At 37.2% G+C, this 140840-nt stretch overlaps 2 protein-coding genes, 7 long non-coding RNA genes and 1 pseudogene across 15 annotated transcripts; 4 read left to right on the top strand and 6 right to left on the bottom strand.

Moving 5' to 3' along the window:
* Positions 1-1614: 1614 nt before the first annotated feature.
* LOC146751619 (uncharacterized) lies at positions 1615-6260 on the bottom strand. Its single transcript, XR_014941284.1, has 3 exons — positions 3299-6260; positions 2207-2251; positions 1615-1659 (listed from the first exon to the last, which is right to left on the bottom strand). It is a non-coding gene; the product is annotated as an uncharacterized LOC146751619 (long non-coding RNA).
* Positions 6261-23838: 17578 nt separating this feature from the next.
* On the bottom strand, positions 23839-28523 carry LOC146751618 (uncharacterized). Its single transcript, XM_085533905.1, has 4 exons — positions 28336-28523; positions 27332-27374; positions 25420-26071; positions 23839-24603 (listed from the first exon to the last, which is right to left on the bottom strand). The coding sequence occupies exons 1-4, from the start codon at positions 28521-28523 to the stop codon at positions 24530-24532; spliced, it is 957 nt and encodes a 318-aa protein (XP_085390031.1). The 3' UTR covers positions 23839-24529.
* A 7992-nt stretch (positions 28524-36515) lies between these two features.
* Positions 36516-40947, bottom strand: LOC146751617 (uncharacterized). The gene is made up of 3 exons (XR_014941297.1): positions 39420-40947; positions 36978-37129; positions 36516-36868 (listed from the first exon to the last, which is right to left on the bottom strand). It is a non-coding gene; the product is annotated as an uncharacterized LOC146751617 (long non-coding RNA).
* LOC146751616 (uncharacterized) lies at positions 40947-43286 on the top strand. Its single transcript, XR_014941293.1, has 3 exons — positions 40947-41341; positions 42068-42182; positions 42690-43286. It is a non-coding gene; the product is annotated as an uncharacterized LOC146751616 (long non-coding RNA).
* Positions 42736-106233, bottom strand: LOC146751615 (phosphoglucomutase-like protein 5). Of its 5 annotated transcripts, XM_085533900.1 has the most exons (7): positions 105837-106233; positions 104977-105023; positions 104296-104382; positions 102596-103247; positions 101254-101305; positions 43668-43732; positions 42736-42799 (listed from the first exon to the last, which is right to left on the bottom strand). In XM_085533900.1, exons 1-4 carry the CDS (start codon positions 106095-106097, stop codon positions 103196-103198), a joined length of 447 nt encoding a protein of 148 aa, XP_085390026.1. In that variant the 5' UTR covers positions 106098-106233; the 3' UTR covers positions 42736-42799; positions 43668-43732; positions 101254-101305; positions 102596-103195. The 5 variants fall into 5 exon arrangements, 2 of the variants coding, with proteins under 2 accessions (XP_085390026.1, XP_085390027.1); XM_085533901.1 differs by lacking the exons at positions 42736-42799; positions 43668-43732 and adding an exon at positions 97708-97908; XR_014941290.1 differs by lacking the exons at positions 42736-42799; positions 43668-43732; positions 101254-101305; ... (2 more) ...; positions 104977-105023; positions 105837-106233 and adding exons at positions 97708-97908; positions 98513-98623; positions 100143-100208; positions 100311-100420.
* On the top strand, positions 43621-94258 carry LOC116653013 (uncharacterized). Its single transcript, XR_014941294.1, has 3 exons — positions 43621-43740; positions 44060-44177; positions 93204-94258. It is a non-coding gene; the product is annotated as an uncharacterized LOC116653013 (long non-coding RNA).
* A 130-nt stretch (positions 106234-106363) lies between the features above and the next one.
* Positions 106364-113344, top strand: LOC146751614 (uncharacterized). 2 transcript variants are annotated; one of them, XR_014941296.1, is made up of 2 exons: positions 106364-106767; positions 112081-113344. It is a non-coding gene; the product is annotated as an uncharacterized LOC146751614 (long non-coding RNA). The 2 variants fall into 2 exon arrangements; XR_014941295.1 differs by lacking the exon at positions 106364-106767 and adding an exon at positions 108470-108615.
* Positions 113345-117725: 4381 nt separating this feature from the next.
* Positions 117726-122826, bottom strand: LOC146751613 (doublesex and mab-3 related transcription factor 3-like; annotated as a pseudogene). Its single transcript, XR_014941287.1, has 2 exons — positions 121627-122826; positions 117726-119344 (listed from the first exon to the last, which is right to left on the bottom strand). The product of XR_014941287.1 is annotated as a doublesex and mab-3 related transcription factor 3-like (transcript).
* A 1269-nt stretch (positions 122827-124095) lies between these two features.
* On the bottom strand, positions 124096-126255 carry LOC146751611 (uncharacterized). The gene is made up of 4 exons (XR_014941291.1): positions 126042-126255; positions 125599-125668; positions 124747-124810; positions 124096-124332 (listed from the first exon to the last, which is right to left on the bottom strand). It is a non-coding gene; the product is annotated as an uncharacterized LOC146751611 (long non-coding RNA).
* Positions 124233-125527, top strand: LOC146751612 (uncharacterized). The gene is made up of 3 exons (XR_014941292.1): positions 124233-124340; positions 124701-124818; positions 125233-125527. It is a non-coding gene; the product is annotated as an uncharacterized LOC146751612 (long non-coding RNA).
* Positions 126256-140840: the final 14585 nt, after the last annotated feature.

The raw sequence follows: 140840 nt of genomic DNA, 5'->3' as shown, positions 1-140840 counted from the left end.
TTGTCTGTTGTAGTAATGTACAAGAACACTGCTTCCAAAAACAGAACTCTTAAACCATATTTGAAAGCAGAACTCAGTATATACATTTACTATCTATCTGTATCAAAGTACATGGCATTCAGTGTAATATTCCAGAGATCTTAAACATACTATTCTCTACCTGAAACCTTCTGAAAAAATAAGATGATTAGTATGCCATGGTTGCAGTTATCCTGAACTATCTTCTAACAGCGAGACTGAAGCAGTGCTTGTTGTAATTACCTTGTCGAGATGTGCATCTGTTGTCTTCATACTCTCCAATTTTTTCTGCAAGCTGTAAACAAGCAGATGTTGCATTTGCACTGGATGGATGCAATGTCATTATCTCAAACAAGATCTACACAAACTCTTCAGTACTGCAGACCAAAACTAAAGTGCTGTTATCAAAGTAATTTTCAACTGTTAATTCAGCTTTAATCTCAGAACAGTTATGTTTAATTATGTTTGTTTGATCTTTCAAATGATCTGTGATAGGAAGTCTGCCACAGCTTAACTGCTGGAATTCCACTGTCAATTCTCTAATTTGACTATAGTAATGTACAGAACAATTACGGATTTCCTTTCTAGATTAGGAAAAAAATTCTGACATATGAGTGATAAAGCAAGGAGTGACCTATTGGATGGTCATTTCTGGTTGGATTCAAGCTGTCCTTGGGCCAAGAGAGTCTGTTATGGTTAGAAACGCTTTGTTCTAACTCAGCTGTCAGTGTCTTACAAGAAAGACTTAGGAGACCCATTTTCACAACAAGGCTAGTAGTACAACCTACTAACTTTTAACCATCATAGAGTAAGTCGCCATGGACTTCTATCTACATTTTACACTCTTACATCTTTATAAAACAAAAAGTAACTTCTGACATCTGTGGGATGATTTGTTGGGCATCACTTTTTGAAACTATGTTAGGAAGTAAAAAAGGAACAAAGCCATTGCTTCTAAGAGTAAAATGTGCAGTATAAAATGAAGTGAAATACTATACACCACTTTCTACTTAACTCATTCCCAAAGCTAATTCCCACTGCACACTGTGCAGTGTTTGCTAATTTAAAGCTGAGCCTCTTAGTCATAAAAGAACCAGAGGACATAACGGATCCAGGAACACGCTGAACAACATTTCCAAGGCTTAGGTTGTTGTGGAACTCAGAGTTTCCTGTGAAAACTAAGGTCTCCAGTTCATCACAATGTAAAGCAAGAAAAAAATTAAATCCTCTGAGTTTTAAGAGAACCAGAAAAAAGCACTGAGATCTTATTTAGTAGCAGTAGTACTAATGGACAACTGAAAGCCTCAACAAGGGAAACGGGGGGAAAACGCCAAACAATCATGGGTGCTTTGGCTCTCATTTCATTTTACGAACCCTACAATCTTTTGCTGCATGTATCTCAAGTGGAAAAACATCCTCTTTCTAGTACTTCTTACTCTTACTGAGAATTGTAAACAAGTGTCTGAACTAGAACATGGAACAGAAATTCAGATGCAGACTCTGCCTAAATGTAAATGTACCTACTTCATGCGTGTATCTATGCAATGAGCATTCCTTTTAATAAAAGTGAAATTATTGCCATACCTGATTCCAGATAGACTGTCTAAAGCATGCAGGTCCAGCACATTGGAAAGATCAACTCTGCACAGATAGGGAGAGAAAGAAAGCTTTGTATTTTCACTGCATGTAAGAATTATGTGTACTGAAGCTTTGATTACTCATTTTTAAACATATAAATAATTGTTCATGTCTGTTGTTTTTTTTTCCTGATCTCTTATTCCAATGCAAAGCACCAGAAGCTAGCCCTATTTTCAGATGTCAGCAGTCAGTGCTATCTACCGTGGAGTAAAGCAGCTTTCAGCTGTACAGTAATATGGGAGCATAAAAAGAGAATTTTAGTGAATACAGTTAAAGAATAAATTAATACTAAACAAACAAACAAACAAACAAACAAAAACCACACAAGAATCTGTTTTCTGAAAGATGTGATTTGTATTGGATGCCTAAGTGTTATCTAATTCTCTGATGGGAACAATCGTTCTGTACCTCTTCGAACACAAGCACACATTAAAACACAGTACAGGTAGGTATGCATGTGCACAGCCAACAGATCATAATGAAAGCTTTGTAAAAATAATGTCAGTGGGACAGGATTTGGTACTTGTTGGAATACAGGTTAATCTAATACCTCGACCTTTGTGTCTCCAAAATTTCGACAAGTCCACTTATTGACCTAAAACAAATAGAAAAAAGCAAAATGAGGTGCAAACGCAACTGTAATATATCCATTGAACAATTTAACAATGTAGAGCAATACAAGAAACATAACGACATCTCTCACACTGTTACTCAATGTTTTACAGTCCAAGAGGCATCAAGAAAAAGTTTGCTTTTGTGACATTTTATAGCCGAACCAAGGTCAAAATTCACAACTTCTGACAATAAAATACTACTACTGAACATAGCATTTTTCTTCTCCCAGTACAAACTGCAAGGTTAAGAATTCTCAAGAGTCTGAACCACAAATAACGTTGCAAAGTATTTCTCAATATTCCATTTTGTCTGCCAGGGTACTGAGAAAGATGGAACACATCTTTGAACACTGCTTTGATTCAGCCCGTTTGTTCTTTTACATCCATGACAATTATTCAGATATCTTCCATACCCCTTTATATTTGCTAATAAACATGTATGGACTACCAGACACTGCCCCCTGTAGTTAACTCAGACAAATGGCAACAGCTGCCCAATAGTATAAGAATGTGAGCACTTAAGACAAAGTCTATTATAAGGCATTTTTTAGGCCTAATTTAGCCAAGGAAACGGTGTGGAGTTGCACCAGAAGAGGGTCAGGTTGGGTATTAGGAAAAGGTTCTTCACCAGAGGGCCGTAGACATGGAACAGCCCCAAGCAGCCAGAGTTCAAGGAACATTTGGAGAAAGCTCTCAGACATAGAATTGGAATTTTGGGTGGTCCTGAGTAGAGCCAGAGGTTGGAGTCAATGGTCCTTGAAGGTTCCTTCCAACTTAAGAGCATTCTTTGATTCTATTCTATAATTCTACACTTCTGAGCAGGTAACAACAAATCTTACTTAGGCAAGCTGATAAGACTGTGGAAGCACAGAAATGCACTGGAAACATCTCCAGAAAGGGGCAGACTCTTTTTCACTGCTTTCTCACTGCTCTTTTTCACTACACGATCTGTTGGAACAATCATGAGATCTAATTTCTAATAACATTTGAGCATGTACAATGTCACGGTTATACCAGAAATTTCATACCTGACAGTTGTTCTGACTTTATTCAATTCTTCCCTTGACACCAAATCCGTTTTATTGACGATTACAAGATCAGCTAATGCAACCTGCCTATGCATTTGGAAAAAGAAAAAAGGAACACCTTGAACAAGCAGTTTTTTGTAAGGCAGAAGCAGTATGTCTCTCATAGCACTGTAAAATTACTAGATTGTTAGTACAGGAAGGCAAACATTAACCAAACCATCAGCCAACTAAAACATCATGGAACGACTACAGTATTAGCTTCTTGAGGTTACTTGTGGCTTGTGCATTTCAGTAGACAAAAGTAGCAGCAGACAGTGACATGAAAGACAAGCCATGGCCACTGAAATGTTTACAAGCACAGCATGCTGAGGCTTTTTCACTGCTAGCAAAAATGTATAGCTAATGGTGAGGAGACTATACTGGAAACTGTTTTTGTAGCTGAAAGTTGAGCTTCTTTCAACCTGTTATTTGTACTCTATCTGTTGTAGTTTCCATGGAAAAAAAGAGGAGGCATTATTTTCAGATCAACCTACTTATTAGAAAATTCATATCTAAGCAGAATGATCAAATGAAGTACAGAGTAATTTTTGTTTTCTACCTTTGTTTAAAAGCAAGGGAGGGGAAAACCTTAGAAAAGAAAAAGAATCAATTTTGAATGATCTTCCGCACAGTGCAGTCACTGACTATGATTAAAAAAGTGGTTTTGATATCCATACCGAGATGCTTCGTTGACAAGGCCTTCTGGCTTCTCCTCTGTCAAGTGCTAGACAATAATTAAAACAACTGGATTGAGCATGTTTAATAAACGCTCAAATTAATTTGCATTTAAACTATGCCAAAATCATTTTACACAATGTATGATTTTCATTCATACTGCTTAAGTTACTACGTTGTAAGGAACTGTTTTTATGGCCAACTATCAATGAAAAAGCTAGAAATGAAAAACTATTTCTGCACTTACCAATCCTCACTGTTCTGTAGGTCTGTTCTTTCAGTACACTTTACTTAGATGCCTCTGTTACCTGACATTTTATTCTACTTCCAGGCAACTACATCATCTGTTAATCCGATACAGTATGTAGTAGTCTGCCTCACTCTCTCACCCTGGGAATGAACCTATTGGTTCTTTTTTCATCTTCTTTCCATTCTATTGCAGTCTCTTCCAGATCATACAGCTCATGGACACCTTGGACTATCTCTTGATGAGATTTGCCTTGAATAGATACGAGTCCCTTACCAGAAAAATAACTCTTAGAGTATATAAACAAACCTTTAAAAACAAAATACTTATGGAGAAAAAAAAACAAAACAACTTTACAAGTACACAGAGCAGGGAAAAACCTCTGACAAATATGCAGAGGTTGATCAAAATAACAATGCAACAGAGTCATCTCTTGTAACAACCATTCTTACAATTAATAATTATACTTTGCTATACTCTGCCTTCAGCTTCTCATTTGGACGGTAACCTGGAATATTTGTGCAAATTTCAATGTCATCTCCTACCATGCCACTTTGATTGTATGTATGATATATGTCTCTATGAAAGCCTCATCACCTGTCCAAGGTGATGTAAAATAGGCAAAAATGCTGAGTCTGTTCCCACTGAGTTCTCATGCTTAACACTTACACTGTCTTGAAACAGAATCTCTGAATAGCAGAGAAAGAACAAATATCTGTGTGGTGAAATGACTAGCAATGGAATTAACAACGGAATACTTTCAAAACTAAGTCCATTAACTCACATGCCAAACGTTGCACTAAAAGAGTTTTCATCACTAGAAAACTGTCTAAAATAGAATGTAAATATTACTTTGATCCCAAAGCTCAGTACAACAGAAGCATACTTCTAATCAGCAGTACAGCTAATGAGTACAACAGACAGCTTGAAGTGCATCAGCACTGCCGGCTTTATGCTGCTGTTGTTCTACTTGTCAAGAAACAAACCTTTCTTCCAGTGAAGTAGAAATAATTACCTTGCTGCCTGTGACACACATATGTTCTCAGGAAACAAATCACAGCACATTTGATTGTTTTCCTTAGACCTTGTCTAATCATACAATCGACTTTTTTATCATTTACTTAGCTTTGTGGTTTAAGGAAAATGAAAGTATATCCTCAAGCATCACCAACGTTCACCTCAGAACTATGCAATGAATCGTACACGGGGATGAATACACTTATGTGTAAATCACATCTTTAAAACTGCAGCCTGATGTAATCAAAAAATTTTAGGTGGACCATAACTAGCATTGTGCTGCATTGTTACACTCAATTAAAATTCTGTTTATTATGCCAATAACTGTAATCGTGGACAGAAACCTGTAACTACATCCCTAGCTAAGGAGCCATCTAGGTGAAATATCCGGATGAGACCTTTCAGAGCAAAGGAGGGGAAAACAACATCACCTCCTTTCACTTATGTCCTGATCATTCATCCTGTCCCACTCATGTTTGGGACTGCAAGTCTCCCCTTTCACTACACAGCAAGTAGTACTGTGGTTTGCTTCTCTGTCAGCTACCTTGAGTGGTCTCATTGGCCAGCAGCTATTTAAGTGTCTCTACATGGATCAATGACAAACTGATGTTCTCTCTTTTGTCTGCTCTTTGACCTGTATGTGGCTGACAATACACTGCAGTTTCTTTCCATTTAAAAAGAGGGAAAGCACAAAACAAAGAGGTTGGAAGTTTCAGGCAAACCTTCAGTCTTATGACATCCATGGTACATCCAGTCCTATCTTTCACATTCTTTTCCCACACAAGATTCTACAAAGAGGAAAAATGTTTTCACAAACAGAACAGCGTAAGATGATTTTCTACAAAAGGACACAGTGATTTCGCACTTGACTGCGATGTATTCATATTTACCTGTATAAAGAGATTAACGTTTTCTTCCTTAATATTTCCTAGGACTTCAAGTGTTACTGTCACTATGTCCTGTAAATGGAAAGACACACAAGACAGACAAGATAGATGCTTAAAAGCAGCATTTAGCACACAACTGCTTATACTCTAAAGGAGTGACAGACCAGACCCTTTCCCCTTCAATTATTTATTAAAAATCAAAACCACAAAACAGACAAAATACTGTATTTTCTCTCTAAATAAAACACAATCACCAAGATAAAAATGCAATTTAAACTGTAATATGCAAGGATTGTTTTATTGCACAGAGCAAGAGAGAAGATTCTACCCTGACATAAATAAAAGCTGGGTTACATATCTGGAAAAACAAAGCATTTCACATTCCTAACCTTCTAGCACACGTGTGATTGTAGGTATTATATCAAATTTATAGGAAAACCTAATTCACTGTTACAGGTTGATCTGTTGATTTTCTGTGTAAAAACGAAGGGAAGCACTCACAGAATGTGTCTCTCTAACACCTTAATTAATGCAAAGTTGTGAACAGCAACTCCCCAATATCTACAAACACTGACATCATTTCGACCTACGGGATAAATATCAGGTGTAAGTATAGGGCTCAATTCTCAAATCTCAATTGCTCAATAAGGACAAATATTGAAAAGAATAGTATTACTTGTCTGTTGTAGTAATGTACAAGAACACTGCTTCCAAAAACAGAACTCTTAAACCATATTTGAAAGCAGAACTCAGTATATACATTTACTATCTATCTGTATCAAAGTACATGGCATTCAGTGTAATATTCCAGAGATCTTAAACATACTATTCTCTACCTGAAACCTTCTGAAAAAATAAGATGATTAGTATGCCATGGTTGCAGTTATCCTGAACTATCTTCTAACAGCGAGACTGAAGCAGTGCTTGTTGTAATTACCTTGTCGAGATGTGCATCTGTTGTCTTCATACTCTCCAATTTTTTCTGCAAGCTGTAAACAAGCAGATGTTGCATTTGCACTGGATGGATGCAATGTCATTATCTCAAACAAGATCTACACAAACTCTTCAGTACTGCAGACCAAAACTAAAGTGCTGTTATCAAAGTAATTTTCAACTGTTAATTCAGCTTTAATCTCAGAACAGTTATGTTTAATTATGTTTGTTTGATCTTTCAAATGATCTGTGATAGGAAGTCTGCCACAGCTTAACTGCTGGAATTCCACTGTCAATTCTCTAATTTGACTATAGTAATGTACAGAACAATTACGGATTTCCTTTCTAGATTAGGAAAAAAATTCTGACATATGAGTGATAAAGCAAGGAGTGACCTATTGGATGGTCATTTCTGGTTGGATTCAAGCTGTCCTTGGGCCAAGAGAGTCTGTTATGGTTAGAAACGCTTTGTTCTAACTCAGCTGTCAGTGTCTTACAAGAAAGACTTAGGAGACCCATTTTCACAACAAGGCTAATAGTACGACCCTCCTACTAACTTTTAACCATCATAGAGTAAGTCGCCATGGACTTCTATCTACATTTTACACTCTTACATCTTTATAAAACAAAAAGTAACTTCTGACATCTGTGGGATGATTTGTTGGGCATCACTTTTTGAAACTATGTTAGGAAGTAAAAAAGGAACAAAGCCATTGCTTCTAAGAGTAAAATGTGCAGTATAAAATGAAGTGAAATACTATACACCACTTTCTACTTAACTCATTCCCAAAGCTAATTCCCACTGCACACTGTGCAGTGTTTGCTAATTTAAAGCTGAGCCTCTTAGTCATAAAAGAACCAGAGGACATAACGGATCCAGGAACACGCTGAACAACATTTCCAAGGCTTAGGTTGTTGTGGAACTCAGAGTTTCCTGTGAAAACTAAGGTCTCCAGTTCATCACAATGTAAAGCAAGAAAAAAATTAAATCCTCTGAGTTTTAAGAGAACCAGAAAAAAGCACTGAGATCTTATTTAGTAGCAGTAGTACTAATGGACAACTGAAAGCCTCAACAAGGGAAACGGGGGGAAAACGCCAAACAATCATGGGTGCTTTGGCTCTCATTTCATTTTACGAACCCTACAATCTTTTGCTGCATGTATCTCAAGTGGAAAAACATCCTCTTTCTAGTACTTCTTACTCTTACTGAGAATTGTAAACAAGTGTCTGAACTAGAACATGGAACAGAAATTCAGATGCAGACTCTGCCTAAATGTAAATGTACCTACTTCATGCGTGTATCTATGCAATGAGCATTCCTTTTAATAAAAGTGAAATTATTGCCATACCTGATTCCAGATAGACTGTCTAAAGCATGCAGGTCCAGCACATTGGAAAGATCAACTCTGCACAGATAGGGAGAGAAAGAAAGCTTTGTATTTTCACTGCATGTAAGAATTATGTGTACTGAAGCTTTGATTACTCATTTTTAAACATATAAATAATTGTTCATGTCTGTTGTTTTTTTTTCCTGATCTCTTATTCCAATGCAAAGCACCAGAAGCTAGCCCTATTTTCAGATGTCAGCAGTCAGTGCTATCTACCGTGGAGTAAAGCAGCTTTCAGCTGTACAGTAATATGGGAGCATAAAAAGAGAATTTTAGTGAATACAGTTAAAGAATAAATTAATACTAAACAAACAAACAAACAAACAAACAAAAACCACACAAGAATCTGTTTTCTGAAAGATGTGATTTGTATTGGATGCCTAAGTGTTATCTAATTCTCTGATGGGAACAATCGTTCTGTACCTCTTTGAACACAAGCACACATTAAAACACAGTACAGGTAGGTATGCATGTGCACAGCCAACAGATCATAATGAAAGCTTTGTAAAAATAATGTCAGTGGGACAGGATTTGGTACTTGTTGGAATACAGGTTAATCTAATACCTCGACCTTTGTGTCTCCAAAATTTCGACAAGTCCATTTATTGACCTAAAACAAATAGAAAAAAGCAAAATGAGGTGCAAACGCAACTGTAATATATCCATTGAACAATTTAACAATGTAGAGCAATACAAGAAACATAACGACATCTCTCACACTGTTACTCAATGTTTTACAGTCCAAGAGGCATCAAGAAAAAGTTTGCTTTTGTGACATTTTATAGCCGAACCAAGGTCAAAATTCACAACTTCTGACAATAAAATACTACTACTGAACAGAGCATTTTTCTTCTCCCAGTACAAACTGCAAGGTTAAGAATTCTCAAGAGTCTGAACCACAAATAACGTTGCAAAGTATTTCTCAATATTCCATTTTGTCTGCCAGGGTACTGAGAAAGATGGAACACACCTTTGAACACTGCTTTGATTCAGCCCGTTTGTTCTTTTACATCCATGACAATTATTCAGATATCTTCCATACCCCTTTATATTTGCTAATAAACATGTATGGACTACCAGACACTGCCCCCTGTAGTTAACTCAGACAAATGGCAACAGCTGCCCAATAGTATAAGAATGTGAGCACTTAAGACAAAGGTCTATTATAAGGCATTTTTTAGGCCTAATTTAGCCAAGGAAACGGTGTGGAGTTGCACCAGAAGAGGGTCAGGTTGGGTATTAGGAAAAGGTTCTTCACCAGAGGGCCGTAGACATGGAACAGCCCCAAGCAGCCAGAGTTCAAGGAACATTTGGAGAAAGCTCTCAGACATAGAATTGGAATTTTGGGTGGTCCTGAGTAGAGCCAGAGGTTGGAGTCAATGGTCCTTGAAGGTTCCTTCCAACTTAAGAGCATTCTTTGATTCTATTCTATAATTCTACACTTCTGAGCAGGTAACATCAAATCTTACTTAGGCAAGCTGATAAGACTGTGGAAGCACAGAAATGCACTGCAAACATCTCCAGAAAGGGGCAGACTCTTTTTCACTGCTTTCTCACTGCTCTTTTTCACTACACGATCTGTTGGAACAATCATGAGATCTAATTTCTAATAACATTTGAGCATGTACAATGTCACGGTTTATCACCAGAAATTTCATACCTGACAGTTGTTCTGACTTTATTCAATTCTTCCCTTGACACCAAATCCGTTTTATTGACGATTACAAGATCAGCTAATGCAACCTGCCTATGCATTTGGAAAAAGAAAAAAGGAACACCTTGAACAAGCAGTTTTTTGTAAGGCAGAAGCAGTATGTCTCTCATAGCACTGTAAAATTACTAGATTGTTAGTACAGGAAGGCAAACATTAACCAAACCATCAGCCAACTAAAACATCATGGAATGACTACAGTATTAGCTTCTTGAGGTTACTTGTGGCTTGTGCATTTCAGTAGACAAAAGTAGCAGCAGACAGTGACATGAAAGACAAGCCATGGCCACTGAAATGTTTACAAGCACAGCATGCTGAGGCTTTTTCACTGCTAGCAAAAATGTATAGCTAATGGTGAGGAGACTATACTGGAAACTGTTTTTGTAGCTGAAAGTTGAGCTTCTTTCAACCTGTTATTTGTACTCTATCTGTTGTAGTTTCCATGGAAAAAAAGAGGAGGCATTATTTTCAGATCAACCTACTTATTAGAAAATTCATATCTAAGCAGAATGATCAAATGAAGTACAGAGTAATTTTTGTTTTCTACCTTTGTTTAAAAGCAAGGGAGGGGAAAACCTTAGAAAAGAAAAAGAATCAATTTTGAATGATCTTCCGCACAGTGCAGTCACTGACTATGATTAAAAAAGTGGTTTTGATATCCATACCGAGATGCTTCGTTGACAAGGCCTTCTGGCTTCTCCTCTGTCAAGTGCTAGACAATAATTAAAACAACTGGATTGAGCATGTTTAATAAACGCTCAAATTAATTTGCATTTAAACTATGCCAAAATCATTTTACACAATGTATGATTTTCATTCATACTGCTTAAGTTACTACGTTGTAAGGAACTGTTTTTATGGCCAACTATCAATGAAAAAGCTAGAAATGAAAAACTATTTCTGCACTTACCAATCCTCACTGTTCTGTAGGTCTGTTCTTTCAGTACACTTTACTTAGATGCCCCTGTTACCTGACATTTTATTCTACTTCCAGGCAACTACATCATCTGTTAATCCGATACAGTATGTAGTAGTCTGCCTCACTCTCTCACCCTGGGAATGAACCTATTGGTTCTTTTTTCATCTTCTTTCCATTCTATTGCAGTCTCTTCCAGATCATACAGCTCATGGACACCTTGGACTATCTCTTGATGAGATTTGCCTTGAATAGATACGAGTCCCTTACCAGAAAAATAACTCTTAGAGTATATAAACAAACCTTTAAAAACAAAATACTTATGGAGAAAAAAAAACAAAACAACTTTACAAGTACACAGAGCAGGGAAAAACCTCTGACAAATATGCAGAGGTTGATCAAAATAACAATGCAACAGAGTCATCTCTTGTAACAACCATTCTTACAATTAATAATTATACTTCGCTATACTCTGCCTTCAGCTTCTCATTTGGACGGTAACCTGGAATATTTGTGCAAATTTCAATGTCATCTCCTACCATGCCACTTTGATTGTATGTATGATATATGTCTCTATGAAAGCCTCATCACCTGTCCAAGGTGATGTAAAATAGGCAAAAATGCTGAGTCTGTTCCCACTGAGTTCTCATGCTTAACACTTACACTGTCTTGAAACAGAATCTCTGAATAGCAGAGAAAGAACAAATATCTGTTTGGTGAAATGACTAGCAATGGAATTAACAACGGAATACTTTCAAAACTAAGTCCATTAACTCACATGCCAAACGTTGCACTAAAAGAGTTTTCATCACTAGAAAACTGTCTAAAATAGAATGTAAATATTACTTTGATCCCAAAGCTCAGTACAACAGAAGCATACTTCTAATCAGCAGTACAGCTAATGAGTACAACAGACAGCTTGAAGTGCATCAGCACTGCCGGCTTTATGCTGCTGTTGTTCTACTTGTCAAGAAACAAACCTTTCTTCCAGTGAAGTAGAAATAATTACCTTGCTGCCTGTGACACACATATGTTCTCAGGAAACAAATCACAGCACATTTGATTGTTTTCCTTAGACCTTGTCTAATCATACAATCGACTTTTTTATCATTTACTTAGCTTTGTGGTTTAAGGAAAATGAAAGTATATCCTCAAGCATCACCAACGTTCACCTCAGAACTATGCAATGAATCGTACACGGGGATGAATACACTTATGTGTAAATCACATCTTTAAAACTGCAGCCTGATGTAATCAAAAAATTTTAGGTGGACCATAACTAGCATTGTGCTGCATTGTTACACTCAATTAAACTTCTGTTTATTATGCCAATAACTGTAATCATGGACAGAAACCTGTAACTACATCCCTAGCTAAGGAGCCATCTAGGTGAAATATCCGGATGAGACCTTTCAGAGCAAAGGAGGGGAAAACAACATCACCTCCTTTCACTTATGTCCTGATCATTCATCCTGTCCCACTCATGTTTGGGACTGCAAGTCTCCCCTTTCACTACACAGCAAGTAGTACTGTGGTTTGCTTCTCTGTCAGCTACCTTGAGTGGTCTCATTGGCCAGCAGGTATTTAAGTGTCTCTACATGGATCAATGACAAACTGATGTTCTCTCTTTTGTCTGCTCTTTGACCTGTATGTGGCTGACAATACACTGCAGTTTCTTTCCATTTAAAAAGAGGGAAAGCACAAAACAAAGAGGTTGGAAGTTTCAGGCAAACCTTCAGTCTTATGACATCCATGGTACATCCAGTCCTATCTTTCACATTCTTTTCCCACACAAGATTCTACAAAGAGGAAAAATGTTTTCACAAACAGAACAGCGTAAGATGATTTTCTACAAAAGGACACAGTGATTTCGCACTTGACTGCGATGTATTCATATTTACCTGTATAAAGAGATTAACGTTTTCTTCCTTAATATTTCCTAGGACTTCAAGTGTTACTGTCACTATGTCCTGTAAATGGAAAGACACACAAGACAGACAAGATAGATGCTTAAAAGCAGCATTTAGCACACAACTGCTTATACTCTAAAGGAGTGACAGACCAGACCCTTTCCCCTTCAATTATTTATTAAAAATCAAAACCACAAAACAGACAAAATACTGTATTTTCTCTCTAAATAAAACACAATCACCAAGATAAAAATGCAATTTAAACTGTAATATGCAAGGATTGTTTTATTGCACAGAGCAAGAGAGAAGATTCTACCCTGACATAAATAAAAGCTGGGTTACATATCTGGAAAAACAAAGCATTTCACATTCCTAACCTTCTAGCACACATGCGATTGTAGGTATTATATCAAATTTATAGGAAAACCTAATTCACTGTTACAGGTTGATCTGTTGATTTTCTGTGTAAAAACAAAGGGAAGCACTCACAGAATGTGTCTCTCTAACACCTTAATTAATGCAAAGTTGTGAACAGCAACTCCCCAGTATCTACAAACACTGACATCATTTCGACCTACGGGATAAATATCAGGTGTAAGTATAGGGCTCAATTCTCAAATCTCAATTGCTCAATAAGGACAAATATTGAAAGAATAGTATTACTTGTCTGTTGTAGTAATGCTCTCTATGTACAAGAACACTGTTTCCAACAATAGAACTCTTAAACCATATTTGAAAGCAGAACTCAGTATATACATTTACTATCTATCTGTATCAAAGTACATGGCATTCAGTGTAATATTCCAGAGATCTTAAACATACTATTCTCTACCTGAAACCTTCTGAAAAAATAAGATGATTAGTATGCATGGTTGCAGTTATCCTGAACTATCTTCTAACAGCGAGACTGAAGCAGTGCTTGTTGTAATTACCTTGTCGAGATGTGCATCTGTTGTCTTCATACTCTCCAATTTTTTCTGCAAGCTGTAAACAAGCAGATGTTGCATTTGCACTGGATGGATGCAGTGTCATTATCTCAAACAAGATCTACACAAACTCTTCAGTACTGCAGACCAAAACTAAAGTGCTGTTATCAAAGTAATTTTCAACTGTTAATTCAGCTTTAATCTCAGAATAGTTATGTTTAATTATGTTTGTTTGATCTTTCAAATGATCTGTGATAGGAAGTCTGCCACAGCTTAACTGCTGGAATTCCACTGTCAATTATCTAATTTGACTATAGTAATGTACAGAACAATTACGGATTTCCTTTCTAGATTAGGAAAAAAATTCTGACATATGAGTGATAAAGCAAGGAGTGACCTATTGGATGGTCATTTCTGGTTGGATTCAAGCTGTCCTTGGGCCAAGAGAGTCTGTTATGGTTAGAAACGCTTTGTTCTAACTCAGCTGTCAGTGTCTTACAAGAAAGACTTAGGAGACCCATTTTCACAACAAGGCTAATAGTACGACCCTCCTACTAACTTTTAACCATCATAGAGTAAGTCGCCATGGACTTCTATCTACATTTTACACTCTTACATCTTTATAAAACAAAAAGTAACTTCTGACATCTGTGGGATGATTTGTTGGGCATCACTTTTTGAAACTATGTTAGGAAGTAAAAAAGGAACAAAGCCATTGCTTCTAAGAGTAAAATGTGCAGTATAAAATGAAGTGAAATACTATACACCACTTTCTACTTAACTCATTCCCAAAGCTAATTCCCACTGCACACTGTGCAGTGTTTGCTAATTTAAAGCTGAGCCTCTTAGTCATAAAAGAACCAGAGGACATAACGGATCCAGGAACACGCTGAACAACATTTCCAAGGCTTAGGTTGTTGTGGAACTCAGAGTTTCCTGTGAAAACTAAGGTCTCCAGTTCATCACAATGTAAAGCAAGAAAAAAATTAAATCCTCTGAGTTTTAAGAGAACCAGAAAAAAGCACTGAGATCTTATTTAGTAGCAGTAGTACTAATGGACAACTGAAAGCCTCAACAAGGGAAACGGGGGGAAAACGCCAAACAATCATGGGTGCTTTGGCTCTCATTTCATTTTACGAACCCTACAATCTTTTGCTGCATGTATCTCAAGTGGAAAAACATCCTCTTTCTAGTACTTCTTACTCTTACTGAGAATTGTAAACAAGTGTCTGAACTAGAACATGGAACAGAAATTCAGATGCAGACTCTGCCTAAATGTAAATGTACCTACTTCATGCGTGTATCTATGCAATGAGCATTCCTTTTAATAAAAGTGAAATTATTGCCATACCTGATTCCAGATAGACTGTCTAAAGCATGCAGGTCCAGCACATTGGAAAGATCAACTCTGCACAGATAGGGAGAGAAAGAAAGCTTTGTATTTTCACTGCATGTAAGAATTATGTGTACTGAAGCTTTGATTACTCATTTTTAAACATATAAATAATTGTTCATGTCTGTTGTTTTTTTTTCCTGATCTCTTATTCCAATGCAAAGCACCAGAAGCTAGCCCTATTTTCAGATGTCAGCAGTCAGTGCTATCTACCGTGGAGTAAAGCAGCTTTCAGCTGTACAGTAATATGGGAGCATAAAAAGAGAATTTTAGTGAATACAGTTAAAGAATAAATTAATACTAAACAAACAAACAAACAAACAAACAAAAACCACACAAGAATCTGTTTTCTGAAAGATGTGATTTGTATTGGATGCCTAAGTGTTATCTAATTCTCTGATGGGAACAATCGTTCTGTACCTCTTTGAACACAAGCACACATTAAAACACAGTACAGGTAGGTATGCATGTGCACAGCCAACAGATCATAATGAAAGCTTTGTAAAAATAATGTCAGTGGGACAGGATTTGGTACTTGTTGGAATACAGGTTAATCTAATACCTCGACCTTTGTGTCTCCAAAATTTCGACAAGTCCATTTATTGACCTAAAACAAATAGAAAAAAGCAAAATGAGGTGCAAACGCAACTGTAATATATCCATTGAACAATTTAACAATGTAGAGCAATACAAGAAACATAACGACATCTCTCACACTGTTACTCAATGTTTTACAGTCCAAGAGGCATCAAGAAAAAGTTTGCTTTTGTGACATTTTATAGCCGAACCAAGGTCAAAATTCACAACTTCTGACAATAAAATACTACTACTGAACAGAGCATTTTTCTTCTCCCAGTACAAACTGCAAGGTTAAGAATTCTCAAGAGTCTGAACCACAAATAACGTTGCAAAGTATTTCTCAATATTCCATTTTGTCTGCCAGGGTACTGAGAAAGATGGAACACACCTTTGAACACTGCTTTGATTCAGCCCGTTTGTTCTTTTACATCCATGACAATTATTCAGATATCTTCCATACCCCTTTATATTTGCTAATAAACATGTATGGACTACCAGACACTGCCCCCTGTAGTTAACTCAGACAAATGGCAACAGCTGCCCAATAGTATAAGAATGTGAGCACTTAAGACAAAGGTCTATTATAAGGCATTTTTTAGGCCTAATTTAGCCAAGGAAACGGTGTGGAGTTGCACCAGAAGAGGGTCAGGTTGGGTATTAGGAAAAGGTTCTTCACCAGAGGGCCGTAGACATGGAACAGCCCCAAGCAGCCAGAGTTCAAGGAACATTTGGAGAAAGCTCTCAGACATAGAATTGGAATTTTGGGTGGTCCTGAGTAGAGCCAGAGGTTGGAGTCAATGGTCCTTGAAGGTTCCTTCCAACTTAAGAGCATTCTTTGATTCTATTCTATAATTCTACACTTCTGAGCAGGTAACATCAAATCTTACTTAGGCAAGCTGATAAGACTGTGGAAGCACAGAAATGCACTGCAAACATCTCCAGAAAGGGGCAGACTCTTTTTCACTGCTTTCTCACTGCTCTTTTTCACTACACGATCTGTTGGAACAATCATGAGATCTAATTTCTAATAACATTTGAGCATGTACAATGTCACGGTTATACCAGAAATTTCATACCTGACAGTTGTTCTGACTTTATTCAATTCTTCCCTTGACACCAAATCCGTTTTATTGACGATTACAAGATCAGCTAATGCAACCTGCCTATGCATTTGGAAAAAGAAAAAAGGAACACCTTGAACAAGCAGTTTTTTGTAAGGCAGAAGCAGTATGTCTCTCATAGCACTGTAAAATTACTAGATTGTTAGTACAGGAAGGCAAACATTAACCAAACCATCAGCCAACTAAAACATCATGGAATGACTACAGTATTAGCTTCTTGAGGTTACTTGTGGCTTGTGCATTCCAGTAGACAAAAGTAGCAGCAGACAGTGACATGAAAGACAAGCCATGGCCACTGAAATGTTTACAAGCACAGCATGCTGAGGCTTTTTCACTGCTAGCAAAAATGTATAGCTAATGGTGAGGAGACTATACTGAAAACTGTTTTTGTAGCTGAAAGTTGAGCTTCTTTCAACCTGTTATTTGTACTCTATCTGTTGTAGTTTCCATGGAAAAAAAGAGGAGGCATTATTTTCAGATCAACCTACTTATTAGAAAATTCATATCTAAGCAGAATGATCAAATGAAGTACAGAGTAATTTTTGTTTTCTACCTTTGTTTAAAAGCAAGGGAGGGGAAAACCTTAGGAAAGAAAAAGAATCAATTTTGAATGATCTTCCGCACAGTGCAGTCACTGACTATGATTAAAAAAGTGGTTTTGATATCCATACCGAGATGCTTCGTTGACAAGGCCTTCTGGCTTCTCCTCTGTCAAGTGCTAGACAATAATTAAAACAACTGGATTGAGCATGTTTAAAAAACGCTCAAATTAATTTGCATTTAAACTATGCCAAAATCATTTTACACAATGTATGATTTTCATTCATACTGCTTAAGTTACTACGTTGTAAGGAACTGTTTTTATGGCCAACTATCAATGAAAAAGCTAGAAATGAAAAACTATTTCTGCACTTACCAATCCTCACTGTTCTGTAGGTCTGTTCTTTCAGTACACTTTACTTAGATGCCTCTGTTACCTGACATTTTATTCTACTTCCAGGCAACTACATCATCTGTTAATCCGATACAGTATGTAGTAGTCTGCCTCACTCTCTCACCCTGGGAATGAACCTATTGGTTCTTTTTTCATCTTCTTTCCATTCTATTGCAGTCTCTTCCAGATCATACAGCTCATGGACACCTTGGACTATCTCTTGATGAGATTTGCCTTGAATAGATACGAGTCCCTTACCAGAAAAATAACTGTTAGAGTATATAAACAAACCTTTAAAAACAAAATACTTATGGAGAAAAAAAAACAAAAACAACTTTACAAGTACACAGAGCAGGGAAAAACCTCTGACAAATATGCTGAGGTTGATCAAAATAACAATGCAACAGAGTCATCTCTTGTAACAACCATTCTTACAATTAATAATTATACTTTGCTATACTCTGCCTTCAGCTTCTCATTTGGACGGTAACCTGGAATATTTGTGCAAATTTCAATGTCATCTCCTACCATGCCACTTTGATTGTATGTATGATATATGTCTCTATGAAAGCCTCATCACCTGTCCAAGGTGATGTAAAATAGGCAAAAATGCTGAGTCTGTTCCCACTGAGTTCTCATGCTTAACACTTACACTGTCTTGAAACAGAATCTCTGAATAGCAGAGAAAGAACAAATATCTGTGTGGTGAAATGACTAGCAATGGAATTAACAACGGAACACCTTCAAAACTAAGTCCATTAACTCACATGCCAAACGTTGCACTAAAAGAGTTTTCATCACTAGAAAACTGTCTAAAATAGAATGTAAATATTACTTTGATCCCAAAGCTCAGTACAACAGAAGCATACTTCTAATCAGCAGTACAGCTAATGAGTACAACAGACAGCTTGAAGTGCATCAGCACTGCCGGCTTTATGCTGCTGTTGTTCTACTTGTCAAGAAATAAACCTTTCTTCCAGTGAAGTAGAAATAATTACCTTGCTGCCTGTGACACACATATGTTCTCAGGAAACAAATCACAGCACATTTGATTGTTTTCCTTAGACCTTGTCTAATCATACAATCGACTTTTTTATCATTTACTTAGCTTTGTGGTTTAAGGAAAATGAAAGTATATCCTCAAGCATCACCAACGTTCACCTCAGAACTATGCAATGAATCGTACACGGGGATGAATACACTTATGTGTAAATCACATCTTTAAAACTGCAGTCTGATGTAATCAAAAAATTTTAGGTGGACCATAACTAGCATTGTGCTGCATTGTTACACTCAATTAAACTTCTGTTTATTATGCCAATAACTGTAATCGTGGACAGAAACCTGTAACTACATCCCTAGCTAAGGAGCCATCTAGGTGAAATATCCGGATGAGACCTTTCAGAGCAAAGGAGGGGAAAACAACATCACCTCCTTTCACTTATGTCCTGATCATTCATCCTGTCCCACTCATGTTTGGGACTGCAAGTCTCCCCTTTCACTACACAGCAAGTAGTACTGTGGTTTGCTTCTCTGTCAGCTACCTTGAGTGGTCTCATTGGCCAGCAGGTATTTAAGTGTCTCTACATGGATCAATGACAAACTGATGTTCTCTCTTTTGTCTGCTCTTTGACCTGTATGTGGCTGACAATACACTGCAGTTTCTTTCCATTTAAAAAGAGGGAAAGCACAAAACAAAGAGGTTGGAAGTTTCAGGCAAACCTTCAGTCTTATGACATCCATGGTACATCCAGTCCTATCTTTCACATTCTTTTCCCACACAAGATTCTACAAAGAGGAAAAATGTTTTCACAAACAGAACAGCGTAAGATGATTTTCTACAAAAGGACACAGTGATTTCGCACTTGACTGCGATGTATTCATATTTACCTGTATAAAGAGATTAACGTTTTCTTCCTTAATATTTCCTAGGACTTCAAGTGTTACTGTCACTATGTCCTGTAAATGGAAAGACACACAAGACAGACAAGATAGATGCTTAAAAGCAGCATTTAGCACACAACTGCTTATACTCTAAAGGAGTGACAGGCCAGACCCTTTCCCCTTCAATTATTTATTAAAAATCAAAACCACAAAACAGACAAAATACTGTATTTTCTCTCTAAATAAAACACAATCACCAAGATAAAAATGCAATTTAAACTGTAATATGCAAGGATTGTTTTATTGCACAGAGCAAGAGAGAAGATTCTACCCTGACATAAATAAAAGCTGGGTTACATATCTGGAAAAACAAAGCATTTCACATTCCTAACCTTCTAGCACACGTGTGATTATAGGATTTATATCAAATTTATAGGAAAACCTAATTCACTGTTACAGGTTGATCTGTTGATTTTCTGTGTAAAAACGAAGGGAAGCACTCACAGAATGTGTCTCTCTAACACCTTAATTAATGCAAAGTTGTGAACAGCAACTCCCCAATATCTACAAACACTGACATCATTTCGACCTACGGGATAAATATCAGGTGTAAGTATAGGGCTCAATTCTCAAATCTCAATTGCTCAATAAGGACAAATATTGAAAAGAATAGTATTACTTGTCTGTTGTAATAATGTACAAGAACACTGTTTCCAAAAACAGAACTCTTAAACCATATTTGAAAGCAGAACTCAGTATATACATTTACTATCTATCTGTATCAAAGTACATGGCATTCAGTGTAATATTCCAGAGATCTTAAACATACTATTCTCTACCTGAAACCTTCTGAAAAAATAAGATGATTAGTATGCCATGGTTGCAGTTATCCTGAACTATCTTCTAACAGCGAGACTGAAGCAGTGCTTGTTGTAATTACCTTGTCGAGATGTGCATCTGTTGTCTTCATACTCTCCAATTTTTTCTGCAAGCTGTAAACAAGCAGATGTTGCATTTGCACTGGATGGATGCAGTGTCATTATCTCAAACAAGATCTACACAAACTCTTCAGTACTGCAGACCAAAACTAAAGTGCTGTTATCAAAGTAATTTTCAACTGTTAATTCAGCTTTAATCTCAGAATAGTTATGTTTAATTATGTTTGTTTGATCTTTCAAATGATCTGTGATAGGAAGTCTGCCACAGCTTAACTGCTGGAATTCCACTGTCAATTCTCTAATTTGACTATAGTAATGTACAGAACCATTACGGATTTCCTTTCTAGATTAGGAAAAAAATTCTGACGTATGAGTTATAAAGCAAGGAGTGACCTATTGGATGGTCATTTCTGGTTGGATTCAAGCTGTCCTTGGGCCAAGAGAGTCTGTTATGGTTAGAAACGCTTTGTTCTAACTCAGCTGTCAGTGTCTTACAAGAAAGACTTAGGAGACCCATCTTCACAACAAGGCTAGTACTACGACCTACTAACTTTTAACCATCATAGAGTAAGTCGCCATGGACTTCTATCTACATTTTACACTCTTACATCTTTATAAAACAAAAAAGTAACTTCTGACATCTGTGGGATGATTTGTTGGGCATCACTTTTTGAAACTATGTTAGGAAGTAAAAAAGGAACAAAGCCATTGCTTCTAAGAGTAAAATGTGCAGTACAAAATGAAGTGAAATACTATACACCACTTTCTACTTAACTCATTCCCAAAGCTAATTCCCACTGCACACTGTGCAGTGTTTGCTAATTTAAAGCTCAGCCTCTTAGTCATAAAAGAACCAGAGGACATAACGGATCCAGGAACACGCTGAACAACATTTCCAAGGCTTAGGTTGTTGTGGAACTCAGAGTTTCCTGAGACAACTAAGGTCTCCAGTTCATCACAATGTAAAGCAAGAAAAAAATTAAATCCTCTGAGTTTTAAGAGAACCAGAAAAAAGCACTGAGATCTTATTTAGTAGCAGTAGTACTAATGGACAACTGAAAGCCTCAACAAGGGAAACGGGGGGAAAACGCCAAACAATCATGGGTGCTTTGGCTCTCATTTCATTTTACAAACCCTACAATCTTTTGCTGCATGTATCTCAAGTGGAAAAACATCCTCTTTCTAGTACTTCTTACTCTTACTGAGAATTGTAAACAAGTGTCTGAACTAGAACATGGAACAGAAATTCAGATGCAGACTCTGCCTAAATGTAAATGTACCTACTTCATGCGTGTATCTATGCAATGAGCATTCCTTTTAATAAAAGTGAAATTACTGCCATACCTGATTCCAGATAGACTGTCTAAAGCATGCAGGTCCAGCACATTGGAAAGATCAACTCTGCACAGATAGGGAGAGAAAGAAAGCTTTGTATTTTCACTGCATGTAAGAATTATGTGTACTGAAGCTTTGATTACTCATTTTTAAACATATAAATAATTGTTCATGTCTGTTGTTTTTTTTTCCTGATCTCTTATTCCAATGCAAAGCACCAGAAGCTAGCCCTATTTTCAGATGTCAGCAGTCAGTGCTATCTACCGTGGAGTAAAGCAGCTTTCAGCTGTACAGTAATATGGGAGCATAAAAAGAGAATTTTAGTGAATACAGATAAAAAACAAATTAATACTAAACAAACAAACAAACAAACAAACAAAAAAAACCACACAAGAATCTGTTTTCTGAAAGATGTGATTTGTTTTGGATGCCTAAGTGTTATATAATTCTCTGATGGGAACAATCGTTCTGTACCTCTTTGAACACAAGCACACATTAAAACACAGTACAGGTAGGTATGCATGTGCACAGCCAACAGATCATAATGAAAGCTTTGTAAAAATAATGTCAGTGGGACAGGATTTGGTACTTGTTGGAATACAGGTTAATCTAATACCTCGACCTTTGTGTCTCCAAAATTTCGACAAGTCCATTTATTGACCTAAAACAAATAGAAAAAAGCAAAATGAGGTTCAAATGCAACTGTAATATATCCATTGAACTATTTAACAATGTAGAGCAATACAAGAAACATAACGACATCTCTCACACTGTTACTCAATGTTTTACAGTCCAAGAGGCATCAAGAAAAAGTTTGCTTTTGTGACATTTTATAGACGAACCAAGGTCAAAATTCACAACTTCTAACAATAAAATACTACTACTGAACATAGCATTTTTCTTCTCCCAGTACAAACTGCAAGGTTAAGAATTCTCAAGAGTCTGAACCACAAATAACGTTGCAAAGTATTTCTCAATATTCCATTTTGTCTGTCAGGGTACTGAGAAAGATGGAACACACCTTTGAACACTGCTTTGATTCAGCCCGTTTGTTCTTTTACATCCATGACAATTATTCAGATATCTTCCATACCCCTTTATATTTGCTAATAAACATGTATGGACTACCAGACACTGCCCCCTGTAGTTAACTCAGACAAATGGCAACAGCTGCCCAATAGTATAAGAATGTGAGCACTTAAGACAAAGGTCTATTATAAGGCATTTGTTAGGCCTAATTTAGCCAAGGAAACGGTGTGGAGTTGCACCAGAAGAGGGTCAGGTTGGGTATTAGGAAAAGGTTCTTCACCAGAGGGCCGTAGACATGGAACAGCCCCAAGCAGCCAGAGTTCAAGGAACATTTGGAGAAAGCTCTCAGACATAGAATTGGAATTTTGGGTGGTCCTGAGTAGAGCCAGAGGTTGGAGTCAATGGTCCTTGAAGGTTCCTTCCAACTTAAGAGCATTCTTGGATTCTATTCTATAATTCTACACTTCTGAGCAGGTAACATCAAATCTTACTTAGGCAAGCTGATAAGACTGTGGAAGCACAGAAATGCACTGGAAACATCTCCAGAAAGGGGCAGACTCTTTTTCACTGCTTTCTCACTGCTCTTTTTCACTACACGATCTGTTGGAACAATCATGAGATCTAATTTCTAATAACATTTGAGCATGTACAATGTCACGGTTATACCAGAAATTTCATACCTGACAGTTGTTCTGACTTTATTCAATTCTTCCCTTGACACCAAATCCGTTTTATTGACGATTACAAGATCAGCTAATGCAACCTGCCTATGCATTTGGAAAAAGAAAAAAGGAACACCTTGAACAAGCAGTTTTTTGTAAGGCAGAAGCAGTATGTCTCTCATAGCACTGTAAAATTACTATATTGTTAGTACAGGAAGGCAAACATTAACCAAACCATCAGCCAACTAAAACATCATGGAACGACTACAGTATTAGCTTCTTGAGGTTACTTGTGGCTTGTGCATTTCAGTAGACAAAAGTAGCAGCAGACAGTGACATGAAAGACAAGCCATGGCCACTGAAATGTTTACAAGCACAGCATGCTGAGGCTTTTTCACTGCTAGCAAAAATGTATAGCTAATGGTGAGGAGACTATACTGGAAACTGTTTTTGTAGCTGAAAGTTGAGCTTCTTTCAACCTGTTATTTGTACTCTATCTGTTGTAGTTTCCATGGAAAAAAAGAGGAGGCATTATTTTCAGATCAACCTACTTATTAGAAAATTCATATCTAAGCAGAATGATCAAATGAAGTACAGAGTAAGTTTTGTTTTCTACCTCTGTTTAAAAGCAAGGGAGGGGAAAACCTTAGAAAAGAAAAAGAATCAATTTTGAATGATCTTCCGCACAGTGCAGTCACTGACTATGATTAAAAAAGTGGTTTTGATATCCATACCGAGATGCTTCGTTGACAAGGCCTTCTGGCTTCTCCTCTGTCAAGTGCTAGACAATAATTAAAACAACTGGATTGAGCATGTTTAAAAAACGCTCAAATTAATTTGCATTTAAACTATGCCAAAATCATTTTACACAATGTATGATTTTCATTCATACTGCTTAAGTGACTACATTGTAAGGAACTATTTTTATGGCCAACTATCAATGAAAAAGCTAGAAATGAAAAACTATTTCTGCACTTACCAATCCTCACTGTTCTGTAGGTCTGTTCTTTCAGTACACTTTACTTAGATGCCTCTGTTACCTGACATTTTATTCTACTTCCAGGCAACTAAATCATCCGTTAATCTGATACAGTATGTAGTAGTCCAACCCTCTAACATCTCCTCCCCGTAGCTGCCATTACAGTCATTAAATTACCTGACTTACAATCTTAAGTCACTTGTTACCACACTGGTGTCAGAGATATGTTCTTACTCCTCCTGCTGCTAGTAATACAGATCAATGACAGTCTCTAAGACAAAATTCTCCCTCTACTTTAATAGCAATGCAAAAATCTATTTGAAATACAACCAAGATTCTTGAGTGAAATGATAGAACCTAGAACAAAACTATTGTCATGAACCTGCTTTAGCAGGATTGGACTTGATGATCCCCAGTTGTCCATTCCAACCCCCACAGTTCTGAGATTCCAAGAATCTCAGAATATCAAGTCACATACGACTCTGAGACAGGCACCTCCTTTCTAAATAAAACTATTAAAGGTTAAAAGGAACATTGGTGCTGATATATGTGAACCATGAACAGGGCTCAGCTGCTTTATCTCCAGGCATTTTCTGGCCATGTGCATGGAGAGCTTACCCCGTTGGCCGCGGCCATCTGGACGACGATCTCGATGGCCGTCTTGCTCAAGTAGCGGCCGTCGCTGCCCACCACCATGGTGCAGCCCTGGCGGTCGCGGAGATCGACGGAGGAGAGCAGGCTCTGCACGAAGCTGGGCAGGTAGTTGCGCTGGCTCTCCAAGAGCCCCGTGGGGCGCCGCAGCCCCCCGCCGCCCGTCGGCCGCTGGTCCTCGTAGGGCGTCGTCTGCACCGTCAGCACCGGGATGGGGTTCCTCTCCATAGCGATGCCCGGTGCCGCCCGCCCGGCCGCGGCTCCACTGCGGAGCGGCGGCCTCACACAGGCTCCCGGTCGGAGCCAACGGCGGGGCGAAGAGAGGCGGTTCCGTCCGCCTCAGCGGCGCGGGCTCGGGCTCCCTGACGGCCGGCCCCCGCGGGACGGAGGCGGGTCGGCTCGCCCCTCGGAGGCCCGGGGGGCGGTGGGAGAGCGGCGCAGCGGGGGTGCCTGGGAGGGCGCGGGGTCGCGCCGCCCCTTCCCCGTTCGGCGGAGCCCCGCCGGCGCCGCGCTGCGCGCAGGGACGCGCGGGACTTCCCAGAGCCGTGCCGTCTGCAGGATGCCCACTGCTCCCAAGGCTGATCCCAGGGAGCCCTCCTGCTGGAGGGGACACCTCCCTCTAGACCAGCTTGCTCAAAGCCTGCTCACGCTTCTTTTCATGCAGTCTAGGCTACTGGTGGCCTTCTGGGCTGCAAGCACGCATTGCCAGCTCATATTGAATCTTACCTCAACCCACAGCCCCACAGCCCTCTCCTCAGGGCTGCTCTCAAGCCATTTCTCTGCCCAACATGTATCTGTACTCAACGCAGGGGCAGGAAAAAAAGTGATGACTTCAGGGATGCCACATCTGTTTTTCCCAGTGGTTTCTCTTCATCAAAGGTATGTTATGACACAGCCTTCTTTATCTTCCATCACCCTTTCCCAGGAGTGCTGCAGGCCATGTTTCCTGCACACTGGTACTTGGGCACAATGCAGCCTTCCACGTTTAACATTCATAGCTTTCCTTTTTCTTTTTTCTTTTCCTTTTTTTTTTTTTTTTTTCTGCTGCCTTTTTGCACTGTCTTATCAGAGCTTGTGTACTCCAACAGCCATCAACAAAACTATCTTTTAATGTGGCAAAGATGAGTTATCAGGTTGGACAGTTCTTCAAAACACATAAATTGCTCCCGGTACCTACAGAGCTAAACAGAGGAGCAGCACAGCACGCGTGGTCTATAACAGAAGTGAGGATTTCATACACCAGCATCCATCTGCAGCATCCCTGGGAATCATATTTTTGAATAGTTTCATTTTTGTTGTATAAGTAAAATTGACGTATCCGCCAACTAACCTGACTTGTCCCAGGACCTCAACTGTCTGGGGGAGAGATACAAACATGGACGCCATGATGTCTTCTCTCAATTTATTGTTGCATCACACTCCTTATATACCATCCTAAATCCCATGCAGATGCGTACACCCACTAGGCAAAACCCGATGCACGCAAAAGAACCTATACACACACCTACCTAAACCCCCCGCCCACTAACTCTTAACCTACAGGCCCAACTCAGCTATTCTAGAACAGCCCATCTACTCAGAACAATTGTATGCACTCATAAATCCTTACAACAACAACTTAGTACCCCAACATAAAATCCATGCAATTTCTTGGATTTAAATGGGATTGTTTATTTATTCGTTTGTTGAAGCTCTTTATTTTTGTTGAAGCTCTTTATTTATTTATTTTTCTTGTCTTGGAAATGTGTCCAGCTGTACTGAGAAAAAGCTGCTTTCACGTTCTTCAAATACTGAAGTGTTCTTTTCACTTAGCTCATTAAATTCACCCTTCCTTCACTGATGGTGGTGGCAGAAAGCACAAGTTTAGCTCCTAACGTACCTTGGATGTCGTCATCCAATGTCGCAGTGGTGTCAGTAAAATCCTTCAACAAAAAGCTGAAGACAAAATTCTCTTAAAGAAAAAAACATTTGGAAAGGAAGAGAAAAATATCACCATGAATGTAAAAAGCTCCATCACTAAAAGTACGCAGGCTTTTCCTTCCTTGCCTTTACTACTGCGAAGAAGCATAAAGTCAAGATCAGCTTAGGAATTTCTGAGGAGAAAAGAACGTTATTGCAGAACAAAGCATGTAGAGGCAATAAAATAAATGCTACCACTAGACGGTAGCAAATACTAATTTATTGTATCATGATAACAGAATATTTGACCATTAAAAAACAAACAAACAAACAAACAAAACCAAACAGTGAAATCCTGTGAGAAGGGAACAAGTGGGATAACTGCCTGACTGGAATAAAACTCTGTTCTCTCTGGAGACAATAACAGAATTTCTCGTTGAGGATAATTCACTTAGTAGGCTCCAAATTCTAATTTCCTGGTCAAGTACCTGGCTTGTCTAATAGTTTGAATGTTTGTCTTCTAAGGTGCTAAGCTTTCACAGAATTATAGAATCACAGAAACCTCAGAGTTGGAAGGGACCTCTGATGGCCATCTGGTCTGACTCTCCCACAACGAACAGGAAAATTCAGGGCTTATTCCACGGAACTGGAGTATGAACCTTTCAATGATCCATACTGCACATGATGTTATGATGTGGAATATTGATAGCGGCATTACAAAACCATGACACAAGGGGCGCATTGCCAGGTGTTTTTTGGCAGGGCTGTGTGGAGAGTGTTTATGCAGATACGTGCTGCCGAAGCCTGGAGGGCTGCAACGGAACCGACGTGAGTAAATATGGACAGGCAAGCAGCATATGATTTATTTTCCGCTTTTCTTAGGCGGAGACAGTTTAAAGGTATAGACTTAGTAAAGGATCTCCCTGCTTTATTGAGCCGCGCGGTCTCATATGGCTTTTTTGCAAATCCCCACTCAGTGCACACCTTAGAGGAGTGGCGGCGGTATGGGGATAAACTGTGGCAGTTAGTTTTAGACGATGATAAGCCAGCAAAAAAGAGAAGTAAGTTGTGGAAAGCAGTGCATAACGAGTTGTTGATGAGTCAGGCGGAAAAAAGGGCAGCTCGGGAAGCTCAAGCTGCGCAAAAACAGAATCAAGATGATGGGCTGCCATGGGGCACTAGTGTCCCGAACCCCCCTGTTTTTTCCTCCGTTACCTTGCCGGCTGCAGCCTCAGCGCCCTCTGCACCCCCTCGCGAAATGCAGGCTGACCTAGGAACGGAGCCCACGGAGGTCTCCTCTAGCCCTCCCCCTCCGCCGTCCGGAGCTCCGCCGTCCGGAGCTGCCTCGGCGCCGCTCCATGTCTCGGCACCGCCTGTGCCGCAGCCGCAGCCGTCCGGCTGCTCTGAGCTCCCGGTGGCTCCGGAGCCGTCAATTCTGCGCGGGTCGGGTCCGATCTCTGGGGCTGGGTCTGATCTTGCGGGGACTGTCGCAAGGGAAAGACGCGAGTTGTGGTCTATGCTGGCAAGGCACGGGATGGAGGATGGCGATAATGAGTTAGTACAGACAGCGACTGAGAATCTTGCATTCCCTGTTGTTTACACTCCCTTGCCGCAGGGAGGAGTCCAGGCTGAGATTCAATCTCTGGACTGGAAGATGTTATCACAGTTGCGGGCTACAGTAGGGACATATGGGGTGACTAGTGAACCGGCCAGGCAAATGATAGATGATCTTTTTAGTGCGCATATCCTTCTCCCAGCAGATATTAGAAGCATAACGAAATTGATCTCTACCCCTCATCAGTTAATATTGTTTAATGCTCATTGGCATCAGCAGGCTGTGGCGTCCGCAGCAGTACAGAGAGGACCAGGAGACCCCTTAGCAGGTGTAACAATGGAACAATTGTTGGGTCTTGGGGCATGGACTCGAATAGAGGCTCAGGCGATTTCTGATCCTGAAGTTTTGCGAGAAACTAGGAATATAGCCAGGAAAGCTATGGATAGTAGAAAAGCTGCGGGGGGAACGCCCATTTACATGGGAATAAGACAGGGGCGTGAGGAGCCGCTAGGTAATTTCATAGATAAGGTTGTGGATGCCATCAAGAAGGCTAGTGTTCCAGAATATATGCAAGGGGCATTGATTAAACAACGTGTGCTCCAAAATGGCAATTCCTCAACCCGATCTCTGGTTAATACATTGCCCGGAGATTGGTCAATCCCCGAGTTGCTAGAAAAGGCTGCTTCGGTTCCAACTGGAACCCAGGCATTCTTAGGAGTGCTTTACAGAAAATTAGTGACGGGTTGCAAGAGCAGGCAAAGGCATTTCAGGAGCAATCTAGATCCTCGCATACTCGGGTTTTAGCAGCCCTTGCACCCCTCCAAGCTGCAGTCGCTACAAGCCCACGCTCGCAGAACAGCTCCCGCGTGAAATGTTTCCGTTGTGAAAAAACTGGCCACATCCGTCACGAGTGCCAAGCCACTGGGATTTGGTGCAGCAAGTGTCAATCCAACACCCACAACGCTGCTGTATGCTAGAGGGAGTCGGGAAACGTGAGAAGCAGCGCGAGAAAGAACAGCGGCCGCGCTCCGACACAAGCAGCCGTTCCCAGCCAGCGGCCGCCTGCCGCCCCCCCCCCCCCCCCTCGTCGTGCGCGTGTAACGTGGTTAAAGACACGGATGGACTGAAACCAGGGGATCGTTGTGACCCAGGTCCAGAAGATCCAGAAAGCGAATGCAGGAGGAATGCATTTCCTCCTGATAAATGACAAATTTCCCTACAGCATCCTGTGATGTCTTAGAGCCGTGCAGAAAAGAAACAATATTAAGGGGTGATGCTGACACGTTGCAAACCTTTCCTAATCAGGTCCCCCGTTGGGAATCCCTGCCTTACGAGGCAGTGAAGGAGCTAAGGGAGTCAGTGAGAACATTCGGACTTCAGTCAGCCTTTCCATACAATCTTTTGGTTACAAACAGTGACAGTTACGCTATGACCCCTCACGATTGGAAAACTGTGTTAAGAATGATCCTCTCTCCTATGCAATACACCGTGTTGATGACTGAATATCAGCTACATAATTTGACTGATAGCTCTTTGCCTCAGACTGGGACAAATCCCTGTGACACAGCACCTCTTCAACTGTGTCAGACAAATGTCACTCACATTCCTGAATTTGGCCGTCTAAAATATGCACATGTAACAATAGATATTCATTCTTCTTACGTATTTGCCACAGCACATACAGGTGAACACAGTCATGACACCCGTAAACACTGGTTATCTGCTTATACTGCTATGGGAATCCCACATACTACAAAAACAGAGAATAGGCCTGCATATACCTCTAAGGCCACTCAAACTTTCCTCCAAAAAGGGTGTTTGAGACATACTACAGCCATTGCTCATTCTCCCACTGAACAAGCTATCACTGATCACATTTATCAAACATTGAAATCCATTCTTATTATTAAACAAAAAGGGGGAATATGGGAGACACACTACAAGAAATATTATGCAAGGTTTTGCTTGTTTTGTTTGTGCTGAATTTTTTGAATCGTGTTCATAGAGATACAGCTTATGTGGATCGTCATTTTGAGGCTTCCCCAGTGCTAAAGGAACAGCCTATGGTTAATGTTTGGAATATGGCCACAGGACTTTGGGACTGTCCCCTACCATCGACAACTTGGGGTCGTGAATATGCTCTTATTTCCACAGGGACTGGCCCTACGTGGGTTCCAGCATGATACGTTTGGTCTCATCTGAAGGCAGAAAATAGCATCCAGCCTTTATAGTAATTGTAATTGTGTGTTTCTTACTTAGTGGTATTGCTTTGTAACTTGCTGTGTTATAGATAATATTACAAATAGTTTGACATAGTGTGTGATTTTCTGTTTTACCAATGCAGTCTCAAGATTTAGAGTTTAAGGCATTAGCTAGGATGTTGTGTGCTTCTTCTATTTTAGTAATAGATCAGATGTGTATTAAACAGGATTTGATCTAATCAATGCTAGAATCTACAGGAATAGCTCTTTTAATGTTTTAGTACTGTTTGGTTATGATATTATTAGCCTATTAATTAGCTTTTCTTAATTTGCAAAGACAAAACCTGGAAAGGAATCCCAGACAAAGAGATGACCCTGTATCATAGAACAGATATCTCTTTTACATCCAATTAATTGGGATCTGAAAATATAACCATGCATCATTTGACAAAAGTGCATGCTAATAGAACTGAATTTGATAGTTTATTTTGTTTTCCAAGCAGGTGTTCCACTTGGGCTCTATATCACGCACTGGCCATGCGGATGTGGTATACAACTGGAAGAAATCCTTCAGACCCTGAATGCAGGAGAGAATCTGTGATGGGTGAGAGAGGAAAGGTGCACCTTGAAGCAGGGGACGCCCTGCTGGCACTATCTGTCTCATCCACCACCAACACAGCTTGCTGTTTCTCAAGGGTCAATAAGTATTAATGCCCCTACTGATACTCTAGTCCATTTGTCCTCTAAAATTGGTTCTATTTGACATGCTACTTCATAAAATTGCACGATCATTAATCAATTATTAGCCCGGATAACTCAGTCGGTAGAGCATGGTTATGAGCATCTTAAAAGCATTTATTGCACAAATTTTAGTGGTCATTAAAATCAATATATCAGAATATATGAAAATTGAAGACTTTTCCTGATCAGTTACAGATTAACACAATGGGACCCTCACAGATTTATTTTCAGGTTGCAGAAACTTAGGTTGCAGAGCAAACACATTTGTCCTTTACAGCAGGTTTAACAGTAATGTTGTTAAGTTGTATTTGACTTGTCTCTTTTTTCACTTTTAGAGTATTGTTAATCGAGGTCTTGATTGAGTTATAATAGTTATGTTATTAATTTAAGTAGTGTTGTTACTCTATAGGCAGTATCTTGAAATTGTTGTAATACAAGAAGAATTCTACGGAGCAGCAGCCATGGATCAAGATGAGAAGTTCACAGAGCAGCAGCTATGGAGCAGGATAAAACTACATGAGAACTGATTGAACAAATGAACTGAACTGATTGTTAAATATGATTAATCGGTCAGTAAATCAAACCCCTTTTCAGTTTAAAAGAAAACGGGGGAAGTGTGGAGAGTGTTTATGCAGAATGGCTTTGTGAGAAAGGACATGAAGAGATTCCATTAGTGAAATTGTAAAAGAATGAACGTGACTGAAGACAAAGACGGTCTATCCTAGGGCCGATCACGGGCTAGGCAGCTGAGAAGAAATCAGGATGTGAAAAGACAGGGTATGTAGCTAAAGACAGGATATGTAGCTAGAGGCAAGGACGGCCTGAGGGAAAAACAAGATGTGTAGCAAGGTGAAGACATAGCTGTAAAGAAAAAGTATCCACAAGACTAACCACAAAGGTCAGATGAAGTAATGTGTAACCCACCAATCCTGAGCTTTACTTTTGCAATATACATGAACTTATTACTGATTGTATAACTGAGATGCTGTAACACCTAGTAAACGAGGCTTGTTGACCATGATAGCATGAGACTTGTCTCCCGCGGTTACTTCCAACAGGGCTGCACTGAATCCTTTCATCCCACAGGTGGTATTGGTATTGGGTTTGCCTCTGCTCAGGTGCAACATCTTGTACTTGGATTTATAGAATCTCATAATGTTACTTGTGCCCATTGCTCAGCACTGTCTAGGTCCCTCAGGATGGCATCCTGTCCCTCTGGAGTGTCAACTGCACCCCACAGCTTGGTGCCATCCACAAGCTTGCTAAGGGTGCACTCAACCCCACTGTCAGTATCATTAATGAACATATTAAAGGTAATCAGCCCCAGCACTGGTGTCCAGTTCTTACAGAGCACTGGAGAATTTACAGGTAATAGCCATGTACTCCTTGTAGCAGCTTTTTTTACCTCATGGAGATGGAGAAAGAGACATCTGCCGCTCAAACTGAGCTACGAGATCTCCCTCAGATCAGTGGGCAGAGCAGGGATGTACCCTTGTGAGAGTTGCCCATGTCTCATCTTCATTTTCCATAGAGTGAATACAGAAATAACAAGCCGCATTCCCAAAGGTTCTGTACATGTTTCTGTTCTGCTGAGACTCTAACGAAGCCTGGTCTCCAACGGCAGTTCTCCTAGAAGTATGTCTCCCTCTGCATTCCCAATCTTTCAACACATACGATGCTCTAAACTTACCATCTACAAGGTCTACTGCCCAGTACCTGCACAAAAGTTTGACCTTCCATGTGATGTCAGGACTCACACTGTGTGTCCATGTGTTTGTCACACAGCTGTGGTTACGGCCCTCTGGTACTGTGTTACTGTGGAGATCAATGTAATTAGTCTCTCTAAGGGAAATCTCAGCTGAGATTTCCAGTGTACACACAGCATCCTACCAGGAGCTGCTGAGTCATGCAGAAAGCTGCTGAGACACTGCATTATCAAAATGTGCTTGGGGAAGAAGGCTTGTTATCTGCCAGTGGCAGACGAGTGCAGGAACATTAAGATTCTGCATTAAGTTAGTTGGTTATAGGGAAGGGAGAAGAATGATGCTTGAGGGTTATATGCCCACTAGAATTGAAGTTTGGAAAGTGCGCATTCAGAAATCATTTTATTTCCCAGTAATGGCAATATGCAATATCAAGTAAGAAATGAAATTGAAGAATTAATCTTCTTCTTCAAATACAGGATGGCTTCAGTATTAAAATTAACATATAAATTTAGCCTCAATCCTACTCCCCCACTCACGTCCACATAAGGAGTGAATGACTGAAACAGTATACTGGGAGAATCCAAATCGTTCTTCAAACGTGTCAGCACGAACGCGAGGCCAGCCTGTTCAGCCAGCGTTCGCAGAGTGGCCCTGGGGCCGCAAGGAGGGCACGTCGGGGCCGCGGGGAGCACGCAGCCAACTGCGGAGCCGCGGGGAGGGACGTGGGGCAGCGCAGCACAGCGCTGTGTTCTGATCGCAGCCGCCCCGCGGAGCGGCTGAGTGCGGAGCAGCCGGAAGAAGGGCTTCCTGCGGAGTTACCGTCTGTGTTGTGCGCACAGGCGGGTGGTGAGCCGTGAAATCACCGTCCTGACAGGAGGAGCACCACAGAAAATGCACCTGGGCTCAGCCGCTCCGCGCACCCAGAGCGAGAACTGCGCCGTGAAATGAGGGGAAGTCCTCTTGCTCCAAGTGACTCGTGGCTGCGGTATCGCCCCCTAAAAAAATATCAAATAAAAATGAAATAGGACCACTTAATTGCAGGACTACAACAAAGGCTTCGCTGATCTTCTTGATGCTTAAGCTCGTTCTTTATGGTTTCCAGACACGCAGCCAGTTTCACTCCTTCCTCTTCACCCACGCGTCTTCTCCCTTATTTTACCACGAGACGGAGCCAGAAAACAGAGGGCTGGGACCTGGGACCTGCAGGAACCAGCTGATGCAAAGGAAAAGGTGCAATTGGGTAGTGTGTGTGGGCCAGGTGCCAGGAGTGGGATGAGATGGAATGGGATGGGATGGGATGGGATGCAATAGTACATTATGGTGCATAGGGAAGCAGAGGTTCTCTCATCTCCTATTTGCCCACACTGTAAAGGCAGGATGGAGTTAGGATTACCCACAGGTAAAGACATAAGGAGCAGACTCCAGCATCATGGGGCCCTGCCAATATGCCAAGGGCCCCAGATCCTTGCTGCATGTTGAGTGAAGTCTAGAAATGACATCCACATTTAGTGGCAGCCTGGAAACACAGCTGTATGAACAGTATCCTTTCCTAGACATATAACTGCTGGTCAGTCCAATTGGTTTGTTTGGGTCAGTTTGGTTGGTTGGTTAGTTTATTTTCCTGTTGGTTTGTTTGCTTTAATGGAACTTGTAAATAGCCAAAATACTGCAGAAGTTGTCTGCAGACAAACAAAATGTGTTTGGTTTTTGTTTTTAACATGTTTATGTTTACTTTATTTAAAAATAATAATAATAATAATTGTGAATTTAGTCAAAAGATATTCTATGATTCCTGAAAGAATGACTATTTTAATTTCAGCGCTTTCACAAAGGAAAAACAAACAAACAAACAAACAAAAAAAACCCCCACAACAGTTTATCAAAAGAGATAGGATTTAATAATTGCTGATAACTGCATTGCTGACCCTGCATTTTTTCAGCCATCATGTTTGTAGTATGAACAGTTTGCCCCAGCTTGGCCAAAGGTCATCTTTCTCTGAAAGATATGTTCCACTTCCAAGATGTCAAGGTTCTGCTCACTGAAAACCCACAGACCACAGTGCATAAGATCACTATGAGCTGTCGGTTGCCACTGTTTGGTCTTCCTGCTGGAGGTTATTCACCCTCTGCTGGGAAACAAAAGAAAGAAAAAGAAACTGTCACTGTCTTTGTGATTGTTAAATGTTTAACATTTAATTCCCCCATATCACCCATCCCTCTTTCCTTTATGCTTACTTTTTTTTTTTCCCTTTCCTCACCACCGTGAATGGTCATTTCTGCATCAATTTCAAGCAACCTTTGAGCCACGGGGTGGTGTGAAGGACTGAACTGTTTTTCTTTTATTGTCTCAAACCTTGCTTCGTGAGGCCTTTCTGATGATAAGACTCTGACTGGCGACTGCTAACTATCTAGGAGGGTGAATGGTGGGTGTTGTTGTGCCACAGTACCTCTGCTTATGATTGCAAAGATAAGCAGAAGCAGGATTTGCAGTCTTCTTCAGGGGTGCTGCTCGAAGGAGCTGACCACTGCAGAAGGCGATAATGCTTGTGTCTGGCAACAGAGCCTTTCCCCCCCCCCCCCCGCCCCTCCTTGCTGGCTTATCTGTGGGCCAGGAATGTCACAAAAGCTGGTTTTAAACCCTATTACAAAGTGTATTTACCTGCTTGTTTGGAAGTTCAATGTTTGCTCGAGATACATTCCCAAAAATGCTGAGTCAAACTTCAAAGAAGAAGAAAAACCCCCACCGAAATGGGGGATAAAAGACCCTCGCTAAACTGGGGACTTGGGAGACAAACTCCCAAAGACACCTTTGATGGAGAATTCCCTGAGGGGAAAACCTCGTCGGAAGAACCCCCGGGACCAGCTTGCTCCGGAGCTCCCTGGCTGTCCCCCATCCCCTGCGGTGATCAGACAAGTTCCTGAGATCATTGGACCTATTGTGTACCTCGCTGGACCCACGGTGGTGACTATCTCTTTTGCTCTCTGCACAGACTCCTTGCTTATATTTCCTACTTTTTCTATCGCCTACCTTCCCTTCCCCATCTCCCTAAAAACGGCTAGGACTTTAATAAACTGGTTGGACCAACATTTGAACCGTTGCTTCTTAATCTCATGCCGGGTATACACATATCAAAGAACCTTGCCTCCCTCCTACAAATTGGAGCGAGACAACAAGAGAACCTCAACAGCGCTCACCAGGTCACCACCACATCCTTTCAGGATCAACTCCAGCACCATTGGCTTCTGGTTAGGGAAAATCTTTTTCAGCACTTCCAGTGGAGGTCTGTTGGCTTTCAAGCTGAAAGGTAAAGAAACTGTCCCAGAAGGACCTTCTATCAGTAGGTGATTCTGCTCTGCATGGTACTTGGGGCTCTCTGGATGGCTCTCTGTGCTCCCACCATTTTTCTGAACTGCGTAACCTACCTCATCCACTTATACAATTTCTGGGCTTTCAGGGGTGAAGCAGGTTTTGGCTTTAGCCATGTCTGGGGAATTCCTTTGGTCTGTGTCTTCGTCACTGTAGGTCTCAGCATTGTCTGTTCCGCTGGCATCACCCAGCCTCTCCTCACTGATGTCTGCAAAGGAAGGCAGAGAAGTCAACAAATGCTGAGTCCAAATGCCTCTATGGACACCAGAGGACAGACTCTCCCTATAGGGAACAGAGCAGGCTCCTAGGGAAGGAAAGAAAGAAAAAAGAAAAAAAAAGCATTTTTCTGATAAAATTAAATTCTCTTTACAATGTCACGTGAGAACAAAACTGCAAGAGTCATGAGACATGACCTAGGCATTTTGTGCTTCTTTTCAGTCATCTGTCTCATTCTTCCACATATAAGAAAAGCATCCTTTTTTCTCCTGCATCAGATGTGCTATACTAATCCTTCCATCCTTCTTCACTAGTTACAAGACAGCAATGAGTCAACCCAGTGTGCAAGTTCTCTCAGAGGAACTTGAGCATTTTCACTCTGGGATTCCTATTGCACTGGTTGTAAGATGTAAATATTCAGAGAGAATACCCTGGAAGACCAACATTTCCTCTGTAAGTGCAGCAGCACTGGTAGAACCACTGCACCACATCTGCTGGCTCAGAGCTGTGCATATAAATCAATATATCCTAGTTCTTGTTCTGCAGAAACCAGTTCATTCCCCAGCAAGAAAAACAGGTTTCTCTTCCAAACCTGATCAAACCTGATGCCTTCATTGATTAGAACACAACATTTAGAAAAAAATAATCTTTTTTTGGAAAGGACCCCTTGAAGGCATCTGGTTCAACCTCCTGCTCAAAGCAGAACTAGCCTAAAATCTAGAGCAATTTGTTTTAGTCCCTGCTCAGCTGAGCTTTAAATATTTCTAAGGCTGGATGCTTAGCAACCTCCCTCAGCACTTGTTTCAGGTACCTTGCCTGTCGTGTGTGAAGCTAAGAAGGGCAGAGCAAAAGCCCACGGACCACGTTTTTACCAGAGGTACACACAAAAAGGGATATACCCCAGGGCTCCAATCACAAAAGGGGGCAATGTATTTGCTTGAAATCCTTTGCAGTCATTTACCTAAGGATGTTGTTCTGCTGACCTCCCTCATGCAAGTGCAGTGCTGACCTGACAAACATCAGCAGCTGGGGAAGGGGACACTGCAAGCTGATGCAGACAGAGGCTGTGTTCACACAGCACAGCTTCTGAATGCACAAATGTGAAAGATGGTCTGCAGAAACCAATGGAAGTACTTGTCTGGTTTCCCAAGCCCACAGTGATGAGCCCAAGTAGATATGGCATGAAGCAAGCAAAGGCTTCCAAATTGTGCTCACAGTCACCCCTACCAGACTGAGAGGGAACTAAGGGCATGTAAATGGAAAATCCTGGCCACTGGCCTCCTACAGGTCTGCCTCACTCTCTCACCCTGGGAATGGACAGGGCATTTCTGGTGCAATTTACCCACTTTGTCACTCTGAGAAAGGAGTCTGAGTAAGCTGAGCAGGAGGTCACCATGCTGTCCAGAACGGGAGATACATTCCTCTGCTGTAAGTAAACCATCAGCTCCTGGCAGAGCAGAGCAGACAGTCAGCATGGCAGAGGGCTGTTCTCTGCCCGAGGCAGGAGCGATGGCCGTCCTGTGGAGCCGCGGGTGTTGCTGGCTCGGGTTGCAGAAGATGAGAGTGGGAATAAAGCTGAGGTGCCCTTCTGAAGACCCCATCTTTCTCTTTGAATTGCCTGACCTGTGCTGCTTACCCGTTTTTCATCTGGTTATGCTCTCTGTCCAGAGCTAATAGAGAAGCACGTATACAATATGAGGCAACGTGCATATGAACTTCTTTATGCTCTCTGCGTTAGTCTTGCCTTAGCATCCAAGGGGAATGCAGAAAGCAAACAAACCGGTAGCATTATCTTTTTGAGAGAATGTTAAGACCTAGGGGTAGCTTTTACTTGAAAAAGAAAGGAGAACGGGAGGGTCATGCTACCTTTCCCTCTTAATCCCCCCCCATCCCCACCCCCCTCACACACACACACACACACACACACACACACATCTTCATGCCTTCACAGCCACGTATTTATTACCAGAGAAGGGACATTAAGAATAATTCACGTGCGAATGAAAGAGCAATTTACACACTTGAGTCTTAGAGAGCAGCCCGAGGACAACTAATTGCCTCTGCCCCTGTCGTGATTTGTGATTCTTAGGTCACAGATCTAGAAAGGCTAGAAACCAGCAATTAACATGTAGATGAATAAAGACGATATTGCATAATGAAAAATAGGCTGCTTGTTCCCAAAGAGCTTGAGATAGTGTATAAGATGAGCCCAAAACACCCCATGATAGTCTGAGTCTCATGTCAAATGTGACACCAAAATCATTTCTTAGTGCAAAACCTACCAGGAGCTCCAGCCAGCAGATAATACTGATTCATACACCCAAGGCTGCACAGTTGGATCTGTCATTTGCTTGCCTTCATTTCAGCAGTGGAAAAAGTACCCAAGGATCCAACCCACAGCCTTCTTCCTGCCTCCAGTATTTTTGCCAGTGAAACAGAGGACTCTGGTGGAGAAAAAGGATCATTGTCATCATCCATGTTGTTGATCCTGATGAGGATTAGGGTAGTGTTACAGCATGAACCATGAAAGCTGACCTTTACAAGCAACAAATTCCATGTAGCACTTGAAAAGGGGTAGCATCTTCTTGGCCTTCAACTGTGAAAATAGCTTCCTGAACAATCACTTTGACAATGCCAGTCTTACAAGTTACACTGGTTTATATAGGCATGTCAGTAAGGCTAAGTAAAAATAAAGGCATATGAAGTGCTACATGATATATGTCAGCAGAAGACTGAAAAACAAGGGTCTAGGTCCTTTTGTGTGTGGGAACTTCAAGCTGAGTGCAGGAAGATGCTCACATATCCTCTTCTGAGCATGGAAGTGGCACTGCCTCGTTACAGTTTCCTCCTTCTTCCTGTTCCCTGAGAATGTTACAGGATAATTCACTCCCAGCACAAATGGTGGGGAAAATTTATTCTCTGCTTATGCTCTAGACCCACACCCTTGTCTGCTAGTGAAGATGTGTTCATTCAAATATACCATTATGTTGTTAAGCATGAGGAGACATCAGAGCAGCCCTTGCTCATGAGCCAGCACTTAACAGTGAAAGATAAGATCTCCTCAGCTTTTATGATAACATCCACAGAAAAGATGGCTGTGAAGTGGTTAATGTGCTGAAAGATCTCAAAACAGTTTGGATTCCTGTCATGGAGGGCCCTGCCAAGGGCTCACATCCAGTCCTTGATGTGAGTTATCTCTGGTGTGTGTGGCTGTGGGAAGGAGAGAATATCCCTTGAGCAGCTGCACATTCAGAAGCTGTGCATCTGAACAATGTGCAGATGGGGCTGAGTGGGAGCAGGAACAGGAAATGGCCTGTGATGTCTTCACCATCTGATGACAGCCACTATTGGGTCTCCAGGCTGTTTGATCCAGCAAAGTAGCTGATTGCCAGACCAAAAGCATGAAGGAGACATCTCAACTGGCTCCCATACTGCAATCTGGAGGTGAGGATGAAGATGTTATTCAGCTCACATTCTAAAATAAAATAAAATAAAATAAAATAAAATAAAATAAAATAAAATAAAATAAAATAAAATAAAATAAAATAAAATAAAATAAAATAAAATAAAATAAGGAAATATTATTTTCTATTTGATAGTTTGAGTATTTGCTTACAAATTACTAACAAAGTGCAAAATCCAATAATCTTTCTGGGTTGCTACTGGAGAACAGCCCAGTTTATTTTTCACACTGCCAAAAGACTTGTTTTTCCTTTGACAGAGGGCCTGGCAGTCATCTCCCGGTGCCTCAAACTACTGTAATGCATTTGATATCAGTCCACCCAGCAAATCTAGCCAGCAGCAAAGCCGGAAGCAACATTCGGCCACTCCCTATCACAAAGAGCTCCTCCAGGTGCTCACAGCACCAAGCCCTTTCAGTGGTTCTCAGGGAGCGCTGCAGTGAGTTGCTGGTGAACCTGCGGGTGACGCTGAGAAGAGCAGTTACAATGCACCCCACCCCTGCTCTGCTCATATCGCTCCCAGAAAGATCCTGGGGCTGCCCGGGATCGGGGAAGGGTCGCCCCGTTCTGTAACGTCAGCTCATTCGTTGGTGACATCACCGAGCGTCCGGCATGAAACGGGGCACGGCCGCTAGATGGAGCCGCTTGCCCGACGGAGTGATCCTGATGTACTATGCGGGTTATGGCGCAGCCGTTTTCAGCCCGGCTCCCAAAAGCGGATCGTCTCTGCTCTCCGCCCTCAGGTATGTGTCCAGATTGGGCTCGGTTGAGGGATGCATTCAAAGCCAGTTGAGGTTCCAGATGCTTGGAAGTTTAAAATACAAGCCCATTTCACAAGGAGCTCTCAAATGTCTTGTATATACAGTTCAATTTCAGCTGAACTCACACATTGCCGGCCGGGGGGGGGGGGGTTAGATGGGACGGGACGGGACGGGACGGGGGGGAGATGGGGGAGGGCGGGGCGGGTGACAGGACTTGAGCTGTAAGGCTGGAGCATATGCCAGATCTTCAGCATCAGTGATTTTTTTGGTGAAACAAAAAGGCGACCCAAGTTTGTCTGGGGACTAATTGTATTCAACTGCAGACAAATTAAACCCAGGTCACTATGGCTGGTTGCTGGCCGCTGCTTTTAGGGTGTGCAAGGGTCTGTGAAGCAATGCTGCAGAGGAAGTGAGGACTCAGAGAAGGATGGGGTGGTTGTGCTGCTCTCACCACACCCACAGCCACAGCTGATTCCCCTGTTGCCAGACCAATGTGACTGCAGAAATAGTGAAAATCTGTCAAAAGAGCAGCCAGAAGTGATGGCCAAATCAGGAAATAAGTGAATGCCAGACAATAACTCAACAAGCAGAAAATTTGATTGAGATTTCAGATGTTAAGTATATACCAGTCATCTGCAGAGTTAGTTGCAGCTTTCCATACCCGTACATTATGGAAGCCTATCAAAACCTCATGTGGTGAACTTCCAGGAGGAAGGAAGGAGTACAGGCAGACAGCCCACCACACCTCAACTTCAGGCTTCTACTGTAGAGCTCCCTGTTCCTTTTTGAAGCCAGCAGAAGCAGGCACAACACCTCTAAAAAGGTAAGATAAATACATAAGTAAATACAAGATAAATACAGCTTCTTAAAAGGAAAAGAAGGGAAGGGAAGGGGAAACAAAAAGGGAAAGGAAAGAGAAAAGGGAAGGAAAAGGGAAAGGGGAAGGGAAAGGGAAAGAGAAAGGGGAAGTGGAAGGGAAAGGGAAAGAGGAAGGGAAACGGAAACATAAAGGGGATGAAAAAGAAAGAGCAAGAAAAAAGAGGGAAGGAAAGGGGGAAGTAAACAGAAAATGAAAATTAAATAGGGAAGAAAAAGAGAAAGGAGAACACAAAAGGGGGGAGGAAAAGTAAAACAAATAGGGTAAGAAGAAACATAAAGGGGATGAAAAAGAAAGAGCAAGAAAAAAGAGGGAAGGAAAGGGGGAAGTAAACAGAAAATGTAAATTAAATAGGGAAGAAAAAGAGAAAGGAGAACACAAAAGGGGGGAGGAAAAGTAAAACAAATAGGGTAAGAAGAAGCCTATCAAAGTCTCATGTGGTGAACTTTCCAGGGGGAAGGAAGGAGCACAGGCAGACAGAGAGGCCAGCCCACCTCACCTTCAGGCTTCTACTGTAGAGCTCCCTGTTCCTTTTTGAAGAAGAAGAAGCAGGCACAACTCCTCTAAAAAGGTAAGATAAATACCAAAGTAAATACAACATAAATACAGCTTCCCCAAAGAAAAGAATAGAAAAGAGAAAAGAAAAAGGGAAGGGAAATAAAGGGAAAGGGAAATAAAAGGAAAGGGAAAGGGAAACATAAAGGGGAAGTAAAAAAAAAGAGCAAGAAAAAAGGGGGAAGGAAAGGGGGAAGAGAAAATAGGGAAGAAAAAGAGAAAGGAGAACAGAAAAGGGGGAAGGAAGAGAGAAACAAATAGGGTAAGAAGAACCAAAAGCAAAAGAAAATAAGGTGGGGAAATGGAAGGGAGAGGTGGCCAGGATATCTCCCCTCCATCCCTCATCACTATTATTTGTACCACAGTCCTGCTTTTTTCTTTCTTTCTCTTTCTTTCTTTCTTTCTTTCTATCTTTCTTTCTTTCTTTCTTTCTTTCTTTCTTTCTTTCTTTCTTTCTTTCTTTCTTTCTTTCTTTCTTTCTTTCTTTCTTTCTTTACCAAAGCTACTGATGATTGTGAGAACAGCGCAAAGAGGTATCAGATGATATTTTTATATGTTTGTACGTCGAGAAGTGTCATTTCATGAATTTATTGTGCTTTTTTTTAAAAAAAAGGCAAGTAAGGGAAATGGAAAAGAAAAAGGGGAAGAAGGTGAAAGAGAAAGGTGAAGAAAAGAAGCAAGAAAAAAGAGGCAAGGAAATGGGGAAGAAAAGAGAAAATGAAAATAAATAGGGAAGAAAAAGAGAAAGGAGAACAGAAAAGATGGAAGGAAAAGAAAAACAAATAGAGTAAAAAGAATCCTATCAAAATCTCATGTGGTGATCTTTGCAGGGGGAAGGAAGGAGCACAGGCAGGCAGAGAGGCCAGCCCAACTCACCTTCAGGCTTCTACTGTAGAGCTCCTTGTTCCTTTTTGAAGCCAGCAGAAGCAGGCACAACACCTCTAAAAAGGTAAGATAAATACAAAACTAAATACAAGATGAATACAGCTTCCCAAAAAAGAAGGGAAGTAAGGGAAGAAACAGAAGGGGAAAAGAAAAGGGAAGGGGAAGGGAAAGAGGAAGAGAAAGAGAAATCAAGGGAAAGGGAAACGTAAAGGGGAAGAAAAAGAAAGAGCAAGAAAAAAGAGGGAAGGAAAGGGGGAAGTAAACAGAAAATGAAAATTAAATAGGGAAGAAAAAGAGAAAGGAGAACACAAAAGGGGGGAGGAATAGTAAAACAAATAGGGTAAGAAGAAGCCTATCAAAATCACATGTGATAAACTTTCCAGGGGGAAGGAAGGAGCACAGGCAGACAGAGAGGCCAGCCCACCTCACCTTCAGGCTTCTACTGTAGAGCTCCCTGTTCCTTTTTGAAGAAGAAGAAGCAGGCACAACTCCTCTAAAAAGGTAAGATAAATACCAAAGTAAATACAACATAAATACAGCTTCCCCAAAGAAAAGAATAGAAAAGAGAAAAGAAAAAGGGAAGGGAAATAAAGGGAAAGGGAAATAAAAGGAAAGGGAAAGGGAAACATAAAGGGGAAGTAAAAAAAAAGAGCAAGAAAAAAGGGGGAAGGAAAGGGGGAAGAGAAAATAGGGAAGAAAAAGAGAAAGGAGAACAGAAAAGGGGGAAGGAAGAGAGAAACAAATAGGGTAAGAAGAACCAAAAGCAAAAGAAAATAAGGGGGGGAAATGGAAGGGAAAGGTCACTGATGGCCAGAATATCTCCCTTCCATCCCCCATCACCAGTATTTGTACGACAGTCCTGCAGATTTTTTTTTCTTTTTTTTTTTTACCAAAACCAAAGCTACTGATGGCTACTCTATGATTGTGAGAACAGCGCAAAGAGGTATCAGATGATATTTTTATATCTGTTTGTACATCGAGAAGTATCATTTCATGAAGTAATTGTGCTTTAAAAGTAAAAAAAAAGGAAAGTAAAGGAAATGAAGAAGGGGAAGAAGATGAAAGAAAAAGGTGAAGAAAATTGGGATAAAAAGAAACAAGGGAAGAAAAAGAGAAAGAAAAAAAAGGAGAGGAAAAATAGATTTAAAAAGCAAAAGAAAAGGAAAATCAATGAAACAAGAAGAAAAAGCAGCAGAAAAAAATAAAAGAAAAAGGAACAAGAAGAAAGAGCAACAGAAAAGAAAGAAAAAAAAAGAAAAAAGATAAAGAAAAAGAAAAAAGTTAATGAAAAAGGAAAAAAATAATAGGGATAGAAAAGAGAAAGAAGAATAGAATAAAGGGAAAAAAAGGAAGATATAGAAAAACAAAAAGAATAAGGTAATAGCAAAGCCAAAAGAAAATAGAAAAAGAAAAAAGAAGAGAAAAAGAAAAAGAAAAAAGAAGAAAAAATAGAGAAGAAAAATAGGGTAGCAAAAGAAAAGAATTAAAAAAAGACAAGAAAATAAGAAAAAAGAAAGGGAAAGGGATAGAAGGGGGTAAAGGGAAAGAAAGGGGAGGGAAGGGAAAGAGAAGTGGGAAAGCAAAGATAAAAGGGGAAGAATAAAGGGGGAAGAAAAGAGGGAGGAAAATAGAAGAATGATAGTTGGGAAGAAAAAGAATAGTGAGAGGAGAAGGGAAAGAAAATGAGGAAGAAAAAAATAGGGGAAGAAAAAACAAAAGCAAAAGGAAAGAAGCGAAGTCAAAGAAAAAAAAATTAAAAGAAGAAATGAAAAGAAGAGAAAGGGAAGGGAAAGGGAAATAAAGGGAAAGGGAAAGAGAAAGGAAAAGGGAAAGAAAGGGAAAGAGAGGGAAAAAAAAGAAATGAGGAGAGGGGAGGGGAGAAAATGGAAAGAGGATAGAAAAAAGAAAGGAAAAAAGAAAAGAAGAAAAGAAGAGAATATAAGGAAAGGAAAGAAGAAGAGAAAAAAAAGTAATAGGAGAAAGATAAAAGGAAATAGAAGAGGGAAGACAAAAATAAAATTGGGGGGGGTAAAGGTAAGAAAACGGGGAAAAAAAGAAGAAAAATGATAATAGGGAAGAAAAAGAATATAAAAAATAGAAGGAAAAGAAAATGGGGAAGAAAAGAAAAACAAAAACAGGAGAAATGAACAAAAGGAAAATGAAAGAAGTGAAGAAAAAGAAGGCAAAGAAAGGGAAGAAAAAGAAGAAGAAGAAAAAGAAATGAATGAAGAGTAAAGAAAAGAGGGTAGTGAAGAAGAAAGAGAGAGGGAAAGAGAAAGAAAGCAATAAGGAAACATAAAAGGGAAGGGAAAAAAAAAGGAGCAAGAAAAAACAGGGAAGGAAAGGGGGAAGAAAGAGGAAATGAAAATTAAACAGTGAAGAAAAAGAGAAAAGGGAATAGAAAAGGGAGAAGATAGGGAAAAAAGGTAATGGAAAAGAAATAGGAGAAATAAAAAACAGGAAACAGAAGGGGGAAAGTAAAGATAAAAGGAAGAAAAAAAGAGGGAAGAAAAAAGAGGGAAGAATACAGGGAAGGAAATAGAAGAAGAATGATAATAGGGAAGAAAAAGAATAGGAAAAGGAGAAGGGAAAAAATGGGGAAGAAAAAACAAAAAGGGGAAGAGAAAGTAAAAGCGAAAGGAAAGAAGGGAAGAAAAAGAAAAGAAGAAGAAAAGAATAAAAAAAGAAAGGAAAAGAAAAAAAAAAGGAAAACAAAGGAAAAAAGAAAAAAGAAAAAAGAAAAAAAAGGAAAAAGAAAAGAAAAGAAAAAAAAGAAAAAGAATAGAGAAGAAGAAAAAGAAACATAAAGGGAAAGAAAAAAAAGCAAGAAAAAAGAGGGAAGGAAATGGGGAAGCAAAAAAGAAAATTAAATAGGGAAGAAAAAGAGAAAAGAGAACAGAAAAGGAGGAAGCGAAAGTAAAACAGATAGGGTAAAAAGAAACAAAAGCTAAAGAAAATAGGGGGTGGGGGATGGGGGAATGATTGGAAAAGGAAAAGGAAAAGAAGTAAAGAATATATGGGCTATAAAAAAAAGGGGGACGGGAAGAGAAGAAGAAAAAAAAATTATCAAACTTTAAAAAGAAAAAAAAGACAAAGAATGGGTCGGGGTAAAAAGAAAAGAGGGAAGAAAATCAAGAAATAAAAAAGAATGAGAAAAGGGGAAGAAAAATGGAAAGAAAACGAATATTAAAAAGAGAAAAAAAGTGAGAAAGAAGAAAAATAAAGATAGGGAAGAAAAAGTTAAAAAAAAAGAAATAGGGAAAAAAACATGAAACAGGAGAAAGTCAAGATAAAAAGGGAAGAAAAAAGAGGGGAGAAAACAGGGAAGAAAATAGAAGAAAAATGATAATAGGGAAGAAAAAGAATAGAAAAAGGAGAAGGGAAAGAAAATGGGGAAGAAAAATAAAACAAAAAGGGGAAGAAGAAGCAAAAGCAAAAGGAAAGAAGGGAAGAACAAAAAGAAAAAAGGAAAAAGTAAAGAAAGAAAAGACAGGAAAATAAAAGAAAAAAGAGAAAAAAAGATAAAGGGAAAGAAAGGGAAAGGGAAACATAAAGGGGAAGAAAAAAAGGAGCAAGAAAAAAGAGGAAAGGAAAGGGGGAAGAGAAAATGAAAATTAAATAGAGAAAGGAGAACAAAAAGAGAAAAGCAAAAGAAAAACAGGTTAAGAAGAACCAAAAGCAAAAGAAAAATGGGGGGGGAGGGGATGGAAAAGGAAGAGGAAAACATAAACAAGTAAAAAATATATGGGAACAGAAAAAGGGGGGGGAAGGGAAGAAAATAAGAAAAAAACAATCAAGATTTTAAAAGGAGGAAGCAAAAGACAAAATGTGGATGGGTGGGTGTTGGGGGGGGGGAGAGGGAAGAAAAGCAAGAAATAAAAAGTAATGATAAAAGTGGAAGAAAAATGAAAAGAAAATGAAAATTAAAAAGAAAGCAAGAAAGAAGAAAAATAAAATGGAGGTAGGGAAAAAAAAGGTAAAGAAAAAGACACAGGGAAAAAAAAACGTAAAACAGGAGAAAGTAAAGATAAAAGGGGAAGAAAGAGGAGGGAAGAAAACAGGGAAGAAAATAGAGAAAGATTTGGGAAGAAAAAGAATAGAAAAAGGAGAAGGGAAAGAAAATGGGGAAGAAAAATAAAACAAAAAGGGGAAGAAAAAGCCAAAGGATAAGGAAAGAAGGCAAGAAAAATAAGTAGAAAAAAAAGAAAAAGTAAAGAGAAAAGAAGAAAAAAGGGGGGGGGAAGGAAAAGGAAAAGAAAACGAAAGGAAAGTATAAAGGTATGCTAAGGAAAGGAAAGTATGAAGGAAAGGAAGGTACAAAAGAAAGGAAAGTATAATGGAAAGTATAAAGAAAAGGAAAGTATAAAGGAAGGGAAAGTATAAAAGAAAGGAAAGAAAAGGTAAGTATATTGGAAAGGATAAGAAAGTATAAATGAAAGGAATGGGTAAGTTTAAAAATAGGAATGGAAAGGAAAGTATAAGGGAATGGAAAGTATAAAGGAAGGGAAAGTATAAAAGAAAGGAAGCAAAGGTAAGTATAAAGGAAGGGAAAGGAAGGGAATAGAAAAGAAAGGAAAGGTAGATATAATGGAAAGGAAAGCAAAGTATAATGGAAAGTCAATGTATGTAGAATTGTAAGGATAGGGAAGTATATAAAAAAGGAAAGGAAGGGTTAATTTAAAAAAAAAAAAAGGAATGGAAAGGAAGGTCTAAAGGAAAATGTTACAGAACAGAAAGGGAATGTAGGTATAATGTAAATGGAAGGGAATTATAAAAGAAGGGAATTTATAAAAGAAAGGAAAACAAAGGTAAGTATGAAAGGAAAGGAAAGGAAAGTATAAATGAAAGGAGAGGCTAAGTTTAAAAATAGGAATTGAAATGAAAGTGTAAAGGAAAGCGGAAAGTATACAGAAAAGGAAAGTATAAAGGAAAGGAAAGTATAAAGAAAAGGAAAGTATATAGGAAGGGAAAGTATAAAAGAAAGGAAAGCAAAGGTAAGTATATTGGAAAGGATAAGAAAGTATAAATGAAAGGAATGGGTAAGTTTAAAAATAGGAATGGAAAGTATAAGGGAATGGAAAGTATAAAGGAAGGGAAAGTATAAAAGAAAGGAAGCAAAGGTAAGTATAAAGGAAGGGAAAGGAAGGGAATAGAAAAGAAAGGAAAGGTAGATATAATGGAAAGGAAAGCAAAGTATAATGGAAAGTCAATGTATGTAGAATTGTAAGGATAGGGAAGTATATAAGAAAGGAAAGGAAAGGTTAATTTTTTTAAAAAAAAAAAGGTATGGAAAGGAAGGTCTAAAGGAAAATGTTACAGAACAGAAAGGGAATGTAGGTATAATGCAAAGGAAAGGGAATTATAAAAGAAGGGAATTTGTAAAGGAAAGGAAAGCAAAGGTAAGTATGAAAGGAAAGGAAAGGAAAGTATAAATGAAAGGAGAGGCTAAGTTTAAAAATAGGAATTGAAATGAAAGTGTAAAGGAAAGGAAAGTATACAGAAAAGGAAAGGGAAAGTATAAAAGAAAGGAAAGCAAAGGTGAGTATATTGGAAAGGATAAGAAAGTATAAATGAAAGGAATGGGTAAGTTTAAAAATAGGAATGGAAAGGAAAGTATAAGGGAATGGAAAGTATAAAGGAAGGGAAAGTATAAAAGAAAGGAAGCAAAGGTAAGTATAAAGGAAGGGAAAGGCAGGGAATAGAAAAGAAAGAAAAGGTAGATATAATGGAAAGGAAAGCAAAGTATAAAGGAAAGTCAATGTATGTAGAATTGTAAGGAAAGGGAAGTATATAAAAAAGGAAAGGCAAGGTTAATTTAAAAAAAAAAAAAGGAATGGAAAGGAAGGTCTAAAGGAAAATGTTACAGAACATAAAGGGAATGTAGGTATAATGCAAAGGGAAGGGAATTAAAAAGAAGGGAATTTATAAAAGAAAGGAAAGCAAAGGTAAGTATGAAAGGAAAGGAAAGGAAAGTATAAATGAAAAGAGAGGCTAAGTTTAAAAATAGGAATTGAAATGAAAGTGTAAAGGAAAGGAAAGTATACAGAAAAGGAAAGTATGAAGGAAAGGAAAGTATAAAGAAAAGGAAAGTATAAAGGAAGGGAAAGTATAAAAGAAAGGAAAGCAAAGGTAAGTATATTGGAAAGGACAAGAAAGTATAAATGAAAGGAATGGGTAAGTTTAAAAATAGGAATGGAAAGGAAAGTATAAGGGAATGGAAAGTATAAAGGAAGGGAAAGTATAAAAGAAAGGAAGCAAAGGTAAGTATAAAGGAAGGGAAAGGAAGGGAATAGAAAAGAAAGGAAAGGTAGATATAATAGAAAGGAAAGCAATGTATAAGGGAAAGTCAATGTATGTAGAATTGTAAGGATAGGGAACTATATAAGAATGGAAAGGCAAGGTTAATATTAAAAAAAAAAGGAATGGAAAGAAAGATCTAAAGGAAAATGTTACAGAACAGAAAGGGAAGGTAGGTATAGTGCAAAGGGAAGGGAATTATAAATGAAGGGAATTTATAATAGAAAGGTAAGCAAAGGTAAGTATGAAAGGAAAGGAAAGGAAAGTATAAATGAAAAGAGAGGCTAAGTTTAAAAATAGGAATTGAAATGAAAGTGTAAAGAAAAGGAAAGTATACAGATCAGGAAAGTATAAAGGAAAGGAATGTATAAAGATAAGGAAAGTATAAAGGAAGGGAAAGTATAAAAGAAAGGAAAGCAAAAGTAAGTATATTGGAAAGGATAAGAAAGTATAAATGAAAGGAATGGGTAAGTTTAAAAATAGGAATGGAAAGGAAAGTATAAGGGAATGGAAGTATAAAGGAAGGGAAAGTATAAAAGAAAGGAAGCAAAGGTAAGTATAAAGGAAGGGAAAGGAAGGGAATAGAAAAGAAAGGAAAGGTTGATATAATGGAAAGGAAAGCAATGTATAAGGGAAAGTCAATGTATGTAGAATTGTTAGGAAAGGGAAGTATAGAAAAAAGGAAAGGCAAGGTTAATTTTTTTTACAAAAAAAGGTATGGAAAGGAAGGTCTAAAGGAAAATGTTACAGAACAGAAATGGAATGTAGGTATAATGCAAAGGGAAGGGAATTATAAAAGAAGGGAATTTATAAAAGAAAGGAAAGCAAAGGTAAGTATGAAAGGAAAGGAAAGGAAAGTATAAATGAAAAGAGAGGCTAAGTTTAAAAATAGGAATTGAAATGAAAGTGTAAAGGAAAGGAAAGTATACAGAAAAGGAAAGTATAAAGGAAAGGAAAGTATAAAGAAAAGGAAAGTATATAGGAAGGGAAAGTATAAAAGAAAGGAAAGCAAAGGTAAGTATATAGGAAAGGATAAGAAAGTATAAATGAAAGGAATGGGTAAGTTTAAAAATAGGAATGGAAAGGACAGTATAAGGGAATGGAAAGTATAAAGGAAGGGAAAGTATAAAAGAAAGGAAGCAAAGGTAAGTATAAAGGAAGGGAAAGGAAGGGAATAGAAAAGAAAGGAAAGGTAGATATAATGGAAAGGAAAGCAAAGTATAATGGAAAGTCAATGTATGTAGAATTGTAAGGATAGGGAAGTATATAAAAAAGGAAAGGAAAGGTTAATTTTAAAAAAAAAAAAAGGTATGGAAAGGAAAGTCTAAAGGATAATGTTACAGAACAGAAAGGGAATGTAGGTATAATGCAAAGGGAAGGGAATTATAAAAGAAGGGAATTTATAAATAAAGGAAAGCAAAGGTAAGTATGAAAGGAAAGGAAAGGAAAGTATAAATGTAAAGAGAGGCTAAGTTTAAAAATAGGAATTGAAATGAAAGTGTAAAGGAAAGGAAAGTATACAGAAAAGGAAAGTATAAAGGAAAGGAAAGTATAAAGAAAAGTAAAGTATAAAGGAAGGGAAAGTATAAAAGAAAGGAAAGCAAAGGTAAGTATACTGGAAAGGATAAGAAAGTATAAATGAAAGGAATGGGTAAGTTTAAAAATAGGAATGGAAAGGAAAGTATAAGGGAATGGAAAGTATAAACGAAGGGAAAGTATAAAAGAAAGGAAGCAAAGGTAAGTATAAAGGAAGGGAAAGGAAGGGAATAGAAAAGAAAGGAAAGGTAGATATAATAGAAAGGAAAGCAATGTATAAGGGAAAGTCAATGTATGTAGAATTGTAAGGATAGGGAACTATGTAAGAATGGAAAGGCAAGGTTAATATTAAAAATAAAAAGGAATGGAACGAAAGATCTAAAGGAAAATGTTACAGAACAGAAAGGGAAGGTAGGTATAATGCAAAGGGAAGGGAATTATAAATGAAGGGAATTTATAATAGAAAGGTAAATAAAGGTAAGTATGAAAGGAAAGGAAAGTATAAACGAAGGGAGAGGCTAAGTTTAAAAATAGGAATTGAAATGAAAGTGTAAAGAAAAGGAAAGTATACAGATCAGGAAAGTATAGAGGAAAGGAAAGTATAAAGATAAGGAAAGTATAAAGGAAGGGAAAGTATAAAAGAAAGGAAAGCAAAGGTAAGTATATTGGAAAGGATAAGAAAGTATAAATGAAAGGAATGGGTAAGTTTAAAAATAGGAATGGAAAGGAAAGTATAAGGGAATGGAAGTATAAAGGAAGGGAAAGTATAAAAGAAAGGAAGCAAAGGTAAGTATAAAGGAAGGGAAAGGAAGGGAATAGAAAAGAAAGGAAAGGTTGATATAATGGAAAGGAAAGCAATGTATAAGGGAAAGTCAATGTACGTAGAATTGTAAGGATAGGGAAGTATATAAAAAAGGAAAGGAAAGGTTAATTTAAAAAAAAAAAAAAGATATGGAAAGGAAGGTCTAAAGGAAAATGTTACAGAACAGAAAGGGAATGTAGGTATAATGCAAAGGGAAGGGAATTATTAAAGAAGGGAATTTATAAAAGAAAGGAAAGCAAAGGTAAGTATGAAAGGAAAGGAAAGGAAAGGAAAGTATAAATGAAAGGAGAGGCTAAGTTTAAAAATAGGAATTGAAATGAAAGTGTAAAGGAAAGGAAAGTATACAGAAATGGAAAGGGAAAATATAAAAGAATGGAAAGCAAAGGTGAGTATATTGGAAATGATAAGAAAGTATAAATGAAAGGAATGGGTAAGTTTAAAAATAGGAATGGAAAGGAAAGTATAAGGGAATGGAAAGTATAAAGGAAGGGAAAGTATAAAAGAAAGGAAGCAAAGGTAAGTATAAAGGAAGGGAAAGGAAGGGAATAGAAAAGAAAGGAAAGGTAGATATAATAGAAAGGAAAGCAATGTATAAGGGAAAGTCAATGTATGTAGAATTGTAAGGATAGGGAACTATATAAGAATGGAAAGGCAAGGTTAATATTAAAAAAAAAAAGGAATGGAAAGAAAGATCTAAAGGAAAATGTTACAGAACAGAAAGGGAAGGTAGGTATAATGCAAAGGGAAGGGAATTATAAATGAAGGGAATTTATAATAGAAAGGTAAGCAAAGGTAAGTATGAAAGGAAAGGAAAGTATAATAGAAGGGAGAGGCTAAGTTTAAAAATAGGAATTGAAATGAAAGTGTAAAGAAAAGGAAAGTATACAGATCAGGAAAGTATAGAGGAAAGGAAAGTATAAAGATAAGGAAAGTATAAAGGAAGGGAAAGTATAAAAGAAAGGAAAGCAAAGGTAAGTATATTGGAAAGGATAAGAAAGTATAAATGAAAGGAATGGGTAAGTTTAAAAATAGGAATGGAAAGGAAAGTATAAGGGAATGGAAGTATAAAGGAAGGGAAAGGAAGGGAATAGAAAAGAAAGGAAAGGTTGATATAATGGAAAGGAAAGCAATGTATAAGGGAAAGTCAATGTATGTAGAATTGTAAGGAAAGGGAAGTATATAAGAAAGGAAAGGCAAGGTTAATTTTTTTAAAAAAAAAAGGTATGGAAAGGAAGGTCTAAAAGAAAATGTTACAGAACAGAAAGGGAATGTAGGTATAATGCAAAGGGAAGGGAATTATAAAAGAAGGGAATTTATAAAAGAAAGGAAAGCAAAGGTAAGTATGAAAGGAAAGGAAAGTATAAATGAAGGGAGATGCTAAGTTTAAAAATAGGAATTGAAATGAAAGTGTAAAGGAAAGGAAAGTATACAGAAAAGGAAAGTATAAAGGAAAGGAAAGTATATAGAAAAGGAAAGTATAAACGAAGGGAAAGTATAAAAGAAAGGAAAGCAAAGGTAAGTATATTGGAAAGGATAAGAAAGTATAAATGAAAGGAATGGGTAAGTTTAAAAATAGGAATGGAAGGGAAAGTATAAGGGAATGGAAAGTATAAAGGAAGGGAAAGTATAAAAGAAAGGAAGCAAAGGTAAGTATAAAGGAAGGGAAAGGAAAGGAATAGAAAAGAAAGGAAAGGTAGATATAATGGAAAGGAAAGCAAAGTATAATGGAAAGTCAATGTACGTAGAATTGTAAGGATAGGGAAGTATATAAAAAAAGAAAGGAAAGGTTAATTTAAAAAAAAAAAAAGATATGGAAAGGAAGGTCTAAAGGAGAATGTTACAGAACAGAAAGGGAATGTAGGTATAATGCAAAGGGAAGGGAATTATTAAAGAAGGGAATTTATAAAAGAAAGGAAAGCAAAGGTAAGTATGAAAGGAAAGGAAAGGAAAGGAAAGGAAAGTATAAATGAAAGGAGAGGCTAAGTTTAAAAATAGGAATTGAAATGAAAGTGTAAAAGAAAGGAAAGTATACAGAAATGGAAAGGGAAAATATAAAAGAAAGGAAAGCAAAGGTGAGTATATTGGAAATGATAAGAAAGTATAAATGAAAGGAATGGGTAAGTTTAAAAATAGGAATGGAAAGGAAAGTATAAGGGAATGGAAAGTATAAAGGAAGGGAAGTATAAAAGAAAGGAAGCAAAGGTAAGTATAAAGGAAGGGAAAGGAAGGGAATAGAAAAGAAAGGAAAGGTAGATATAATAGAAAGGAAAGCAATGTATAAGGGAAAGTCAATGTATGTAGAATTGTAAGGATAGGGAACTATATAAGAATGGAAAGGCAAGGATAATATTAAAAATAAAAAGGAATGGAAAGAAAGATCTAAAGGAAAATGTTACAGAACAGAAAGGGAAGGTAGGTATAATGCAAAGGGAAGGGAATTATAAATGAAGGGAATTTATAATAGAAAGGAAAGCAAAGGTAAGTATGAAAGGAAAGGAAAGTATAAACGAAGGTAGAGGCTAAGTTTAAAAATAGGAAATGAAATGAAATTGTAAAGAAAAGGAAAGTATACAGATCAGGAAAGTATAAAGGAAAGGAAAGTATAAAGATAAGGAAAGTATAAAGGAAGGGAAAGTATAAAAGAAAGGAAAGCAAAGGTAAGTATATTGGAAAGGATAAGAAAGTATAAATGAAAGGAATGGGTAAGTTTAAAAATAGGAATGGAAAGGAAAGTATATGGGAATGGAAAGTATAAAGGAAGGGAAAGTATAAAAGAAAGGAAGCAAAGGTAAGTATAAAGGAAGGGAAAGCAAAGGGAATAGAAAAGAAAGGAAAAGTAGATATAATGGAAAGGAAAGCAATGAATAAGGGAAAGTCAATGTATGTAGAATTGTAAGGATAGGGAAGTATATAAAAAAGGAAAGGCAAGGTTAATAAAAATAAAATAAAAGGAATGGAGAGGAAGGTCTAAAGAAAAATGTTACAGAACAGAAAGGGAATGTAGGTATAATGAAAATGGAAGGGAATTATAAAAGAAGGGAATTTATAAAAGAAAGGAAAGCAAAGGTAAGTATGAAAGGAAAGGAAAGGAAGTTATAAATGAAAGGAGAGGCTAAGTTTAAAAATAGGAATTGAAATGAAAGTGTAAAGGAAAGGAAAGTATACAGAAAAGGAAAGTATAAAAGAAAGGAAAGTATAAAGAAAAGGAAAGTATATAGGAAGGGAAAGTATAAAAGAAAGGAAAGCAAAAGTAAGTATATTGGAAAGGATAAGAAAGTATAAATGAAAGGAATGGTTAAGTTTAAAAATAGGAATGGAAAGGAAAGTATAAGGGAATGGAAAGTATAAAGGAAGGGAAAGTATAAAAGAAAGGAAGCAAAGGTAAGTATAAAGGAAGGGAAAGGAAGGGAATAGAAAAGAAAGGAAAGGTAGATATAATGGAAAGGAAAGCAATGTATGAGGGAAAGTAAATGTATGTAGAATTGTAAGGATAGGGAAGTATATAAAAAAGGAAAGGCAAAGTTAATTAAAATAAAAAAAAAGGAATGGAAAGGATAGGTCTAAAGGAAAATGCTACAGAACAGAAAGGGAATGTAGGTATAATGCAAAGGGAAGGGAATTATAAAAGAAGGGAATTTATAAAAGAAAGGAAAGCAAAGGTAAGTATGAAAGGAAAGGAAAAGAAAGTATAAATGAAAGGAGAGGCTAAGTTTAAAAATAGGAATTGAAATGAAAGTGTAAAGGAAAGGAAAGTATACAGAAAAGGAAAGTATAACGGAAAGGAAAGTATAAAAGAATGGAAAGCAAAGGTAAGTATATTGGAAAGGATAAGAAAGTATAAATGAAAGGAATGGGTAAGTTTAAAAATAGGAATGGAACGGAAAGTATAAGGGAATGGAAAGTATAAAGGAAGGGAAAGTATAAAAGAAAGGAAGCAAAGGTAAGTATAAAGGAAGGGAAAAGAAGGGAATAGAAAAGAAAGGAAAGGTAGATATAATGGAAAGGAAAGCAAAGTATAATGGAAAGTCAATGTATGTAGAATTGTAAGGATAGGGAAGTATATAAAAAAGGAAAGGAAAAGTTAATTTAAAAAAAAAAAAAAAGGTATGGAAAGGAAGGTCTAAAGGAAAATGTTACAGAACAGAAAGGGAATGTAGGTATAATGCAAAGGGAAGGGAATTATTAAAGAAGGGCATTTATAAAAGAAAGGAAAGCAAAGGTAAGTATGAAAGGAAAGGAAAGTATAAATGAGAGGAAAGGCTAAGTTTAAAAATAGGAATTGAAATGAAAGTGTAAAGGAAAAGAAAGTATACAGAAAAGGAAAGTATAAAAGAAAGGAAAGCAAGGGTAAGTATATTGGAAAGGATAAGAAAGTATAAATGAAAGGAATGGGTACGTTTAAAAATAGGAATGGAAAGGAAAGTATAAGGGAATGGAAAGGATAAAGGAAGGGAAAGTATAAAAGAAAGGAAGCAAAGGTAAGTATAAAGGATGGGAAAGGAAGGGAATAGAAAAGAAAGGAAAGGTAGATATAATGGAAAGGAAAGCAATGTATAAGGGAAAGTCATTGTATGTAGAATTGTAAGGATAGGGAAGTATATAAAAAAGGAAAGGCAAGGTTAATTAAAATAAAATACAAGGAATGGAAAGGAAGGTCTAAAGGAAAATGCTACAGAACAGAAAGGGAATGTAGGTATAATGAAAAGGGAAGGGAATTATAAAAGAAGAGAATTTATAAAAGAAAGGAAAGCAAAGGTAAGTATGAAAGGAAAGGAAAGGAAAGTATAAATGAAAGGAGAGGCTAAGTTTAAAAATAGGAATTGAAATGAAAGTGTAAAGGAAAGGGGAAAGTATACAGAAAAGGAAAGTATAAAGGAAAGGAAAGTATAAAGAAAAGGAAAGTATATAGGAAGGGAAAGTATAAAAGAAAGGAAAGCAAAAGTAAGTATATTGGAAAGGATAAGAAAGTATAAATGAAAGGAATGGTTAAGTTTAAAAATAGGAATGGAAAGGAAAGTATAAGGGAATGGAAAGTATAAAGGAAGGGAAAGTATAAAAGAAAGGAAGCAAAGGTAAGTATAAAGGAAGGGAAAGGAAGGGAATAGAAAAGAAAGGAAAGGTAGATATAATAGAAAGGAAAGCAATGTATAAGGGAAAGTCAATGTATGTAGAATTGTAAGGATAGGGAACTATATAAGAATGGAAAGGCAAGGATAATATTAAAAATAAAAAGGAATGGAAAGAAAGATCTAAAGGAAAATGTTACAGAACAGAAAGGGAAGGTAGGTATAATGCAAAGGGAAGGGAATTATAAATGAAGGGAATTTATAATAGAAAGGAAAGCAAAGGTAAGTATGAAAGGAAAGGAAAGTATAAACGAAGGTAGAGGCTAAGTTTAAATATAGGAATTGAAATGAAAGTGTAAAGAAAAGGAAAGTATACAGATCAGGAAAGTATAAAGGAAAGGAAAGTATAAAGATAAGGAAAGTATAAAGGAAGGGAAAGTATAAAAGAAAGGAAAGCAAAGGTAAGTATATTGGAAAGGATAAGAAAGTATAAATGAAAGGAATGGGTAAGTTTAAAAATAGGAATGGAAAGGAAAGTATATGGGAATGGAAAGTATAAAGGAAGGGAAAGTATAAAAGAAAGGAAGCAAAGGTAAGTATAAAGGAAGGGAAAGGAAGGGAATAGAAAAGAAAGGAAAAGTAGATATAATGGAAAGGAAAGCAATGAATAAGGGAAAGTCAATGTATGTAGAATTGTAAGGATAGGGAAGTATATAAAAAAGGAAAGGCAAGGTTAATTTTAAAAAAAAAAAAAGGTATGGAAAGGAAAGTCTAAAGGATAATGTTACAGAACAGAAAGGGAATGTAGGTATAATGCAAAGGGAAGGGAATTATTAAAGAAGGGAATTTATAAAAGAAAGGAAAGCAAAGGTAAGTATGAAAGGAAAGGAAAGGAAGTTATAAATGAAAGGAGAGGCTAAGTTTAAAAATAGGAATTGAAATGAAAGTGTAAAGGAAAGGAAAGTATACAGAAAAGGAAAGTATAAAAGAAAGGAAAGTATAAAGAAAAGGAAAGTATATAGGAAGGGAAAGTATAAAAGAAAGGAAAGCAAAAGTAAGTATATAGGAAAAGATAAGAAAGTATAAATGAAAGGAATGGTTAAGTTTAAAAATAGGAATTGAAACGAAAGTATAAGGGAATGGAAAGTATAAAGGAAGGGAAAGTATAAAAGAAAGGAAGCAAAGGTAAGTATAAAGGAAGGGAAAGGAAGGGAATAGAAAAGAAAGGAAAGGTAGATATAATGGAAAGGAAAGCAATGTATGAGGGAAAGTAAATGTATGTAGAATTGAAAGGATAGGGAAGTATATAAAAAAGGAAAGGCAAAGTTAATTAAAATAAAAAAAAAGAAATGGAAAGGATAGGTCTAAAAGAAAATGCTACAGAACAGAAAGGGAATGTAGGTATAATGCAAAGGGAACGGAATTATAAAAGAAGGGAATTTATAAAAGAAAGGAAAGCAAAGGTAAGTATGAAAGGAAAGGAAAAGAAAGTATAAATGAAAGGAGAGGCTAAGTTTAAAAATAGGAATTGAAATGAAAGTGTAAAGGAAAGGAAAGTATACAGAAAAGGAAAGTATAACGGAAAGGAAAGTATAAAAGAATGGAAAGCAAAGGTAAGTATATTGGAAAGGATAAGAAAGTATAAATGAAAGGAATGGGTAAGTTTAAAAATAGGAATGGAACGGAAAGTATAAGGGAATGGAAAGTATAAAGGAAGGGAAAGTATAAAAGAAAGGAAGCAAAGGTAAGTATAAAGGAAGGGAAAAGAAGGGAATAGAAAAGAAAGGAAAGGTAGATATAATGGAAAGGAAAGCAAAGTATAATGGAAAGTCAATGTATGTAGAATTGTAAGGATAGGGAAGTATATAAAAAAGGAAAGGAAAAGTTAATTTAAAAAAAAAAAAAAAGGTATGGAAAGGAAGGTCTAAAGGAAAATGTTACAGAACAGAAAGGGAATGTAGGTATAATGCAAAGGGAAGGGAATTTTTAAAGAAGGGCATTTATAAAAGAAAGGAAAGCAAAGGTAAGTATGAAAGGAAAGGAAAGTATAAATGAGAGGAAAGGCTAAGTTTAAAAATAGGAATTGAAATGAAAGTGTAAAGGAAAAGAAAGTATACAGAAAAGGAAAGTATAAAAGAAAGGAAAGCAAGGGTAAGTATATTGGAAAGGATAAGAAAGTATAAATGAAAGGAATGGGTAAGTTTAAAAATAGGAATGGAAAGGAAAGTATAAGGGAATGGAAAGGATAAAGGAAGGGAAAGTATAAAAGAAAGGAAGCAAAGGTAAGTATAAAGGATGGGAAAGGAAGGGAATAGAAAAGAAAGGAAAGGTAGATATAATGGAAAGGAAAGCAATGTATAAGGGAAAGTCATTGTATGTAGAATTGTAAGGATAGGGAAGTATATAAAAAAGGAAAGGCAAGGTTAATTAAAATAAAATACAAGGAATGGAAAGGAAGGTCTAAAGGAAAATGTTACAGAACAGAAAGGGAATGTAGGTATAATGAAAAGGGAAGGGAATTATAAAAGAAGAGAATTTATAAAAGAAAGGAAAGCAAAGGTAAGTATGAAAGGAAAGGAAAGGAAAGTATAAATGAAAGGAGAGGCTAAGTTTAAAAATAGGAATTGAAATGAAAGTGTAAAGGAAAGGGGAAAGTATAAAGAAAAGGAAAGTATAAAGGAAAGGAAAGTATAAAGAAAAGGAAAGTATATAGGAAGGGAAAGTATAAAAGAAAGGAAAGCAAAAGTAAGTATATTGGAAAGGATAAGAAAGTATAAATGAAAGGAATGGTTACGTTTAAAAATAGGAATGGAAAGGAAAGTATATGGGAATGGAAAGTATAAAGGAAGGGAAAGTATAAAAGAAAGGAAGCAAAAATAAGTATAAAGGAAGGGAAAGGAAGGGAATAGAAAAGAAAGGAAAGGTAGATATAATGGAAAGGAAAGCAATGTATGAGGGAAAGTCAATGTATGTAGAATTGAAAGGATAGGGAAGTATATAAAAAAGGAAAGGCAAGGTTAATTAAAATAAAAAAAAAGGAATGGAAAGGAAGGTCTAAAGGAAAATGTTACAGAACAGAAAGGGAATGTAGGTATAATGAAAAGGGAAGGGAATTATAAAAGAAGGGAATTTATAAAAGAAAGGAAAGCAAAGGTAAGTATGAAAGGAAAGGAAAGGAAGTTATAAATGAAAGGAGAGGCTAAGTTTAAAAATAGGAATTGAAATGAAAGTGTAAAGGAAAGGAAAGTATACAGAAAAGGAAAGTATAAAGGAAAGGAAAGTATAAAGAAAAGGAAAGTATATAGGAAGGGAAAGTATAAAAGAAAGGAAAGCAAAAGTAAGTATATAGGAAAGGATAAGAAAGTATAAATGAAAGGAATGGTTAAGTTTAAAAATAGGAATGGAAACGAAAGTATAAGGGAATGGAAAGTATAAAGGAAGGGAAAGTATAAAAGAAAGGAAGCAAAGGTAAGTATAAAGGAAGGGAAAGGAAGGGAATAGAAAAGAAAGGAAAGGTAGATATAATGGAAAGGAAAGCAATGTATGAGGGAAAGTAAATGTATGTAGAATTGAAAGGATAGGGAAGTATATAAAAAAGGAAAGGCAAGGTTAATTAAAATAAAAAAAAAGGAATGGAAAGGAAGGTCTAAAGGAAAATGCTACAGAACAGAAAGGGAATGTAGGTATAATGCAAAGGGATGGGAATTATAAAAGAAGGTAATTTATAAAAGAAAGGAAAGCAAAGGTAAGTATGAAAGGAAAGGAAAGGAAATTATAAATGAAAGGAGAGGCTAAGTTTAAAAATAGGAATTGAAATGAAAGTGTAAAGGAAAGCGGAAAGTATACAGAAAAGGAAAGTATAACGGAAAGGAAAGTATAAAAGAATGGAAAGCAAAGGTAAGTATATTGGAAAGGATAAGAAAGTATAAATGAAAGGAATGGGTAAGTTTAAAAATAGGAATGGAAAGGAAAGTATAAGGGAATGGAAAGTATAAAGGAAGGGAAAGTATAAAAGAAAGGAAGCAAAGGTAAGTATAAAGGAAGGGAAAAGAAGGGAATAGAAAAGAAAGGAAAGGTAGATATAATGGAAAGGAAAGCAAAGTATAATGGAAAGTCAATGTATGTAGAATTGTAAGGATAGGGAAGTATATAAAAAAGGAAAGGAAAAGTTAATTTAAAAAAAAAAAAAAGGTATGGAAAGGAAGGTCTAAAGGAAAATGTTACAGAACAGAAAGGGAATGTAGGTATAATGCAAAGGGAAAGGAATTATTAAAGAAGGGCATTTATAAAAGAAAGGAAAGCAAAGGTAAGTATGAAAGGAAAGGAAAGTATAAATGAGAGGAAAGGCTAAGTTTAAAAATAGGAATTGAAATGAAAGTGTAAAGGAAAAGAAAGTATACAGAAAAGGAAAGTATAAAAGAAAGGAAAGCAAGGGTAAGTATATTGGAAAGGATAAGAAAGTATAAATGAAAGGAATGGGTAAGTTTAAAAATAGGAATGGAAAGGAAAGTATAAGGGAATGGAAAGGATAAAGGAAGGGAAAGTATAAAAGAAAGGAAGCAAAGGTAAGTATAAAGGATGGGAAAGGAAGGGAATAGAAAAGAAAGGAAAGGTAGATATAATGGAAAGGAAAGCAAAGTATAAAGGAAAGTCAATGTATGTAGAATTGTAAGGAAAGGGAAGTATATAAAAAAGGAAAGGCAAGGTTAATTTAAAAAAATAAAAAAGGAATGGAAAGGAAGGTCTAAAGGAAAATGTTACAGAACAGAAAGGGAATGTAGGTATAATGCAAAGGGAAGGGAATTATAAAAGAAGGGAATTTATAAATAAAGGAAAGCAAAGGTAAGTATGAAAGGAAAGGAAAGGAAAGTATAAATGAAAAGAGAGGCTAAGTTTAAAAATAGGAATTGAAATGAAAGTGTAAAGAAAAGGAAAGTATACTGAAATGGAAAGGGAAAATATAAAAGAAAGGAAAGCAAAGGTGAGTATATTGGAAATGATAAGAAAGTATAAATGAAAGGAATGGGTAAGTTTAAAAATAGGAATGGAAAGGAAAGTATAAGGGAATGGAAAGTATAAAGGAAGGGAAAGTATAAAAGAAAGGAAAGCAAAGGTAAGTATATTGGAAAGGATAAGTACGTATAAATGAAAGGAATGGGGAAGTTTAAAAATAGGAATGGAAAGGACAGTATAAGGGAATGGAAAGTATAAAGGAAGGGAAAGTATAAAAGAAAGGAAGCAAAGGTAAGTATAAAGGAAGGGAAAGGAAGGGAATAGAAAAGAAAGGAAAGGTAGATATAATGGAAAGGAAAGCAAAGTATAATGGAAAGTCAATGTATGTAGAATTGTAAGGATAGGGAAGTATATAAAAAAGGAAAGGCAAGGTTAATTTTAAAAAAAAAAAAAGGTATGGAAAGGAAAGTCTAAAGGATAATGTTACAGAACAGAAAGGGAATGTAGGTATAATGCAAAGGGAAGGGAATTATAAAAGAAGGGAATTTATAAATAAAAGAAAGCAAAGGTAAGTATGAAAGGAAAGGAAAGGAAAGTATAAATGAAAAGAGAGGCTAAGTTTAAAAATAGGAATTGAAATGAAAGTGTAAAGAAAAGGAAAGTATACAGAAATGGAAAGGGAAAATATAAAAGAAAGGAAAGCAAAAGTGAGTATATTGGAAATGATAAGAAAGTATAAATGAAAGGAATGGGTAAGTTTAAAAATAGGAATGGAAAGGAAAGTATAAGGGAATGGAAAGTATAAAGGAAGGGAAAGTATAAAAGAAAGGAAGCAAAGGTAAGTATAAAGGAAGGGAAAGGAAGGGAATAGAAAAGAAAGGAAAGGTAGATATAATAGAAAGGAAAGCAATGTATAAGGGAAAGTCAATGTATGTAGAATTGTAAGGATAGGGAACTATATAAGAATGGAAAGGCAAGGATAATATTAAAAATAAAAAGGAATGGAAAGAAAGATCTAAAGGAAAATGTTACAGAACAGAAAGGGAAGGTAGGTATAATGCAAAGGGAAGGGAATTATAAATGAAGGGAATTTACAATAGAAACGTAAGCAAAGGTAAGTATGAAAGGAAAGGAAAGTATAAATGAAAAGAGAGGCTAAGTTTAGAAATAGGAATTGAAATGAAAGTGTAAAGAAAAGGAAAGTATACAGATCAGGAAAGTATAAAGGAAAGGAAAGTAGAAAGATAAGGAAAGTATAAAGGAAGGGAAAGTATAAAAGAAAGGAAAGCAAAGGTAAGTATATTGGAAAGGATAAGAAAGTATAAATGAAAGGAATGGGTAAGTTTAAAAATAGGAATGGAAAGGAAAGTATAAGGGAATGAAAAGTATAAAGGAAGGGAAAGTATAAAAGAAAGGAAGCAAAGGTAAGTATAAAGGAAGGGAAAGGAAGGGAATAGAAAAGAAAGGAAAGGTAGATATAATGGAAAGGAAAGCAAAGTATAATCGAAAGTCAATGTATGTAGAATTGTAAGCATAGGGAAGTATATAAAAAAGGAAAGGAAAGGTTAATTTAAAAAAAAAAAAAAAGGCATGGAAAGGAAGGTCTAAAGGAAAATGTTACAGAACAGAAAGGGAATGTAGGTATAATGCAAAGGGAAGGGAATTATAAAAGAAGGGAATTTATAAATGAAAGGAAAGCAAAGGTAAGTATGAAAGGAAAGGAAAGCAAAGTATAAATGACAGGAGAGGCTAAGTTTAAAAATAGGAATTGAAATGAAAGTGTAAAGGAAAGCGGAAAGTATACAGAAAAGGAAAGTATAAATGAAAAGAGAGGCTAAGTTTAAAAATAGGAATTGAAATGAAAGTGTAAAGGAAAAGAAAGTATACAGAAAGGGAAAGGGAAAGTATAAAAGAAAGGAAAGCAAGGGTAAGTATATTGGAAAGGATAAGAAAGTATAAATGAAAGGAATGGGTAAGTTTAAAAATAGGAATGGAAAGGAAAGTATATGGGAATGGAAAGTATAAAGGAAGGGAAAGTATAAAAGAAAGGAAGCAAAGGTAAGTATAAAGGAAGGGAAAGGAAGGGAATAGAAAAGAAAGGAAAAGTAGATATAATGGAAAGGAAAGCAATGAATAAGGGAAAGTCAATGTATGTAGAATTGTAAGGATAGGGAAGTATATAAAAAAGGAAAGGCAAGGTTAATAAAAATAAAATAAAAGGAATGGAGAGGAAGGTCTAAAGGAAAATGTTACAGAACAGAAAGGGAATGTAGGTATAATGAAAATGGAAGGGAATTATAAAAGAAGGGAATTTATAAAAGAAAGGAAAGCAAAGGTAAGTATGAAAGGAAAGGAAAGGAAGTTATAAATGAAAGGAGAGGCTAAGTTTAAAAATAGGAATTGAAATGAAAGTGTAAAGGAAAGGAAAGTATACAGAAAAGGAAAGTATAAAGGAAAGGAAAGTATAAAGAAAAGGAAAGTATATCGGAAGGGAAAGTATAAAAGAAAGGAAAGCAAAAGTAAGTATATAGGAAAAGATAAGAAAGTATAAATGAAAGGAATGGTTAAGTTTAAAAATAGGAATGGAAACGAAAGTATAAGGGAATGGAAAGTATAAAGGAAGGGAAAGTATAAAAGAAAGGAAGCAAAGGTAAGTATAAAGGAAGGGAAAGGAAGGGAATAGAAAAGAAAGGAAAGGTAGATATAATGGAAAGGAAAGCAATGTATGAGGGAAAGTAAATGTATGTAGAATTGAAAGGATAGGGAAGTATATAAAAAAGGAAAGGCAAAGTTAATTAAAATAAAAAAAAAGGAATGGAAAGGATAGGTCTAAAGGAAAATGCTACAGAACAGAAAGGGAATGTAGGTATAATGAAAAGGGAAGGGAATTATTAAAGAAGGGCATTTATAAAAGAAAGGAAAGCAAAGGTAAGTATGAAAGGAAAGAAAAGTATAAATGAGAGGAAAGGCTAAGTTTAAAAATAGGAATTGAAATGAAAGTGTAAAGGAAAAGAAAGTATACATAAAAGGAAAGTATAAAAGAAAGGAAAGCAAGGGTAAGTATATTGGAAAGGATAAGAAAGTATAAATGAAAGAAATGGGTAAGTTTAAAAATAGGAATGGAAAGGAAAGTATAAGGGAATGGAAAGTATAAAGGAAGGGAAAGTATAAAAGAAAGGAAGCAAAAATAAGTATAAAGGAAGGGAATAGAAAAGAAAGGAAAGGTAGATATAATGGAAAGGAAAGCAAAGTATAATGGAAAGTCAATGTATGTAGAATTGTAAGGATAGGGAAGTATATAAAAAAGGAAAGGCAAGGTTAATTTTTAAAAAAAAAAAAGGTATGGAAAGGAAGGTCTAAAGGAAAATGTTACAGAACAGAAAGGGAATGTAGGTATAATGCAAAGGGAAGGGAATTATTAAAGAAGAGAATTTATAAAAGGAAGGAAAGCAAAGGTAAGTATGAAAGGAAAGGAAAGTATAAATGAAAGGAAAGTCTAAGTTTAAAAATAGGAATTGAAATGAAAGTGTAAAGGAAAAGGAAGTATACAGAAAGGGAAAGTATAAAAGAAAAGAAAGCAAGGGTAAGTATATTGGAAAGGATAAGAAAGTATAAATGAAAGGAATGGGTAAGTTTAAAAATAGGAATGGAAAGGAAAGTATAAGGGAATGGAAAGTATAAAGGAAGGGAAAGTATAAAAGAAAGGAAGCAAAGGTAAGTATAAAGGATGGGAAAGGAAGGGAATAGAAAAGAAAGGAAAGGTAGATATAATGGAAAGGAAAGCAATGTATAAGGGAAAGTCAATGTATGTAGAATTGTAAGGATAGGGAAGTATATAAAAAAGGAAAGGCAAGGTTAATTAAAATAAAAAAAAAGGAATGGAAAGGAAGGTCTAAAGGAAAATGCTACAGAACAGAAAGGGAATGTAGGTATAATGAAAAGGGAAGGGAATTATAAAAGAAGAGAATTTATAAAAGAAAGGAAAGCAAATGTAAGTATGAAAGGAAAGGAAAGGAAAGTATAAATGAAAGGAGAGGCTAAGTTTAAAAATAGGAATTGAAATGAAAGTGTAAAGGAAAGGAAAGTATACAGAAAAGGAAAGTATAAAGGAAAGGAAAGTCTAAAGAAAAGGAAAGTATATAGGAAGGGAAAGTATAAAAGAAAGGAAAGCAAAGGTAAGTATAAAGGATGGGAAAGGAAGGGAATAGAAAAGAGAAGAAAGGTAGATATAATGGAAAGGAACGCAATGTATGAAGGAAAGTCACTGTATGTAGAATTGTAAGGATAGGGAAGTATATAAAAAAGGAAAGGAAATGTTAATTTAAAAAAAAAAAAAAAGGAATGGAAAGGAAGGTCTAAAGGAAAATGTTACAGAACAGAAAGGGAATGTAGGTATAATGCAAAGGGAAGGGAATTATAAAAGAAGGGAATTTATAAAAGAAAGGAAAGCAAAGGTAATTATGAAAGGAAAGGAAAGTATAAATGAAAGGAAAGGCTAAGTTTAAAAATAGGAATTGAAATGAAAGTGTAAAGGAAAAGAAAGTACACAGAAAGGGAAATGGAAAGTATAAAAGAAAGGAAAGCAAGGGTAAGTATATTGGAAAGGATAAGAAAGTATAAATGAAAGGAATGGGTAAGTTTAAAAATAGGAATGGAAAGGAAAGTATAAGGGAATGGAAAGTATAAAGGAAGGGAAAGTATAAAAGAAAGGAAGCAAAGGTAAGTATAAAGGAAGGGAAAGGAAGGGAATAGAAAAGAAAGGAAAGGTAGATATAATAGAAAGGAAAGCAATATATAATGGAAAGTCAATATATGTAGAATTGTAAGGATAGGGAAGTATATAAAAAAGGAAAGGAAAGGTTAATTTAAAAAAAAAATAAAGGAATGGAAAGAAAGGTCGAAGGGAAAATGTTACAGAACAGAAAGGGAAGGTAGGTATAATGCAAAGGGAAGGGAATTATAAAAGAAGGGAATTTATAATAGAAAGGAAAGCAAAGGTAAGTATGAAAGGAAAGGAAAGTATAAATGAAGGGAGAGGCTAAGTTTAAAAATAGGAATTGAAATGAAAGTGTAAAGGAAAGGAAAGTATACAGAAAAGGAAAGTATAAAGGAAAGGAAAGTATAAAGAAAAGGAAAGTATATAGGAAGGGAAAGTATAAAAGAAAGGAAAGCAAAAGTAAGTATATAAGAAAAGATAAGAAAGTATAAATGAAAGGAATGGTTAAGTTTAAAAATAGGAATGGAAACGAAAGTATAAGGGAATGGAAAGTATAAAGGAAGGGAAAGTATAAAAGAAAGGAAGCAAAGGTAAGTATAAAGGAAGGGAAAGGAAGGGAATAGAAAAGAAAGGAAAGGTAGATATAATGGAAAGGAAAGCAATGTATGAGGGAAAGTAAATGTATGTAGAATTGAAAGGATAGGGAAGTATATAAAAAAGGAAAGGCAAAGTTAATTAAAATAAAAAAAAAGGAATGGAAAGGATAGGTCTAAAGGAAAATGCTACAGAACAGAAAGGGAATGTAGGTATAATGCAAAGGGAAGGGAATTATAGAAGAAGGGAATTTATAAAAGAAAGGAAAGCAAAGGTAAGTATGAAAGGAAAGGAAAGGAAAGTATAAATGAAAGGAGAGGCTAAGTTTAAAAATAGGAATTGAAATGAAAGTGTAAAGGAAAGCGGAAAGTATACAGAAAAGGAAAGTATAACGGAAAGGAAAGTATAAAAGAATGGAAAGCAAAGGTAAGTATATTGGAAAGGATAAGAAAGTATAAATGAAAGGAATGGGTAAGTTTAAAAATAGGAATGGAAAGGAAAGTATAAGGGAATGGAAAGGATAAAGGAAGGGAAAGTATAAAAGAAAGGAAGCAAAGGTAAGTATAAAGGATGGGAAAGGAAGGGAATAGAAAAGAAAGGAAAGGTAGATATAATGGAAAGGAAAGCAATGTATAAGGGAAAGTCATTGTATGTAGAATTGTAAGGATAGGGAAGTATATAAAAAAGGAAAGGCAAGGTTAATTAAAATAAAATAAAAGGAATGGAAAGGAAGGTCTAAAGGAAAATGCTACAGAACAGAAAGGGAATGTAGGTATAATGCAAAGGGAAGGGAATTATAAAAGAAGGGAATTTATAAATAAAGGAAAGCAAAGGTAAGTATGAAAGGAAAGGAAAGGAAAGTATAAATGAAAAGAGAGGATAAGTTTAAAAATAGGAATTGAAATGAAAGTGTAAAGAAAAGGAAAGTATACAGAAATGGAAAGGGAAAATATAAAAGAAAGGAAAGCAAAGGTGAGTATATTGGAAATGATAAGAAAGTATAAATGAAAGGAATGGGTAAGTTTAAAAATAGGAATGGAAAGGAAAGTATAAGGGAATGGAAAGTATAAAGGAAGGGAAAGTATAAAAGAAAGGAAGCAAAGGTAAGTATAAAGGAAGGGAAAGGAAGGGAATAGAAAAGAAAGGAAAGGTAGATATAATAGAAAGGAAAGCAATGTATAAGGGAAAGTCAATGTATGTAGAATTGTAAGGATAGGGAACTATATAAGAATGGAAAGGCAAGGATAATATTAAAAATAAAAAGGAATGGAAAGAAAGATCTAAAGGAAAATGTTACAGAACAGAAAGGGAAGGTAGGTATAATGCAAAGGGAAGGGAATTATAAATGAAGGGAATTTACAATAGAAAGGTAAGCAAAGGTAAGTATGAAAGGAAAGGAAAGTATAAATGAAGGGAGAGGCTAAGTTTAAAAATAGGAATTGAAATGAAAGTGTAAAGAAAAGGAAAGTATACATATCAGGAAAGTATAAAGGAAAGGAAAGTATAAAGATAAGGAAAGTATAAAGGAAGGGAAAGTATAAAAGAAAGGAAAGCAAAGGTAAGTATATTGGAAAGGATAAGAAAGTATAAATGAAAGGAATGGGTAAGTTTAAAAATAGGAATGGAAAGGAAAGTATAAGGGAATGGAAAGTATAAAGGAAGGGAAAGTATAAAAGAAAGGAAGCAAAGGTAAGTATAAAGGAAGGGAAAGGAAGGGAATAGAAAAGAAAGGAAAGGTAGATATAATGGAAAGGAAAGCAAAGTATAATCGAAAGTCAATGTATGTAGAATTGTAAGCATAGGGAAGTATATAAAAAAGGAAAGGAAAGGTTAATTTAAAAAAAAAAAAAAAGGCATGGAAAGGAAGGTCTAAAGGAAAATGTTACAGAACAGAAAGGGAAGGTAGGTATAATGCAAAGGGAAGGGAATTATAAAAGAAGGGAATTTATAAATGAAAGGAAAGCAAAGGTAAGTATGAAAGGAAAGGAAAGCAAAGTATAAATGACAGGAGAGGCTAAGTTTAAAAATAGGAATTGAAATGAAAGTGTAAAGGAAAGCGGAAAGTATACAGAAAAGGAAAGTATAAATGAAAAGAGAGGCTAAGTTTAAAAATAGGAATTGAAATGAAAGTGTAAAGGAAAAGAATGTATACAGAAAGGGAAAGGGAAAGTATAAAAGAAAGGAAAGCAAGGGTAAGTATATTGGAAAGGATAAGAAAGTATAAATGAAAGGAATGGGTAAGTTTAAAAATAGGAATGGAAAGGAAAGTATATGGGAATGGAAAGTATAAAGGAAGGGAAAGTATAAAAGAAAGGAAGCAAAGGTAAGTATAAAGGAAGGGAAAGGAAGGGAATAGAAAAGAAAGGAAAAGTAGATATAATGGAAAGGAAAGCAATGAATAAGGGAAAGTCAATGTATGTAGAATTGTAAGGATAGGGAAGTATATAAAAAAGGAAAGGCAAGGTTAATAAAAATAAAATAAAAGGAATGGAGAGGAAGGTCTAAAGGAAAATGTTACAGAACAGAAAGGGAATGTAGGTATAATGAAAATGGAAGGGAATTATAAAAGAAGGGAATTTATAAAAGAAAGGAAAGCAAAGGTAAGTATGAAAGGAAAGGAAAGGAAGTTATAAATGAAAGGAGAGGCTAAGTTTAAAAATAGGAATTGAAATGAAAGTGTAAAGGAAAGGAAAGTATACAGAAAAGGAAAGTATAAAGGAAAGGAAAGTATAAAGAAAAGGAAAGTATATAGGAAGGGAAAGTATAAAAGAAAGGAAAGCAAAAGTAAGTATATAGGAAAAGATAAGAAAGTATAAATGAAAGGAATGGTTAAGTTTAAAAATAGGAATGGAAACGAAAGTATAAGGGAATGGAAAGTATAAAGGAAGGGAAAGTATAAAAGAAAGGAAGCAAAGGTAAGTATAAAGGAAGGGAAAGGAAGGGAATAGAAAAGAAAGGAAAGGTAGATATAATGGAAAGGAAAGCAATGTATGAGGGAAAGTAAATGTATGTAGAATTGAAAGGATAGGGAAGTATATAAAAAAAGGAAAGGCAAAGTTAATTAAAATAAAAAAAAAGGAATGGAAAGGATAGGTCTAAAGGAAAATGCTACAGAACAGAAAGGGAATGTATGTATAATGCAAAGGGAAGGGAATTATAAAAGAAGGGAATTTATAAAAGAAAGGAAAGCAAAGGTAAGTATGAAAGGAAAGGAAAGGAAAGTATAAATGAAAGGAGAGGCTAAGTTTAAAAATAGGAATTGAAATGAAAGTGTAAAGGAAAGCGGAAAGTATACAGAAAAGGAAAGTATAACGGAAAGGAAAGTATAAAAGAATGGAAAGCAAAGCTAAGTATATTGGAAAGGATAAGAAAGTATAAATGAAAGGAATGGGTAAGTTTAAAAATAGGAATGGAAAGGAAAGTATAAGGGAATGGAAAGTATAAAGGAAGGGAAAGTATAAAAAAAAGGAAGCAAAGGTAAGTATAAAGGAAGGGAAAAGAAGGGAATAGAAAAGAAAGGAAAGGTAGATATAATGGAAAGGAAAGCAAAGTATAATGGAAAGTCAATGTATGTAGAATTGTAAGGATAGGGAAGTATATAAAAAAGGAAAGGAAAAGTTAATTTAAAAAAAAAAAAAAGTTATGGAAAGGAAGGTATAAAGGAAAATGTTACAGAACAGAAAGGGAATGTAGGTATAATGCAAAGGGAAGGGAATTATTAAAGAAGGGCATTTATAAAAGAAAGGAAAGCAAAGATAATTATGAAAGGAAAGGAAAGTATAAATGAGAGGAAAGGCTAAGTTTAAAAATAGGAATTGAAATGAAAGTGTAAAGGAAAAGAAAGTATACATAAAAGGAAAGTATAAAAGAAAGGAAAGCAAGGGTAAGTATATTGGAAAGGATAAGAAAGTATAAATGAAAGGAATGGGTAAGTTTAAAAATAGGAATGGAAAGGAAAGTATAAGGGAATGGAAAGGATAAAGGAAGGGAAAGTATAAAAGAAAGGAAGCAAAGGTAAGTATAAAGGATGGGAAAGGAAGGGAATAGAAAAGAAAGGAAAGGTAGATATAATGGAAAGGAAAGCAAAGTATAAAGGAAAGTCAATGTATGTAGAATTGTAAGGAAAGGGAAGTATATAAAAAAGGAAAGGCAAGGTTAATTTAAAAAAATAAAAAAGGAATGGAAAGGAAGGTCTAAAGGAAAATGTTACAGAACAGAAAGGGAAGGTAGGTATAATGCTAAGGGAAGGGAATTATAAAAGAAGGGAATTTATAAAAGAAAGGAAAGCAAAGGTAAGTATGAAAGGAAAGGAAAGTATAAATGAAAAGAGAGGCTAAGTTTAAAAATAGGAATTGAAATGAAAGTGTAAAGGAAAGGAAAGTATACAGAAAAGGAAAGAATAAATGAAAGGAAAGTATAAAGAAAAGGAAAGTATATAGGAAGGGAAAGTATAAAAGAAAGGAAAGCAAAGGTAAGTATATTGGAAAGGATAAGTACGTATAAATGAAAGGAATGGGGAAGTTTAAAAATAGGAATGGAAAGGACAGTATAAGGGAATGGAAAGTATAAAGGAAGGGAAAGTATAAAAGAAAGGAAGCAAAGGTAAGTATAAAGGAAGGGAAAGGAAGGGAATAGAAAAGAAAGGAAAGGAAGATATAATGGCAAGGAAAGCAATGTATGAGGGAAAGTAAATGTATGTAGAATTGAAAGGATAGGGAAGTATATAAAAAAGGAAAGGAAAGGTTAAATTAAAAAAAAAAAAAAGGTATGGAAAGGAAAGTCTAAAGGATAATGTTACAGAACAGAAAGGGAATGTAGGTATAATGCAAAGGGAAGGGAATTATTAAAGAAGGGCATTTATAAAAGAAAGGAAAGCAAAGGTAAGTATGAAAGGAAAGGAAAGTATAAATGAGAGGAAAGGCTAAGTTTAAAAATAGGAATTGAAATGAAAGTGTAAAGGAAAAGAAAGTATACAGAAAAGGAAAGTATAAAAGAAAGGAAAGCAAGGGTAAGTATATTGGAAATGATAAGAAAGTATAAATGAAAGGAATGGGTAAGTTTAAAAATAGGAATGGAAAGGAAAGTATAAGGGAATGGAAAGGATAAAGGAAGGGAAAGTATAAAAGAAAGGAAGCAAAGGTAAGTATAAAGGATGGGAAAGGAAGGGAATAGAAAAGAAAGGAAAGGTAGATATAATGGAAAGGAAAGCAATGTATAAGGGAAAGTCAATGTATGTAGAATTGTAAGGATAGGGAAGTATATGAAAAAGGAAAGGCAAGGTTAATAAAAATAAAATAAAAGGAATGGAAAGGAAGGTCTAAAGGAAAATGCTACAGAACAGAAAGGGAATGTAGGTATAATGCAAAGGGAAGGGAATTATAAAAGAAGAGAATTTATAAAAGAAAGGAAAGCAAAGGTAAGTATGAAAGGAAAGGAAAGGAAAGGAAAGTATAAATGAAAAGAGAGGCTAAGTTTAAAAATAGGAATTGAAATGAAAGTGTAAAGGAAAGGGGAAAGTATACAGAAAAGGAAAGTATAACGGAAAGGAAAGTATAAAAGAATGGAAAGCAAAGGTAAGTATATTGGAAAGGATAAGAAAGTATAAATGAAAGGAATGGGTAAGTTTAAAAATAGGAATGGAAAGGAAAGTATAAGGGAATGGAAAGTATAAAGGAAGGGAAAGTATAAAAGAAAGGAAGCAAAGGTAAGTATAAAGGAAGGGAAAAGAAGGGAATAGAAAAGAAAGGAAAGGTAGATATAATGGAAAGGAAAGCAAAGTATAATGGAAAGTCAATGTATGTAGAATTGTAAGGATAGGGAAGTATATAAAAAGGAAAGGAAAAGTTAATTTAAAAAAAAAAAAAAGGTATGGAAAGGAAGGTCTAAAGGAAAATGTTACAGAACAGAAAGGGAATGTAGGTATAATGCAAAGGGAAGGGAATTATTAAAGAAGGGCATTTATAAAAGAAAGGAAAGCAAAGGTAAGTATGAAAGGAAAGGAAAGTATAAATGAGAGGAAAGGCTAAGTTTAAAAATAGGAATTGAAATGAACGTGTAAAGGAAAAGAAAGTATACAGAAAAGGAAAGTATAAAAGAAAGGAAAGCAAGGGTAAGTATATTGGAAATGATAAGAAAGTATAAATGAAAGGAATGGGTAAGTTTAAAAATAGGAATGGAAAGGAAAGTATAAGGGAATGGAAAGGATAAAGGAAGGGAAAGTATAAAAGAAAGGAAGCAAAGGTAAGTATAAAGGAAGGGAAAGGAAGGGAATAGAAAAGAAAGGAAAGGTAGATATAATGGAAAGGAAAGCAATGTATAAGGGAAAGTCAATGTATGTAGAATTGAAAGGATAGGGAAGTATATAAAAAAGGAAAGGCATGGTTAATTAAAATAAAAAAAAAGGAATGGAAAGGAAGGTCTAAAGGAAAATGCTACAGAACAGAAAGGGAATGTAGGTATAATGCAAAGGGAAGGGAATTATAAAAGAAGGGAATTTATAAAAGAAAGGAAAGCAAAGGTAAGTATGAAAGGAAAGGAAAGTATAAATGAAAGGAGAGGCTAAGTTTAAAAATAGGAATTGAAATGAAAGTGTAAAGGAAAGCGGAAAGTATACAGAAAAGGAAAGTATAACGGAAAGGAAAGTATAAAAGAATGGAAAGCAAAGGTAAGTATATTGGAAAGGATAAGAAAGTATAAATGAAAGAAATGGGTAAGTTTAAAAATAGGAATGGAAAGGAAAGTATAAGGGAATGGAAAGTATAAAGGAAGGGAAAGTATAAAAGAAAGGAAGCAAAAATAAGTATAAAGGAAGGGAATAGAAAAGAAAGGAAAGGTAGATATAATGGAAAGGAAAGCAAAGTATAATGGAAAGTCAATGTATGTAGAATTGTAAGGATAGGGAAGTATATAAAAAAGGAAAGGCAAGGTTAATTTTTAAAAAAAAAAAAGGTATGGAAAGGAAGGTCTAAAGGAAAATTTTACAGAACAGAAAGGGAATGTAGGTATAATGCAAAGGGAAGGGAATTATTAAAGAAGAGAATTTATAAAAGGAAGGAAAGCAAAGGTAAGTATGAAAGGAAAGGAAAGTATAAATGAAAGGAAAGTCTAAGTTTAAAAATAGGAATTGAAATGAAAGTGTAAAGGAAAAGGAAGTATACAGAAAGGGAAAGTATAAAAGAAAAGAAAGCAAGGGTAAGTATATTGGAAAGGATAAGAAAGTATAAATGAAAGGAATGGGTAAGTTTAAAAATAGGAATGGAAAGGAAAGTATAAGGGAATGGAAAGTATAAAGGAAGGGAAAGTATAAAAGAAAGGAAGCAAAGGTAAGTATAAAGGATGGGAAAGGAAGGGAATAGAAAAGAAAGGAAAGGTAGATATAATGGAAAGGAAAGCAATGTATAAGGGAAAGTCAATGTATGTAGAATTGTAAGGATAGGGAAGTATATAAAAAAGGAAAGGCAAGGTTAATTAAAATTAAAAAAAAGGAATGGAAAGGAAGGTCTAAAGGAAAATGCTACAGAACAGAAAGGGAATGTAGGTATAATGAAAAGGGAAGGGAATTATAAAAGAAGAGAATTTATAAAAGAAAGGAAAGCAAATGTAAGTATGAAAGGAAAGGAAAGGAAAGTATAAATGAAAGGAGAGGCTAAGTTTAAAAATAGGAATTGAAATGAAAGTGTAAAGGAAAGGAAAGTATACAGAAAAGGAAAGTATAAAGGAAAGGAAAGTCTAAAGAAAAGGAAAGTATATAGGAAGGGAAAGTATAAAAGAAAGGAAAGCAAAGGTAAGTATAAAGGATGGGAAAGGAAGGGAATAGAAAAGAAAAGAAAGGTAGATATAATGGAAAGGAACGCAATGTATGAAGGAAAGTCACTGTATGTAGAATTGTAAGGATAGGGAAGTATATAAAAAAGGAAAGGAAATGTTAATTTAAAAAAAAAAAAAAAAGGAATGGAAAGGAAGGTCTAAAGGAAAATGTTACAGAACAGAAAGGGAATGTAGGTATAATGCAAAGGGAAGGGAATTATTAAAGAAGGGCATTTATAAATGAAAGGAAAGCAAAGGTAAGTATGAAAGGAAAGGAAAGCAAAGTATAAATGACAGGAGAGGCTAAGTTTAAAAATAGGAATTGAAATGAAAGTGTAAAGGAAAGCGGAAAGTATACAGAAAAGGAAAGTATAAATGAAAAGAGAGGCTAAGTTTAAAAATAGGAATTGAAATGAAAGTGTAAAGGAAAAGAAAGTATACAGAAAGGGAAAGGGAAAGTATAAAAGAAAGGAAAGCAAGGGTAAGTATATTGGAAAGGATAAGAAAGTATAAATGAAAGGAATGGGTAAGTTTAAAAATAGGAATGGAAAGGAAAGTATATGGGAATGGAAAGTATAAAGGAAGGGAAAGTATAAAAGAAAGGAAGCAAAGGTAAGTATAAAGGAAGGGAAAGGAAGGGAATAGAAAAGAAAGGAAAAGTAGATATAATGGAAAGGAAAGCAATGAATAAGGGAAAGTCAATGTATGTAGAATTGTAAGGATAGGGAAGTATATAAAAAAGGAAAGGCAAGGTTAATAAAAATAAAATAAAAGGAATGGAGAGGAAGGTCTAAAGGAAAATGTTACAGAACAGAAAGGGAATGTAGGTATAATGAAAATGGAAGGGAATTATAAAAGAAGGGAATTTATAAAAGAAAGGAAAGCAAAGGTAAGTATGAAAGGAAAGGAAAGGAAGTTATAAATGAAAGGAGAGGCTAAGTTTAAAAATAGGAATTGAAATGAAAGTGTAAAGGAAAGGAAAGTATACAGAAAAGGAAATTATAAAGGAAAGGAAAGTATAAAGAAAAGGAAAGTATATAGGAAGGGAAAGTATAAAAGAAAGGAAAGCAAAAGTAAGTATATAGGAAAAGATAAGAAAGTATAAATGAAAGGAATGGTTAAGTTTAAAAATAGGAATGGAAACGAAAGTATAAGGGAATGGAAAGTATAAAGGAAGGGAAAGTATAAAAGAAAGGAAGCAAAGGTAAGTATAAAGGAAGGGAAAGGAAGGGAATAGAAAAGAAAGGAAAGGTAGATATAATGGAAAGGAAAGCAATGTATGAGGGAAAGTAAATGTATGTAGAATTGAAAGGATAGGGAAGTATATAAAAAAGGAAAGGCAAAGTTAATTAAAATAAAAAAAAAGGAATGGAAAGGATAGGTCTAAAGGAAAATGCTACAGAACAGAAAGGGAATGTAGGTATAATGCAAAGGGAAGGGAATTATAAAAGAAGGGAATTTATAAAAGAAAGGAAAGCAAAGGTAAGTATGAAAGGAAAGGAAAGGAAAGTATAAATGAAAGGAGAGGCTAAGTTTAAAAATAGGAATTGAAATGAAAGTGTAAAGGAAAGCGGAAAGTATACAGAAAAGGAAAGTATAACGGAAAGGAAAGTATAAAAGAATGGAAAGCAAAGCTAAGTATATTGGAAAGGATAAGAAAGTATAAATGAAAGGAATGGGTAAGTTTAAAAATAGGAATGGAAAGGAAAGTATAAGGGAATGGAAAGTATAAAGGAAGGGAAAGTATAAAAAAAAGGAAGCAAAGGTAAGTATAAAGGAAGGGAAAAGAAGGGAATAGAAAAGAAAGGAAAGGTAGATATAATGGAAAGGAAAGCAAAGTATAATGGAAAGTCAATGTATGTAGAATTGTAAGGATAGGGAAGTATATAAAAAAGGAAAGGAAAAGTTAATTTAAAAAAAAAAAAAAAGTTATGGAAAGGAAGGTATAAAGGAAAATGTTACAGAACAGAAAGGGAATGTAGGTATAATGCAAAGGGAAGGGAATTATTAAAGAAGGGCATTTATAAAAGAAAGGAAAGCAAAGGTAAGTATGAAAGGAAAGGAAAGTATAAATGAGAGGAAAGGCTAAGTTTAAAAATAGGAATTGAAATGAAAGTGTAAAGGAAAAGAAAGTATACATAAAAGGAAAGTATAAAAGAAAGGAAAGCAAGGGTAAGTATATTGGAAAGGATAAGAAAGTATAAATGAAAGGAATGGGTAAGTTTAAAAATAGGAATGGAAAGGAAAGTATAAGGGAATGGAAAGGATAAAGGAAGGGAAAGTATAAAAGAAAGGAAGCAAAGGTAAGTATAAAGGATGGGAAAGGAAGGGAATAGAAAAGAAAGGAAAGGTAGATATAATGGAAAGGAAAGCAAAGTATAAAGGAAAGTCAATGTATGTAGAATTGTAAGGAAAGGGAAGTATATAAAAAAGGAAAGGCAAGGTTAATTTAAAAAAATAAAAAAGGAATGGAAAGGAAGGTCTAAAGGAAAATGTTACAGAACAGAAAGGGAAGGTAGGTATAATGCTAAGGGAAGGGAATTATAAAAGAAGGGAATTTATAAAAGAAAGGAAAGCAAAGGTAAGTATGAAAGGAAAGGAAAGGAAAGTATAAATGAAAGGAGAGGCTAAGTTTAAAAATAGGAATTGAAATGAAAGTGTAAAGGAAAGGAAAGTATACAGAAAAGGAAAGTATAAAGGAAAGGAAAGTCTAAAGAAAAGGAAAGTATATAGGAAGGGAAAGTATAAAAGAAAGGAAAGCAAAGGTAAGTATAAAGGATGGGAAAGGAAGGGAATAGAAAAGAAAAGAAAGGTAGATATAATGGAAAGGAACGCAATGTATGAAGGAAAGTCACTGTATGTAGAATTGTAAGGATAGGGAAGTATATAAAAAAGGAAAGGAAATGTTAATTTAAAAAAAAAAAAAAAAGGAATGGAAAGGAAGGTCTAAAGGAAAATGTTACAGAACAGAAAGGGAATGTAGGTATAATGCAAAGGGAAGGGAATTATTAAAGAAGGGCATTTATAAATGAAAGGAAAGCAAAGGTAAGTATGAAAGGAAAGGAAAGCAAAGTATAAATGACAGGAGAGGCTAAGTTTAAAAATAGGAATTGAAATGAAAGTGTAAAGGAAAGCGGAAAGTATACAGAAAAGGAAAGTATAAATGAAAAGAGAGGCTAAGTTTAAAAATAGGAATTGAAATGAAAGTGTAAAGGAAAAGAAAGTATACAGAAAGGGAAAGGGAAAGTATAAAAGAAAGGAAAGCAAGGGTAAGTATATTGGAAAGGATAAGAAAGTATAAATGAAAGGAATGGGTAAGTTTAAAAATAGGAATGGAAAGGAAAGTATATGGGAATGGAAAGTATAAAGGAAGGGAAAGTATAAAAGAAAGGAAGCAAAGGTAAGTATAAAGGAAGGGAAAGGAAGGGAATAGAAAAGAAAGGAAAAGTAGATATAATGGAAAGGAAAGCAATGAATAAGGGAAAGTCAATGTATGTAGAATTGTAAGGATAGGGAAGTATATAAAAAAGGAAAGGCAAGGTTAATAAAAATAAAATAAAAGGAATGGAGAGGAAGGTCTAAAGGAAAATGTTACAGAACAGAAAGGGAATGTAGGTATAATGAAAATGGAAGGGAATTATAAAAGAAGGGAATTTATAAAAGAAAGGAAAGCAAAGGTAAGTATGAAAGGAAAGGAAAGGAAGTTATAAATGAAAGGAGAGGCTAAGTTTAAAAATAGGAATTGAAATGAAAGTGTAAAGGAAAGGAAAGTATACAGAAAAGGAAATTATAAAGGAAAGGAAAGTATAAAGAAAAGGAAAGTATATAGGAAGGGAAAGTATAAAAGAAAGGAAAGCAAAAGTAAGTATATAGGAAAAGATAAGAAAGTATAAATGAAAGGAATGGTTAAGTTTAAAAATAGGAATGGAAACGAAAGTATAAGGGAATGGAAAGTATAAAGGAAGGGAAAGTATAAAAGAAAGGAAGCAAAGGTAAGTATAAAGGAAGGGAAAGGAAGGGAATAGAAAAGAAAGGAAAGGTAGATATAATGGAAAGGAAAGCAATGTATGAGGGAAAGTAAATGTATGTAGAATTGAAAGGATAGGGAAGTATATAAAAAAGGAAAGGCAAAGTTAATTAAAATAAAAAAAAAGGAATGGAAAGGATAGGTCTAAAGGAAAATGCTACAGAACAGAAAGGGAATGTAGGTATAATGCAAAGGGAAGGGAATTATAAAAGAAGGGAATTTATAAAAGAAAGGAAAGCAAAGGTAAGTATGAAAGGAAAGGAAAGGAAAGTATAAATGAAAGGAGAGGCTAAGTTTAAAAATAGGAATTGAAATGAAAGTGTAAAGGAAAGCGGAAAGTATACAGAAAAGGAAAGTATAACGGAAAGGAAAGTATAAAAGAATGGAAAGCAAAGCTAAGTATATTGGAAAGGATAAGAAAGTATAAATGAAAGGAATGGGTAAGTTTAAAAATAGGAATGGAAAGGAAAGTATAAGGGAATGGAAAGTATAAAGGAAGGGAAAGTATAAAAAAAAGGAAGCAAAGGTAAGTATAAAGGAAGGGAAAAGAAGGGAATAGAAAAGAAAGGAAAGGTAGATATAATGGAAAGGAAAGCAAAGTATAATGGAAAGTCAATGTATGTAGAATTGTAAGGATAGGGAAGTATATAAAAAAGGAAAGGAAAAGTTAATTTAAAAAAAAAAAAAAAGTTATGGAAAGGAAGGTATAAAGGAAAATGTTACAGAACAGAAAGGGAATGTAGGTATAATGCAAAGGGAAGGGAATTATTAAAGAAGGGCATTTATAAAAGAAAGGAAAGCAAAGGTAAGTATGAAAGGAAAGGAAAGTATAAATGAGAGGAAAGGCTAAGTTTAAAAATAGGAATTGAAATGAAAGTGTAAAGGAAAAGAAAGTATACATAAAAGGAAAGTATAAAAGAAAGGAAAGCAAGGGTAAGTATATTGGAAAGGATAAGAAAGTATAAATGAAAGGAATGGGTAAGTTTAAAAATAGGAATGGAAAGGAAAGTATAAGGGAATGGAAAGGATAAAGGAAGGGAAAGTATAAAAGAAAGGAAGCAAAGGTAAGTATAAAGGATGGGAAAGGAAGGGAATAGAAAAGAAAGGAAAGGTAGATATAATGGAAAGGAAAGCAAAGTATAAAGGAAAGTCAATGTATGTAGAATTGTAAGGAAAGGGAAGTATATAAAAAAGGAAAGGCAAGGTTAATTTAAAAAAATAAAAAAGGAATGGAAAGGAAGGTCTAAAGGAAAATGTTACAGAACAGAAAGGGAAGGTAGGTATAATGCTAAGGGAAGGGAATTATAAAAGAAGGGAATTTATAAAAGAAAGGAAAGCAAAGGTAAGTATGAAAGGAAAGGAAAGGAAAGTATAAATGAAAAGAGAGGCTAAGTTTAAAAATAGGAATTGAAATGAAAGTGTAAAGGAAAGGAAAGTATACAGAAAAGGAAAGAATAAATGAAAGGAAAGTATAAAGAAAAGGAAAGTATATAGGAAGGGAAAGTATAAAAGAAAGGAAAGCAAAGGTAAGTATATTGGAAAGGATAAGTACGTATAAATGAAAGGAATGGGGAAGTTTAAAAATAGGAATGGAAAGGACAGTATAAGGGAATGGAAAGTATAAAGGAAGGGAAAGTATAAAAGAAAGGAAGCAAAGGTAAGTATAAAGGAAGGGAAAGGAAGGGAATAGAAAAGAAAGGAAAGGAAGATATAATGGAAAGGAAAGCAATGTATGAGGGAAAGTAAATGTATGTAGAATTGAAAGGATAGGGAAGTATATAAAAAAGGAAAGGAAAGGTTAAATTAAAAAAAAAAAAAAGGTATGGAAAGGAAAGTCTAAAGGATAATGTTACAGAACAGAAAGGGAATGTAGGTATAATGCAAAGGGAAGGGAATTATTAAAGAAGGGCATTTATAAAAGAAAGGAAAGCAAAGGTAAGTATGAAAGGAAAGGAAAGTATAAATGAGAGGAAAGGCTAAGTTTAAAAATAGGAATTGAAATGAAAGTGTAAAGGAAAAGAAAGTATACAGAAAAGGAAAGTATAAAAGAAAGGAAAGCAAGGGTAAGTATATTGGAAATGATAAGAAAGTATAAATGAAAGGAATGGGTAAGTTTAAAAATAGGAATGGAAAGGAAAGTATAAGGGAATGGAAAGGATAAAGGAAGGGAAAGTATAAAAGAAAGGAAGCAAAGGTAAGTATAAAGGATGGGAAAGGAAGGGAATAGAAAAGAAAGGAAAGGTAGATATAATGGAAAGGAAAGCAATGTATAAGGGAAAGTCAATGTATGTAGAATTGTAAGGATAGGGTAGTATATGAAAAAGGAAAGGCAAGGTTAATAAAAATAAAATAAAAGGAATGGAAAGGAAGGTCTAAAGGAAAATGCTACAGAACAGAAAGGGAATGTAGGTATAATGAAAAGGGAAGGGAATTATAAAAGAAGAGAATTTATAAAAGAAAGGAAAGCAAAGGTAAGTATGAAAGGAAAGGAAAGGAAAGGAAAGGAAAGTATAAATGAAAAGAGAGGCTAAGTTTAAAAATAGGAATTGAAATGAAAGTGTAAAGGAAAGGGGAAAGTATACAGAAAAGGAAAGTATAACGGAAAGGAAAGTATAAAAGAATGGAAAGCAAAGGTAAGTATATTGGAAAGGATAAGAAAGTATAAATGAAAGGAATGGGTAAGTTTAAAAATAGGAATGGAAAGGAAAGTATAAGGGAATGGAAAGTATAAAGGAAGGGAAAGTATAAAAGAAAGGAAGCAAAGGTAAGTATAAAGGAAGGGAAAAGAAGGGAATAGAAAAGAAAGGAAAGGTAGATATAATGGAAAGGAAAGCAAAGTATAATGGAAAGTCAATGTATGTAGAATTGTAAGGATAGGGAAGTATATAAAAAGGAAAGGAAAAGTTAATTTAAAAAAAAAAAAAAGGTATGGAAAGGAAGGTCTAAAGGAAAATGTTACAGAACAGAAAGGGAATGTAGGTATAATGCAAAGGGAAGGGAATTATTAAAGAAGGGCATTTATAAAAGAAAGGAAAGCAAAGGTAAGTATGAAAGGAAAGGAAAGTATAAATGAGAGGAAAGGCTAAGTTTAAAAATAGGAATTGAAATGAACGTGTAAAGGAAAAGAAAGTATACAGAAAAGGAAAGTATAAAAGAAAGGAAAGCAAGGGTAAGTATATTGGAAATGATAAGAAAGTATAAATGAAAGGAATGGGTAAGTTTAAAAATAGGAATGGAAAGGAAAGTATAAGGGAATGGAAAGGATAAAGGAAGGGAAAGTATAAAAGAAAGGAAGCAAAGGTAAGTATAAAGGATGGGAAAGGAAGGGAATAGAAAAGAAAGGAAAGGTAGATATAATGGAAAGGAAAGCAATGTATAAGGGAAAGTCAATGTATGTAGAATTGTAAGGATAGGGAAGTATATGAAAAAGGAAAGGCAAGGTTAATTAAAATAAAATAAAAGGAATGGAAAGGAAGGTCTAAAGGAAAATGCTACAGAACAGAAAGGGAATGTAGGTATAATGAAAAGGGAAGGGAATTATAAAAGAAGAGAATTTATAAAAGAAAGGAAAGCAAAGGTAAGTATGAAAGGAAAGGAAAGGAAAGTATAAATAAAAGGAGAGGCTAAGTTTAAAAATAGGAATTGAAATGAAAGTGTAAAGGAAAGGGGAAAGTATACAGAAAAGGAAAGTATAAAGGAAAGGAAAGTATAAAGAAAAGGAAAGTATATAGGAAGGGAAAGTATAAAAGAAAGGAAAGCAAAAGTAAGTATATTGGAAAGGATAAGAAAGTATAAATGAAAGGAATGGTTAAGTTTAAAAATAGGAATGGAAAGGAAAGTATAAGGGAATGGAAAGTATAAAGGAAGGGAAAGTATAAAAGAAAGGAAGCAAAGGTAAGTATAAAGGAAGGGAAAGGAAGGGAATAGAAAAGAAAGGAAAGGTAGATATAATGGAAAGGAAAGCAATGTATGAGGGAAAGTAAATGTATGTAGAATTGAAAGGATAGGGAAGTATATAAAAAAGGAAAGGCATGGTTAATTAAAATAAAAAAAAAGGAATGGAAAGGAAGGTCTAAAGGAAAATGCTACAGAACAGAAAGGGAATGTAGGTATAATGCAAAGGGAAGGGAATTATAAAAGAAGGGAATTTATAAAAGAAAGGAAAGCAAAGCTAAGTATGAAAGGAAAGGAAAGTATAAATGAAAGGAGAGGCTAAGTTTAAAAATAGGAATTGAAATGAAAGTGTAAAGGAAAGCGGAAAGTATACAGAAAAGGAAAGTATAACGGAAAGGAAAGTATAAAAGAATGGAAAGCAAAGGTAAGTATATTGGAAAGGATAAGAAAGTATAAATGAAAGAAATGGGTAAGTTTAAAAATAGGAATGGAAAGGAAAGTATAAGGGAATGGAAAGTATAAAGGAAGGGAAAGTATAAAAGAAAGGAAGCAAAAATAAGTATAAAGGAAGGGAATAGAAAAGAAAGGAAAGGTAGATATAATGGAAAGGAAAGCAAAGTATAATGGAAAGTCAATGTATGTAGAATTGTAAGGATAGGGAAGTATATAAAAAAGGAAAGGCAAGGTTAATTTTTAAAAAAAAAAAAGGTATGGAAAGGAAGGTCTAAAGGAAAATGTTACAGAACAGAAAGGGAATGTAGGTATAATGCAAAGGGAAGGGAATTATTAAAGAAGAGAATTTATAAAAGGAAGGAAAGCAAAGGTAAGTATGAAAGGAAAGGAAAGTATAAATGAAAGGAAAGTCTAAGTTTAAAAATAGGAATTGAAATGAAAGTGTAAAGGAAAAGGAAGTATACAGAAAGGGAAAGTATAAAAGAAAAGAAAGCAAGGGTAAGTATATTGGAAAGGATAAGAAAGTATAAATGAAAGGAATGGGTAAGTTTAAAAATAGGAATGGAAAGGAAAGTATAAGGGAATGGAAAGTATAAAGGAAGGGAAAGTATAAAAGAAAGGAAGCAAAGGTAAGTATAAAGGATGGGAAAGGAAGGGAATAGAAAAGAAAGGAAAGGTAGATATAATGGAAAGGAAAGCAATGTATAAGGGAAAGTCAATGTATGTAGAATTGTAAGGATAGGGAAGTATATAAAAAAGGAAAGGCAAGGTTAATTAAAATTAAAAAAAAGGAATGGAAAGGAAGGTCTAAAGGAAAATGCTACAGAACAGAAAGGGAATGTAGGTATAATGAAAAGGGAAGGGAATTATAAAAGAAGAGAATTTATAAAAGAAAGGAAAGCAAATGTAAGTATGAAAGGAAAGGAAAGGAAAGTATAAATGAAAGGAGAGGCTAAGTTTAAAAATAGGAATTGAAATGAAAGTGTAAAGGAAAGGAAAGTATACAGAAAAGGAAAGTATAAAGGAAAGGAAAGTCTAAAGAAAAGGAAAGTATATAGGAAGGGAAAGTATAAAAGAAAGGAAAGCAAAGGTAAGTATAAAGGATGGGAAAGGAAGGGAATAGAAAAGAAAAGAAAGGTAGATATAATGGAAAGGAACGCAATGTATGAAGGAAAGTCACTGTATGTAGAATTGTAAGGATAGGGAAGTATATAAAAAAGGAAAGGAAATGTTAATTTAAAAAAAAAAAAAAAGGAATGGAAAGGAAGGTCTAAAGGAAAATGTTACAGAACAGAAAGGGAATGTAGGTATAATGCAAAGGGAAGGGAATTATAAAAGAAGGGAATTTATAAAAGAAAGGAAAGCAAAGGTAAGTATGAAAGGAAAGGAAAGTATAAATGAAAGGAAAGGCTAAGTTTAAAAATAGGAATTGAAATGAAAGTGTAAAGGAAAAGAAAGTACACAGAAAGGGAAATGGAAAGTATAAAAGAAAGGAAAGCAAGGGTAAGTATATTGGAAAGGATAAGACAGTATAAATGAAAGGAATGGGTAAGTTTAAAAATAGGAATGGAAAGGAAAGTATAAGGGAATGGAAAGTATAAAGGAAGGGAAAGTATAAAAGAAAGGAAGCAAAGGTAAGTATAAAGGAAGGGAAAGGAAGGGAATAGAAAAGAAAGGAAAGGTAGATATAATGGAAAGGAAAGCAATATATAATGGAAAGTCAATATATGTAGAATTGTAAGGATAGGGAAGTATATAAAAAAGGAAAGGAAAGGTTAATTTAAAAAAAAAATAAAGGAATGGAAAGAAAGGTCGAAAGGAAAATGTTACAGAACAGAAAGGGAAGGTAGGTATAATGCAAAGGGAAGGGAATTATAAAAGAAGGGAATTTATAATAGAAAGGAAAGCAAAGGTAAGTATGAAAGGAAAGGAAAGTATAAATGAAGGGAGAGGCTAAGTTTAAAAATAGGAATTGAAATGAAAGTGTAAAGGAAAGGAAAGTATACAGAACAGGAAAGTATAAAGGAAAGTATAAAGAAAAGGAAAGTATAAACGAAGGGAAAGTATAAAAGAAAGGAAAGCAAAGGTAAGTATATTGGAAAGGATAAGAAAGTATAAATGAAAGGAATGGGTAAGTTTAAAAATAGGAATGGAAAGGAAAGTATAAGGGAATGGAAAGTTTAAAGGAAGGGAAAGTATAAAAGAAAGGAAGCAAAGGTAAGTATAAAGGAAGGGAAAGGAAGGGAATAGAAAAGAAAGGAAAGGTAGATATAATGGAAAGGAAAGCAAAGTATAATGGAAAGTCAATGTATGTAGAATTGTAAGGATAGAGAAGTATATAAAAAAGGAAAGGAAAGGTTAATTAAAAAAAAAAAAGGAATGGAAAGGAAGGTCTAAAGGAAAATGTTAAAGAACAAAAAGGGAATGTAGGTATAATGCAAAGGGAAGGGAATTATTAAAGAAGGGAATTTATAAAAAAAATGAAAGGAAAGGAAGGTATAAATGAAAGGAAAGGCTAAGTTTAAAAATAGGAATTGAAATGAAAGTATAAGGGAATGGAAAGTATAAAGGAAGGGAAAGTATAAAAGAAAGGAAGCAAAGGTAAGTATAAAGGAACGGAAAGGAAGGGAATAGAAAAGAAAGGAAAGGTAGATATAATGGAAAGGAAAGCAATGTATAAGGGAAAGTCAATGTATGTAGAATTTTAAGGATAGGGAAGTATATAAAAAAGGAAAGGCATGGTTAATTAAAATTAAAAAAAAGGAATGGAAAGGAAGGTCTAAAGGAAAATGCTACAGAACAGAAAGGGAATGTAGGTATAATGAAAAGGGAAGGGAATTATAAAAGATGGGAATTTATAAAAGAAAGGAAAGCAAAGGTAAGTATGAAAGGAAAGGAAAGGAAAGTATAAATGAAAGGAGAGGCTAAGTCTAAAAATAGGAATTGAAATGAAAGTGTAAAGGAAAGGAAAGTATACAGAAAAGGAAAGTATAAAGGAAAGGAAAGTATAAAGAAAAGGAAAGTATATAGGAAGGGAAAGTATAAAAGAAAGTAAAGCAAAAGTAAGTATATTGGAAAGGATAAGAAAGTATAAATGAAAGGAATGGGTAAGTTTAAAAATTGGAATGGAAAGGAAAGTAAAAGGGAATGGAAAGTATAAAGGAAGGGAAAGTATAAAAGAAAGGAAGCAAAGGTAAGTATAAAGGAAAGGAAACGAAAGTATAAATGTAAGGAGAGGCTAAGTTTAAAAATAGGAATTGAAATGAAAGTGTAAAGGAAAGGGGAAAGTATACAGAAAATGAAAGTATAAAGGAAAGGAAAGTATAAATAAAAGGAAAGTATATAGGAAGGGAAAGTATAAAAGAAAGGAAAGCAAAGGTAAGTATAAAGGATGGGAAAGGAAGGGAATAGAAAAGAAAGGAATGGTAGATATAATGGAAAGGAACGCAATGTATAAAGGAAAGTCAATGTATGTAGAATTGTAAGGATAGGGAAGTATATAAAAAAGGAAAGGAAAGGTTAATTTAAAAAAAAAAAAGGAATGGAAAGGAAGGTCTAAAGGAAAATGTTAAAGAACAAAAAGGGAAGGTAGGTATAATGCAAAGGGAAGGGAATTATTAAAGAAGGGAATTTATAAAAGAAAGGAAAGCAAAGGTAAGTATGAAAGGAAAGGAAAGTATAAATGAAAGGAAAGGCTAAGTTTAAAAATAGGAATTGAATTGAAAGTGTAAAGGAAAGGAAAGTATACAGAAAAGAAAAGTATAAAAGAAAGGAAAGTATAAAGAAAAGGAAAGTATATAGGAAGGGAAAGTATAAAAGGAAGGAAAGCAAAGGTAAGTATATTGGAAAGGAGAAGAAAGAATAAATGAAAGGAATGGGTAAGTTTAAAAATAGGAATGGAAAGGAAAGTATAAAGGAATGGAAAGTATAATGGAAGGGAAAGTATAAAAGAAAGGATCAAAGGTAAGTATAAAGGAAGGGAAAGGAAGGGAATAGAAAAGAAAGGAAAGGTAGATATAATGGAAAGGAAAGCAATGTATAAGGGAAAGTCAATGTATGTAGAATTGTAAGGATAGGGAAGTATATAAGTAAGGAAAGGAAAGGTTAATTTAAAAAAAAAAAAAGTAATGGAAAGGAAGGTCTAAAGGAAAATGTTACAGAACCGAAAGGGAATGTAGGTATAATGCAAGGGGAAGGGAATTAAAATAGAAGGGAATTTATAAAAGAAAGGAAACCAAGGTAAGTATGAAAGGAAAGGAAAGGAATGTATAAATGAAAGGAAAGGGTAAGCAATGTATAAAGGAAAGTCAATGTATGTAGAATTGTAAGGATATGGAAGTATATAAAAAAGGAAAGGGGAGGTTAATTTTTAAAAAAAGGAATGGAAAAGAAGGTGTAAAGGAAATTGCTAAGGAACATAAAGGGAAGGTAGGTATAATGCAAAGGAAGGGAATTATAAAAGAAGGGAATTTATAAAAGAAGGAAAGCATAGGAAAGTATGAAAGGAAAGGGAAGGAAAGGGAAGGAAAGGGAAGGAAAGGGAAGGAAAGGGAAGGAAAGGGAAGGAAAGGGAAGGAAAGGGAAGGAAAGGAAAGGAAAGGAAAGGAAAGGAAAGGAAAGGAAAGGAAAGGAAAGGAAAGGAAAGGAAAGGAAAGGAAAGGAAAGGAAAGGAAAGGAAAGGAAAGGAAAGGAAAGGAAAGGAAAGGAAAGGAAAGGAAAGGAAATCAATAAAAAAGAATGAGATAATGGGAAGAAAAATGGGAAGAAAATGAAAATTAAAAAGAAAGCAAGAGAGAAGAAAAATAAAATGAAGATAGGGAATAAAGGGGTAAAGTAAAATAAATAGGGAAAAAAGCAATCATAAAGGGATATAAAAAAATGAGAGCAATAAATAGAGGGAAGGAAAGGGGGAAGAAAATAGAATAAGAACATTAAATATTGAAGAAAAGGAAAAAAGAACAGTAATGGGAGAAGCAAAAGAAAAACTAATAGTGTAAAAGAACCAAAAGCCAAAAAAAAAAAAAATGGAAGGGGGTGGGGGGGGGGAGAGAATGTAAAAGGAAGAGGAAAAGAAGTAAAAATAAATGGGAACCAAAAAAAAGGGGGGGGGGGGGGGGGAAGGGAAGAAACTATGAAATAAATTATCAAGTTTTTAAGACTAGGAAAAAAAGTTAAAAAAGGGGGGGGGGAAGGAAATAGAGAAGAAAAGCAAGAAATAAAAAAGAAGGAGAAATGGGGAGGAAAAATGGAAAGAAAATGAAAATTAAAAAAAGCATGAAAGGAGAAAAATAAAAGGAAGATAGGGAACAAAAAGTTAAAAAAAAAATAAATAGGACAAAAAACGGAAACAGAAAGTGGAGAGTAAAGATAAAAGTGGAAGAAGAAAGAGGGAAGAAAACAGGGAAGAAAATAGACAAGAATGATAATAGGGAAGAAAAAGAATAAAAAAAATGAAAAGAAAAGAAAAGAAAAGAAAAGAAAAGAAAAGAAAAGAAAAGAAAAGAAAAGAAAAGAAAAGAAAAGAAAGAAAAGAAAAGAAGAAAAGAAAAGAAAAGAGAAAAGAAAAAAGAAAAGAAAAGAAAAGAAAAGAAAAGAAAAGAAAAGAAAAGAAAAGAAAAGAAAAGAAAAGAAAAGAAAAGAAAAGAAAAGAAAAGAAAAAGAAAAGGAAATAGAAATAAGAAGGGAAACATAAAGGGGAAGAAAAAAAGAAGGGCAAGAAAAAGGAGGGAAGCAAAGGGGGAAGAGAAAATGAAAATGAAATAGGGAAGAAAAACGAAAAAGAGAACAGAAGTGGGAGAAGCAAAACAGGGTAAGAAGAACCAATAGCAATAGAAAATAGGGGGGGAAATGGAAAAGGAAGAGGAAAAGAAGTAAAGAATATATGGGAACAAAAAAGGGGGGGGAAGAAAATAAGAAAAAAGATATCAAGCTTTTAAAAGTAGGAAGAAAAAACAAAAAAAAAGGAGGAAAAAAGAAAAGAGAGAAGAAAAGCAAGAAATAAAAAGAAGAAGGGGAGGAAAAATGGAAAGAAAATGAAAATTAAAAAGAAAGCAAGAAAGAAGAAAAATTAAATGAAGATAGGGAAGAAAAGAGTAAAGAAAAAGAAATAGGGCAAAAAACCAAAAAACAAAAGGGGAAAGTAAAGATAAAGGGAGAAAAAAGAGGGAAGAAAACAGGGAAGAAAATAGAAGAAAAATGATAATAGGGAAGAAAAAGAATAGAAAAAGGAGAAGAGAAAGAAAATGGGGGAGAAAAAAGAAACAAAGAGGGGAAAAAGGAAAAAAAAAAAAAGCCAAAAGGAAAGAAGGGGAGAAGAAGAAGAAGAAAAGAAAGAAAAATTTAAGAAAAGGAAAAATATAAAGAAAAGGAAGACAAGGAAAGGGAAAAGGAAGGGGAAAGGGAAACATAAAGGGGAAATTAAAAAAAAAAAAGTATAAAGAGGGAAGGAAGAGAAAATGAAAATTAAATAGGGAAGAAAAAGAGAAAGGAGAACAGAAACTGGGGAAGGAAAAGAAAAACAAATAGGGTAAGGAGAACCAAAAGCAAAAGAAAATAGGGGGGGAAATGGGAGAGGAAAAGGAAGAGGAATAGAAAAAAAAGAAAAGAAAGATGAAAAGCAAGAAATAATGAAGAATGTGAAAAGTTTTAAGAAAGTTGCAACGAAAATGAAAATAGAGAAAAAAGCAAGACAGAAGAAGAAAAAATGAAGATAGAGAAGAAGAATTGGAGAAGAATTAAAAAAATATGAAAAGGGGGAGAGAAGGGAAAAGAAGGGAAGGGAAGGGAAGGGAAGGGAAGGGAAGGGAAGGGAAGGGAAGGGAAGGGAAGGGAAGGGAAGGGAAGGGAAGGGAAGGGAAGGGAAGGGAAGGGAAGGGAAGGGAAGGGAAGGGAAGGGAAGGGAAGGGAAGAGAAGGGAAGAGAAGGGAAGAGAAGGGAAGAGAAAAGGAAAATAAAGAAAAGAAAAGGAAAATAAAGAAAAGGAAACGAAAGAGAAAAGAAAAGAAAAGAAAAGAAAAGAAAAGAAAAGAAAAGAAAAGAAAAGAAAAGAAAAGAAAAGAAAAGAAAAGAAAAGAAAAGAAAAGAAAAGAAAAGAGGAAAGAAAAGAAAAGAAAAGAAAAGAAAAGAAAAGAAAAGAAAAGAAAAGAAAAGAAAAGAAAAGAAAAGAAAAGAAAAGAAAAGAAAAGAAAAGAAAAGAGAAAAGAAGAGAAAAGAAGAGAAAAGAGGAAAAGAAGTAGAGAAGAGAAAGAGAAGAAATAGAAAAAAAAAAGAAATAGAAAAAGGCAGAGGAATAGTAAATGAAGAGAGGGGAAAAATGGAAAAAGACAAATAAAAGGATCAGCCATGTTTTGGATTTCTCAGGTGTCCAGGTTTCTCTTTATTTTGGTGTATCTCACTTTGGGACTCATGATGACTTTAGCTGCTGTGACAGTGTCTGACTCTGAAGCGTATCAGGATTACCTTGACTTAAGCTGATCCTGTGCTATGGAAAAGCTGATGACACTCCCACTTTTCTTTGGCAAAGGAAAAAAATTAAAAAATAAATAATAAAAGAAAAAGTAAATCTTACACAGTGTGTCCTGATAAAAACGGTGTTGTTCTGTCAGTTTTGTAGAGCAGACACCAATCATCACCAAACTCCATCCAGACATTGAGCCACTGACCAGCTCTCTCTGGACCCAATCCTACATCCAATTCTTCATTCATAGAAAAGTTCACCAATCAAATTTATATCTTCCCAATGTGGAGAGAAGGATGTTGTGAATTACTGTGCCAAACGCCTTACAGAATCACAGAATCACAGAATGACCTGGGTTGGAAGGAACCTCAAGGATCATGTAGTTCCAACACCGCTGCCTAGCAGGGCCACCAAACATACACATTTACTAGATCAGGTTGCCCAGGGCCCCATTCAACCTGGTCTTGAACACCTCCAAGGACGGGGCATCCACAACTTCCCTGGGCAGCCTGTTCCAGGGCCTAACCACTCTCCTAGTGAAGAACTTCCCCCTAACATCCAACCTAAATCTTCCCTCATTTAACTTAAAACCATTTCCCCATGTACTGCTATTGTCAGCCCTTTCGAAGAGTTTACTCCCCTCCTGGGAGTAAGTTCCCTTCAGGTATTGAAAGGCTGCAATGAGGTCACCCCACAGCCTTCTCTTCTCCAGGATGAACAAGCCCAACTCCCTCAGCCTGTCCTCATAGGGGAGGTGCTCCAGCCCCCTGATCATCTTCGTGGCCCTCCTCTGGACCCTTTCCAAAATCTCCATGTCTTTACAGAAGTCAAGACAGATAGGCATTGGTGACTCTTCCCTTGTCTATTGATGCAGTGATGCAGATGGGGCCTCACAGGAGGGAGACAATCACTTCCCTTCCCCTGCTGGCCACCCCTTTTCTAATTCAGCCCAGGATATGCTTGGCCTTCCAGGCTGCCTAAGAGAACAGAAGCTACGGTCAGATAAGTTGGATTGACCAGAAGCTGCATCAGCAGTGCAAGAACCCTATTCTTTCCATATGCACGGTGTGGCCAGTGCAAGGGAGCTCTTTGGTGGCTGCCTGTGCTGGGAGGGCAACGGACGCTATTCTGCAGCCTTGGTCATCCCTGCTTCATGCTGCCTTCCCCATCCCCATCCCCACAGACCAGGCTGGGATGACTCCTGGATCACAGGCCAAGGTGACCAAAGGACTTGCCTTGCAGCACCTCAATGTGCCAGCCTGCAGAAGGAGCTGACAGGCTGTTCCTGGTGCTGTGGGAGCCTGCAGTCCCCTTGCAGTGTCAGGACTTGGTGCTGTGCCTCCAGATGGGTCACAGAGCCCCAGGCTGCACCCAGGGCACGGCCACAGGGGAGGAGAAGCTCCAGCCACCTTGCCGGGGCTTGTCCTCATCTGCATGTCCTCCTGTGGAACACACAGCTTCCCTCCTGAGCCCATCTCCCCATTCAATCCCCAGGAAGGCCCTCAGAGAAAGCTCTTAGGCACTTACTTATTTAGGTATATAGAAAAATTTATTTATAGATAAAGAAATATTTATTTAGGTAGGCTTATTGGAGTAGGTGGTGGTTTTCTCTTCCACTCCCCAGAACGTTTCTCTGGTAGTTGGAAAGCCAGTGCCCTTCACTTCGGCGTTCCAGTTGCTTTTGCCTCTGCTCAGGGACTTCTTCGACAGGGTCCGCTGCTTTTGTTTTTTGAGGCCTACCTCAGCCCAAGATGCCATGGATGTTGCAGTCACATACGAGCTGGTAGATTCTTCCTCCTGGGACACTGCAGGCTTCGATGGACTGGCTGAGATAAGGAGGTTCTCACAGCGCTTCAACTTCAGGGAGCGGATGTGCAGCTCCAGGTTCTCGCGTGTCTTATTCAGGAACCGAGCCAGATGGCTGGGGAAGTATCTGTGAACCAGCTGGGATTTTGATGCCATGGTGCCAGCTGGGCGGGTGAGGGACATCCCACGCTGCCGCCACATGGACTTCTGCATTAACTCAGGTAAGTAGTGAAGCTTTATCTCCAGGCATTTTCTGGCCATGTGCATGGAGAGCTTCCCAAAGGTTTTATGACCGAGCTGCAGCTTTGAGATGACAGCATGCGCTTTGCTGACGCACTGGCTCCTGGATTTGATGTCAGTCATGCAAAAGCTTGCACAGTCTGTCTGACAGCTGGCATCCTTTATCTTTGATGTGTTGTCTGAGCCAGGAAGCGCTATGGTAGCTGTGGGATGCTGGAGCTCCTGGTCAGCCTTACTGCAGCGCCTCCATGGCTTGCAGTGTTTCTTGGCACCTGTAAAACAGGGAAGGTCACTGAGCCACAGGGGAACAGGAGCTCCAGAGATGCTCTGAGCCAGGCACATCCTTTCTAAATAAAACTATTAAAGTTTAAAAGGAACATTGGTGCTGATATATGTGAACCATGAACAGGGCTCAGCTGCTCCCAGAGGCTCAGCCCAGCCTGGAGATGGATGCTCCTGGACAGGTCTGGGGCATGGGCTGGCCCTCACAGGACCTACCTGGCTTCAGTGCTGCTGCTCGCTGCCACCATTTCCTCCACCGCAAGCACTGTCTGCCGGCCTGCGGACACACGGACATGGCTCAGTCGTGCTCTTGGGTGGTCTCGAAAAACTGCTCCTGACTCCCCCAGCCCCAAATCCCCCAGATGCAAGTCATCCCCACCCTCAAAATATCCCCTACCTGCAGGTTTCCCAGTAAACAGTGACCCCGATGTGATATCAGGACCAGCACAGCGACGCAGAGAGAGACCTCAGCAGGAGCGGGTCAGCTGGACTGACCTGGGATAAAGAAATCACTGATCATTGGAGTGGTGAACTCAGCCGAGGGCAGGATGGGGTAGAGCACATTTGCTGAAGAACAGGCAATTATCGGACCCCTCCTGCATATCCTCACTAAGAGAGAGGTTAAGCATTATGCTGCAAGGGTCTGCTGCATGATGGCATCGTTCAAAGCCAATGGATTTCTGGCTACAGCTGGCACTACTGTAGCCAGAATATAACAACAATATAACAACGGGCTGCAGATGCAATTTGGAAAGCTATAGGACAAGGAGGCTGGGATGCTTCTCCTTGGGACCCATAGACTTGTGGATGTTCAGATTCCTCAGGTGCTCATGAACCTGATCTTTGCTTACAGTGAGGATGTAGATTCCAAAACCCCCTCCTACCAAACCCAAAGTTTGAGGACTGTGTGGTTAGCAGTTTTCAGAGAAGACCAAGGCAAAAAAAGTTGCTGAGTTCCTCATCCTTCTCCTCGTCTGTTGTACAGGCCTGCGTGTGTCACTGACAAGGGGGTTACGCCCTCCTGGATTTTCTTTTTCTGGTTGAGGTACATGTAGAAGAGTTACGTGTTCTTTGTGGCATCCCTTGTGAAGTTCAATTCAAGCAGGGTTTTGGCTTTCCTGAGCCTAATAACAGGCTCTGACTGATCAGGTGGCCTATAGTAGACACCGCTCACAAGGCTCCCTTTCCTGCCTTGGTGTCTTAACTGTCACCCATATGACTTCTTTAGGGACAGCTCTTCACATTCTGTTCTTTCCTGTGTAGGTAGAAATGCCCACTCCTTCCTTCCTCACCTGTGCCTTCTGAACTGCTTGTAGCCACCAATAGGCACACTCCTAACTTGCAGAATAAAACTCTATAATCCAGAGATGGGTTATAAAGCAGGTATGTTTATTCCAGCGCCGGGTGCAAGGGGGATAGCTCCACCAAACTTGCACCCCGAATTGTAAAATCGTGACACAGATATAGGTACATCTAATACAGAGTCAATGATTTCTTGGAATTCTAATACATAGTCAATGATTTCTCAGAATTCTAATACATAGTCAATAGTTCTTGGAATTCTGATACATTTTCAATAGTTCTTTAGCATGCAGACCCCCTCTTGTTCTTATCAGGGGGATGCAACTCCTCTTCTGGTATTTACAATATCTATTCTCCTCCTTGCCTGATGTCGTCCGTGAGGTCTCACTCCTTATCTGCATCCTCCCTGCTCTCCCAGGCCCCTTGTTTCTTTTACTTGTTACCTTTAAGTTTCCTTTACTTATTTCTATAAACTACCTTTAAGTTTCCCTTCCTGGTTTCTGTAAACTACCTTTAACTATCCCCCATTTACCCCCCCTTTATTCCGAATTCCAGCAGAGCATCTGTTTCCTGCTTCACTGTTCACTCCAGTCAAGATAATCATCCCACCAGGTTTTGGTGACAGCAACTATATTGTGGTTTTACAGGAGCACAGTAGCTTCCAGCTCCTCCAGTTTGTTTCCCAAGCTGTGTGCACTGCTGTAGAAGCACTTCAGCTGGGTAGCTGGTCTTCTCACTTCCTTAAAGGATAACTCCTTAATTCCTTTTAGGTATTTCCATTGATTTTCCCCGTTGGCTTCTCCTGTTGCTCCAGCACAGAATCACGGAATCACAGAATCACCAGGACTGGAAAAGACCCATGGGATCGCCCAGTCCAACCATCCACCCATCACCAAGAGTTCTCACTAAACCACGTCCCTCAGTACAACTTCTCCCAGGTCTAATTCCTGAAAACTCAGCATGACAGGAGATAAGATCCAGAGGTACTGTGTTTATTCTGGGGTTTAAGGAGACCTGGAAAACGGCAGTAAGTAAAGAGCAGTGGAGGAAACGGTGCTTTGGAAAGGTGATTTCATGTAGGAGATTTTGGGGAGGGTGCAGAGGTCATCAAATCACTGTGATTTGCCTCTGGAACAGCATCTCTGCTTCCTGCCGGGGAAAACATGCAAATTTGTCACGACGACAGATGCCAAGCACATACCCAGCACACAGCGCTGCTCAAGCACTTTGGTTTTGCAGAGGCTGCTCTTTGTAGATGTCACAGAGTTCTCTGTAGAGCTCACTCCGTGACAGCGGGAACAAACCCGGGCAGAGAAGGAACAAAAGTACCTCCCCTCTCTAACTGCATGGTGCGGTGGCCAGGCCTGGCCCGGCTACGTGTGCTCGGAGAGAGGGGAAAGGAAGGGAGATTGCGATTGGATCTAGGAAGGAAAAATATAAAAAAAAGAACGATCTGAGACCGAACGGCAGTTTAATGAACCCAGTGACACTAAACAATGATGAGAGAGTTTCAACAAGGAGAAAAAAATTAAGTCCCAATCTCATCGGTGGGCTGTGGTAGGGTGGAAGGTACCTCCCCTCCGGTGCTGTCCCCTCCCCCCATGCCCATTTAATGTACCGAAAAGAAAAGCAAAGAGGGGAGGGTAGGGGATCTGGACTATGCTCTCAGCCCCAGGGTTTCCATTCTGGGGTGCTCGTGTGTAAAGCAGGGTGTCAGTCCCTTCCTGTGCAGGATATTCTGTGATTCTTTGATTCTTAACAGTAACACTATCATGAAGTCGTTCTTTTCACCTTGCATTAGTTCCTGGTTTGTGGAAGCTTCTTCAAGCTACCTAATACTTATGACACGATGAATCAGTTCGCCTCTGCTGGTGTCCTGGTTTCAGCTGGACAGAGCTGATTTTCTTCCCAGTGTCTGGTACGATGCTGTTTTGGCTTAAGGAGAAAAACAATGTTGGTAGCACAGCAGTATGTCACTTGTTGCTGAGCAGCACCTCGGACTGTCCTGCCAGCAAGGGGCTGCTGCTGACACAAAGAGCTAGAATGGGACAGAACCAGAACCACTGACCTAAAATGGCCAGAGCGACATTCCATAACATATGAAATCATGTGGAAAAAAACCAAACAGCAGAACTGAGAAGAGAGGCCTGGGGGGACAGCTGCTGTGTGGGGACTGGCTGCACATCTTGCTTTCATTTATAAAACAGATTTGTTACCGGGGATGGTTGCATGCATTTAAAAATCAAAGAACAAGCGTAAAGCTATGCAAGGAAGTTTAATAGCCAATACTAAATACTTTTTATTGTGATTACATGACTGGCATAAACCAACCTCTGGCAGTGTTCAAGAGACACAATATAATATAATTGAAATTAAGCTAACGAATCAAGCAAAATAGGAGAGAGAATGAGTCCCAAAACCGAGAGGCCTACTGTAAAACTCTAGGCAAAACGGCTGAAGGCTCCCACAAACTCCCCTGAACGACAGAACTCAAAAAACGTCAGTCCAGCCTGGGAGTCAGATAATACAGTGTCCAGGTCCCGTGACTTATCTCTGACCGTGATGTTCTCTGGGAGATGTAGTCTTCTTCTGTAAGTTGTATATTCAGTAAAATTATTTGTGCTTTATATGATGTTATGATGTGGAATACCGATAGCAAAATTACAAAATTATTAAACCATGACACTCACATACTGTAATTTATGGCCTCTTTTCCCATACAAAAGAAACAAGTTTCTGCCTATTGGTACTTCTGCAAAGCCAAATGAATTCACTCAGGAGTTTAACTGTCCAGTAGACTGGAAGCAGAAAAAGGAACTACTACAACATGGTGTGTCATTCAGTCCTTCTTATCATAAATACTTGCAGATTTAAGCACAAGACTTCATCCTGTTTATAGTCCAGTGTCAACTGTTTTCATGCTTCTCTGTCACAGTTCCTATGAATACTTCTTTGATGATCTCTTTATTCAGGTTCCTACCTGCAAAGAGAAAAAAGATTAGCTAACTGTATTGTAGAGCGTATTACAAAAATCCATTCCTGCAAGCAGAATCCTGTAAGGTTTCTCACCAGAGAAGATACTTACTCTACCAATGAGTTAAAATAGTACTTTATCAAAACTAAGCTGCAGGAAACCACACTAATTTTATTTACAAAAACAGATTTCAAGAAATACGCAACTCAGCATTATAAGATTTTCAGAAACGAACCTGACTTTGTATGCTTTAATGACATCATCATCTTCACAGTTATTGATTATGTGATCAAATACTCAAAGCATTCCCACGAACGTATTAGCAATTATTTGTTTTTAAAATAATCCCCAGTATGCTTACATAATTTCTGAATACCTGGTATTTTACTTTATTCAACTACAAAGGACAGCACAGCTGCTCTCAGCTGCTTAAAGAAAGTGCAGGGGGTTTTCATGGACAGAGCATGGACTGGAGGTTACTCAGAACATCATAACTGCAGTTACTCTGACTAGTACGGGGTGGCTGCTTCTCACTGGACAGGTAAACTTGACTGCTGCTGAAAGAAAAAGCTCCTTAAAGTTACAGAAAAAGGCACAAAGTTACTCATACCAATTAAAACGAGTCTATTGGTTCTTTTTTCATCTTCTTTCCATTCTACTGCAGTCTCTTCCAGATCATACAGCTCATGGACACCTTGGACTATCACTTGATGAGATTTGCCTTGAATAGATACGAGTCCCTTACCAGAAAAATAACTGTTAGAGTATATAAACAAACCTTTAAAAACAAAATACTTATGGAGAAAAAAAAAACCCCACAACTTTACAAGTACACAGAGCAGGGAAAAACCTCTGACAACTATGCAGAGGTTGATCAAAATAACAATGCAACAGAGTCATCTCTTGTAACAACCATTCTTACAATTAAGAATTATACTTTGCTATACTCTGCCTTCAGCTTCTCAATTATACTTTGCTATACTCTGCCTTCAGCTTCTCATTTGGACGGTTACCTGGAATATTTGTGCAAATTTAAATGTCATCTCCTACCATGCCACTTTGATTGTATGCATGATATATGTCTCTATTAAAGCCTCATCACCTGTCCAAGGTGATGTAAAATAGGCAAAAATGCTGAGTCTGTTCCCACTGAATTCTCATGCTTAACACTTACACTGTCTTGAAACAGAATCTCTGAATAGCAGAGAAAGAACAAATATCTGTGTGGTGAAATGACTAGCAATGGAATTAACAATGGAATACTTTCAAAACTAAGTCCATTAACTCACATGCCAAACGTTGCACTAAAAGAGTTTTCATCACTTGAAAACTGTCAAAAATAGAATGTAAATATTACTCGGATCCCAAAGCTCAGTACAACAGAAGCATACTTCTAATCAGCAGTACAGCTAATGAGTACAACAGACAGCTTGAAGTGCATCAGCACTGCCGGCTTTATGCTGCTGTTGTTCTACTTGTCAAGAAATAAACCTTTCTTCCAGTGAAGTAGAAATAATTACCTTGCTGCCTGTGACACACATATGTTCTCAGGAAACAAATCACAGCACATTTGATTGTTTTCCTTAGACCTTGTCTAATCATACAATCGACTTTTTTATCATTTACTTAGCTTTGTGGTTTAAGGAAAATGAAAGTATATCCTCAAGCATCACCAACGTTCACCTCAGAACTATGCAATGAATTGTACAGGGGGATGAATACACTTATGTGTAAATCACATCTTTAAAACTGCAGTCTGATGTAATCAAAAAATTTTAGGTGGACCATAACTAGCATTGTGCTGCATTGTTACACTCAATTAAGCTTCTGTTTATTATGCCAATAACTGTAATCATGGACAGAAACCTGTAACTACATCCCTAACTAAGGAGCCATCTAGGTGAAATGGATGAGACCTTTCAGAGCAAAGGAGGGGAAAACAACATCACCTCCTTTCACTTATGTCCTGATCATTAATCCTGTCCCACACATGTTTGGGACTGCAAGTCTCCCCTTTCACTACACAGCTAGTAGTACTGTGGTTTGCTTCTCTGTCAGCTACCTTGAGTGGTCTCATTGGCCAGCAGGTATTTAAGTGTCTCTACATGGATCAATGACAAACTGATGTTCTCTCTTTTGTCTGCTCTTTGACCTGTATGTGGCTGACAATACACTGCAGTTTCTTTCCATTTAAAAAGAGGGAAAGCACAAAACAAAGAGGTTGGAAGTTTCAGGCAAACCTTCAGTCTTATGACATCCATGGTACATCCAGTCCTATCTTTCACATTCTTTTCCCACAGAAGATTCTACAAAGAGGAAAAATGTTTTCACAAACAGAACAGCGTAAGATGATTTTCTACAAAAGGACACAATGATTTCGCACTTGACTGCGATGTATTAATATTTACCTGTATAAAGAGATTAAGGTTTTCTTCCTTAATATTTCCTAGGACTTCAAGTGTTACTGTCACTATGTCCTGTAAATGGAAAGACACACAAGACAGACAAGATAGATGCTTAAAAGCAGCATTTAGCACACAACTGCTTATACTCTAAAGGAGTGACAGGCCAGACCCTTTCCCCTTCAATTATTTATTAAAAATCAAAACCACAAAACAGACAAAATACTGTATTTTCTCTCTAAATAAAACACAATCACCAAGATAAAAATGCAATTTAAACTGTAATATGCAAGGATTGTTTTATTGTACAGAGCAAGAGAGAAGATTCTACCCTGACATCAATGAAAGCTGGGTTACATATCTGGAAAAGCAAAGCATTTCACATTCCTAACCTTCTAGCACACATGCGGTTATAGGATTTATATCAAATTTATAGGAAAACCTAATTCACTGTTACAGGTTGATCTGTTGATTTTCTGTGTAAAAACAAAGGGAAGCACTCACAGAATGTGTCTCTCTAACGCCTTAATTAATGCAAAGTTGTGAACAGCAACTCCCCAGTATCTACAAACACTGACATCATTTCGACCTACGGGATAAATACCAGGTGTAAGTATACGGCTCAATTCTCAAATCTCAATTGCTCAATAAAGGCAAATATTGAAAAGAATAGTATTACTTGTCTGTTGTAGTAATGCTCTCCATGTACAAGAACACTGTTTCCAACAACAGAACTCTTAAGCCATATTTGAAAGCAGAACTCAGTATATACATTTACTATCTATCTGTATCAAAGTACATGGCATTCAGTGTAATATTCCAGAGATCTCAAACATACTATTCTCTACCTGAAACCTTCTGAAAAAATAAGATGATTAGTATGCCATGGTTGCAGTTATCCTGAACTATCTTCTAACAGCGAGACTGAAGCAGTGCTTGTTGTAATTACCTTGTCGAGATGTGCATCTGTTGTCTTCATACTCTCGAATTTTTTCTGCAAGCTGTAAACAAGCAGATGTTGCATTTGCACTGGATGGATGCAGTGTCATTATCTCAAACAAGATCTACACAAACTCTTCAGTACTGCAGACCAAAACTAAAGTGCTGTTATCAAAGTAATTTTCAACTGTTAATTCAGCTTTAATCTCAGAATAGTTATGTTTAATTATGTTGGTTTGATCTTTCAAATGATCTGTGATAGGAAGTCTGCCATAGCTTGACTGCTGGAATTCCACTGTCAATTATCTAATTTGACTATAGTAATGTACAGAACCATTATGGATTTCCTTTCTAGATTAGGAAAAAAATTCTGACGTATGAGTGATAAAGCAAGGAGTGACCTATTGGATGGTCATTTCTGGTTGGATTAAAGCTGTCCTTGGGCCAAGAGAGTCTGTTATGGTTAGAAACGCTTTGTTCTAACTCAGCTGTCAGTGTCTTACAAGAAAGACTTAGGAGACCCATTTTCACAACAAGGCTAGTAGTACGACCTACTAACTTTTAACCATCATAGAGTAAGTCGCCATGGACTTCTATCTACATTTTACACTCTTACATCTTTATAAAACAAAAAAGCAACTTCTGACATCTGTGGGATGATTTGTTGGGCATCACTTTTTGAAACTATGTTAGGAAGTAAAAAATGAACAAAGCCATTGCTTCTAAGAGTAAAATGTGCAGTATAAAATGAAGTGAAATACTATACAACGCTTTCTACTTAACTCATTCCCAAAGCTAATTCCCACTGCACACTGTGCAGTGTTTGCTAATTTAAAGCTCAGCCTCTTAGTCATAAAAGAACCAGAGGACATAACGGATCCAGGAACACGCTGAACAACATTTCCAAGGCTTAGGTTGTTGTGGAACTCAGAGTTTCCTGTGAAAACTAAGGTCTCCAGTTCATCACAATGTAAAGCAAGAAAAAAATTAAATCCTCTGAGTTTTAAGAGAACCAGAAAAAAGCACTGAGATCTTATTTAGTAGTAGTAGTACTAATGGACAACTTAAAGCCTCAACAAGGGAAACGGGGGGAAAACGCCAAACAATCGTGGGTGCTTTGGCTCTCATTACATTTTACAAACCCTACAATCTTTTGCTGCATGTATCTCAAGCGGAAAAACATCCTCTTTCTATTACTTCTTACTCTTACTGAGAATTGTAAACAAGTGTCTGAACTAGAACATGGAACAGAAATTCAGATGCAGACTCTGCCTAAATGTAAATGTACCTACTTCATGCGTCTATCTATGCAATGAGCATTACTTTTAATAAAAGTGAAATTACTGCCATACCTGATTCCAGATAGACTGTCAAAAGCATGCAGGTCCAGCACATTGGAAAGATCAACTCTGCACAGATAGGGAGAGAATGAAAGCTTTGTATTTTCACTGCATGTAAGAATTATGTGTACTGAAGCTTTGATTACTCATTTTTAAACATATAAATAATTGTTCATGTCTGTTGTTTTTTTTTTCCCTGATCTCTTATTCCAATGCAAAGCACCAGAAGCTAGCCCTATTTTCACATGTCAGCAGTCAGTGCTATCTACCATGGAGTAAAGCAGCTTTCAGCTGTACAGTAATATGGGAGCATAAAAAGAGAATTTTAGTGAATACAGTTAAAAAACAAATTAATACTAAAAACAAACAAACAAACAAACAAAAAAAACCACACAAGAATCTGTTTTCTGAAAGATGTGATTTGTATTGGATGCCTAAGTGTTATCTAATTCTCTGATGGGAACAATCGTTCTGTACCTCTTTGAACACAAGCACACATTAAAACACAGTACAGGTAGGTATGCATGTGCACAGCCAACAGATCATAATGAAAGCTTTGTAAAAATAATGTCAGTGGGACAGGATTTGGTACTTGTTGGAATACAGGTTAATCTAATACCTCGACCTTTGTGTCTCCAAAATTTCAACAAGTCCATTTATTGACCTAAAACAAATAGAAAAAAGCAAAATGAGGTGCAAACGCAACTGTAATATATCGATTGAACAATTGAGCAATGTAGAGCAATACAAGAAACATAACGACATCTCTCACACTGTTACTCAATGTTTTACAGTCCAAGAGGCATCAAGAAAAAGTTTGCTTTTGTGACATTTTATAGACGAACCAAGGTCAAAATTCACAACTTCTAACAATAAAATACTACTACTGAACATAGCATTTTTCTTCTCCCAGTACAAACTGCAAGGTTAAGAATTCTCAAGAGTCTGAACCACAGATAACGTTGCAAAGTATTTCTCAATATTCCATTTTGTCTGTCAGGGTACTGAGAAAGATGGAACACACTTTTGAACACTGCTTTGATTCAGCCCATTTGTTCTTTTACATCCATGACAATTATTCAGATATCTTCCATACCCCTTTATATTTGCTAATAAACATGTATGGACTAGCAGACATTGCCCCCCGTAGTTAACTCAGACAAATGGCAACAGCTGCCCAATAGTATAAGAATGTGAGCACTTAAGACAAAGGTCTATTATAAGGCATTTGTTAGGCCTAATTTAGCCAAGGAAACGGTGTGGAGTTGCACCAGAAGAGGGTCAGGTTGGGTATTAGGAAAAGGTTCTTCACCAGAGGGCGGTAGACATGGAACAGCCCCAAGCAGCCAGAGTTCAAGGAACATTTGGAGAAAGCTCTCAGACATAGAATTGGAATTTTGGGTGGTCCTGAGTAGAGCCAGAGGTTGGAGTCAATGGTCCTTGAAGGTTCCTTCCAACTTAAGAGCATTCTTGGATTCTATTCTATAATTCTACACTTCTGAGCAGGTAACATCAAATCTTACTTAGGCAAGCTGATAAGACTGTGGAAGCACAGAAATGCACTGGAAACATCTCCAGAAAGGGGCAGACTCTTTTTCACTGCTTTCTCACTGCTCTTTTTCACTACATGATCTGTTGGAACAATCATGAGATCTAATTTCTAATAACATTTGAGCATGTACAATGTCACGGTTATACCAGAAATTTCATACCTGACAGTTGTTCTGACTTTATTCAATTCTTCCCTTGAAACCAAATCCGTTTTACTGACGATTACAAGATCAGCTAATGCAACCTGCCTGTGCATTTGGAAAAAGAAAAAAGGAACACCTTGAACAAGCAGTTTTTTGTAAGGCAGAAGCAGTATGTCTCTCATAGCACTGTAAAATTACTAGATTGTTAGTACAGGAAGGCAAACATTAACCAAACCATCAGCCAACTAAAACATCATGGAATGACTACAGTATTAGCTTCTTGAGGTGACTTGTGGCTTGTGCATTTCAGTAGACAAAAGTAGCAGCAGCCAGTGACATGAAAGACAAGCCATGGCCACTGAAATGTTTACAAGCACAGCATGCTGAGGCTTTTTCACTGCTAGCAAAAATGTATAGCTAATGGTGAGGAGACTATACTGAAAACTGATATTTGTACTCTATCTGTTGTAGCTTCCATGGAAAAAAAGAGGAGGCATTATTTTCAGATCAACCTACTTATTAGAAAATTCCTATCTAAGCAGAATGATCAAATGAAGTACAGAGTAAGTTTTGTTTTCTACCTTTGTTTAAAAGCAAGGGAGGGGAAAACCTTAGAAAAGAAAAAGAATCAATTTTGAATGATCTTCCGCACAGTGCAGTCACTGACTATGATTAAAAAAGTGGTTTTGATATCCATACCGAGATGCTTCGTTGACAAGGCCTTCTGGCTTCTCCTCTGTCAAGTGCTAGACAATAATTAAAACAACTGGATTAAGCATGTTTAAAAAACGCTCAAATTAATTTGCATTTAAACTATGCCAAAATCATTTTACACAATGTATGATTTTCATTCATACTGCTTAAGTGACTACATTGTAAGGAACTGATTTTATGGCCAACTATCAATGAAAAAGCTAGAAATGAAAAACTATTTCTGCACTTACCAATCCTCACTGTTCTGTAGGTCTGTTCTTTCAGTACACTTTACTTAGATGCCTCTGTTACCTGACATTTTATTCTACTTCCAGGCAACTAAATCATCTGTTAATCCGATACAGTATGTAGTAGTCCAACCCTCTGACCTCTCCTCCCCGTAGCTGCCATTACAGTCATTCAATTACCTGACTTACAACCTTAAGTCACTTGTTACCACACAGGTGTCAGAGATATGTTCTTACTCCTCCTGCTGCTAGTAATACGGATCAATGACAGTCTCTAAGACAAAGTTCTCCCACAAATTCCATAGCAATGCAAAAATTTATTTGAAATACAACCAAGATTCTTGAGTGAAATGATAGAACCTAGAACAAAACTATTGTCGTGAACCTGCTTTAGCAGGATTGGACTTGATGATCCCCAGTTGTCCATTCCAACCCCCACAGTTCTGAGATTCCATGAATCACATGTCAAGTCACATACGACTCTGAGACAGGCACCTCCTTTCTAAATAAAACTCTTAAAGGTTAAAAGGAACATTGGTGCTGATATATGTGAACCATGAACAGGGCTCAGCTGCTTTATCTCCAGGCATTTTCTGGCCATGTGCATGGAGAGCTTACCCCGTTGGCCGCGGCCATCTGGACGACGATCTCGATGGCCGTCTTGCTCAAGTAGCGGCCGTCGCTGCCCACCACCATGGTGCAGCCCTGGCGGTCGCGGAGATCGACGGAGGAGAGCAGGCTCTGCACGAAGTTGGGCAGGTAGTTGCGCTGGCTCTCCAAGAGCCCCGTGGGGCGCCGCAGCCCCCCGCCGCCCGTCGGCCGCTGGTCCTCGTAGGGCGTCGTCTGCACCGTCAGCACCGGGATGGGGTTCCTCTCCATAGCGATGCCCGGTGCCGCCCGCCCGGCCGCGGCTCCACTGCGGAGCGGCGGCCTCACACAGGCTCCCGGTCGGAGCCAACGGCGGGGCGAAGAGAGGCGGTTCCGTCCGCCTCAGCGGCGCGGGCTCGGGCTCCCTGACGGCCGGCCCCCGCGGGACGGAGGCGGGTCGGCTCGCCCCTCGGAGGCCCGGGGGGCGGTGGGAGAGCGGCGCAGCGGGGGTGCCTGGGAGGGCGCGGGGTCGCGCCGCCCCTTCCCCGTTCGGCGGAGCCCCGCCGGCGCCGCGCTGCGCGCAGGGACGCGCGGGACTTCCCAGAGCCGTGCCGTCTGCAGGATGCCCACTGCTCCCAAGGCTGATCCCAGGGAGCCCTCCTGCTGGAGGGGACACCTCCCTCTAGACCAGCTTGCTCAAAGCCTGCTCACGCTTCTTTTCATGCAGTCTAGGCTACTGGTGGCCTTCTGGGCTGCAAGCACGCATTGCCAGCTCATATTCAATCTTACCTCAACCCACAGCCCCACAGCCCTCTCCTCAGGGCTGCTCTCAAGCCATTTCTCTGCCCAACATGTATCTGTGCTCAACGCAGGGGCAGGAAAAAAAGGTTCAGACAAGCTTAAGAGTGATGACTTCAGGGATGCCACATCTGTTTTTCCCAGTGGTTTCTCTTCATCAAAGGTATGTTATGACACAGCCTTCTTTATCTTCCATCACCCTTTCCCAGGAGTGCTGCAGGCCATGTTTCCTGCACACTGGTACTTGGGCACAATGCAGCCTTCCACGTTTAACATTCATAGCTTTCCTTTTTTTTTTTTTCTTTTTTTTTTTCTTTTTTTTTTTTTTTCTGCTGCCTTATTGCACTGTCTTATCAGAGCTTGTGTACTCCAACAGCCATCAACAAAACTATCTTTTAATGTGGCAAAGATGAGTTATCAGGTTGGACAGTTCTTCAAAACACATAAATTGCTCCCGGTACCTACAGAGCTAAACAGAGGAGCAGCACAGCACGCGTGGTCTATAACAGAAGTGAGGATTTCATACACCAGCATCCATCTGCAGCATCCCTGGGAATCATATTTTTGAATAGTTTCATTTTTGTTGTATAAGTAAAATTGACGTATCCGCCAACTAACCTGACTTGTCCCAGGACCTCAACTGTCTGGGGGAGAGATACAAACATGGACGCCATGATGTCTTCTCTCAATTTATTGTTGCATCACACTCCTTATATACCATCCTAAATCCCACGCAGACGCGTACACCCACTAGGCAAAACCCGATGCATGCAAAAGAACCTATACACACACCTACCTAAACCCCCCGCCCACTAACTCTTAACCTACAGGCCCAACTCAGCTATTCTAGAACACTCCATCTACTCAGAACAATTGTATGCACTCATAAATCCTTACAACAACAACTTAGTACCCCAACATAAAATCCATGCAATTTCTTGGATTTAAATGGGACTGTTTATTTATTCGTTTGTTGAAGCTCTTTATTTTTGTTGAAGCTCTTTATTTATTTATTTTTCTTGTCTTGGAAATGTGTCCAGCTGTACTGAGAAAATGCTGCTTTCACGTTCTTCAAATACTGAAGTGTTCTTTTCACTTAGCTAATTAAATTCACCCTTCCTTCACTGATGGTGGGGGCAGAAAGCACAAGTTTAGCTCCTAATGTACCTTGGATGTCGTCATCCAGTGTCGCAGTGGTGTCAGTAAAATCCTTCAACAAAAAGCTGAAGACAAAATTCTCTTAAAGAAAAAAACATTTGGAAAGGAAGAGAAAAATATCACCATGAATGTAAAAAGTTCCATCACTGAAAGTACGCAGGCTTTTCCTTCCTTGCCTTTACTACTGCGAAGAAGCATAAAGTCAAGATCAGCTTAGGAATTTCTGAGGAGAAAAGAACGTTATTGCAGAACAAAGCATGTAGAGGCAATAAAATAAATGCTACCACTAGACGGTAGCAAATACTAATTTATTGTATTCTGATAACAGAATATTTGACCGTTAAAAAACAAACAAACAAACAAAACCAAACAGTGAAATCCTGTGAGAAGGGAACAAGTGGGATAACTGCCTGACTGGAATAAAACTCTGTTCTCTCTGGAGACAATAACAGAATTTCTCATTGAGGAGAATTCACTTAGTAGGCTCCAAATTCTAATTTCCTGGTCAAGTACCTGGCTTGTCTAATAGTTTGAATGTTTGTCTTCTAAGGTGCTAAGCTTTCACAGAATTATAGAATCACAGAAACCTCAGAGTTGGAAGGGACCTCTGATGGCCATCTGGTCTGACTCTCCCACAACGAACAGGAAAAATCAGGGCTTATTCCATGGAACTGGAGTATGAACCTTTCAGTGATCCATACTGCACATGATGTTATGATGTGGAATATTGATAGCGGCATTACAAAACCATGACACAAGGGGCGCATTGCCAGGTGTTTTTTGGCAGGGCTGTGTGGAGAGTGTTTATGCAGATACGTGCTGCCGAAGCCTGGAGGGCTGCAACGGAACCGACGTGAGTAAATATGGACAGGCAAGCAGCATATGATTTATTTTCCGCTTTTCTTAGGCGGAGACAGTTTAAAGGTATAGACTTAGTAAAGGATCTCCCTGCTTTATTGAGCCGCGCGGTCTCATATGGCTTTTTTGCAAATCCCCACTCAGTGCACACCTTAGAGGAGTGGCGGCGGTATGGGGATAAACTGTGGGAGTTAGTTTTAGACGATGATAAGCCAGCAAAAAAGAGAAGTAAGTTGTGGAAAGCAGTGCATAACGAGTTGTTGATGAGTCAGGCGGAAAAAAGGGCAGCTCGGGAAGCTCAAGCTGCGCAAAAACAGAATCAAGATGATGGGCTGCCATGGGGCACTAGTGTCCCGAACCCCCCTGTTTTTTCCTCCGTTACCTTGCCGGCTGCAGCCTCAGCGCCCTCTGCACCCCCTCGCGAAATGCAGGCTGACCTAGGAACGGAGCCCACGGAGGTCTCCTCTAGCCCTCCCCCTCCGCCGTCCGGAGCTCCGCCGCCCGGAGCTGCCTCGGCGCCGCTCCATGTCTCGGCACCGCCTGTGCCGCAGCCGCAGCCGTCCGGCTGCTCTGAGCTCCCGGTGGCTCCGGAGCCGTCAATTCTGCGCGGGTCGGGTCCGATCTCTGGGGCTGGGTCTGATCTTGCGGGGACTGTCGCAAGGGAAAGACGCGAGTTGTGGTCTATGCTGGCAAGGCACGGGATGGAGGATGGCGATAATGAGTTAGTACAGACAGCAACTGAGAATCTTGCATTCCCTGTTGTTTACACTCCCTTGCCGCAGGGAGGAGTCCAGGCTGAGATTCAATCTCTGGACTGGAAGATGTTATCACAGTTGCGGGCTACAGTAGGGACATATGGGGTGACTAGGGAACCGGCCAGGCAAATGATAGATGATCTTTTTAGTGCGCATATCCTTCTCCCAGCAGATATTAGAAGCATAACGAAATTGATCTCTACCCCTCATCAGTTAATATTGTTTAATGCTCATTGGCATCAGCAGGCTGTGGCGTCCGCAGCAGTACAGAGAGGACCAGGAGACCCCTTAGCAGGTGTAACAATGGAACAATTGTTGGGTCTCGGGGCATGGACTCGAATAGAGGCTCAGGCGATTTCTGATCCTGAAGTTTTGCGAGAAACTAGGAATCTAGCCAGGAAAGCTATGGATAGTAGAAAAGCTGCGGGGGGAACGCCCATTTACATGGGAATAAGACAGGGGCGTGAGGAGCCGCTAGGTAATTTCATAGATAAGGTTGTGGATGCCATCAAGAAGGCTAGTGTTCCAGAATATATGCAAGGGGCATTGATTAAACAACGTGTGCTCCAAAATGGCAATTCCTCAACCCGATCTCTGGTTAATACATTGCCCGGAGATTGGTCAATCCCCGAGTTGCTAGAAAAGGCTGCTTCGGTTCCAACTGGAACCCAGGCATTCTTAGGAGTGCTTTACAGAAAATTAGTGACGGGTTGCAAGAGCAGGCAAAGGCATTTCAGGAGCAATCTAGATCCTCGCATACTCAGGTTTTAGCAGCCCTTGCACCCCTCCAAGCTGCAGTCGCTACAAGCCCACGCTCGCAGAACAGCTCCCGCATGAAATGTTTCCGTTGTGAAAAAACTGGCCACATCCGTCACGAGTGCCAAGCCACTGGGATTTGGTGCAGCAAGTGTCAATCCAACACCCACAACGCTGCTGTATGCTAGAGGGAGTCGGGAAACGTGAGAAGCAGCGCGAGAAAGAACAGCGGCCGCGCTCCGACACAAGCAGCCGTTCCCAGCCAGCGGCTGCCTGCCGCCCCCCCCCCCGCCTCGTCGTGCGCGGCTGCGTCTGTGCAGCCCGCGTGTAACGTGGTTAAAGACACGGATGGACTGAAACCAGGGGATCGTTGTGACCCAGGTCCAGAAGATCCAGAAAGCGAATCGGATGCATTTCCTCCTGATGATGCTTGGAAGGAAGCAGGAATGACAAATTTCCCTACAGCATCCTGTGATGTCTTAGAGCCGTGCAGAAAAGAAACAATATTAAGGGGTGATGCTGACACGTTGCAAACCTTTCCTAATCAGGTCCCCCGTTGGGAATCCCTGCCTTACGAGGCAGTGAAGGAGCTAAGGGAGTCAGTGAGAACATTCGGAGTTCAGTCAGCCTTTCCATACAATCTTTTGGTTACAAACAGTGACAGTTACGCTATGACCCCTCACGATTGGAAAACTGTGTTAAGAATGATCCTCTCTCCTATGCAATACACCGTGTTGATGACTGAATATCAGCTACATAATTTGACTGATAGCTCTTTGCCTCAGACTCGGACAAATCCCTGTGACACAGCACCTCTTCAACTGTGTCAGACAAATGTCACTCACATTCCTGAATTTGGCCGTCTAAAATATGCACATGTAACAATAGATATTCATTCTTCTTACGTATTTGCCACAGCACATACAGGTGAACACAGTCATGACACCCGTAAACACTGGTTATCTGCTTATACTGCTATGGGAATCCCACATACTACAAAAACAGATAATAGGCCTGCGTATACCTCTAAGGCCACTCAAACTTTCCTCCAAAAAGGGTGTTTTAGACATACTACAGCCATTGCTCATTCTCCCACTGAACAAGCTATCACTGATCACATTTATCAAACATTGAAATCCATTCTTATTATTAAACAAAAAGGGGGAATATGGGAGACACACGACAAGAAATATTATGCAAGGTTTTGCTTGTTTTGTTTGTGCTGAATTTTTTGAATCGTGTTCATAGAGATACAGCTTATGTGGATCGTCATTTTGAGGCTTCCCCAGTGCTAAAGGAACAGCCTATGGTTAATGTTTGGAATATGGCCACAGGACTTTGGGACTGTCCCCTACCATTGACAACTTGGGGTTGTGAATATGCGCTTATTTCCACAGGGACTGGCCCTACGTGTGTTCCAGCATGATACGTTTGGTCTCATCTGAAGGCAGAAAATAGCATCCAGTCTTTATAGTAATTGTAATTGTGTGTTTCTTACTTAGTGGTATTGCTTTGTAACTTGCTGTGTTATAGATAATATTACTAATAGTTTGACATAGTGTGTGATTTTCTGTTTTACCAATGCAGTCTCAAGATTTAGAGTTGAAGGCATTAGCTAGGATGTTGTGTGCTTCTTCTATTTTAGTAATAGATCAGATGTGTATTAAACAGGATTTGATCTAATCAATGCTAGAATCTACAGGAATAGCTCTTTTAATGTTTTAGTACTGTTTGCTTATGATATTATTAGCCTATTAATTAGCTTTTCTTAATTTGCAAAGACAAAACCTGGAAAGGAATCCCAGACAAAGAGATGACCCTGTATCATAGAACAGATACCTCTTTTACATCCAATTAATTGGGATCTGAAAATATAACCATGCATCATTTTAGACAAAAGTGCACGCTAATAGAACTAAATTTGATAGTTTATTTTGTTTTCCAAGCAGGTGTTCCACTTGGGCTCTATATCACGCACTGGCCATGCGGCTGTGGTGTACAACTGGAAGAAATCCTTCAGACCCTGAATGCAGGAGAGAATCTGTGATGGGTGAGAGAGGAAAGGTGCACCTTGAAGCAGGGGACGCCCTGCTGGCACTATCTGTCTCATCCACCACCAACACAGCTTGCTGTTTCTCAAGGGTCAATAAGTATTAATGCCCCTACTGATACTCTAGTACATTTGTCCTCCAAAATTGGTTCTATTTGACATGCTACTTCATAACATTGCACGATCATTCATCAATTATTAGCCCGGATAACTCAGTCGGTAGAGCATGGTTATGAGCATCTTAAAAGCATTTATTGCACAAATTTTAGTGGTCATTAAAATCAATATATCAGAGTATATGAAAATTGAAGACTTTTCCTGATCAGTTACAGATTAACACAATGGGACCCTCACAGATGTATTTTCAGGTTGCAGAAACTTAGGTTGCAGAGCAAACACATTTGTCCTTTACAGCAGGTTTAACAGTAATGTTGTTAAGTTGTATTTGACTTGTCTCTCTTTTCACTTTTAGAGTATTGTTAATCGAGGTCTTGATTGAGTTATAATAGTTATGTTATTAATTTAAGTAGTGTTGTTACTCTATAGGCAGTATCTTGAAATTGTTGTAATACAAGAAGAATTCTACGGAGCAGCAGCCATGGATCGAGAGGAGAAGTTCACAGAGCAGCAGCTATGGAGCAGGATAAAACTACATGAGAACTGATTGAACAAATGAACTGAACTGATTGTTAAATATGATTAATCGGTCAGTAAATCAAACCCCTTTTCAGTTTAAAAGAAAACGGGGTAAGTGTGGAGAGTGTTTATGCAGAATGGCTTTGTGAGAAAGGACATGAAGAGATTCCATTAGTGAAATTGTAAAAGAATGAACGTGACTGAAGACAAAGACGGTCTATCCTAGGGCCGATCACGGGCTAGGCAGCTGAGAAGAAATCAGGATGTGAAAAGACAGGGTATGTAGCTAAAGACAGGATATGTAGCTAGAGGCAAGGACGGCCTGAGGGAAAAACAAGATGTGTAGCAAGGTGAAGACATAGCTGTAAAGAAAAAGTATCCACAAGACTAACCACAAAGGTCAGATGAAGTAATGTGTAACCCACCAATCCTGAGCTTTACTTTTGCAATATGCATGAACTTATTACTGATTGTATAAATGAGATGCTGTAACACCTAATAAACGAGGCTTGTTGACCATGATAGCATGAGACTTGTCTCCCGCGGTTACTTCCAACAGGGCTGCACTGAATCCTTTCATCCCACAGGTGGTATTGGTATTGGGTTTGCCTCTGCTCAGGTGCAACATCTTGTACTTGGATTTATAGAATCTCATAATGTTACTTGTGCCCATTGCTCAGCACTGTTTAGGTCCCTCAGGATGGCATCCTGTCCCTCTGGAGTGTCAACTGCACCCCACAGCTTGGTGCCATCCACAAGCTTGCTAAGGGTGCACTCAACCCCACTGTCAGTATCATTAATGAACATATTAAAGGTAATCAGCCCCAGCATTGGTGTCCAGTTCTTACAGAGCACTGGAGAATTTACAGGTAATAGCCATGTACTCCTTGTAGCAGCTTTTTTTACCTCATGGAGATGGAGAAAGAGACATCTGACGCTCAAACTGAGCTACGAGATCTCCCTCAGATCAGTGGGCAGAGCAGGGATGTACCCTTGTGAGAGTTGCCCGTGTCTCATCTTCATTTTCCATAGAGTGAATACAGAAATAACAAGCCGCATTCCCAAAGGTTCTGTACATGTTTCTGTTCTGCTGAGACTCTAACGAAGCCTGGTCTCCAATGGCAGTTCTCCTAGAAGTATGTCTCCCTCTGCATTCCCAATCTTTCAACACATACGATGCTCTAAACTTACCATCTACAAGGTCTACTGCCCAGTACCTGCAGCAAAAGTTTGACCTTCCATGTGATGTCAGGACTCACACTGTGTGTCCACGTGTTTGTCACACAGCTGTGGTTACGGCCCTCTGGTACTGTGTTACTGTGGAGATCAATGTAATTAGTCTCTCTAAGGGAAATCTCAGCTGAGATTTCCAGTGTACACACAGCATCCTACCAGGAGCTGCTGAGTCATGCAGAAAGCTGCTGAGACACTGCGTTATCAAAATGTGCTTGGGGAAGAAGGCTTGTTATCTGCCAGTGTGTGTTCCAGACGAGTGCAGGAACATTAAGATTCTGCATTAAGTTAGTTGGTTATAGGGAAGGGAGAAGAATGATGCTTGAGGGTTATATGCCCACTAGAATTGAAGTTTGGAAAGTGCGCATTCAGAAATAATTTTATTTCCCAGTAATGGCAATATGCAATATCAAGTAAGAAATGAAATTGAAGAATTAATCTTCTTCTTCAAATACAGGATGGCTTCAGTATTAAAATTAACATATAAATTTAGCCTCAATCCTACTCGCCCACTCACGTCCACATAAGGAGTGAATGACTGAAACAGTATACTGGGAGAATCCAAATCGTTCTTCAAACGTGTCAGCACGAACGCGAGGCCAGCCTGTTCAGCCAGCGTTCGCAGAGTGGCCCTGGGGCCGCAAGGAGGGCACGTCGGGGCCGCGGGGAGCACGCAGCCAACTGCGGAGCCGCGGGGAGGGACGTGGGGCAGCGCAGCACAGCGCTGTGTTCTGATCGCAGCCGCCCCGCGGAGCGGCTGAGTGCGGAGCAGCCGGAAGAAGGGCTTCCTGCGGAGTTACCGTCTGTGTTGTGCGCACAGGCGGGTGGTGAGCCGTGAAATCACCGTCCTGACAGGAGGAGCACCACAGAAAATGCACCTGGGCTCAGCCGCTCCGCGCACCCAGAGCGAGAACTGCGCCGTGAAATGAGGGGAAGTCCTCTTGCTCCAAGTGACTCGTGGCTGCGGTATCGCCCTCTAAAAAAATAACAAATCAAAATGAAATAGGACCACTTAATTGCAGGACTACAACAAAGGCTTCGCTGATCTTCTTGATGCTTAAGCTCGTTCTTTATGGTTTCCAGACACGCAGCCAGTTTCACTCCTTCCTCTTCACCCACGCGTCTTCTCCCTTATTTTACCACGAGACGGAGCCAGAAAACAGAGGGCTGGGACCTGGGACCTGCAGGAACCAGGGCTGGGAAGTGCATGGCCTGAGACAAAACAGGTGTTCTCAAGAACGTCTGCTGATGCAAAGGAAAAGGTGCAATTGGGTAGTGCGTGTGGGCTGGGTGCCAAAAGTGGGATGAGATGGAATGGGATGGGATGCAATAGTACATTATTATCTGCATAGGGAAGCAGAGGTTCTCTCATCTCCTATTTGCCCACACTGTAAAGGCAGGATGGAGTTAGGATTACCCACAGGTAAAGACATAAGGAGCAGACTCCAGCACCATGGGGCCCTGCCAATATGCCAAGGGCCCCAGATCCTTGCTGCATGTTGAGTGAAGTCTAGAAATGACATCCACATTTAGTGGCAGCCTGGAAACACAGCTGTATGAACAGTATCCTTTCCTAGACATATAACTGCTGGTCAGTCCAATTGGTTTGTTTGGGTCAGTTTGGTTGGTTGGTTAGTTTATTTTCCTGTTGGTTTGTTTGCTTTAATGGAACTTGTAAATAGCCAAAATACTGCAGAAGTTGTCTGCAGACAAACAAAATGTGTTTGGTTTTTGTTTTTAACATGTTTATGTTTACTTTATTTAATAATAATAATCATAATAATTGTGAATTTAGTCAAAAGATATTCTATGATTCCTGAAAGAATGACTATTTTAATTTCAGCGCTTTCACAAAGGAAAAAACAAAACAAAACAAAACAAAAAACCCACAACAGTTTATCAAAAGAGATAGGATTTAATAATTGCTGATAACTGCATTGCTGACCCTGCATATTTTCACCCATCATGTTTGTAGTATGAACAGTTTGCCCCAGCTTGGCCAAAGGTCATCTTTCTCTGAAAGATATGTTCCACTTCCAAGATGTCAAGGTTCTGCTCACTGAAAACCCACAGACCACAGTGCATAAGATCACTATGAGCTGTCGGTTGCCACTGTTTGGTCTTCCTGCTGGAGGTTATTCACCCTCTGCTGGGAAACAAAAGAAAGAAAAAGAAACAGAATTCATTCAACCTATGAGGGTGCCTATACAAAAGCCTCTGCTGGAGGGAAATCTGCTTGGTGCATGAGCTCAAAACCTGAGCTCACGGACCTGTTTGTTCGCATCGAGCCTTTCACACCTAACTCCTCTACGATGTCGGAGCACAGCATTTCACTACCTCATCTCTTTCTGTTTGCAAGACCAAGCTTATTTTATGAGTGTCTATTACTTTTCTGCTTGGAGTGTCTTGAAGATGAATTTGTTTACAAATTCCATGTGGGCACAGGAAAACGTGTCAGTACAAAACTGTAATTCTGCATTATGAAAATTCCAGATGTTCTTACATTTGCATAAGGAATGCTATTTATTTTCTTTTCTCCCACTTTCCACCTTTCCCTCTTTGCTCTCTAGCATACAACTACAAATTGCTTTACTGAACAGATTGCAAAAATACACAATAAAAAGTGTATTTCTGATCATTTATCCCCCAGAGAAAATAAAAACATTATTTATTTTATTCTCCCTCTGCTTGTGCCTGTTCAATATCAGTATAAACTGTGGGATCCATTGAGTACACAAACATTACGAAGTATGAAATGCCAAATGAGAACACAGGCATTCACATTAGCAGTGATACTAGGCAACATGCCTGACAAATTCTAAGGTCCTACAGCCCACCTGCTTTAGGCTTCCCCCCTCTAGGGGAACCCTCATTGGGTTTGAGGGGTAGGGCTGATCTGTACACATGGCAGGCCTGCCAGCCATTGCATCCACACAGAAAGAAGTGTTTTGGAAAATCCAACTGCCAAGCAGATGTGGTCAGTGGCAAATGGTTCAAAAAATGGCACAAAAAGCTTAACAGACAAATATCTAGGTGGAGAGTGAATGTAGTGGCATTCTTCACCAGAAGCAATTTGTAGTGTTATTCTGACACTGTAATGAAAGTAGGATAAAAGGGGAGTTCATGCATGCAAACATGCAATAAATTGTTCAAATAATTACTTTTCCAGATTCGGGAAAGCTGCCATTTAACTCCACACTGTTTTAAAGAAAGATCTGCTATTACACCCTATCTCCTATTTCTATTTCTATAGCATAGGGGGGAAAAAAAATAAAAAAAAATAAAAATAAAAAAAAAAATGTTTCTGAAGGGGCAGGAGAGCCTCTTATTGACTTATATATATATTTTTTTTCCTGCTTACTGTGACTGTTACAAGTTCTGCTTCACTCTCCTGAACTTGGAAGTGTCTGTAGCACACATCCAAGGACCTAAGCTTCCCTCATGATAGCATTTGCTGAGACTCAGTTTCAGGCTACGAGGGAGGGGGGCAGAACCTGGACTGGGAAAAATAGACTTGCCTTGTCTGCTGTTGCTGGAACTAGACATTGTTACCCCAGCTGGCAGTTAATCAGCTCTCTATCCTCAGAAATGCTACTTACCCAATATAAATGACATAAACCAAGATGATCATCTTAGTTTATTTTTCTAGAGTCCTTAGCATGCTACATTAACCTGACAATGTTTAATCTTGTGTCCATTTCACAATACACTTCATGCAGTTCACAGCCGTAATTGGTTTTACACTGACATTACACGTTTTGACCTAGCCATGGGAAAAGAATAACTCATAAGATTATTTTTCTAAAAAATGTCCAAGTTCAAACAGTACAGAAGCAGTTCATGCTAGTTCCATGTGCATAATTCTTCTGCCTTTCCTTTCAATGCAAAGATGATGACTGGTCCTTGTTTTAGTCCATTTGCAATTGAACTACTTTTGTTTGATTTATGTCCTGAGGAGTTCTCTCTTATAAAACAGCATTCAAGTATTCTAGTTTAATATCCCCAGTTGTCTGAGTTAAGGAACAAAGTAGACCTTGAGCTTCTGTTTCCGCTACAAATCTTCCAGAGTCCCATAACCGATGGCCATAAAGTCTTTCCTTGTTGTACGCACTCAGAGCTAAAGCCAGAGTATTGCTATTTGGCATTATCCAATGAAGTGCAAGAAATTAAATAAGTTATGTTTTTATTGCTATAGTACAGTACCAAGCAAAGTCAAGTTTTAATACAATTGCAAGTGTTTCATAGAGTATACGTCTCTCCTCTTCAGGCCCAGTAGTTCAGCTGCACTGCAAATATCACTTACTTACTTATCATATGGCAACTGTCATCCTAAGAAGATGTGTTGAGTATTCTTGAGTCTGAAGAATCAGACCTTTCATCATACTCATCTTCTGTGTAAAGAGGTTGCTTAGACACAATAGGACATCCGTTATCAGGGATTGAGATCCTAGGATCTTCTGATGAGCGAGAAGGAAGGACAGAAGAGCTTTGGAAGACGCTGGCCGAGTTGCTAGAGAAAGGACTGACATACTGGGACCGCAGCTGGTACTGCTGCTGCAGCGTCATGGTGTTCCAAAGGGTGACATCATTAGGCAGGAAAGGACTGGACTGGTTTCTTGCCAAAGTGTTCCTCAGCATCAGCGGGTAGCGAGGTGGCTGAGGAAATGGGTGCTGCAAAGGTACAGTCAGAGGATTGGGCACAACATTGCTGGAGTCAGCAGAGAACCTCAGTGTGTCAGGGACCCTGAAGGCTGAGCCCACTGACCACTTGGAAGAGGAAATAGGATAGGAACTCAGCGTGTGTTCAAAAATATGCCCATTGGAAGGTAGAACTAGACCATCTGACTCTGCAGAAGTTCTCTCACCACTGGCCACTGAAGACCGGCTGGACAAGAGAACCTCAACAGCGCTCACCAGGTCACCACCACATCCTTTCAGGATCAACTCCAGCACCATTGGCTTCTGGTTAGGGAAAATCTTTTTCAGCACTTCCAGTGGAGGTCTGTTGGCTTTCAAGCTGAAAGGTAAAGAAACTGTCCCAGAAGGACCTTCTATCAGTAGGTGATTCTGCTCTGCATGGTACTTGGGGCTCTCTGGACGGCTCTCCGTGCTCCCACCATTTTTCTGAACTGCGTAACATACCTCATCCACTTATACAATTTCTGGGCTTTCAGGGGTGAAGCAGGTTCTGGCTTTAGCCATGTCTGGGGAATTCCTTTGGTCTGTGTCTTTGTCACTGTAGGTCTCAGCATTGTCTGTTCCGCTGGCATCACCCAGCCTCTCCTCACTGATGTCTGCAAAGGAAGGCAGAGAAGTCAACAAATGCTGAGTCCAAATGCCTCTATGGACACCAGAGGACAGACTCTCCCTATAGGGAACAGAGCAGGCTCCTAGGGAAGGAAAGAAAGAATAAAGAAAAAAAAAGCATTTTTCTGATAAAATTAAATTCTCTTTACAATGTCACGTGAGAACAAAACTGCAAGAGTCATGAGACATGACCTAGGCATTTTGTGCTTCTTTTCAGTCATCTGTCTCATTCTTCCACGTATAAGAAAAGCATCCTTTTTTCTCCTGCATCAGATGTGCTATATTAATCCTTCCATCCTTCTTCACTAGTTACAAGACAGCAATGAGCCAACCCAGTGTGCAAGTTCTCTCAGAGGAACTTGAGCATTTTCACTCTGAGATTCCTATTGCACTGGTTGTAAGATGTAAATATTCAGAGAGAATACCCTGGAAGACCAACATTTCCTCTGTAAGTGCAGCAGCACTGGTAGAACCACTGCACCACATCTGCTGGCTCAGAGCTGTTCATATAAATCAATATATCCTAGTTCTTGTTCTGCAGAAACCAGTTCATTCCCCAGCAAGAAAAACAGGTTTCTCTTCCAAACCTGATCAAACCTGATGCCTTCATTGATTAGAACACAACATTTAGAAAAAAAATAATCTTTTTTTGGAAAGGACCCCTTGAAGGCATCTGGTTCAACCTCCTGCTCAAAGCAGAACTAGCCTAAAATCTAGAGCAATTTGTTTTAGTCCCTGCTCAGCTGAGCTTTAAATATTTCTAAGGCTGGATGCTTAGCAACCTCCCTCAGCACTTGTTTCAGGTACCTTGCCTGTCGTGTGTGAAGCTAAGAAGGGCAGAGCAAAAGCCCACGGACCACGTTTTTACCAGAGGTACACACAAAAAGGGAGATACCCCAGGGCTCCAATCACAAAAGGGGGCAATGTATTTGCTTGAAATCCTTTGCAGTCATTTACCTAAGGATGTTGTTCTGCTGACCTCCCTCATGCAAGTGCAGTGCTGACCTGACAAACATCAGCAGCTGGGGAAGGGGACACTGCAAGCTGATGCAGACAGAGGCTGTGTTCACACAGCAGAGCTTCTGAATGCACAAATGTGAAAGATGGTCTGCAGAAACCAATGGAAGTACTTGTCTGGTTTCCCAAGCCCACAGTGATGAGCCCAAGTAGATATGGCGTGAAGCAAGCAAAGGCTTCCAAATTGTGCTCACAGACACCCCTACCAGACTGAGAGGGAACTAAGGGCATGTAAATGGAAAATCCTGGCCACTGGCCTCCTACAGGTCTGCCTCAATCTCTCACCCTGGGAATGGACAGGGCATTTCTGGTGCAATTTACCCACTTTGTCACTCTGAGAAAGGAGTCTGAGTAAGCTGAGCAGGAGGTGACCATGCTGTCCAGAACAGGAGATACATTCCTCTGCTGTAAGTAAACCATCAGCTCCTGGCAGAGCAGAGCAGACAGTCAGCATGGCAAAGGGCTGTTCTCTGCCCGAGGCAGGAGCGATGGCCGTCCTGTGGAGCCGCGGGTGTTGCTGGCTCGGGTTGCAGAAGATGAGAGTGGGAATAAAGCTGAGGTGCCCTTCTGAAGACCCCATCTTTCTCTTTGAATTGCCTGACCTGTGCTGCTTACCCGTTTTTCATCTGGTTATGCTCTCTGTCCAGAGCTAATAGAGAAGCACGTATACAATATGAGGCAACGTGCATATGAACTTCTTTATGCTCTCTGCGTTAGTCTTGCCTTAGCATCCAAGGGGAATGCAGAAAGCAAACAAACCGGTAGCATTATCTTTTTGAGAGAATGTTAAGACCTAGGGGTAGCTTTTACTTGAAAAAGAAAAGAGAACGGGAGGGTCATGCTACCTTTCCCTCTTAATCCCCCCCCCCACCACCCTCCCCTCTCACACACACACACACACACATCTTCATGCCTTCACAGCCACGTATTTATTACCAGAGAAGGGATATTAAGAATAATTCACGTGCGAATGAAAGAGCAATTTACACACTCGAGTCTTAGAGAGCAGCCCGAGGACAACTAATTGCCTCTGCCCCTGTCGTGATTTGTGATTCTTAGGTCACAGATCTAGAAAGCCTAGAAACCAGCAATTAACATGTAGATGAATAAAGACGATATTGCATAATGAAAAATAGGCTGCTTGTTCCCAAAGAGCTTGAGATAGTGTATAAGATGAGCCCAAAACACCCCATGATAGTCTGAGTCTCATGTCAAATGTGACACCAAAACCATTTCTTAGTGCAAAACCTACCAGGAGCTCCAGCCAGCAGATAATACTGATTCATACACCCAAGGCTGCACAGTTGGATCTGTCATTTGCTTGCCTTCATTTCATCAGTGGAAAAAGTACCCAAGGATCCAACCCACAGCCTTCTTCCTGCCTCCAGTATTTTTGCCAGTGAAACAGAGGACTCTGGTGGAGAAAAAGGATCATTGTCATCATCCATGTTGTTGATCCTGATGAGGATTAGGGTAGTGTTACAGCATGAACCATGAAAGCTGACCTTTACAAGCAACAAATTCCATGTAGCACTTGAAAAGCGGTAGCATCTTCTTGGCCTTCAACTGTGAAAATAGCTTCCTGAACAATCACTTTGACAATGCCAGTCTTACAGGTTACACTGGTTTATATAGGCATGTCAGTAAGGCTAAGTAAAAATAAAGGCATATGAAGTGCTACATGATATATGTCAGCAGAAGACTGAAAAACAAGGGTCTAGGTCCTTTTGTGTGTGGGAACTTCAAGCTGAGTGCAGGAAGATGCTCACATATCCTCTTCTGAGCATGGAAGTGGCACTGCCTCGTTACAGTTTCCTCCTTCTTCCTGTTCCTTGAGAATGTTACAGGATAATTCACTCCCAGCACAAATGGTGGGGAAAATTTATCCTCTGCTTATGCTCTAGACCCACACCCTTGTCTGCTAGTGAAGATGTGTTCATTCAAATATACCATTATGTTGTTAAGCATGAGGAGACATCAGAGCAGCCTTTTCTCATGAGCCAGCACTTAACAGTGAAAGATAAGATCTCCTCAGCTTTTATGATAACATCCACAGAAAAGATGGCTGTGAAGTGGTTAATGTGCTGAAAGATCTCAAAACAGTTTGGATTCCTGTCATGGAGGGCCCTGCCAAGGGCTCACATCCAGTCCTTGATGTGAGTTATCTCTGGTGTGTGTGGCTGTGGGAAGGAGAGAATATCCCTTGAGCAGCTGCACATTCAGAAGCTGTGCATCTGACCAATGTGCAGATGGGGCTGAGTGGGAGCAGGAACAGGAAATGGCCTGTGATGTCTTCACCATCTGATGACAGCCACTATTGGGTCTCCAGGCTGTTTGATCCAGCAAAGTAGCTGATTGCCAGACCAAAAGCATGAAGGAGACATCTCAACTGGCTCCCATACTGCAATCTGGAGGTGAGGATGAAGATGTTATGCAGCTCACATTCTAAAATAAAATAAGATAAAATAAAATAAAATAAAATAAGGAAATATTATTTTCTATTTGATAGTTTGAGTATTTGCTTACAAATTACTAACAAAGTGCAAAATCCAATAATCTTTCTGGGTTGCTACTGGAGAACAGCCCAGTTTATTTTTCACACTGCCAAAAGACTTGTTTTTCCTTTGACAGAGGGCCTGGCAGTCATCTCCCGGTGCCTCAAACTACTGTAATGCATTTGATATCAGTCCACACAGCAAATCTAGCCAGCAGCAAAGCCGGAAGCAACATTCGGCCACTCCCTATCCCAAAGAGCTCCTCCAGGTGCTCACAGCACCAAGCCCTTTCCGTGGTTCTCAGGGAGCGCTGCAGTGAGTTGCTGGTGAACCTGCGGGTGACGCTGAGAAGAGGGGTTACAATGCACCCCACCCCTGCTCTGCTCATATCGCTCCCAGAAAGATCCTGGGGCTGCCCGGGATCGGGGAAGGGTCGCCCCGTTCTGTAACGTCAGCTCATTCGTTGGTGACATCACCGAGCGTCCGGCATGAAACGGGGCACGGCCGCTAGATGGAGCCGCTTGCCCGACGGAGTGATCCTGATGTACTATGCGGGTTATGGCGCAGCCGTTTTCAGCCCGGCTCCCAAAAGCGGATCGTCTCTGCTCTCCGCCCTCAGGTATGTGTCCAGATTGGGCTCGGCTCAGGGATGCATTCAAAGCCAGTTGAGGTTCCAGACGCTTGGAAGTTTAAAATACAAGCCCATTTCACAAGGAGCTCTCAAATGTCTTGTATATACAGTTCACTTTCAGCTGAACTCACACATTGCCGGCCGGGGGGGGGGGGGTTAGATGGGACGGGACGGGACGGGACGGGGGGGGGGGGGGGGGAGATGGGGGAGGGCGGGGCGGGTGACAGGACTTGAGCTGTAAGGCTGGAGCATATGCCAGATCTTCAGCATCAGTGATTTTTTTGGTGAAACAAAAAGGCGACCCAAGTTTGTCTGGGGACTAATTGTATTCAACTGCAGACAAATTAAACCCAGGTCACTGTGGCTGGTTGCTGGCCGCTGCTTTTAGGGTGTGCAAGGGTCTGTGAAGCAATGCTGCAGAGGAAGTGAGGACTCAGAGAAGGATGGGGTGGTTGTGCTGCTCTCACCACACCCACAGCCACAGCTGATTCCCCTGTTGCCAGACCAATGTGACTGCAGAAATAGTGAAAATCTGTCAAAAGAGCAGCCAGAAGTGATGGCCAAATCAGGAAATAAGTGAATGCCAGACAATAACTCAACAAGCAGAAAATTTTATTGAGATTTCAAATGTTAAGTATATACCAGTCATCTGCAGAGTTAGTTGCAGCTTTCCATACCCATACATTATGGAAGCCTATCAAAACCTCATGTGGTGAACTTTCCAGGAGGAAGGAAGGAGTACAGGCAGAGAGGCCACCCCACCTCAACTTCAGGCTTCTACTGTAGAGCTCCCTGTTCCTTTTTGAAGCCAGCAGAAGCAGGCACAACATCTCTAAAAAGGTAAGATAAATACATAAGTAAATACAAGATAAATACAGCTTCTTGGAAGGAAAAGAAGGGAAGGGAAGGGGAAACAAAAAGGGAAAGGAAAGAGAAAAGGGAAGGAAAAGGGAAAGGGGAAGGGAAAGGGAAAGAGAAAGGGGAAGTGGAAGGGAAAGGGAAAGAGGAAGGGAAACGGAAACATAAAGGGGATGAAAAAGAAAGAGCAAGAAGAAAGAGGGAAGAAAAGGGGGAAGTAAACAGAAAATGAAAATTAAATAGGGAAGAAAAAGAGAAAGGAGAACACGAAAGGGGGGAGGAAAAGTAAAACAAATAGGGTAAGAAGAAGCCTATCAAAGTCTCATGTGGTGAACTTTCCAGGGGGAAGGAAGGAGCACAGGCAGACAGAGAGGTCAGCCCACCTCACCTTCAGGCTTCTACTGTAGAGCTCCCTGTTCCTTTTTGAAGAAGCAGAAGCAGGCACAACTCCTCTAAAAAGGTAAGATAAATACCAAAGTAAATACAACATAAATACAGCTTCCCCAAAGAAAAGAATAGAAAAGAGAAAAGAAAAAGGGAAGGGATAGAGAAAGGGAAATAAAGGGAAAGGGAAAAATAAATTGGAAGTAAAAAAAAAGAGCAAGAAAAAAGAGGGAAGGAAAGGGGGAAGTAAAGACAAAAAGAAACCTAAATAGGGAAGAAAAAGAGAAAGGAGAACAGAAAAGGGGGAAGGAAAAGGAAAACAAATAGGTTAAGAAGAACCAAAAGCAAAAGAAAATAAGGTGGGGAAATGGAAGGGAGAGGTGGCCAGGATATCTCCCCTCCATCCCTCATCACTATTATTTGTACCACAGTCCTGCAGATTATTTATTTATTTATTTATTTATTTATTTATTTATTACCAAAATCAAAGCTACTGATGGCTACTCTATGATTGTGAGAACAGCGCAAAGAGGTATCAGATGATATTTTTATGTTTGTACGTCGAGAAGTGTCATTTCATGAATTTATTGTGCTTTTTTTAAAAAAAAGGAAAGGGAAATGGAAAAGAAAAAGAGAAACATAAAAGGGAAGGAAAAAAAAGCAAGAAAAAAGAGGGAAGGAAATTGGGAAGCAAAGAGAAAATGAAAATTAAATAGGGAAGAAAAAGAGAAAGGAGAACAGAAAAGATGGAAGGAAAAGAAAAACAAATAGAGCAAAAAGAATCCTATCAAAATCTCATGTGGTGATCTTTTCAGGGGGAAGGAAGGAGCACAGGCAGGCAGAGAGGCCAGCCCACCTCAACTTCAGGCTTCTACTGTAGAGCTCCTTGTTCCTTTTTGAAGCCAGCAGAAGCAGGCACAACACCTCTAAAAAGGTAAGATAAATACAAAAGTAAATACAAGATAAATACATCTTCCCAAAAAAGAAGGGAAGTAAGGGAAGAAACAGAAGGGGAAAAGAAAAGGGAAGGGGAAGGGAAAGAGGAAGAGAAAGAGAAATCAAGAGAAAGGGAAACATAAAGGGGAAGAAAAAGAAAGAGCAAGAAAAAAGAGGGAAGGAAAGGGGGAAGTAAAGAGAAAATGAAAATTAAATAGGGAAGAAAAAGAAAAAGGAGAACACAAAAGGGGGGAGGAATAGTAAAACAAATAGGGTAAGAAGAAGCCTATCAAAATCTCATGTGATAAACTTTCCAGGGGGAAGGAAGGAGCACAGGCAGGCAGAGAGGCCAGCCCACCTCACCTTCAGGCTTCTACTGTAGAGCTCCCTGTTCCTTTTTGAAGAAGCAGAAGCAGGCACAACTCCTCTAAAAAGGTAAGATAAATACCAAAGTAAATACAACATAAATACAGCTTCCCTAAAAAAAAGAATAGAAAAGAGAAAAGAAAAAGGGAAGGGAAATAAAGGGAAAGGGAAATAAAAGGAAAGGGAAAGGGAAACATAAAGGGGAAGTTGAAAAAAAGAGCAAGAAAAAAGAGGGAAGGAAAGGGGGAAGAGAAAATAGGGAAGAAAAAGAGAAAGGAGAACAGAAAAGGGGGAAGGACGAGAGAAACAAATAGGGTAAGAAGAACCAAAAGCAAAAGAAAATAAGGGGGGGAAATGGAAGGGAAAGGTCACTGATGGCCAGAATATCTCCCCTCCATCCCCCATCACTAGTATTTGTACGACAGTCCTGCAGATTTTTTTTTTTTTTTTTTTACCAAAACCAAAGCTACTGATGGCTACTCTATGATTGTGAGTACAGCGCAAAGAGGTATCAGATGATATTTTTATATCTGTTTGTACATCGAGAAGTATCATTTCATGAAGTAATTGTGCTTTAAAAGTAAAAAAAAAAGGGAAGGAAATGAAGAAGGGGAAGAAGATGAAAGAAAAAGGTGAAGAAAATTGGGATAAAAAAGAAACGAGGGAAGAAAAAGAGAAAGAAAAAAAGGAAAGGAAAAATAGAGAGATTTAAAAAGCAAAAGAAAAGGAAAAACAATGAAACAAGAAGAAAAAGCAGCAGAAAAAAATAAAAGAAAAAGAAACAAGAAGAAAGAGCAACAGAAAAGAAAGAAAAAAAAAAAGAAAAAAAGATAAAGAAAAAGAAAAAAGTTAATGAAAAAGGAAAAAATAATAGGGATAGAAAAGAGAAAGAAGAATAGAATAAAGGGAAAAAATGAAGATATAGAAAAACAAAAAGGATAAGGTAATAGCAAAGCCAAAAGAAAATAGAAAAAGAAAAAAGAAGAGAAAAAGAAAAAGAAAAAAGAAGAAAAAATAGAGAAGAAAAATAGGGTAGCAAAAGAAAAGAATAAAAAAAAAGAAAATAAGAAAAAAGAAAGGGAAAGGGATAGAAGGGGGTAAAGGGAAAGAAAGGGGAGGGAAGGGAAAGAGAAGTGGGAAAGCAAAGATAAAAGGGGAAGAATAAAGGGGGAAGAAAAGAGGGAGGAAAATAGAAGAAGAATGATAGTTGGGAAGAAAAAGAATAGTGAGAGGAGAAGGGAAAGAAAATGAGGAAGAAAAAAATAGGGGAAGAAAAAACAAAAGCAAAAGGAAAGAAGGGAAGTCGAAGAAGAAAAAAAAATTAAAAGAAGAAATGAAAAGAAGAAAAGAGAAAGGGAAGGGAAAGGGAAATAAAGGGAAAGGGAAATAGAAAGGAAAAGGGAAAGAAAGGGGAAGAGAGGGAAAAAAAAAAGAAATGAGGAGAGGGGAGGGGAGAAAATGGAAAGAGGATAGAAAAAAGAAAGGAAAAAAGAAAAGAAGGAAGAAAAGAAGAGAATATAAAGAAAGGAAAGAAGAAGAGAAAAAAAGTAATAGGAGAAAGATAAAAGGAAATAGAAGAGGGAAGACAAAAATAAAATTGGGGGGGGTAAAGGTAAGAAAACGGGGAAAAAAAGAAGAAAAATGATAATAGGGAAGAAAAAGAATATAAAAAATAGAAGGAAAAGAAAATGGGGAAGAAAAACAAAAACAGGAGAAATGAACAAAAGGAAAATGAAAGAAGTGAAGAAAAAGAAGGCAAAGAAAAGGAAGAAAAAGAAGAAGAAGAAAAAGAAAGGAATGAAGAGTAAAGAAAAGAGGGAAGTGAAGAAGGAAGGGAATACGAAAGAGAGAGGGAAAGAGAAAGAAAGCGATAAGGAAACATAAAGGGGAAGGAAAAAAAAAAGAGCAAGAAAAAACAGGGAAGGAAAGGGGGAAGAAAGAGGAAATGAAAATTAAACAGTGAAGAAAAAGAGAAAAGGGAATAGAAAAGGGGGAAGATAGGGAAAAAAGGTAATGGAAAAGAAATAGGAGAAATAAAAAACAGGAAACAGAAGGGGGAAAGTAAAGATAAAAGGAAGAAAAAAAGAGGGAAGAAAAAAGAGGGAAGAATACAGGGAAGGAAATAGAAGAAGAATGATAATAGGGAAGAAAAAGAATAGGAAAAGGAGAAGGGAAAAAATGGGGAAGAAAAAACAAAAAGGGGAAGAGAAAGTAAAAGCGAAAGGAAAGAAGGGAAGAAAAAGAAAAGAAGAAGAAAAGAATAAAAAAAGAAAGGAAAAGAAAAAAAAAAGGAAAACAAAGGAAAAAAGAAAAAAGAAAAAAGAAAAAAAAGGAAAAAGAAAAGAAAAGAAAAAAAAGAAAAAGAATAGAGAAGAAGAAAAAGAAACATAAAGGGAAAGAAAAAAAAGCAAGAAAAAAGAGGGAAGGAAATGGGGAAGCAAAAAAGAAAATTAAATAGGGAAGAAAAAGAGAAAAGAGAACAGAAAAGGAGGAAGCGAAAGTAAAACAGGGTAAAAAGAAACAAAAGCTAAAGAAAATAGGGGTTGGGGGGTGGGGGAATGATTGGAAAAGGAAAAAAAAAAAGAAGTAAATATATGGGCTATAAAAAAAAGGGGGAAGGGAAGAGAAGAAGAAAAAAAATTATCAAACTTTAAAAAGAAAAAAGAAGACAAAGAATGGGTCAGGGTAAAAAGAAAAGAGGGAAGAAAATCAAGAAATAAAAAAGAATGAGAAAAGGGGAAGAAAAATGGAAAGAAAACGAATATTAAAAAGAGAAAAAAGCAAGAAAGAAGAAAAATAAAGATAGGGAAAAAAAATTAAAAAAAAGAAATAGGGAAAAAAACATGAAACAGGAGAAAGTCAAGATAAAAGGGGAAGAAAAAAGAGGGGAGAAAACAGGGAAGAAAATAGAAGAAGAATGATAATAGGGAAGAAAAAGAATAGAAAAAGGAGAAGGGAAAGAAAATGGGGAAGAAAAATAAAACAAAAAGGGGAAGAAGAAGCAAAAGCAAAAGGAAAGAAGGGAAGAAAAAGAAGAAGAAAAAAAAAAAAGTAAAGAAAGAAAAGACAGGAAAATAAAAGAAAAAAGAGAAAAAAAGATAAAGGGAAAGAAAGGGAAAGGGAAACATAAAGGGGAAGAAAAAAGGGAGCAAGAAAAAAGAGGCAAGGAAAGGGGGAAGAGAAAATGAAAATTAAATAGAGAAAGGAGAACAAAAAGAGGGAAGCAAAAGAAAAACAGGTTAAGAAGAACCAAAAGCAAAAGAAAAATGGTGGGGGGGGGGGGGGATAGAAAAGGAAGAGGAAAACATAAACAAGTAAAAAATATATGGGAACAAAAAAAGAGGGGGGGAATGGAAGAAAATAAGAAAAAAACAATCAAGATTTTAAAAGGAGGATGTAAAAGACAAAATGAGGATGGGTGGGTGTCGGGGGGGGGGAAGAGGGAAGAAAAGCAAGAAATAAAAAATAATCAGAAAAGCGGAAGAAAAATGTAAAGAAAATGAAAATTAAAAAGAAAGCAAGAAAGAAGAAAAATAAAATGGAGGTAGGGAAGAAAAAGGTAAAGAAAAAGACACAGGGAAAAAAAAACATAAAACAGGAGAAAGTAAAAGATAAAAGGGGAAGAAAGACGAGGGAAGAAAACAGGGAAGAAAATAGAAGAAGATTTGGGAAGAAAAAGAATCGAAAAAGGAGAAGGGAAAGAAAATGGGGAAGAAAAACAAAACAAAAAGAGGAAGAAAAAGCCAAAGGATAAGAAAAGAAGGCAAGAAAAATAAGTAGAAAAAAAAGAAAAAGTAAAGAGAAAAGAAGAAAAAAGGGGGGGGGAAGGAAAAGGAAAAGAAAATGAAATAAAAAATATATAAGAACAGAAAAAAGGGGGGTTAGGGGGGGGAAGGAAGAAAATAAGAAAAAAAAATCAAATATATAGGCAAGAAAAAAATAAATGAAAGGAAAGTATAAAGGTATGCTAAGGAAAGGAAAGTGTAAAGGAAAGGAAGGTACAAAAGAAAGGAAAGTATAATGGAAAGGAAAGTATAAAGAAAAGGAAAGTATAAAGGAAAGGAAAGTATAAAAGAAAGGAAAGCAAAGGTAAGTATATTGGAAAGGATAAGAAAGTATAAATGAAAGGAATGGTTAGTTTAAAAACAGGAATGGAAAGGAAGGTATACAGGAATGGAAAGTATAAAGGAAGGGAAAGTATAAAAGAAAGGAAGCAAAGGTAAGTATGAAAGGAAAGGAAAGGAAAGGAAAGGAAAGGAAAGGAAAGGAAAGGAAAGGAAAGGAAAGGAAAGGAAAGGAAAGGAAAGGAAAGGAAAGGAAAGTATAAATGAAAGGAGAGGCTAAGTTTAAAAATAGGAATTGAAATGAAAGTGTAAAGGAAAGGAAAGTATACAGAAAAGGAAAGTATAAAGGAAAGGGAAGTATAAAGAAAAGGAAAGTATAAAGGAAAGGAAAGTATAAAAGAAAGGAAAGCCAAGGTAAGTATATTGGAAAGGATAAGAAAGTATAAATGAAAGGAATGGGTAAGTTTAAAAATAGGAATGGAAAGGAAAGTATAAGGGAATGGAAAGTATAAAGGAAGGGAAAGTATAAAAGAAAGGAAGCAAAGGTAAGTATAAAGGAAGGGAAAGGAAGGGAATAGAAAAGAAAGGAAAGGTAGATATAATGGAAAGGAAAGCAATGTATAAAGGAAAGTCAATGTATGTAGAATTGTAAGGATAGGGAAGTATATAAAAAAGGAAAGGAAAGGTTAATTTAAAAAAAAAAAGCAATGGAAAGGAAGGTCTAAAGGAAAATGTTACAGAACAAAAAGGGAAGGTAGGTATAATGCAAAGGGAAAGGAATTATTAAAGAAGGGAATTTATAAAAGATAGGAAAGCAAAGGTAAGTATGAAAGGAAAGGAAAGTATAAATGAAAGGAAAGTCTAAGTTTAAAAATAGGAATTGAAATGAAAGTGTAAAGGAAAGGAAAGTGTACAGAAAAGGAAAGTATAAAGGAAGGGAAAGTATAGAGAAAAGGAAAGTATAAAGGAAGGGAAAATATAAAAGAAAGGAAAGCAAAGGTAAGTATATTGGAAAGGCTAAGAAAGTATAAATGAAAGGAGAGGCTAAGTTTAAAAATAGGAATTGAAATGAAAGCGCAAAGGAAGGGAAAGTATAAAGGAAAGGAAAGTATAAAGGAAGGGAAAGTATAAAAGAAAGGAAAGCAAAGGTAAGTATATTGGAAAGGATAAGAAAGTATAAATGAAAGGAATGGGTAAGTTTAAAAATAGGAATGGAAAGGAAAGTATAAGGGAATGGAAAGTATAAAGGAAGGGAAAGTATAAAAGAAAGGAAGCAAAGGTAAGTATAAAGGAAGGGAAAGGAAGGGAATAGAAAAGAAAGGAAAGGTAGATATAATGGAAAGGAAAGCAATGTATAAAGGAAAGTCAATGTATGTAGAATTGTAAGGATAGGGAAGTATAGAAAAAAGGATAGGAAAGGTTAATTTAAAAAAAAAAAAGGAATGCAAAGGAAGGTCTAAAGGAAAATGTTACAGAACAGAAAGGGAATGTAGGTATAATGCAAAGGGAAGGGAATTATAAAAGAAGGGAATTTATAAAAGAAAGGAAAGCAAAGGTAAGTATGAAAGGGAAGGAAAGTATAAATGAAAGGAGAGGCTAAGTTTAAAAATAGGAATTGAAATGAAAGTGTAAAGGAAAAGAAAGTATACAGAAAAGGAAAGGGAAAGTATAAAAGAAAGTAAAGCAAAGGTAAGTATATTGGAAAGGATAAGAAAGTATAAATGAAAGGAATGGGTAAGTTTAAAAATAGGAATGGAAAGGAAAGTATAAGGGAATGGAAAGTATAAAGGAAGGGAAAGTATAAAAGAAAGGAAGCAAAGGTAAGTATAAAGGAAGGGAAAGGAAGGGAATAGAAAAGAAAGGAAAGGTAGATATAATGGAAAGGAAAGCAAAGTATAAAGGAAAGTCAATGTATGTAGAATTGTAAGGATAGGGAAGTATATAGAAAAGGAAAGGAAAGGTTAATTTAAAAAAAAAAAAAGGAATGGAAAGGAAGGTCTAAGGGAAAATGTTACAGAACAGAAAGGGAATGTAGGTATAATGCAAAGGGAAGGGAATTATAAAAGAAGGGAATTTATAAAAGAAAGGAAAGCAAAGGTAAGTATGAAAGGAAAGGAAAGGAAACTATAAATGAAAGGAGAGGCTAAGTTTAAAAATAGGAATTGAAATGAAAGTGTAAAGGAAAGGAAAGTATACAGAAAAGGAAAGTATAAAGGAAAGGAAAGTATAAAGAAAAGGAAAGTATAAAGGAAGGGAAAGTATAAAGAAAAGGAAAGTATAAAGGAAGGGAAAGTATAAAAGAAAGGAAAGCAAAGGTAAGTATATTGGAAAGGATAAGAAAGTATAAATGAAAGGAATGGGTAAGTTTAAAAATAGGAATGGAAAGGAAAGTATAAGGGAATGGAAAGTATAAAGGAAGGGAAAGTATAAAAGAAAGGAAGCAAAGGTAAGTATGAAAGGAAAGGAAAGGAAAGGAAAGGAAAGTATAAATGAAAGGAGAGGATAAGTTTAAAAATAGGAATTGAATTGAAAGTGTAAAGGAAAGGAAAGTATACAGAAAAGGAAATTATAAAGGAAAGGAAAGTATAAAGAAAAGGAAAGTATAAAGGAAGGGAAAGTATAAAAGAAAGGAAAGCAAAGGTAAGTATATTGGAAAGGATAAGAAAGTATAAATGAAAGGAATGGGTAAGTTTAAAAATAGGAATGGAAAGGAAAGTATAAGGGAATGGAAAGTATAAAGGAAGGGAAAGTATAAAAGAAAGGAAGCAAAGGTAAGTATAAAGGAAGGGAAAGGAAGGGAATAGAAAAGAAAGGAAAGGTAGATATAATGGAAAGGAAAGCAAAGTGTAAAGGAAAGTCAATGTATGTAGAATTGTAAGGATAGGGAAGTATATAGAAAAGGAAAGGAAAGGTTAATTTAAAAAAAAAAAAAGGAATGGAAAGGAAGGTTTAAGGGACAATGTTACAGAACAGAAAGGGAATGTAGGTATATTGCAAAGGGAAGGGAATTATAAAAGAAGGGAATTTATAAAAGAAAGGAAAGCAAAGGTAAGTATGAAAGGGAAGGAAAGTATAAATGAAAGGAGAGGCTAAGTTTAAAAATAGGAATTGAAATGAAAGTGTAAAGGAAAAGAAAGTATACAGAAAAGGAAAGGGAAAGTATAAAAGAAAGGAAAGCAAAGGTAAGTATATTGGAAAGGATAAGAAAGTATAAATGAAAGGAATGGGTAAGTTTAAAAATAGGAATGGAAAGGAAAGTATAAGGGAATGGAAAGTATAAAGGAAGGGAAAGTATAAAAGAAAGGAAGCAAAGGTAAGTATAAAGGAAGGGAAAGGAAGGGAATAGAAAAGAAAGGAAAGGTAGATATAATGGAAAGGAAAGCAATGTATAAAGGAAAGTCAATGTATGTAGAATTGTAAGGATAGGGAAGTATAGAAAAAAGGATAGGAAAGGTTAATTTAAAAAAAAAAAAAGGAATGGAAAGGAAGGTCTAAAGGAAAATGTTACAGAACAGAAAGGGAATGTAGGTATAATGCAAAGGGAAGGGAATTATAAAAGAAGGGAATTTATAAAAGAAAGGAAAGCAAAGGTAAGTATGAAAGGAAAGGAAAGGAAAGTATAAATGAAAGGAGAGGCTAAGTTTAAAAATAGGAATTGAAATGAAAGTGTAAAGGAAAGGAAAGTATACAGAAAAGGAAAGTATAAAGAAAAGGAAAGTATAAAGGAAGGGAAAGTATAAAAGAAAGGAAAGCAAAGGTAAGTATATTGGAAAGGATAAGAAAGTATAAATGAAAGGAATGGGTAAGTTTAAAAATAGGAATGGAATTGAAAGTATAAGGGAATGGAAAGTATAAAGGAAGGGAAAGTATAAAAGAAAGGAAGCAAAGGTAAGTATGAAAGGAAAGGAAAGGAAAGGAAAGGAAAGTATAAATGAAAGGAGAGGATAAGTTTAAAAATAGGAATTGAAATGAAAGTGTAAAGGAAAGGAAAGTATACAGAAAAGGAAATTATAAAGGAAAGGAAAGTATAAAGAAAAGGAAAGTATAAAGGAAGGGAAAGTATAAAAGAAAGGAAAGCAAAGGTAAGTATATTGGAAAGGATAAGAAAGAATAAATGAAAGGAATGGGTAAGTTTAAAAATAGGAATGGAAAGGAAAGTATAAGGGAATGGAAAGTATAAAGGAAGGGAAAGTATAAAAGAAAGGAAGCAAAGGTAAGTATAAAGGAAGGGAAAGGAAGGGAATAGAAAAGAAAGGAAAGGTAGATATAATGGAAAGGAAAGCAAAGTATAAAGGAAAGTCAATGTATGTAGAATTGTAAGGATAGGGAAGTATATAGAAAAGGAAAGGAAAGGTTAATTTAAAAAAAAAAAAAGGAATGGAAAGGAAGGTTTAAGGGAAAATGTTACAGAACAGAAAGGGAATGTAGGTATAATGCAAAGGGAAGGGAATTATAAAAGAAGGGAATTTATAAAAGAAAGGAAAGCAAAGGTAAGTATGAAAGGGAAGGAAAGTATAAATGAAAGGAGAGGCTAAGTTTAAAAATAGGAATTGAAATGAAAGTGTAAAGGAAAAGAAAGTATACAGAAAAGGAAAGGGAAAGTATAAAAGAAAGGAAAGCAAAGGTAAGTATATTGGAAAGGATAAGAAAGTATAAATGAAAGGAATGGGTAAGTTTAAAAATAGGAATGGAAAGGAAAGTATAAGGGAATGGAAAGTATAAAGGAAGGGAAAGTATAAAAGAAAGGAAGCAAAGGTAAGTATAAAGGAAGGGAAAGGAAGGGAATAGAAAAGAAAGGAAAGGTAGATATAATGGAAAGGAAAGCAATATATAAAGGAAAGTCAATGTATGTAGAATTGTAAGGATAGGGAAGTATAGAAAAAAGGATAGGAAAGGTTAATTTAAAAAAAAAAAAGGAATGGAAAGGAAGGTCTAAAGGAAAATGTTACAGAACAGAAAGGGAATGTAGGTATAATGCAAAGGGAAGGGAATTATAAAAGAAGGGAATTTATAAAAGAAAGGAAAGCAAAGGTAAGAATGAAAGGAAAGGAAAGGAAAGTATAAATGAAAGGAGAGGCTAAGTTTAAAAATAGGAATTGAAATGAAATTGTAAAGGAAAGGAAAGTATACAGAAAAGGAAAGTATAAAGAAAAGGAAAGTATAAAGGAAGGGAAAGTATAAAAGAAAGGAAGCAAAGGTAAGTATAAAGGAAGGGAAAGGAAGGGAATAGAAAAGAAAGGAAAGGTAGATATAATGGCAAGGAAAGCAATGTATAAAGGAAAGTCAATGTATGTAGAATTGTAAGGATAGGGAAGTATATAAAAAAGGAAAGGAAAGGTTAATTTAAAAAAAAAAAAAGGAATGGAAAGGAAGGTCTAAAGGAAAATGTTACAGAACAGAAAGGGAATGTAGGTATAATGCAAAGGGAAGGGAATTATAAAAGAAGGGAATTTATAAAAGAAAGGAAAGCAAAGGTAAGTATGAAAGGGAAGGAAAGTATAAATGAAAGGAGAGGCTAAGTTTAAAAATAGGAATTGAAATGAAAGTGTAAAGGAAAAGAAAGTATACAGAAAAGGAAAGGGAAAGTATAAAAGAAAGGAAGCAAAGGTAAGTATAAAGGAAGGGAAAGGAAGGGAATAGAAAAGAAAGGAAAGGTAGATATAATGGAAAGGAAAGCAAAGTATAAAGGAAAGTCAATGTATGTAGAATTTTAAGGATAGGGAAGTATATAGAAAAGGAAAGGAAAGGTTAATTTAAAAAAAAAAAAGGAAAGGAAAGGAAGGTCTAAGGGAAAATGTTACAGAACAGAAAGGGAATGTAGGTATAATGCAAAGGGAAGGGAATTATAAAAGAATGGAATTTATAAAAGAAAGGAAAGCAAAGGTAAGTATGAAAGGAAAGGAAAGGAAACTATAAATGAAAGGAGAGGCTAAGTTTAAAAATAGGAATTGAAATGAAAGTGTAAAGGAAAGGAAAGTATACAGAAAAGGAAAGTATAAAGGAAAGGAAAGTATAAAGAAAAGGAAAGTATAAAGGAAGGGAAAGTATAAAGAAAAGGAAAGTATAAAGGAAGGGAAAGTATAAAAGAAAGGAAAGCAAAGGTAAGTATATTGGAAAGGATAAGAAAGTATAAATGAAAGGAATGGGTAAGTTTAAAAATAGGAATGGAAAGGAAAGTATAAGGGAATGGAAAGTATAAAGGAAGGGAAAGTATAAAAGAAAGGAAGCAAAGGTAAGTATGAAAGGAAAGGAAAGGAAAGTATAAATGAAAGGAGAGGATAAGTTTAAAAGTAGGAATTGAAATGAAAGTGTAAAGGAAAGGAAAGTATACAGAAAAGGAAATTATAAAGGAAAGGAAAGTATAAAGAAAAGGAAAGTATAAAGGAAGGGAAAGTATAAAAGAAAGGAAAGCAAAGGTAAGTATATTGGAAAGGATAAGAAAGTATAAATGAAAGGAATGGGTAAGTTTAAAAATAGGAATGGAAAGGAAAGTATAAGGGAATGGAAAGTATAAAGGAAGGGAAAGTATAAAAGAAAGGAAGCAAAGGTAAGTATAAAGGAAGGGAAAGGAAGGGAATAGAAAAGAAAGGAAAGGTAGATATAATGGAAAGGAAAGCAAAGTATAAAGGAAAGTCGAATGTATGTAGAATTGTAAGGATAGGGAAGTATATAGAAAAGGAAAGGAAAGGTTAATTTAAAAAAAAAAAAAGGAATGGAAAGGAAGGTTTAAGGGAAAATGTTACAGAACAGAAAGGGAATGTAGGTATAATGCAAAGGGAAGGGAATTATAAAAGAAGGGAATTTATAAAAGAAAGGAAAGCAAAGGTAAGTATGAAAGGGAAGTATAAATGAAAGGAGAGGCTAAGTTTAAAAATAGGAATTGAAATGAAAGTGTAAAGGAAAAGAAAGTATACAGAAAAGGAAAGGGAAAGTATAAAAGAAAGGAATGCAAAGGTAAGTATATTGGAAAGGATAAGAAAGTATAAATGAAAGGAATGGGTAAGTTTAAAAATAGGAATGGAAAGGAAAGTATAAGGGAATGGAAAGTATAAAGGAAGGGAAAGTATAAAAGAAAGGAAGCAAAGGTAAGTATAAAGGAAGGGAAAGGAAGGGAATAGAAAAGAAAGGAAAGGTAGATATAATGGAAAGGAAAGCAATGTATAAAGGAAAGTCAATGTATGTAGAATTGTAAGGATAGGGAAGTATAGAAAAAAGGATAGGAAAGGTTAATTTAAAAAAAAAAAAGGAATGCAAAGGAAGGTCTAAAGGAAAATGTTACAGAACAGAAAGGGAATGTAGGTATAATGCAAAGGGAAGGGAATTATAAAAGAAGGGAATTTATAAAAGAAAGGAAAGCAAAGGTAAGTATGAAAGGGAAGGAAAGTATAAATGAAAGGAGAGGCTAAGTTTAAAAATAGGAATTGAAATGAAAGTGTAAAGGAAAAGAAAGTATACAGAAAAGGAAAGGGAAAGTATAAAAGAAAGGAAAGCAAAGGTAAGTATATTGGAAAGGATAAGAAAGTGTAAATGAAAGGAATGGGTAAGTTTAAAAATAGGAATGGAAAGGAAAGTATAAGGGAATGGAAAGTATAAAGGAAGGGAAAGTATAAAAGAAAGGAAGCAAAGGTAAGTATAAAGGAAGGGAAAGGAAGGGAATAGAAAAGAAAGGAAAGTTAGATATAATTGAAAGGAAAGCAAAGTATAAAGGAAAGTCAATGTATGTAGAATTGTAAGGATAGGGAAAGTATATAGAAAAGGAAAGGAAAGGTTAATTTAAAAAAAAAAAAAGGAATGGAAAGGAAGGTCTAAGGGAAAATGTTACAGAACAGAAAGGGAATGTAGGTATAATGCAAAGGGAAGGGAATTATAAAAGAAGGGAATTTATAAAAGAAAGGAAAGCAAAGGTAAGTATGAAAGGAAAGGAAAGGAAACTATAAATGAAAGGAGAGGCTAAGTTTAAAAATAGGAATTGAAATGAAAGTGTAAAGGAAAGGAAAGTATACAGAAAAGGAAAGTATAAAGGAAAGGAAAGTATAAAGAAAAGGAAAGTATAAAGGAAGGGAAAGTATAAAGAAAAGGAAAGTATAAAGGAAGGGAAAGTATAAAAGAAAGGAAAGCAAAGGTAAGTATATTGGAAAGGATAAGAAAGTATAAATGAAAGGAATGGGTAAGTTTAAAAATAGGAATGGAAAGGAAAGTATAAGGGAATGGAAAGTATAAAGGAAGGGAAAGTATAAAAGAAAGGAAGCAAAGGTAAGTATGAAAGGAAAGGAAAGGAAAGGAAAGTATAAATGAAAGGAGAGGATAAGTTTAAAAATAGGAATTGAAATGAAAGTGTAAAGGAAAGGAAAGTATACAGAAAAGGAAATTATAAAGGAAAGGAAAGTATAAAGAAAAGGAAAGTATAAAGGAAGGGAAAGTATAAAAGAAAGGAAAGCAAAGGTAAGTATATTGGAAAGGATAAGAAAGTATAAATGAAAGGAATGGGTAAGTTTAAAAATAGGAATGGAAAGGAAAGTATAAGGGAATGGAAAGTATAAAGGAAGGGAATGTATAAAAGAAAGGAAGCAAAGGTAAGTATAAAGGAAGGGAAAGGAAGGGAATAGAAAAGAAAGAAAAGGTAGATATAATGGAAAGGAAAGCAAAGTATAAAGGAAAGTCAATGTATGTAGAATTGTAAGGATAGGGAAGTATATAGAAAAGGAAAGGAAAGGTTAATTTAAAAAAAAAAAAAGGAATGGAAAGGAAGGTTTAAGGGGAAATGTTACAGAACAGAAAGGGAATGTAGGTATAATGCAAAGGGAAGGGAATTATAAAAGAAGGGAATTTATAAAAGAAAGGAAAGCAAAGGTAAGTATGAAAGGGAAGGAAAGTATAAATGAAAGGAGAGGCTAAGTTTAAAAATAGGAATTGAAATGAAAGTGTAAAGGAAAAGAAAGTATACAGAAAAGGAAAGGGAAAGTATAAAAGAAAGGAAAGCAAAGGTAAGTATATTGGAAAGGTTAAGAAAGTATAAATGAAAGGAATGGGTAAGTTTAAAAATAGGAATGGAAAGGAAAGTATAAGGGAATGGAAAGTATAAAGGAAGGGAAAGTATAAAAGAAAGGAAGCAAAGGTAAGTATAAAGGAAGGGAAAGGAAGGGAATAGAAAAGAAAGGAAAGGTAGATATAATGGAAAGGAAAGCAATGTATAAAGGAAAGTCAATGTATGTAGAATTGTAAGGATAGGGAAGTATAGAAAAAAGGATAGGAAAGGTTAATTTAAAAAAAAAAAAGGAATGGAAAGGAAGGTCTAAAGGAAAATGTTACAGAACAGAAAGGGAATGTAGGTATAATGCAAAGGGAAGGGAATTATAAAAGAAGGGAATTTATAAAAGAAAGGAAAGCAAAGGTAAGTATGAAAGGAAAGGAAAGGAAAGTATAAATGAAAGGTGAGGCTAAGTTTAAAAATAGGAATTGAAATGAAAGTGTAAAGGAAAGGAAAGTATACAGAAAAGGAAAGTATAAAGAAAAGGAAAGTATAAAGGAAGGGAAAGTATAAAAGAAAGGAAGCAAAGGTAAGTATAAAGGAAGGGAAAGGAAGGGAATAGAAAAGAAAGGAAAGGTAGATATAATGGCAAGGAAAGCAATGTATAAAGGAAAGTCAATGTATGTAGAATTGTAAGGATAGGGAAGTATATAAAAAAGGAAAGGAAAGGTTAATTTAAAAAAAAAAAAAGGAATGGAAAGGAAGGTCTAAAGGAAAATGTTACAGAACAAAAAGGGAAGGTAGGTATAATGCAAAAGGAAGGGAATTATTAAAGAAGGGAATTTATAAAAGATAGGAAAGCAAAAGTAAGTATGAAAGGAAAGGAAAGTATAAATGAAAGGAAAGTCTAAGTTTAAAAATAGGAATTGAAATGAAAGTGTAAAGGAAAAGAAAGTATACAGAAAAGGAAAGGGAAAGTATAAAAGAAAGGAAAGCAAAGGTAAGTATATTGGAAAGGATAAGAAAGTATAAATGAAAGGAATGGGTAAGTTTAAAAATAGGAATGGAAAGGAAAGTATAAGGGAATGGAAAGTATAAAGGAAGGGAAAGTAAAAAAGAAAGGAAGCAAAGGTAAGTATAAAGGAAGGGAAAGGAAGGGAATAGAAAAGAAAGGAAAGGTAGATATAATGGAAAGGAAAGCAATGTATAAAGGAAAGTCAATTTACGTAAGGATAGGGAAGTATATAAAAAAGGAAAGGACAGGTTAATTTAAAAAAAAAAAGGAATGGAAAGGAAGGTCTAAGGGAAAATGTTACAGAACTGAAAGGGAATGTAGGTATAATGCAAAGGGAAGGGAATTATAAAAGAAGGGAATTTATAAAAGAAAGGAAAGCAAAGGTAAGTATGAAAGGAAAGGAAAGTATAAATGAAAGGAGAGGCTAAGTTTAAAAATAGGAATTGAAATGAAAGTGTAAAGGAAAGGAAAGTATACAGAAAAGGAAAGTATAAAGGAAAGGAAAGTATAAAGAAAAGGAAAGTATAAAGGAAGGGAAAGTATAAAGAAAAAGAAAGTACAAAGGAAGGGAAAGTATAAAAGAAAGGAAAGCAAAGGTAAGTATATTGGAAAGGATAAGAAAGTATAAATGAAAGGAATGGGTAAGTTTAAAAATAGGAATGGAAAGGAAAGTATAAGGGAATGGAAAGTATAAAGGAAGGGAAAGTATAAAAGAAAGGAAGCAAAGGTAAGTATAAAGGAAGGGAAAG

Source organism: Coturnix japonica, unplaced genomic scaffold (assembly GCF_054131305.1).
Source record: "Coturnix japonica strain WE unplaced genomic scaffold, WE-NBRP24 Scf070, whole genome shotgun sequence".
Classification (NCBI taxonomy): domain Eukaryota; kingdom Metazoa; phylum Chordata; class Aves; order Galliformes; family Phasianidae; genus Coturnix; species Coturnix japonica.
This window is presented reverse-complemented; position numbering and strand designations above follow the sequence as displayed.

Coding starts and splice junctions, on each gene's coding strand:
- LOC146751618 (XM_085533905.1), bottom strand. CDS start 28,523: ATGGCAGCCCATCATCTTGATTCTGTTTTTGCGCAGCTTGAGCTTCCC. Junction 26,072..27,331: donor ATTGGATGACGACATCCAAG/GTACGTTAGGAG, acceptor AAGCTGGTCTAG/AGGGAGGTGTCCCCTCCAGC. Junction 24,604..25,419: donor AGATGGCCGCGGCCAACGGG/GTAAGCTCTCCA, acceptor ATTATTGTCTAG/CACTTGACAGAGGAGAAGCC.
- LOC146751615 (XM_085533900.1), bottom strand. CDS start 106,097: ATGGAGAGGAACCCCATCCCGGTGCTGACGGTGCAGACGACGCCCTAC. Junction 105,024..105,836: donor AGATGGCCGCGGCCAACGGG/GTAAGCTCTCCA, acceptor ATTATTGTCTAG/CACTTGACAGAGGAGAAGCC. Junction 104,383..104,976: donor CTTGTCAACGAAGCATCTCG/GTATGGATATCA, acceptor CCAAATGCACAG/GCAGGTTGCATTAGCTGATC.